This window comes from Cryptomeria japonica, chromosome 3, assembly GCF_030272615.1.
Source record: "Cryptomeria japonica chromosome 3, Sugi_1.0, whole genome shotgun sequence".
In the NCBI taxonomy this organism is placed as follows: domain Eukaryota; kingdom Viridiplantae; phylum Streptophyta; class Pinopsida; order Cupressales; family Cupressaceae; genus Cryptomeria; species Cryptomeria japonica.
Window position 1 is genome coordinate 823,745,269 of NC_081407.1, and position 144,179 is coordinate 823,889,447.

General features: G+C 37.0%; 1 protein-coding gene across 8 annotated transcripts; it reads left to right on the top strand.

Annotated features, from left to right (window-relative positions):
* Positions 1–40,406: 40,406 nt before the first annotated feature.
* On the top strand, positions 40,407–101,416 carry LOC131054774 (vacuolar cation/proton exchanger 3). Of its 8 annotated transcripts, none has more exons than XM_057989368.2 (15): positions 40,407–40,807; positions 40,881–40,994; positions 41,293–41,428; positions 42,339–42,590; positions 42,874–42,941; positions 43,111–43,139; positions 43,673–43,869; positions 43,997–44,209; positions 59,891–60,019; positions 62,916–63,032; positions 63,151–63,204; positions 64,209–64,325; positions 99,114–99,204; positions 100,770–100,856; positions 101,189–101,416. In XM_057989368.2, the coding sequence occupies exons 2-14, from the start codon at positions 40,903–40,905 to the stop codon at positions 100,790–100,792; spliced, it is 1,518 nt and encodes a 505-aa protein (XP_057845351.2). In that variant the 5' UTR covers positions 40,407–40,807; positions 40,881–40,902; the 3' UTR covers positions 100,793–100,856; positions 101,189–101,416. The 8 variants fall into 8 exon arrangements, with proteins under 8 accessions (XP_057845351.2, XP_057845347.2, XP_057845350.2 ...); XM_057989364.2 differs by having other exon boundaries at positions 40,408–40,807; positions 99,114–99,207; XM_057989367.2 differs by having other exon boundaries at positions 40,408–40,807; positions 40,884–40,994; positions 99,114–99,207.
* The last annotated feature ends 42,763 nt before the right edge of the window (positions 101,417–144,179 follow it).

The following is a 144,179-nucleotide window of genomic DNA, read 5'->3' on the forward strand; positions in this document are numbered from 1 at the left end:
TGTCAATGTTGCCCCTCTCAATCTAGACTTGGCCACTTTCACCTTTTGTGCCTCATTGATTCCATCATATTCAAAGTGATTCTCCAATCCCTCTATCCATTCCAGGACTACCTCTGGTTCCATTCTTCCACAAAAAAGTGGCACTCCTTCTAGGGATTTCCCTCCTAAGGCTTTAATTGCTTTAAGGAAAGGTTCTTCAGGTAGAATAGGGTCTGGTTCAGGAGTCCTATTCTCTTCTACCATTTCTTTGCCCTTCCATTCATTGACCTTAATTGTCACTTTCTCAATTTTGTCTTCAACTGCATCTAGTTTGTTCTCCAACTGTAATAATCTTTCTCCGAGGAGACTATTTTCTTCTTCTTGGTCTTCTACCTTCTTTGCTAGCTCTGCACTGGTCACCATCCTTAAACTATTCTCTCCTATTGATTTAGTGTATGTCATATGTTGGCTTCTTCCCAAATCTTGGTTGCTCTGATACCACTATGATGGGGAGGTTACTCAAAGAGAGCTTACACCTTGTTTAAGGGCAGTCAGATGTTGTCCTAGTGGGCTTCATGCTTTTTCAATATTGTCTTCAAGACATTTTGGACACCTAAGCTCCCTAGGAGTGCTCCCAATCCAGATGTGCTCCTTGATTGTCTTCAAGCATGGTTGAGATTCACCAGGGTAAATCCAACTTTCTACTCTAAAACTCATCACAAGTGCTTGCAAGGGTTGTATAAGGTGTTTGTGATGTTTTCCTAAGTCAATCAATTGGTTTTGAGTGAGGTTTTCATTCTTTTCCCCATCTCTCCTTCCTTTTCCTACTTTCTAGGCCTAGTAGCCCTAGAGCCCCAATTAGCCCTACCAAACCGGTTTTTATGAATTTTCTCCCAGCTTCTCCAAAGACACACACAAAATATTTGCTAATCAGTATACCCTTTTGGAAGTACTTTCCAACTTCTTAATTTAGGAAGCTAAGTTTGACTGTACAGGTACGAAACCCGAGAAATGCTTGTTTTAGGTGGTTTTGGGCTTATTTTGGTCTTTTTCCAAGGTTTAGGTGTCTTCCTTGATCTTCCATGCCTTCATATTCACACATATGTTCTTCCACACATCACTTGTTCATCCCAAACACTCTAAAACTCCAACCCTGATCTTTCCTGCAAAAACTTGCATAATCTCATTCATTTCCTAACCGGGCTATGACTGAGCTCGTCTAGGAAATGATGCTCATTGGCCTTTCAATGACCTCCGAAGGAAAATAAAAGTTATATAAATTGTACAAAGGTTCCATGGCTTGAGTCCCAAGGATTATTGGGAATAACTCAAAGGACTTCAAGCTGGAACCATGTATGGGCCTCTCAAACCCTTAATCGGGCCGAGAGCTTACAAAATGAGAAACTCAATTCAAACTTGAAAATAAACTAATAAAATTGATTCCTAATAACTACAAGAACATGAAAAAAAAAATAAGCAAAGTACAACAATGCAATCAATCCATTAAGTACGGATTGCTGCTCTAATTCTTGACAAAATGCAATGTAAAACTTCAAAATTGGTCTCAAAATGTACTCCAATCTAATCCAGGCGTTGAACAACCTCATTACATTGATTCTCAAAGCTTTTATATGCCATTTTTGGCCTAACTAACTCTCCATCGGCTCCCTAACCAACCTTTTGCACCAAAAATGCAAAAAGTTGCTCAACGTTACAAAACATTATCAAGCAACTTTGACAACTTTTGCCAAAAAGTGCATTTTTGCCTTTCATGCTTGGTTCTCTCCTTCAAACCATCTAAGATGACTAAAAACCATTACATTGACATGTCCCAATTCCAAACAAGTCTATTCAAGGCATTTTTCATCAAAATGCAAGATTTTGCCATTTCAGGCTTACAAGGCCTTACAAGCCAAAATTGAGAAAATGCATTGTCCTAAGGACATTAAACCTACCAAAGCACTAAAAAAACATATTAAGACCTAGGAGAAGACTCTTATTTACCAATCCAAACCAAACTATGAACAAACACACCAAAATGTAGAAACTGGACTCAAAACTACCTCAAAGTTAGGTGCTCTTGCACCACCAAAACTCCACGCTTTGTTTTAGCATTCACATTATGTTGACAAGGCTATTCATTTAGCATGGTTGGTTACCACACTTCCTAACCACACAAAAAATCTTTTGCAGTGGCCAAAATTTCAATTGCCTTTAATGCAGACATTTCCAATGACCACCGAAGCCATCAATACAAGACGTTATTGGCACTTTATGGGATGACCGCCACGTTCCTCTTTGGGAAAAATAAATAACAATGTACTTGTTCCTATCTTGTCATTTATTTCTCAAATACATATACAATATTCCCTATGTGTTCAACTTCATGACTCATACATGCCTACATGTACATCTATGCATGTCGTTAGCTAGATATATATTCCCAAATGCATACACAAAGAGGATAAAATGCGGACAATGAAAACCCAAAATTAATTGTGAGATTTGATCTTGCTACTGCAACTTTTAGAAAGCATGCCCACTACTATAATGACAGGATGTGGAGCACCCGTTTGTTGGATACTCCGCGTTTGGATGCTAACTTCGCCCTGGGTTATATATCTATCTATATGCATACATATATTTATGCTTGCATGCATGTATGTAGCCATGCAAACAAACAAGAATTATTCCACATCAATGCTTTTTTTAAAGAGCCCTTAAATTTTTTATCTATATTTAGCTATCTCTTTACAACTATTCATTGCCACAATACACCAATTTTATAATTGGTGCAGGAGCACTTGATGGACTTTATGCCTCCATGAGGCAATTTTGAAAATTTTGCTTTATTATTGTTTTTTGATAATGTAATAAGGTCTTTTTAGACCATTTTGAACTTATTTGTATTGATTTTGAGTCTTAGGAGGTCATTTGTGGGCTATATGGAAAATATTGTAAAAGTTGTTATGTTTGTCAAATATTGTTAAGCAACTTTGCATTTTTGGTTGTATGTGGAAGGTGAAGGGTCAAGTCATTTAAAATTTAGTTGTAACTAATGATTTTTTGTTTTAAAAGGAATAAATATGGCTTCCAACTCTAATTCCATGTTTTTTTGAAGGTTTGAGAGGGTTTGAGATTGTTGGAGATTATGAAGAAGAAGAAACCCTTATTTTTTGTGCAATATTTCTGAATTTTTCTCATGTTGCAAAATGTTCTCTTGGTTTGTTCAAATTGTATCTTTCCTTTAATGATCTGAAACTAGTTGGAGAAGTTATTTATGTGAATCTACTTCCATTTTCAATTTGTCTCATCAATTTTCATTGGGATTTGTAAAAGTTATGCTATTTTTGGTACATGTTGTCTTGAATGACTGATTTTTCCTGTAACAATCTGAAAGAAATGTATGGTATAGATTGGTACAATATAATAATGGTGTGAAACCAATAGTAAAATATGGAGAAATGAGTCTATTTTCATTTTTTTTTATATGATCCAATTTCATTAAGTTTTGAATGAGTTGTGACATTTTTGGTGAGAGCAGGTCTATGATAAAACTAGGGTTTCCAGCAAGCATTAAGAAAACTATATCTTTGCATTGCGTCATCCCAAAAGGCTCAAACTTGGTGAGAGTCTTCTTTACATTTTTGCACAAGGCTCCTACAAAGGAATTTGGGTTATTTGATCATTTGGGAAAGATATGAATGTTTTTGTGTGTCTTTTCATAGTAAATGTTGTCATAAAGGTTTAATAAAATAATACATTGTTGAGTTGTTTGATGTAATGATGACTTGTGTGCCTTAAAAATACATAGTGAGAGGCCATGATCAGGCCAATATTATATTTCCTTATTTAAGTTTAGATTACATGTGTGAAATAGACCAAATAACCAATGTATCCAAGTGGCATAATTGGAATGCACCTTGAGTTCATTTAAGTATAACTTGTATGTTGATTGTTGTTACCCCCCACCTCTGCATCAAATTGATATTAGAGATCAGAAGGTCTGGGCAAGAGATTTTGTGGTTGTGTGTTTGTGAGCAAGTTGAAGAGAGAACTTGGTTGCCAAAAGACTAGGTAAAGGAAAAGAGAAGAGACCTAGGTGAGGCAAAGACAAAGTGGAAGCAAGGTTAAAGGGACTTGTTGAAGGAAGGAATGGATTAGTTGAAGAGGTATTTGCAAGATGAGGGTTCATCAAAGAAGAGACAATATAATAATAGGAAAGAGGAAAAGATGAGGCAAATATTATATTTCCTTGTTGAAGTTTAGATTACATGTGTGAAATAAACCAAAGAAGCAATGTATCCAAGTGGTGTAATTCGAATGCACCATGAATTCATTTAAGTATAAATTCTATGTTGATTGATGTTAACCCCACCTCTGCATCAATAACGCGCAATATAACATATATGTGTGTGTGTACCATTGCAAATCTTGCCCAGTACGCAATTAGCCAAGATGCCTACCTTGTTAGCTTTAGAATTGATTGTGAAAAACAATTGTTCCCTTCAATCGGCGGAGGAGGGTGGAGAACCATTGGCAAAGAATTGGGGTTCTACTGATTGAAGGTAGCTCATGGATAGAAAGCTTCTGGTTTGGTAAATAGCCATTTAACTTTTTCCTTGTTAAATAGTTCACAATACTATTGTCATAGAAAAAAACAATTTATGTTTATTATTGCTACATATATATTGTCTGCCAAACCATATCTAATACTTGTCTATCTTCTTTCTTCTGATACTTGTACATATTGGTGATTATTTTCTAGACCTGCTTCCTTGCAAGAGAAACATTTGGTGATTGATTTTGCATTCTATCTAGATCGTTCCCTACATTCATAACATGGTATTTCTTCTTGTTTTATTTTGTGCTTGCACCCCCAACAATTGTTGCTTCATTTTGTCTTTCTCCATTTCTTGTTTTACATGCTATATTACTTCAATGTCTTTCTATAATTGGGTTTTCATAAATGTTTACTTTAAAATATGTTGATCTTTAATTATATACATATTGATTTTATATGCTATGCAAAAATAAACATGCTATTCTTTGAACATCCTTAATTCTATATATGTTCGCAATATGATGATGTTAATTTGTTTGTGTCTATGTTTAAATGTGTCTCGTTATGTTTTGTACATGTATATACTTTTTCAACTACTTGCATTCCCACTTTGATTATTTTTGAACTTTTCCTCAATTGCACATTGTGAGCAAGCTCTTTACAAAAAAATGACTTCGTTGTTTATAAATGATAGCACTGCATGCCATCTAGACACAAATGTGTTTCTTTATTGAATATAAATTAAAAAATAACACATTATTAGTTCATCTAAGATAAACCAATAGGAAGAGATGACATCCCTGGCATGTGAAGCATGTTCATATAGCTGTTGTGTGAAACATGAAGCAGTTCCCTTGTTTTTCAAATTGATGTTGGAAGGAAAATTTACAAAATTGGTACACTACATATGTCTTTGACTGTAACAAAATACCTTTATATTATTATTTTGTTAATATCTGCATTTTTTTACTTTCTTTTGATGAATTTCCAGAGAATACCACCAACGTTCATGCCACAACTCACCAGTATTCTCAATACATATGTGGTTTTGCAAGCACGATCGGGCATCCTGAGGGATGTTCTTCATTTTGTAGATTACAATGTTGTTCAATTTACTGATGGATGACAATAATTCATAGTTGATAATGGCCTTGAACATGGAGATTTCATAGTTTTCAAATACATGGCCACCTCTTTTTTCAAGGTTATAATCTTTGGTAGAACTAGTTGTGAAAAAACCTACCCTCTCCAATATGTGCACACACATTCAACACTTAAGCATAGGCCCACTCCATCTTTTCCACGTGAATCATTCCACAGAATAGATAACACCATTGGTCAGCTATCTACTTCTACCAACATCAACCCTGCAGAATATTGGTCCCCAACTCCTTGCTCTCTTGGTTAGTATACTCTCCTACGACCATTCTCATAGAAAAAAAGTTTTAGTATGTTTCTTGTATCCTTCCTGCTTTCAAATTGTATTTTGCAACTAAATACTCCTTAATTTCATTTCTCTCCTCTCCAACTAAGCAACCCTTGGACCTCCCACTAGCTTTGTTTCAAACAAACCTTACATAGCGATGGTTGTAAAACGATGGAATATTGGTGGGCCTTTTCTCGTGGTGAGCGCCAAAAAATTGTTTTTCTTGTTATGACTTGGTATATATAGTGTTTTGTATATTTGACTTGTAATACTATTGTCTTCTTGCATAAATTTACTAAATATTTTGCACGTGCACTACGCCTTCCACATTATCGAGCACAACTAACTCTCTGCACACAAGATGGTTGTTCGTGGCCTATCAAATGTATAATTAATAATTGTACACCAGTGTTCTCTGTTGGTTGGAGGCAATTTATTTATGAAACAAGAATACAAGAAGGTGATACCTACATATTTGAAAACCTTGGCAAATTCACTATCCACTTACACATTTATCGTTCTCATTTACCAGGTAATTAGTTGACTTTTCCCTATTTCAGTTTTTCACGTGTATAAATACAAAAAAACATTATAAGTACCAATTGCACATTTTTCCCCTGCATACCAATTCTTTCCTTCTGCATGCAGGCTAAAGCAAGCTTCATCAACTACCTTGTGCATCCGTATAATGATTTGTTTATTGGTTGCTCTGCTTCACTGATAGTTTTGCACAACAACAAAAAATATTGCAATATTACTATTTAACTTTGCATCTTATATAGACTCTACAATTAGCTCATGTCTAACTAAACTATAGTTTTCAAAAATGATATCTTTTTTTTATACTATTTCCTATGCTCAAATACATTATGGTAATTATAATATACATGCCTCTTACCTTGAATTGTTTTGTTGTTTGTACATTTTTTGGATTATTGTATTGATGCTCATGATGTTACCACGTAGTTATGCACTTCTCTAGTAAAAGAATCACACACATGCTCACAATTATCTCCATCAAAACAATGTATAAACATGCTAAACTATGTTATACATTTGTGAAACAACATCTTTTGCTTGCCTATGTATAATCATCTGCATTTACATATGTATCTGTGTATATTTATATATACGTTTACAAGTTCTACCTATCCTATACATTGGAAGACTGGAAATGTCTTGCCATCGGCCAGGACATGAGGACTTGCTAGAAACATGTTGGAAAATGCACCTGGCTGGAAGACTGACACTTTCAAATATTCCAATGCTATCTACCTCACGAGTTATATATATTTGCACGTGTACATATCTAAATATACATCTACAAGTGTGTATATTATGTATATATATGATTCCCCCCAAAACTACACGCATTGTAGTATGAAAATTAAAAAAAAATGCACGTTTCTTTAAATTTGCAGTAATACAACTATTCCTTGATTGTGATCAATTATTTGCCCACAATCAAAAAATACCCTTCATACAATTGCCTTGCCCATCAATAAAAATCATTCTCGCTGTTAAAATCCCTTCGCATAGCTTCTTCTTTACACAACACTGATATGCATTACATGTAGCTCCCACTTATACTCGCCATCTTGTTCGTCCTTTGCATACCATCACTTCCTTCAATTGCTACCATGTTATATACACATAACACACATTGTACTTCACCCATTGCACAACTTTAACACTTTTCACTTGGTCGAGGTGCACATGTTGCTCAAACAGGGTGCGACTATGATAATCCTAATACTCTTCAATTGGCAGAGGAGGGTGGAGAACCATTAGTAGGGAATTGGGGTTTGACTGATTGAAGAGTCTTCCTCTATACACTTTGTAAACTTGTATAAAACTTACTTACCACAAACCATGATTTTGGAAAAGATTGCTTCTCGACAGGTGCAATTGATTGCACTTTGTAGGTTCATTTGCCAAGGTTCTTGTTTTCATTGTCAATCCCATTTCGTTCTTTGCCTCTTCCATGTTTGTATTGTTTCTCTTTTGTGTTGCAACCTTCATATATAAACTTCTCCATGTGTTACGCAACCTAATCATGAACATTCTTCTCATTGTAAGTAGACCAATTTCCAAAAAACTATTATTCTAATCAACTTGGTTTAATTCAACACACTACTCCTGCAATTTATGCTTGCTTAATAATTTGTTTTCTTCTTTGCAAATAAGGATCAGTATTAGCCGCACAATGATACTACTAATAGCTTTCGTTGATAGCTTCCAATCAATACTTGCTCATTCCAATATAAATAAAAAACAAACTAGACTATTTTAGGTTTAAAATATTATCTTCTAGCATCTTTATATTCTAAAATTTTGTTACAAGAACTTCCATTATATACTTGTACTTTTTAACTATTTTCTCTTTCCCTTCTTCTTGTACAAACCTAACAATTGCAATGTTTTTTTTGGTATGCCAAGTTCCAACGTCATTGCAACTCTTTCAGATACATGCTCATTGGCCACATGCTACACTTGCTACTATTTGTAAAATTGCATGGAAGTGACACAAATAAGTTATTTTGCATGTTATAATTGCCTACTATGACCAATATGGAATGCTTATTATTTAATAGTTATTGTAACTTTCAGACATATCATTATGATATGTAAAAAAGGAATACTTGTTGTGTTTTAGTAGCACTATGATATGTAAAAAAAGAATGCTTATATTATTTTCAACTAATTGTAACTTAAAAATATATCATTATGATATGCAAATTTGTACTTCACCCTCTATCTATTTGCTTCTCCAAATAACAATACTATGCTACGCTCATATTAAATTGTTCGCTTTCATCATGTACTTTAAATATTTCAAAACTTTCAGCTTGCCAACATTTTTTTTGTCATTTTCTCTACTTGCCATATTTCCTAAAAAAACAATAAATCAAAGTCATATTAATTTTATGCTTAAGTCCACTTCTTTTACTTACATTGTTAATCACACTTCCAAACTTCCACTCGTAGTCGCAATTGCTTTCCTCATCTCATAAGAAAAGCCACCACCGTTGATTTTTAAAAGGAATTTACAAAGTTTACATATAATGCTCATTATCCTTCATACTTATAATGCTCTATGCTTTTATACCTTCTTTTCACTTATGTTTTTAAACTTTTCACAAAAATATTACAATCAAGCTTTCAAAACAACATTTAACTTCCTCCTATTTTATTTTTATTTAAAAAAACCCTGTTAATTGACAAACTTAAAAGTTTGGGTTTTCAAATTAATTATACTAGAACATGATACAAATCAAATGATCATAATTGCCTAAATAAAACTCGCTATGTAATCTCCATATGCGATTCAATCAAGCAAAAAACTTCTCTTGGTCTTATAGAACCCCGTTTCCAATTATATGCATACACGAACCCCTACACTTATCTATAACTATATAAGGAGGTGGTGGGAGTGCGAGAAAACTAATGCGCTTCGGGTTGAAAGATACGTTTCAAGAAACAACTATAGTTTACTTGGCACTGTTTGATGAGAACTATAGTTATTGCTCATGTTCAAACCAAAACAACCCACTAATGCATGCTTCAGATGAAGAGGCGAGATCGAAGAATAAAAGAACCCCTCGTTAACAATCTACATTAAAAACACTCCTACATTTAACCTTCCAACAACAAAAAAAAGGTTATTTAAATATAGAAATTAAACCAAAATATATTACATTTCCACTTGTACCAAATAACAAACAACACCTATCACAAAAAAACCGCAAACAATCACCTTTTGCATTCACCTACATTTTATAGCATCCCTTTACAAAAAAATGTAACCTTTCATTACTAAACATAAGCATAAAATATTAAGACCACAAAAAAGTTTTTTTGCTTCCTCTTCAATAACATTACACATCGATATATGCTATTACCTTTACTTAATACAACAAACCCAATATCAAGTCCACAGTTAAAACAAATGTACAAAACAAAATTTAAAAAAAAAAACTGTCAATACTAGAATTTAATCAATTCTGCAATACTGCCTCCACAAATACCCTACATATAAAAAACAAAACGCTTCACCCTATCGGCTTATGTAGCATGCAAACCATGCAACTGCTAGTTTATTAATGTGTAAAATAAGTATAAACTCTTTCTTTATTAATGGTAAAGTGAAATTGCAAGGTTTCAAAACTTGGATTGCTACTTTATTTTCAAATTTTGAGTAGAAAAACACATTTTATATTTTATGGTACAATATTCATACGGATGATACTCCATTGCATAGACATCTACATGCTATGTATGTGACTCTGACAAAGACCTCCAAACTTTGGTTGAAGGTTCCTCTTTACATGTTATTTACCATTTTGATTTCAATTCCTTAATTTTTATTTAATTTATAATAAATAAATATTTTCTCACTTGACATATTGTTTTAACTCACTTAAAATATTTTTTCCAAGTCTAAATTATTCTAAGGTATTTTAGTAATATTCAACTTTTTTACATTAAAAATAAAATTAAAAAATCCATTCATAAAACTAGTTTTACTCTAGAGTATTGGGAAAACATTTAACTTCAAAAATAACAAACATTTTAGATTTAATCACTTTTCTTTACATTAAAAGTAGCCACTTGAATAATTCTTTGACCTTTTATTTTTACGTTTTGAATGCTTCTCAAAATCAATGCATCTCTTTTATAGGCTTTTGTTGAATTCCAATTTCTTCCTTTAATTAATGTAGCATTCTCCAAACAATGCATCTCCTTTATAGACTTTTGTTGAATTCCAATTTCTTCCTCTAATTAATGTAGCATTACTATTCCCACCAAAAATTATTGCCACCAAAGAAAAATATTTTTTTCTTGCTTTGAAAAAATATCCTTCTTGTGCCTAGACCAAGGTTTTCTCTCCATACCCATGTTGATTGTACACTCTACCATGATTTTAAATTTACCATATTAATTGTGTCAGCACCCATATGGAAAGGGCTCCCCTAAAGAATTTAATTGACAATGAATACATGTCATTTTCTATCACTATCTAGTCCCTCCACATTTTTGGTAAGTCTTCTTAAATTTTTACTTTTAAATCTAAATTGACTAGGGTATATGTATCTCATTAAACACGTTATAAATTGATTAACCTATCATACAACAACAATACTGTCCTATTTTATTAACAATAATGAGGAGACAATTTTGTTTGGGTAGTTGAACCAAAAGACAATTTATAATTTCACTTATCATTTACATAGGTAACTAAATTTTTAAATATAATAATTTATTATTTCTCTTTGTATTTATATTTAAAACGCCATCAAATTCTATTTATATTGTACAACATTAAATGTAAGTGATAATAAGTGAAGTTTCACATTATTAACTAATTTAAAAAATAAAAAAATTAAGTACAAAGCTTTAATTTTTAATATAAAATAAGTATTAACTCATTATTTATTTATGGTAAAGTGAAATGACAAGATTTTAAATTTTTTATTTGAAACTTAGTATAAAGGTTTTTAATATATTAGTGTAAAATAAGTATAAACACTTTCTTTATTTATGGTAAAGTGAAATGACAAGGTTTAAAAACTCGAGGCTTGTTAATGGGCCTCAATGGGATGAAACATTTGACAGAGATAATATGAAGGTTGTATGGGAACCATTGGACGAGGGGTGGATCAAAATTAATTTTGATGGGGCCTCTAAAGGCAACCCGAGGCCACTTGGGGCTAGATGCATCACCCGAGATTGGTGTGGTAACACTTTGGCATGGAGCACTCAAAGGATGCATGAGGGGATGGATAGTGAGGTAGAAGTGAAAGCGACCTTGCTTGTTGAACTGACAAGTAAAATTTTAGTGAACAACATTCACCTAGAAGGTTATTCTCAAATTAGTGTCAATGCCTTTTTTTATCAGTAAAAGATATTTTATATTAATATAATAATAGTTCATACATTTTCTCATCCAAATTAACCAAAAATAGGGATTAACCCCTAAAGAAGTCACAAACCTAGCCATGTATGTCATCCAATACCCCACACCTACCTACCTACAGAGAAATTTCTGCTAAATATTATTGACCCACTACCTAAAATTTGACTTCCAACCATTTTTACATACTACAAACTTAAACATTCAATAATGTGTAAATTTTAACAACAATTTGCAAAAAATTACAGACATTCTATAATTTTGTTTCCTTTTTACTCGGGCCATTGACCCAATAGTCCTCTTCAGCAAATCCAATCTTATTTGCCTCGTCCTTCTACTTCTTTGCTTGCGCCATTCACATTTCCACTTTCTTTTCCCGAATGTAGTTTTTCGAGGACTCCCATCCCACTTGTGCCTCCTTTGTTCTGGCTTCACGATCAACACCATCATTCCATAGCACAAAGGGCTCGACCTCCACGTCATTCCCCTTTGGCATGATTCCTTCACCAAACGGGCACCTCAAAGCCCTTCCCACCATTGCCCACACCATCAAAGAGGTCAAACCACTAAGAGAGTGGTCTAGGATGTAGGCTTTTGCTACCCAAATCCCTTCCTCCTTTGTCCCAAATCTCAAGCCCCAAGAAACCACCATAAAGATTATCTGGACATTTGTCTTGTATCTAAATTACAACTATAGATACTCTTCCCCCAATAATGCCTCCATTATTTGCAAAAAAGAGGGGTCGTCAAATTTGAATATGCCCTCTAGCCTCTTCTCAAACACTTTCCCCCAAAAAGCTAGTTGTTGTTTAATGGAATGGAGAGAAAAATTTGCTTCCATACCAACTAGTTGTTCATTGCTAGAAAAGTTCCTCCTATTGATGTCCAAGCCTTATGTTATTATATGGATCCTAATCAGAATCAAAGGTTAAATTTTTCCTACTTCTATCGGCATGGTTTCCCCCCATATTTTTCGATGGGGGTTTGGGGGCAACACCCCTTTCGCGATACAAGATGGGGTTGAGGGGCAGCGCCCCGCAAGGCCAAAAAGACTTTAATTATTTTATAAAGGCGTTGGGTGTTATTTTTCTATTGGCTGACATGTTGTAGCCCTAATTTTGTAACCGACATAAGTCTTGATAAAAAGGCTAAGGGTTAGGGGTTTTATGTAGAGAATTTTATAGCATTTTGCAGCTGTATTGAGTTGCAAGGGATTGTTGGTTGTAATCAGTTTTGATTTACTAGATAATAATATTAGACTCTTTGTTTGGTGGATGTAGCCCAAGATTGGGTGACCACGTTAAATATTGTCTCTTCGTTGTTATTATTTCTTTGTTTTTCACTCCTGTGTTAATATTTATCTGCATATAATTGATAATTTTTTGCATGTAATTCCTAACACCTTACTTCACACAACTCCGCCTTGGAAAAGCAAAAACACCACCCTCATGTAAATTTAAAAGACTCCACCTTGGAAAAGCAAAACACCACCCTCCTATAAATTTAAAAGACTCCACTTGACCCCATGTCAAATCAACAGTAATGATTTTTGTAGCGTCGTAAATTGTACGCACTTGCTAGGGTGGTACAATTTCACACCTAGTTTAGCACCCGCCTTGGCGCATTTTGTATTTTGCATTGCATTTCCCCTTTAGCACTTAATTAATCAAATTAATTAGGTCTAAGGTTCTATTTTATCATCTCCCATATCATAAAGTTGGGCCCTTTCATTAAAGTGTGCCCCTTTCATTTTATTCTTCCAATACATCATTTAATCAAAAACCCTAATTAGGTCCTATTTCGAACTTGGGGGCTTGGTTTTGGGGTCAAAACATCTCAAAATCACCTGTAACTTCGGGATTCTCTCTAAAATCATCATATCCGACGGCCCTGAAAATTTGGTGAAAAGTTGTCGGGACCATGGCGCCCGGAGAGGACCATGGCGCCCGGAGTGCACATGGTCCCGGACATTTTTCCCGAAATTTTAGGAGCACGATCCAATCATAAAATAAAGCTTAACCCCAAGAAATTGGCGGGATATTCAATCTCTAGGTCGGCCAAAAGACGAAATTAAGACCTAGGGTTTCATATATAAGAGCTCTCTTTCTTCATTTGAAAGGGTCAGAATTTTGGGCTTTCAAGGACCTTCTATGCAGTGAAAGAGCAGATCTTTGAAGACTTCAACAACATTCAACATCCTTCTATCAAGCATTCATCAATTTCATCAATTTCATTCATTTAGGGCTTGGAAGACATTGAAGAGCAATAGGAGATTACCGACTGAAGATTGGCTTGTACTCCTCCCTTGAGGGTTGGGTATGATTTCATGTTGTTTTCATGTCTTTGCATAAGCTTCAATATATCATTTATTCATGCTTTAGATCACTTTTCATCTTGATTTAGAGCATTTACATTATCATTTACAAGCAATTAGGGTTTACTTTCTAGGTTGCTCTAGTTTGCTTTCTTGCATTTTAGGACCTTGCACACACAATACATTTTACAATACAACTTGGCTATTCGTGGAGGTGGAAATCACTGAAGCGGGGGTTTGACTAAGGCAAAACTCTATATAGCCACCCAAACACCTTTTCAGATATAAGTGCAGGTTTCGGGACTCGGACGACGCCGCAAGTTGCAGATCCGGGAGAAGCAGACTGAGACCGACCTTCCCACCAAATTTCAGAGCAAAAGACCAGGACAGGGGCGTGGGGCGCCCTGGTCCCTGGGACAGGGGCGCTGGGCGCCCTGGTCCTCCTGACAGACAGCATTTTCAGCATTTTTGACAGCTTTTCCAGGTTGCGAAACAGCAGTTTCCGGAGCAGTTTCAGGGGCAGAATCAGGACAGTGGCGCCCACACCTCCGTCCTGAACATTTTCAGTCAAATTTTAACTCTGGGTACGTATTTGCATTCTTGTCTTATTCTTGTGTTTACAACTTTCCATTGTTTAAGTTCAATTCTGCAATCTTGTTATTAGTTCATACTTGCACTTTGGGGTTAGGGATTGAACTTGCATCATTTTATCTTTCAATTGCAACAAAGGAATAGAAATCCTAATAGGTATCTCGTGGCTCTCTCTTCCACAAAAAGAAGTAGCCAATTGTGAGATACCTCTAGGCTCTTTCGTATTCCACAAATGTGTGATTGAAAGTGAGATTAGGGCATGTTTGCTTAGTGTCACTTTTTCACCCACACATTTTTGGTGAACCCGACGTGAACTCCAATATTCTCTAATTCTGATTTATGTTTGAGTGTTTATGCTATTTACAAGTTTTAATTTCTTGCAAAATTCAAAAAAATTTAGAGGAAATTTTTGCTAAACCCCTAATTTTTCAATTCAAAGTTGAACTTGCGGATAGCTTATTTGGGATCAATAATTTCAAATCTGATTTAGGAACTCATTTGAATCATAAATTTCATTTTCTAAATCTACATTCTAAGTGCTTGCATTGGTTGAAATTAAACATTTCCTTCTATTTTGCATGTGTTAGAGGAAAATTGTTGTCATAATGCATTCATTTCATAGATGTGATAATGGGTTAGCTTCCCTTGTTTCAATTTTTCCTTCTGCTAAAGAACCTCCCCCCATTTATAACAACATTTTAGTGCCTAAAAGAATTGCTACCAATCCCTTTGAGACTCTCCTATGTTCTAAGGATGAAGACTTTAAGAGTGATCTTGACAATTCTCCTAAAATGTGCCCTTCCTATTTAGCTATCCTAGAGGAAGAGAATGATATCATAAACACCTTTCTTAATGTTACTTCACCTTCCCTACATGATGCCTCTCTAAATGAAAAGGTATTGATGGACATTGACTTATTTTCTCCTAAAGGTGGTCCTTCCAATGGGGGCATGTTAGTGCAACAAGAGGTTATGAACACTTCTTTCAAAGATCTCCTTCCTAAGCATGAATCTTTGGAGAAATATGTTCATGTTCCTCCCAAAAAACAATCCCTCCATGAGGATCCTTTTGTGCAAGAAGATGACATTATCCTTACATTTCCTAGTGATGGCATTTCCTTTTTCAACAAAATTCCCATTAGAGATGATGAATTAATGATAAATGCTTACCCTTCTCCTAAAGTTTGTCTTACCCATAAGCATCCCTTAGAGAAAGAAGATGAAATAATAAGCAATTTCCTTAATTCTCTCTCCCCTAAAGATCATATTTTGAAGAAATAGGATGAGTTTAACACATCTATTGATGCTCTCTCTCCTAAGGATGAGGAATTAATAAACAATGTTATCTCCTCTCCCGAAATTGACAATATTTCAAACATTCCTTTCAACAACTTCACTATTTGGGATGAACCATTAGAAGAAGGTGTAGATTATTCTCTCTCCCTTGATAATTTCTCATCTTCCTTGAATCTCAATTATTCTCCCTCTCCTCAACTTGGTTCTACTCATAAAGATACCCTAGTTCAAAGCAAGACGGTTAACATCTCTTTCAAAGATCTCCCTCTCAAAAGTGAGACTTTAGAGAGTAATGTTGATCCTTCTCCTAGGGAGTTTATTCCCCATGTATATCCTTTGATGATAAAGGATGATATGACCTTTCCTAGTATTACTCTTCCTACTAGAACATCAATGCCCATCCCTTGTCTCTCTCCTAAAATTGATTTGATCGGTGATAAGATTTTAGTGCAAGAGAAGACTATCAATAATTCTTCCAACACTTTTGTTCATTCTCCTAAACCATCCTCAATCAATTTGATACATGTGAATGAGACACCTAACAAACCTCTCTTCACTGTCCAAGGTGCTTGTCCTTCTCAAAATTCTCAACCTTCAAATAAGCCTATCTTAGTGGTTCAAGGTGGTTATGCTAATGATTCTTTTTGCACTCCTAAGAAACCTATTATTACTGTGCAAGGAGGTTATTCTTCTAAGAGCCCTTATGAGTATGCTAAACAACTGACTAGAGAGAGTTATCATGCGGTTGCTCATAGCTATAACACAAGAAACAATAGGCAACCTAATCCTCCTCCAGTTATCCCAACTTCGCTTCCTCCTTCCCAACCAATTCTTCCGCAAGCTCCTCGTATTTCACAAATGCTTAGTAAGGACTATGATCTCATAGAACAACTTAAAGCTACCCCTGCTAAGATATCCCTTTGGGATTTGATCCAAACTTCTTCCGCTCATCATGGAATGTTACAAGATGCCTTGAAAGATTTGAATGTTCCTCCACCGAATACATCTAGTAATATAGCATCTTTAGTTAACTCTGTGATGAATCCTAAAGCTCAAATTGTGTTTACCCAAGATGAGTTGCCTACTAGTGAAATTCAACAACAATATGATCCCTTGATGATTGTGGTTATCATAAAAGACACTGCTATAAGACGAACACTGGTAGATAATGGCTCTGGCCTTAATGTGTGTAGCATTAATCTATTGCATAAGATGAATGTGGATACATCCCTTATTGAGCCTGACTCTCGTCCCATTCGAGGCTTTGATAATGTGGCTAAGTCTTCATTAGGTATTATCACCTTACCAATCACAGTGGGACCTGTTACTTTGCCTACTCCTATCCATGTTATGTCGGGAAATCTAACATACAACTTGTTATTAGGGAGACCTTGGATTCACAGTATGCAAGTTGTCCCCTCTACATTGCATAGACAAGTTAAATTTATTTACAACAATAAGACATATACCTTGATAGGTGATACTAATCTTCAGGCTTGTTTGCAAACATCTACTTCCAAAGGGAGTTCTTCTAAATCTTCCTCTTCTAATGACGACTCTTTAAACAAAATACCTATGGATGAATCATCACCCTCTAATAATCAAAATTCTTTGGACGAGTCTGAAGCTCCTGAAGAAGATCCTTCTCGACTTGAATCTACACATGAAAAGGCTTTTGATCCTGAGAAGGTTCTCGCAGAAGACGATTGGGGATCTCTTGATTTTAATCCCACCTTTGTGGGTGAGTACAGGGTTCCTCCTAGAGATCTTAAAGGTAAAAAGAAGGAAGAAACTAGAGATCAATCAGTCCTACTTGAGCTTATGAACAATAATTTTGTGGCTGCTTCTCAAAATTCTTCTCCTCACACCTCTAATTATGAAGAGTTTGATTCTTTGTCTTATGAAAAACCACCTTCTCTTCCTGAAATGGCTGATCGTTATGGTCGTGGTTTTCACATTTTTGCTAAGCATGGGTATCATGGAAATGGTTGTGGCGCTCATGAACAAGGGATAAAAGTTCCTCTAGAGACTAATTTTCACAATTATGCCTTTGGACTCGGCTATAATCCCTACAAACGTACCAAAGCATCTAAAAGACCATCTCTCAATGTGAATGCTATATTTTGTAGTGATGATGATCTCATTTCAACTAAATCATCTTCTACTTCTATCAACTCTCATTCCCCTCATAAGGAAATCTTGGCGATGAACAAATCTCTTTATGAATCCCCTCAAATTTCTAAATCTACTTATGAATCTTTATCTCCTATTCATCATAAAGTCCTTTCCTCTAGGGATAAGGCTCTAATAAATTACACTCATCCCTCTTCTAGGATTTCATGTGACTTTTCTTCCTCAATTTTTATCATTTTATACATGTTTTTGATCTCACTTATAGTTGAGCATTTAACATGTCATATTCAAATACCTCATTTAGTCTATCATGTCTTTAAATAACATTAATGGCTATTATGTTGCTCATCATTATGTGACATTGGTAGCTCATTTACTGGGGGCTCATTGTCATTCATGATGGTACAATTTCAAGTGCAATCATATTTTTGAAGCAACATAATAGCCTAATTTTTATGTTATCTCTTGTTCTTATGGGGACAAGAGTGATTTCATATATCTCTTCTTTTGCTTATGTCTAAATCTCTCCCTAGAAGATTGTGTAAGTCCTTCTCATCGAGGCAATGATCTTTCCTTATTTTTATCTAAGGATCCACTTTTTCCTATTTTGTGGATGGTGTGAACTTTATTACTTGATGTTATTCCTTGTATGCATTTGTTGTTGTTTGTTCAAGGATTCTCTCTTACAAGAGGTGTAAATTCTTGACTACAACCTCTTTTGCACTTGGTAAAATACATCCATAATGAATTCACTCTCCCAATTGGGTTAAAAGGAGCGTCATCCTTCATTAAGAATCACTTTCATCTCACAAAAGAAGGAAGTATTGCATTCTTATTCTCTTCTTTGTCTTTGTCTAAGACAATTCCTCTCGGGGATAGGTGTCTTTTGTACAAAGATCTCTTCTCCTCTAAGGATCTCCTTTACACATACTACAAGATATCCCTTTTCAACTATCTTATCCTTGCTTAAAGAGTGCAAAACTCTCTTGCTTGGATCTATGACATTGTTGCATTTTTGGGGTATCTTCTTTTGTGATGAAGGTAGGTATCCTTGTTCTACTTTGCTTATGACATAAACATTACACCAGAGCACAGACTCTTAGAGCGAAATGTCACGCTTTTGTAATATACATATACAGGTTGTAGCATACTCGGGCATAGACTCCTACGAGGTGCTTCTAACCTCCCTTACACACACATGCACGGGGTTGAGTGGAACTAGCGGCATAAGGCTAGACTTTCTCACTCTCCTCCCTTACATGGATCACCTAGACAGACTCTAGGGGCTAGTTTTCCATGTCCCTTTTCCCATGGATCACCTAGACAAGATCTAGGGGCCAGAAGTCCATGTTTTCTCTCTCACTATTCTTCTCATGGATCACCAATGTGTGTATTCATGCTTTTTTCCTTTCTTTTCTTCTATTTGCATTTTGTTTCCATTTACATCCTTCATCTTGTGTTAGAGAACTCTCAAATCCTCACACTCTTTGTTGTGTTGGAATTGAGATTTAGTCCTCTTTCTTACCAAATGATTCTCCATTAGTTTTTGATCTCATATCAAATCTTTTTGTGAGCATTTGTCATCAATATTCTTTAACAATTCGAAGTGGTAAACATGATACCCTGTTTCAACTCACTAAAATTAGCAAGCCGAAACAGGGGGGGGCATATAGCTACCCTCCAATTTTCATCACCTTCCTTAGTAAGCATTAGGTGATTTTGTGATCTAACGTGTGGTTTTGTAGGGTGCGGTTCCTAACTGTGTACTGCAGATACCACTAGGGGCTTCGTTCGATAGATATATCCTTTTTCAAATAATGTTTACTTTTCTGTACTTTAGCTTGCATATGCACGTAGTGTTCATATGACCGCTAAAGTGGGGGCTAAATGTAGCGTCGTAAATTGTATGCACTTGCTAGGGTGGTACAATTTCACACCTAGTTTAGCACCCGCCTTGGCGCATTTTGTATTTTGCATTGCATTTGCCCTTTAGCACTTAATTAATCAAATTAATTAGGTCTAAGGTTCTATTTTATCATCTCCCATATCATAAAGTTGGGCCCTTTCATTAAAGTGTGCCCCTTTCATTTTATTCTTCCAATACATCATTTAATCAAAAACCCTAATTAGGTCCTATTTCGAACTTGGGGGCTTGGTTTCGGGGTCAAAACATCTCGAAATCACCTGTAACTTCGGGATTCTCTCTAAAATCATCATATCCGACGGCCCTAAAAATTTGGTGAAAAGTTGTCGGGACCATGGCGCCCGGAGAGGACCATGGCGCCCGGAGTGCACATGGTCCTGGACATTTTTCCCGAAATTTTAGGAGCACGATCCAATCATAAAATAAAGCTTAACCCCAAGAAATTGGCGGGATATTCAATCTCTAGGTCAGCCAAAAGACGAAATTAAGACCTAGGGTTTCATATATAAGAGCTCTCTTTCTTCATTTGAAAGGATCAGAATTTTGGGCTTTCAAGGACCTTCTATGCAGTGAAAGAGTAGATCTTTGAAGACTTCAACAACATTCAACATCCTTCTATCAAGCATTCATCAATTTCATCAATTTCATTCATTTAGGGCTTGGAAGACATTGAAGAGCAATAGGAGATTACCGACTGAAGATTGGCTTGTACTCCTCCCTTGAGGGTTGGGTATGATTTCATGTTGTTTTCATGTCTTTGCATAAGCTTCAATATATCATTTATTCATGCTTTAGATCACTTTTCATCTTGATTTAGAGCATTTACATTATCATTTACAAGCAATTAGGGTTTACTTTCTAGGTTGCTCTAGTTTGCTTTCTTGCATTTTAGGACCTTGCACACACACTAGGTCTGCACACACAATACATTTTACAATACAACTTGGCTATTCGTGGAGGTGGAAATCACCGAAGCGGGGGTTTGACTAAGGCAAAACCCTATATAGCCACCCAAACACCTTTTCAGATATAAGTGCAGGTTTCGGGACTCGGACGACGCCGCAAGTTGCAGATCCGGGAGAAGCAGACTGAGACCGACCTTCCCACCAAATTTTAGAGCAAAAGACCAGGACAGGGGCGTGGGGCGCCTTGGTCCTGCCAGGACAGGGGCACTGGGCGCCCTGGTCCTCCTGATAGACAGCATTTTCAACATTTTTGACAGCTTTTCCAGGTTGCAAAACAACAGTTTCCGAAGCAGTTTCAGGGGCAGAATCAGGACAGTGGCGCCCACGCCTCCGTCCCGAACATTTTCAATCAAATTTTAACTCTGGGTACGTATTTGCATTCTTGTCTTATTCTTGTGTTTACAGCTTTCCATTGTTTAAGTTCAATTCTGCAATCTTGTTATTAGTTCATACTTGCACTTTGGGGTTAGGGATTGAACTTGCATCATTTTATCTTTCAATTGCAACAAAGGAATAGAAATCCTAATAGGTATCCCGTGGCTCTCTCTTCCACAAAAAGAAGTAGCCAATTGCGAGATACCTCTAGGCTCTTTCGTATTCCACAAATGTGTGATTGAAAGTGAGATTAGGGCATGTTTGCTTAGTGTCACTTTTTCACCCACACAATTTTAAATGTGCCCCCTATCATTGAAGTACCAATCGATCGAGTTATCATTTTGGGATCAAGCCTCACATGCAACCTCCAACTCGATGATTATCTCTCCTCCACGCAATTTAAATGGAGTGAAAAATGGCAGCAAACATGATTAAAGCGCATCAATAGTGTGACATGTACCAAAACACATCACCCTCCCAAATAAAGACAAAGATCATGGGCAGTTGGTCACTTGCCAAGTCATCAAACTTGCTCCATCAGATCATTGGAGACCCTTCCTCATTGGGACCGTGCCTTCACCTCACATATTGAACATTTAATTCACACCCTTTATTTGATAATTTATCAGCTTCTATATTACCTTCCCTTCAAATATGCGAGATTTTAAAGTCTTGAGAATTTTTTAGTCTTTGCCCAATAATATGAATAATTTAAAATTTATTTTCTAACAATGAGAGACTCCTTTAGCAATAGCCTCTATGAATTTTTTTGAGTCTCCCTCTAGATGCATCTTCAAGACTGAAAATTTGTCTGCAAGAGAGACGAAAAGCAAGGTTGCTTGCGCCTTCTCTTCATTATTGGTGTCATCCTACAAATATTTACCTCCCCTTGCCAAAACAACTCCATCCTCATTTCTTAAAATGCAACCTGCTCCCAAAACTCTTGGATTACCCCTTGAAGCCCCATCAAAATTAATTTTAATCCAACCTGACTTTGGTTTTTCTCATATCACACCACTTTTTGCATCGGAAATAGGAATATTATTGTCAATGCCTTAATTAAAGGAGAGATGTATATTTGGAAACTAAATAAGAATATTCATTTTATTAAATTTCAACTCTCCTCTTTTCAAAATTTTATAATAACTCATATCAAAAGAGAGGGAAATGCAGAGGCTAACGTATTGTCCACATGGGCGAAAAACCTCGCTTTGGAAAGAGAGCAAGAGATTCAGGACGATCTCAGGGATGTACCTCTTGAAATTAGCGGTGTATTATTGTTGATGTGTCTTTTGTACACGACTAAACACAAAATAAAATACCTAAAGGTATCTTATCCTCTCTTGAACAAAGTTTCCTCGAATGCTGAAGATTTCGCCTAAGGATCATTTGAGAAGACTCCAAGGTTCTTATATGTAGGGTCTCTACATGTGGATAAGCTCTTGCGGTATGATGTGATTTTGCTGGAATCACAAGGGGACTTACATTTGATGACCTGAGCGTCTGATTTACTTTGGATATCACTGGAACATGGGTCTTTACTGATCCTTGATTTTTAAAAAAGGGAAAAAGGATAAGGGCTGGAGAGGAATCTAATTCTAACACTAAGAATGTAGGAGCAATGGATGACCTTTGATGAAACTCTAACTAAGTCTTGCTTTGACATGCTATGATCATCTCTACAAGGTTGGTACGATCTTATAAGGATAGCTTTATGATGTTTAGATCACCGCTACAAGCATAGACACCGTCAGGTTGATGCATATCAATGAAGAAGCAATAATTGAAGTTAAGCTTAAGTTGAATGATTCCAGTTGACTATGCAAGGCAAGTTTGCAATCAACAAACCACTAGTAGTATGGATATACAAATTTCACCATTGATCATACAAATTTCTTCCATTCATCTAATAATATGAAATTAAATTTGAGAAGTATAGAGACCATGCAAATTGTAGAATTGACACATAGAATTCACCATTCCTTCAATGAAGTTTACATGTCTTTTGCAACAATGTCTTGGTAAAAATCTTTGCCTTATCTTTCTACTCTACTCTAAAATGCTATTTCTATCTCTTTTTGCCAACTCCTAACTATTAACTAATCTCTGACTATTAACCCTTACAAATGAGGAGCTAGGGCTTTATATAGAGAGCCCTTTACAAATTGACGGCTCTGATTGACTTAGAATCAATGGCTAGGATTAAATGATAGAAACCCTAATTAGGGTTTGTTATAACAAACACCTCAACCAATGAAAAAATTGCATTCAATGAGTGTGGACCAATAGGAAGCAAGGGTAGGTACACCAAAGTTTGTGTCGTCCCCAATGAGTCGGGTACATTGCATTTGGACGTGTTGAGGTGGACCAATCCAACTGGAGAAAAAATGACTGGGATGCCACCTTGTTTGACGTTTGTGTCTTGGTTGATCTATTTTCTATCTTTTGACGTGATGAATGATGTACCTCCTTGACTCCCATATGCTTGATGAGGCTTCCTCATTGTCAAGTGTTCTTTCTCTGGTAGCATACCTCGCCTTGAAGTGTTGGTAAGGTCATTCTTCTATGTCATCACGTGGGTCTTTTGTGTGGTAGAATGGAGTCTTTTGAGGATAGCCTATAACTCCTTGAATACTTGAAGTCTTCCAATGCTTCAAAACACCTTGAGTCCTCCTTTATGTAGCTGGAACATCCTTGATGGTGATGGGCTTAGAATAGGTCGTCCTTGTACTGGCCTGATTTTCTTCCACTTGCAAAACAAACCAAAAGATGATTGAGTACACATGATATATTTATCTCACATAGCATTGTCTACCTTAAATCATCAACAAAAAGGCATTATAATGAAATTCGTTCAAGATCATCCCTAGGGACGGGCCCTATAAGAATTTCGCTTTGGACCCTTTGGAAGGGTCAGGAGCGAAATTTGCATTTTAGCTCAAATTTCATCATCTCCTTACCTTGAACTTCTCTTGACCTTTGAATCACCTTCTCCTGAAGACATCATTGATTTGACCTCCCAAAAGACCAAAAAAGAGGATTTCGCTTTGGACCTTGGCCAAGGACAGGACCTATAAGGAATTTCGCTCTGGACCCCTTGGAAAGGTCAGGAGCGAAATTTGCATTTTAGGACAAAATCTTCACATTTTGTGACCACAACTTGCTCAAATGCATGTCTAAGGATGGATTTAATCTCAATCAACACTAGGTTTGATGCAAAATTGGAGCAAAATAGAGGTTTTAAGAATTTCGCTCTGGACCCTTTGGAAGGGTCAGGAGAAAAATTCACATTCTAGGACAAATTCTATCATTTCTCTACTCCAAAATGCCTTCCAAGGCAAGCATACACTAGTCTTCTCTCCACCAAATCCTGGGAATCCATCTCTTAATCTCAATCATGGGGAAATTAGGTGATTTTGGGAATTTTTCTCTGGACCCTTTGGAAGGGTCGAGAGTGAAATTCTTGATTTGCTTGTTTTTCTTCACCTAGATTCATTCTTCATACCTTGTTTTCCTTTGACTCTCAACTTTGGATCCCCCTCTCACAAAGACAACACTTGTTTGACCTCAAGATGGCTTGAAAGGATAATTTCACTAAAAATCATGGCCAGGGACAAGACCTATTTAGGATTTCGCTCTAGACCCTTTAGAAGGGTTAGGAGCGAAATTCAAGTTCTAGCTTGGAATCTTCATCATTGGTGGCCACAAGTCATTCAAAGGCATGCCTAGGGGCATCTTAAATCTTAATTCACCCTAATTCACACTTGGCTTGACACAAAATTGAGAGGAAAAGGAGAGAATGAGAATTTCGCTCTAGGCCCTTTGGAAGGGTCAAGAGCGAAATTCATGATTTAGGACAAAATACTTCACTCCTTCACTTTTAATCACTTCCTAAGGCAAAAAAAATGCTAATCCACTTCCAAATATGCCCAAGGAACTAAAATGTTGGCCTAAACAAGGAAGAGAATGAGGTTTATGGAGAATTTCGCTTTGGACCCTTTGGAAGGGTCAGGAGCGAAATTCCCAATCTTCGACAAAATCCTCACATTTCAATGCTTTCATTCACTTTCTAAGGCAATAAAATGTCCATTTTCCCCCACTATGTCTAAGGAACAAGGTTTTTAGTCTAAACAAGGAAGAACGTAGTGTTTATGGGGAATTTTGCTCTGGACCCTTTGGAAGGGTCAGGAGTGCAATTTCCATTCTAGGTTGATTTCGCACTTCTTCCACTAAATTTACCTTCAAATTTGATCAAACTCACCTCTCCTCACCACAATAAACTCCATTTTCCACCCACTTAGCTCAAAACAAGGTCTTATCAATGTCTTAGGCAAAAAAAGGGGTTAAATTGAGAATTTTGCTATGGACCCTTTGGAAGGGTCAGGAGCGAAATTCTCATTCTAGGATGATTTTCACCATTTCATCGCCTCAATCCACCTTTCAAAGGAAATAAAACATCAAATTCCTTCAAACCATGCCTTAGAAGTCACAAATTTGGTCATAACAAGGAGCAAAATAGAGGAAATGTGAATTTCACTCTGGACCCTTCGGAAGGGTTAGGAGCAAAATTTTCATTTTAGGCTCATTTCTCACTTCCTTTCTCCTTTACTTGGCTTGGATATAACTTGTTAGGCCTCCTTCCATCATAATCCAATTCAAATTGGCATTCTCTTCAAGATTTTGTGAAAAAATAGGGTCCTATATGAATTTCGCTATGGACCCTTTGGGAGTGAAATTCACCCTTTGGCTCAAATCTTCACTTCATTTTCACATTTCTTCATCCATACAAGTGAATTTCCTTCAATAAAACCTAGGACATGGATTAGTTCATGGCTTTGGGCAATGCAGAGTGTCTTATAAAGGAATTTACCAAATTTCAGGATCAGGATGACATTCCAGACTTCTCAAGGCAAATTCTCTCTGTCCTTTATGTAAGGGATGGGACCTAAGAGGACATTATGCATTCAACCAAGGTTTGATTTAGCAACTTGAAGTGCGACCAGATAGTACACAAAAAAACACCCTAGGAATGATCTAAATTACCCCTAATCATTCAATTGACCTGACCTCTTGAGTAGATCCACTTGCCTCAAGCAGAACCTTCTATCCTAATGAGCCCCCTGGTGACCCTTCAAATGCAAAAGGTCAATAGACAAGAACCTAAAAGACCTAAAAAGCAAACCCTAGAAAGCATAAAGTAGGGGTCCCCATTTGCAATGGGGCGATGTGTGAATACGTCACAACAATTATATGTATGATCATTAATGTGAAGGAATGAGAATTGTTGATGCCACACTACCTAAATTGATGGATGCATGAGTATGAGGAGTTGGTGGGCATCATTCCATTTTAGTGGGCAATAAAAAAATTAAGTATTGCAAGGCAACATCCATCACAAAATCATGGAGGCCAAATTCTCATTGTAGACAACTATACAAATGATTTCATTTAGGGTAGGATCTCATATGAGAGGCTACGTAGTTTATTCAAGCTAGAAGACCCCATGTTCTTGCAACTAGTCAAGATGATGCTCGGTGATGAGTTTCTAAAAGAAGAATACAAGTATCATTCCAATATTGATATTGTATCACTCTTTCTGGCATGGTGCCTTGAATTAGTTAACAAAGATGACGCCCACTAGTTAATGAATTTCTATCTCAAGGATGAGTGCTGCTAGGAATTTAGTGCCTTCTTTGTAATTTCCAATCCTGGGGAGGGCTTTGTTTCTCTAAGAGGCAAATGGCTTCAAGTGGCAAAGATCACTCCTCCACTTTGCCCTTTCTTCATATGGAGTGTTGATAGTGATAGGGAGAATCATAGGGTAGAGGCCAAAATTGGGGCCGATCCATATTAAGGAGTACCTCCAAGAGATGGATGTTGAGGAGAACATGAATGGTGGTGTGAGCAAGAAGGCTTCCAGAAGTGCTTAAAGTTTAGAAGGTGAGACTACTAGGATGAGAGTCTGAAAGAGAAGACTAAGGAGAAAGACAAATAGTCCTTGGTTGCATACGCTCTTTTGATATATTTTTGTCAATATTATTTTTTGGATGAGGCTATTTTTATGGATAGATCATAGGGTACTATTTGGATGGTGGGTTTTTTGTTAGTGTAAATATGGGGTTGGGATATATATATTTTGTAACCAAGGGTATATATCTGTTTGACAAAACTTGATGTTGATGCTAGGAGCAAGGTGAGATATTTTATTGAATTTTTTGTAGATATTGATATAAATTTTGTAGATTGGGGTTTGAAGTTGAATATCCAAGACTATAATTGTAACAATTTTTGATAAAGTAATATAATTTATAACATTTATCGATAAAAAAAATAAAAAAATTTAAACTTGGATTGCTAATTTATTTTCCTAGTTCCTTGTGTGTAGATGGGCTCAAATTTTGAGTAGAGAAATAAGCTTTACATTTTATGCTACAATATTCATATGGATGGTACATCGTTGCATAGAGATCTACATTCTATGTAGGTGACCTTGGCAAAGACCTCCAAACTTTGGTTAAAGGTTCCTCTCCACATGTTATTTACTATTTTTAATCTAATTTCATGATTTAAATTTTTTTATAATAAATAAATATTTTCTCACTTGATGTATTGCTTTTAACTCACTTAAAAAATGGTTTATTAATGGGCCTTACTGGGTTGATCTAGATATATCTTATGGTTCAATTGATGTTTGGCAGAAGCTAATAGAAGGTTGGATCAAATTTAACTTTGATGGGGCCTTGAAAGGCAACCCTAGCCCATCAGGTGCAGGAATTGTGGCAAGAGGTTACAATGGAGACATTGTCGCATATGGGGCCGAAAAACTGAGGGATGAAACAATAAATGAAGCAAAAGTTCAAGCTTCTGTTTTCACAGTCAAAATGGCAATTGACCTTTTGATCAAAAAAATTTACCTTGAAGGGAATTCATTGATCATAATTAATGCCATTAAGAAAGGTATAACTGATGCCTAGAGATTAAATAAACATATTAATTTTATAAGGGGAGAGTTGGCGAAATTAGACGAATTTAGAATTTCCCACACAAGGTGGGTAGGCAATAATGTGGTAGATGTTCCCTCAAAATGAGTTGTTAAATGGAACGATGATCACATGAGGGTGATCTGGGAAGATCTACAAGGATTAAATCTAAATTTTAGGAGGGAGATGTGACAAGAGTTTAAATTCATGAGGTGGTAGATGAAATTGTGGCTCGTATGTCGCCATTCCATATGAGCATTAATGCTCACTACTTTTGAATGATGGTTTCACTGGGAGTATTTCAAGGTGGTGTTTGGTATGATCAAATAGAGGGGAATGAACTTACAGTGAATAAAAATGCTAGCAACAACCAAGAAGGAAGGCTAAGAGGCCGGGTGAATCAGTCTTCACCAGAATACCAAACTTAATCACAAAACACATATCTGATAAACTGCAATAATAAGATAGATAAGCAAATTGAAAGAACGACACACAACACCAAGATTTTGACGTGGAAAACCCGATTAAGGGAAAAACCACAGTGAGAACCTACCCACAATAAGATGATACTCTGCAGTAGCATGTGAAAATATTACAATGGGGAATGCACATGCATTCAGACATATTTCCTAGAGCTCACTGCTCAAAAGATAATGGCCTAGAAGACTAAAACCCTGGGGGAAGTCTCACTGACTTACAATAAGATTCAAACTACAACCTGGAAGAATGAATTGAAAGAATAACATCTCTAAATGTCTGATTACAGTTTCGATTAAGCACAGATGTATGCTCTACAACACCAATCTCCTCAATCACAACATTGAGGATGAGTCACTTGTTTGCACATAAACCTCTCTCTAATAATGCAAACATAATCTCGACACCTAAATTGCATTAATATATCACCTATATATACAAATCATCAACCTTGATAACAAGGTTAGCTAAACCTTCAACCCTCAATTACAAAATTACAACACACGATACAAAGATTGACCACTGGACCAATATATAATGATTTACATAGCATAGCATGGACCTAAAACAAATTCCCAATGCTCAACACCATTAGAAATTACGCCAAGATCAATCGCAACACGCTACACCACTAGGAAAACCGCATAACACAAAAATCATCACTAGTTTATGAAAACCACCAATAACTTGCACAACGATCAATGTTGATCATCAAAACAAATAGGACACAACTAGGAAACACCAACAAGAACGTTAGAATCATCAGAAACAACTGCACTAACACCACATATCAAATCTTCATCGGTCAACGTTTGAAGGCTCAAGAACATGACCAATCAACAACAGTCTCAAAGAAAGATAACTTGTAGAGCACCAAATCATGATCCATTTGAAATGAAGATACACGAGACTATCCCAAGCAATATCCCAAAAAACCAGTACAAGATATGATTACACCAGAATATACCAAAGGATATACCAAGCTCTGCAAAATAGTGATAAACAAAACAACACCACAAACCAGATCATAAGATCTTCCCAATCTACAATCACTGGAGCAATACACAATAATATGTTGATGTAAATGACAACAAAATATCCTAGCAGCAACAATAACCAACAATATCCAACAATCTCCCCCTTTGGCATTGATGGCAACATATGATTGTGAAAAACAATCAATGCAAAGAAAGAAGATATCTCCAACAAACTCCCCCTAAGATCAGGACATAGAAAGAAGTTTTTCACATGATCTATCTCCCCCTTTGACAACAATGCCAAAGATCTCAAAATAGAAAACCAAACTTACTCTCCCCCTTAGAATATAAAACATGAATCTCTCTCCCCAAAACACAGACTACTCCAGTAGAGGAGCAACACCAACACACCAATTTGGATAAAAAGGATAAGACTGTGAAGTCCACTAGATTGATGCAACTTAATGCATTTAGTTCTCTTCAGGAGGGGTGGATACCCCTAAATTCTCTCTCAAGTAGACAAATGTATCTGGAGGCAAAGGCTTAGTGAAAATATCAACTATTTGTTCCTTTGTAGATACATACTCTAGCTTCACCTTCTCTTCACTGACTTGCGCTCTCAAGTAATGACATTTGATTAACACATGCTTAGTCTTTGAATTTTGCACCCGATTCTTTGACATATTAATAGCACTGGAATTATCACAGTATATGACAGTAGGCTCATCATAAATAACTCTGATATCCTTCAACATTTGCTTCATCCAAACTACCTGAGTGCAATTACTAGCAACAACAATGTACTAAGCTTCAACAATAAGGATATTGAATCTTGTTTCTTACTAGCCCATGAAACCAACTTCTTACCCAAAAAGAATGCTCCACAAGTAGTGCTCTTCTGATCATCAACATCACCAACCCAATCAACATCAATGCAAGCACATAACATGAAATCAGTCCTCGGATACCATAAACCATAATCCACAGTTCCCTTGAAGTATCTGAATATCCTCTTCACATTAGTGGCATGACTCTCTTTCAGATCATCTTGATATCTAGCAGCCATGCACACAACATGCATAATGTCTGGCCTAGTCTGAGTAAGATATAGCAGTCCATCAACCATTGATCTGTACAAACTCTGATTAGCTTTCAGAGATTCATCATTCTTAGATAATTTACAACTAGTCACCATAGGAGTTCTAATCGGTTTGGAGTCATCTAATCCAAACTTCTTCAGCAATTCCTTCACATACTTAGTTTGAGATATGAATATACCTTTTCCAATATGTGAAATCTACAAACCTAAGAAGAATTTCATCTCACCTATCATACACATCTCAAACTCTTTCTACATATCACTGACAAACTTCATGCTCAAGTCATCACCTCCAAAGATAACATCAGCAACAAAGACTTCAACAATCAGGATGTTATCATTCTCTATCTTAAAGTACAAATTTCTATCAACAACACCTTTACTAAATCCTAGCTTCAACAAATATTTATCTAGCCTAGAATACCATGCTTTAGGGGCTTTCTTCAGTCCATAAAGAGCTTTCTTTAGCTTACATACCATGTCTCCATCATCTGATAGTGAAATTCCATCAGGTTGCTCAATGTAGACTTCTTCCTCAAGATCACCATTCAAAAAAGCAGATTTGACATCCATTTGATATACCTTGAAATCTTTATAAGTAGCATAAGAAAGCAACAGTCTAACAACTTTAAGTATGGCAACCAGAGAAAAAGTCTCCACATAATCAATTCCTTCTTTCTGAGAATATCCTTTGCAAACCAGTCTAGCTTTATTTCTGACAACTTCATCGACTTCATTCAATTTATTCCTGAATACCCATTTAGTACCAATAACATTCTTATCCTTAGGTCTAGGCACAAGTTCCCAAGTTTTATTCTTTTCAATCTGATCTAGTTCTTCTTCCATAGCTCTCATCCAATTTTCATCTTTACAAGCTTCAACAACATATTTAGGTTCAACTTTAGAAATCAAACATACTTCTTCAGTAGCTAACCTTCTCCTAGTCATTACACCTTTATTCTTATCACCAATAATCTAATTTTTAGAATGATTCAATCTTCCATACCTCAGAGTCTTCTTATTGTTTTGATCATCAAGTTCCTGCACCCCTTCACCAGCAGCAACAACATCCGGGTTAATTGTCTCTACCAAATCATTCTACTTAGGCTCTTCAGTCTGAATAGGAGCTAAAATAATATGTTGTCCATCATCATAACTACATGCTCTGATCTCTTTTCCAATGTTCTCATCCTCCTTCACATTTGCACTCTCTACTATCTTTCTCTGTCTCTTATTGTAGCACCGGTAGGCTTTGCTCTTTGTAGAATATCCCAAGAAGATTCCTTCATCGCTTCTAGCATCAAACTTTCTTATATCCTCATCTCTCTTGATATAACATTTGCTATTAAATACTTTGAAATATCTCACAGTATGAACATGACCAAACCATGTCTCATAAGGAGTCTTACCGGTATCACCTTTGATGTGAACTTTGTTGAATGTGTAAACAACAGTGCTAATGGATTCTTTCCAATAGACCTCCAGAACATTCCCTCCAATCAACATAGTCCTTGCAACATCCAAGACAATTATGTTCTTCCTTTCAATAACTCCATTTTGTTGAGGGGTTCTAGGAGTAGATAATTGTCTTCTAATCCCATGCTTCTCATAGAATGAGTTGAACTCACCAAAACAAAATTCTCCACCTCTATAAGATCTCAGACATTTCACCTTCAATCCAAACTCAGTCTCAACCTTTGCTTTGAACATCTTGAATTTGTCCAACACTTATGATTTCTCCTTAAAAAATACAACCCACATCATCCTAGAATAATCATCAATTAGCAACATGAAATATCTATCACCTTGCACACTTCTAACATTTGTAGGTTCACATAGGTTAGTATGCACAAGATCTAGCAACCTATCTAATGTATATTGTTTTCTCTTGAAAGAAATTATTGTTTGCTTACCCAATTGACATTCCTTACATACCGGATTAGCAGGCTTAACAATCTTAGGCAGATCTCTATCAGCTTGTGTAGAACTGATCTTAATCATTGAATCAAAATTTACATGACACATTCTGCTATGCCACAACCAACTCTCATCGATTTGAGAAATCAAACAACTTTTCTCACCAACATTCAAATGAAAAATGTTACCTTCAGTCTTAGTTCCAGATGCAATCTCTATACCAGAGGCATTTAAGATCTTGCATTTTCCATCCTTGAATTGTAGATTGTAACCTTTATCAACCGTCTGTCCAACACTCAAAATATTATGCCTCAAACTTTCAACATACAAGACATCGTCAGTGTTATGCTTACCATCAAAAGAAATAGAACCTCTCCCACGGATCACATAGGCTTTGTCATCTCCAAATCTAACTATTTCACCATCATATATTTCCATACTCACAAATTTGCTTTTATCATCGGTCATATGATGTGATAACCACTGTTAATTACCCATTCATCTTTCTCTTCAACTTTGGCAGCTAAATCTTTCTCCTTAATAGGACAACTAGTGGAATCAACAAGTACAGGTCCATCTTCCTTAATGGCAAGGAATACAAATTCATGTCCTTTTGATTCTTCATCTATAATACCTTCATCAACAACATAATAACAGTTCTTTTGATTCATATACTCCCGGTTAGGCTTGTAAGGCTTATCATAATTCTCATGCTTTTCATATCTATCATTCCTATCATGCTTATCAAACTTATCATATCTGTCATACTTAGCCATTCTCTCTAAGCATATAGAAGCAAAATGTCCTATTTTATTACAAGAGAAACATTTCGAAGGCAACTTTCCATCATACTTACCGACATATTTAGGCAATCTCCGGGCAATCAGTGCTTCAAATTCATCCAACTCTCCTTCTTGCTCTTCCATCTCTCTCCTCTCTCTCTCTCTCTCATGTCTAGATATTCTACACTCATCATGATCATATTTCTGCTTACCGAATATAGATGCAGATGCTTTGAATGCAGTCTCAGACTTTCCATGTGATTCTCCAAACTCACTTAGCTAAAATGCATCAAGATTTTCAACTAGCATATCTCTTGTCACTATAGTCACACTCTGGATCTCATCAATAGCAACAACCTTATGTTTATAAGCAGGAGGCAAATATCTCAACACCTTAGCAACATTTTCATCTTCCTCAATGGTTCCATCGACACATCTGATACCTAGGACAAGATCATTCACCTTAGCCATGAAGGAGTGTATGTTCTCATCATCTCCCATCTTCAACATCTCATATTTTCCTTTCAAACTTTTCAACTTAGCAACCTTCACTTGTTTATCACTTTCATACAAAATGTCAAGCTTTACCCAGATCTCATGTGCAGTTTGAAGTCCCATTACATTTGTCATCTCAGAATTAGTCAGGGCATTGAGAAATGCTTCCTTTGCTCTAATATTATGTTCAACTTCCTTGATCTCATCAGGAGTAGATGGTCCATTCAGAGGAACAATATAAGAATTCTTTGTAATATTCCAATAATCTTCACCAAGACATTTCAAGTGCACTTCCATCTGGTCCTTCCATATAGCATAGTTACTCCCATCAAATCTCAGACTGTCCTTCTTAAAGATAACACCTTGAGCTGCCATCCCGGATCTCCTCAAGCGATTAAGCTTCTATAGGAGGATCTTGCTCTGATACCAATTATTAGCAGCAACGAAGGAGGAAGATTGAGAGGGGGGGGGGAGGTGAATCAATCTTCATCGGAATACCAAACTTAATCACAAAACACATATCTGATAAACTGCAGTAATAATGTAGATAAGAAAATTGAAAGCACGACACACAACACCAAGATTTTGACATGGAAAACTCGGTTAAGGGAAAAACCATGGTGGGAACCTACCCATAGTAAGATGATACTCTGCACTAGTATGTGAAAATATTACAATGGGGAATGCACATGCATTTAGGCACACTGCCTAGAGCTCACCGCTCAAAAAATAATGGTCCGAAAGGATACAACCCTTTAGGAAGTCTCACTGACTTACAATAAGATTCTAACTAGAATCTGAAAGAAATGAACCGAAAGAATAACATCTCCAAATGTCTGATTACAGTTCCGGTTAAGCACAAATGTTTGATCTGCAACACCAATCTCCTCAATTACAACACCGAAGGATGAGTCACTTGTTCACACATAAACCTCTCTCTGATAATGTAAACATAATCTCGACACCTAAATTACATGAATATATCACCTATATATACAAATCATTAACCTTGATAACAAGGTCGACTAAACCCTCAACCCTCAATTACAAAATTACAACACACGATACAAAGATCGACCACTAGACCAATATAATGATTTACATAGCATAACATGGACCTAAAACAAATTCCCAAATGCTCAACATCACCAGAAATCACACCAAGATCAACCGCAACACGCTACACCACCAGGAAAACCACATAACATGAAAATCATCACCGATTCATAACAACCACCAATAACTCGCACAACAATCAATGCGGATCATAAAAAAAAAATAGGACACAACTAGGAAACACCATCAAGAGCGTTAGAATCATCAGGAACATCTACACCAACACCACTTATCAAATCTTCATCGGTCAACGTCTGAAGACTCAATAACACAACCATTAGCAATTGTCACGAAGAAAGATAACTTGCGAAACAATAAATCACGATCCATCTGAAATGAAGATACACAAGACCATCCCAAGTAATATCCCAAAAACTCAGCACAAGATTTGATCACACTAGAATATATCGAAGGATATACCAAGCTCTGCAAAACAATGATCAACAAAACAACACCACAAACCAGATCATAAGATCTTCCCAATCTGCAATCACCAGAGCAATACACAGGAATATGCTGGCATAAATGATAACAACATATCCTAGCAACAACAATAACCAACAATAGCCAACAAAAAATGGGGGCAAATTTCATCCTCCTCACCTACAGACAACAACTGGCTTTCTTGGGTAATTTTGGAAGAATGTCTCAAGAATGTCTTCAATATTGAAGATCCCAAATTCTTATAGATGGTTGGCATTCTTCTAGGAGATGAGTACAATCAGAGTTTAAGTATAGAATAAATGTGGATATTACCTCCATTTTTTGTGCATGGTGCCTATAACTCAACTCAAAGATGAATACGCAATGGGTGATGTAAAAAATATGTACAAGAGGAGTGGAAATATGGGCTGAAAATGTTTATGGCAATGGCTTGTAGAGGGGAAGGGTTTGTAACAAAGAGCGGGGAATGGATGCATGTGGCAGATTTGTAACCCCCTTTGAGGCCTATTCTATTATGGAGTGTGGATGGTGATAGAGAGGCACACCGGGCAGAAGCTCAAGTGGGGTGGGAGTATATTAAAGAATACCTTTGCGACATGGAGCAGATTCAACAGGTCCTTGGCCTTAAAGCAAAGCAAAAAATGAAGAAAACAAGATTTAAGAAAGGGGACTATAGGCTCAGCAAGCCATGACCAAAAGTGAAGAATCCCTATTGTGTTGGGGTATGGAGGTGTCAGGTACTGTTTTGGTTATTGCAATTTAATATAGTCCTTCATAGTGCTATCTGTAGGGTGGTCGTAAATGGTTTTATAGGATTGTCACCAAAGTTTGTATAGAGTACTTATAATCTTTAGTCTTTACTTTGTTCATAATATGGTAAATGATGCATGGTGATGATTTTGTATGGCGTTGGGGAGTATGATCTTTTAGGATGATATTCTCAGTAAGATTCAATGGGCAGAGCCACTGACTTTAATGTTTTTCTAATATTTTAAATATTAATACACCGCAATATTATTACCGATTATAAAAGAAAATCACTTAATTTTTTTCCAAAGTCTAAAATATTTTAAAGTATTTTAATAATATTCAATTTTTTTTTACATAAAAAATATATTAAAAAAATCCATTCATAAAATTAGTTATACCCTAGAGTATTGGGAAAATATTTAAGTTAAAAAATAACAAACATTTAGATTTAATCACTTTTCTTTACATTAAAAGTAGCAACCTAAATAATTCCTTTATCTTTATTTTTATGTTTTGCTTTCTCAAATCAATGCATCTCCTTTGTACGCTTTTGTTGAATTCCAACTTGTTCCTCAACTTAATGTTCCATAGAGAGCAATAACTATTCCCACCAAGAAAGATATTTTTCCTTTCTTAGAAAAAATGTTCTCCTTGTCTTAAACCAAGGTTTTCCCCCCATACCCATGTTGATTGTACTCCCCACCATAATTTTAAATGCACCATATTAATTGTGTCAGCACTCACATTTAAACCATGGTTTTCTCCCCATACCCATGTTGATTGTACTCCCCACCATAATTTTAAACCCACCATATTAATTGTGTCAACACTCACATGGAATGGGCTACCCTCTATAATTTAAGTGACAATGAATATATGTCATTTTATGTCACTATCTAGTCCTCCACAATTTTGTTGAATCCTCTTACATTTTTACTTTAAAATCTAGATTGACTAGGTCATATATATCTTATCAAACACATTATAAATTGATTAACCTATCAAATTAACAATAATGCTCTCCTTTCTATCGATAATAATGAGAAAATATTTTTTTTTATTAAATTTTTAAATGCAATGATTTATTCCCTTTATATTTACATTTAAAACAACATTAAATTCTATTTTATGCTATACAACATTACATGTAAGTGATAACTAGTGAAATTGTGCATTATTGAATATTCAGTCTTATTTGAAAATTAAGTAAAAAGCTTTTATTTATCAATGATAAAGTAAGTATAAACTCTTTCTTTATTTATGGCAAAGTGAAATGGCAAGGTTTTAAAATTTTATAAAAAACACACTTTGAAACAAGAGAGGGAAAATATTGCAATAGACAATTGTTACGTAAAAAATAAAGGATTTAAAATGAATGAAATGAGATGATTGCGCTTTGTGGACTTTAAATTTTTGTAATACCTTGGGTCAATTCTATGGGCGAAAAATTAATCTCCATGCTTGCAAATTCGACCCTATCCCACTAATTTGTTCTCCTTGTGCAAGTTCAATCTTGATGTTTGTATACCCTCCATTCTTGCAAAGAGACTAGCTTGATGGTTGTTCTCATAATGAAAGAAACCCTAACGATGTTGATGAACATTGTTTAGAGTTTGCTATGCAAGGATATTAACCTTAAATAAACCCTGTTGATTGATTTAATAATTTTAAACTAGACTTGGAGAACACTTAGTAAGGCATTGATGTGGCTAAGATGATGCATGCAAATGAGGTGCAATTTAATGAATATTGAAATAACCTAGTGTAATAACTAGAGTTGCACTTCATGTTGATGTAAGAATTGCTCTGGTTAATGTACAAAGTTAAGCAATGAAATTGGACTGATTCCTTTGTGACAGACAAACACTATGAAATTTTGTTTTAATACTACGACTGTTTAAGCTTTTTGCGTTTTCTATATTCATGTACACTAGACATTTTGTTACTTAAATCTTGCATTTATTTTACAATTACCTCATGCTAGTAGGCTATGGCTAATTTGCATGAATGTGAAGACATAATTACCCTTTCAAATAATATGTTAGCAAATTGTCACGATTTTGTTGAAGACCTTAAGCATGCATGTGAAAATCCACACAACATGCAAAATCATGAAATTGAAATGTTCCAAGAAACTATGCGGACTTTCCAACTACTTATAGTGTATTAGAGGCATACTATAGCACGTTGCAGGAATTACATTACATAAAACTTCATGGAGTGGTCGATTCTACTGATTTGAAATGTTCATTCTACGATTTCTTGGACAATGTATGGTACCCAAACACCAACTAACTTAGCCTAAGTTAGTTGCTTTTTGAGATATTGGCTAAATTTACTGAAGGGGTTCATATCAGCTATTTTTTATGATGTTGCAAAACTATTGATATGATTAGCATAGACTCCTTTCTGGGTAGCCCAATTAGCTTGGTGAAATGAGTTTTTGTTTGTAAAAAATGAACACTATGTTATGCATTATGCTCTACTCTATCAAATATATGGCACAACTTCGCTGTTGCTTACTATATACTAGTTGTATACTCGTTGTACATATTGTCTCTTATGATATTTAATTTCTTGGAATACTACTCAAAGTAATATTTGTTCCCCACCATTGTCCATATTGTTCCTTATGATATTTAAGTTTTTTGAATACTACTCGATGTAATATTTGTTCCCCCTCAATTTAGACATTGCATTAAGCTATATATATATATATGTATATATATATATATATTTGTTCCCCCTCAATTTAGACATTGTGTTAAGCTATATATATATATATATATATATATATATATATATATATATATATATATATATATATATATATATATATGGCTAAACTTGGTATTATTAAATGCTCACCTATGATAGTATCAATGCAATGGTTAGCTATTTTTTAATGTTTACCATACGAGTCAACTATGAATTACTACAAACATTGCTCGAAAGCATGGTGCATTAAATTAGTTTGTTAGAGATTTTGCAGATGTATCTAGGATTGGCAAACGATGGATACATTAACTGCAAACACAATCAAACTTTTGTACAATGGAAACTTGTTCTTAGCTCCTCGCATCCAAGTATCTTTTATATCAAACTTCGGATATAAATCTCCACAACTACTTCGTATTTGAAGGAAACATAAAAAGCTCTCTTAATCTCTACAACAACTCCATATCTGAAGGATATATTGTTGATGCAATATTTAAGAGGAAGAAATAGACTTGTGATTCTATTATGACGTTGCAAGCCTTGGAATTAACAGATGCTTTTAAATCCCTTTGCACTTTTCAAGATCAATTGTAACCTATTTTCGATAAAGCATTTATTAATTCAATTATAAACATATTATCAAATTATAATTATATAAATTACTATCCGCGTTACCATTACACCTCATCCAAGTGCAAGTGCTAGTATTAAAAAATCTAACAAAATTTCAATTGTAGGAATTAGTTTTCCATAGTCCATAGTATTAAAATACAAACCTTTGGGATTGCACTGTGTTTATTTATTTGCTCAATGTGTTTGTTTGGAAGTGATTCAAAACGTCGAGCAAATAAACATTGCAACCCCAAAAGCTTGCATTCGAAAACTTCAATTTGTTGAAAAAAAATAAAAAATTTTCAAAGTCCTCATAGCTAAAAATAGCCTAGAGAAAAAATTAATGGAAATATTGAAGGGGAAACTACTTAGTGATGGCGGTGGACAACGAAAGGTACAACAGTTTCGCTATGACAGGCTGCTTGGTGGGTCAAACATAAATTAACTCCGTAGAGCAAACATAATTTCCGCAGGCCGTCCAAATCAAACGAGCGCTACACAACAAGATCGAGGAAACTTAATCATGGTGTCTCCACCGCGAGAAACTCGAAGCAGTGGAGAAAAGCTTTATATGAACGACAAAAGCAAAGCACCAAACTCGAAAAATATCCTCGATAAGACCATTCTAAAGTTAGGCGCCATGCTTTAGAATATTCACACCGCAGTCGTTTCAGGCCTACTTTTCATGGCCGTATGCTCGTATTTGACGGGCAGATTTAACGGTCAAATCTGGGGGATCCTACTAATAAATTTCATTTTTTATTGAATATAGAATGGTATTTTGAATTTGAGACATACACGCAGCTGTTGATAAAATTGATGCCCAGGCCAGCAGTGCTTGGAAAAGATGAATCAACGAAGCGGGGGCTAAATTGGAGAGAGGGCGTAGAATAGTATATTGTTACGATTTAATGCCATTTTGATCGCTAATTAGTTGGTGGATGGTTTTTCAAAATGAAGGTATTTCCGCGTAACTTCCTGTTTTTCCTTATTTTTCAACCTTGCGACCTAATGCTTCTGCATGGCCTATTAGAAGACCAAATTTTGCTTGTCAAATGGAAGCTCCTGGTTACCTTTCTGTACAGCGTAGTACGGATTGTTTCATGGATCGGTTAGACAGACAAAATTCGGAAACAACTCTTCTCAGGTAGGTCACGATTCACGAGATATACAGTTTGTTTTTGTTTTTTGATTTTCTTGACTGGATGTGTTTTGAACTCGCGATTACCCCTTGACGGTTATATTTTCCACCGAGAGTTTAGGCGCACTCTGTTTTCGCGGGTGATGGGCTATCTGTGTGAGAGATATATGATCTCGTGGGATTCGAACTTCTGACCAATTGATGTCAATTCAGTTTTGTTTTGGACGAAGAGGGAACTGCTGTTGATACTTGTTGCGTGCATCGTGTTACTGATATTTTGCTACTTGGCTTTCTGCTTTAATAGGCGTTTGTTGAGGTTGTTGCCACGGTTTTGGCAGATAATGACTGACACGTTAGGCGGAGGGCCAGTTAAGAGTTCCATACAGATGGCAAGCGCACCGGAATTACCCCATACAAATGGACATGCGCCTCAATTTGAAGTAAGTACTTCTTCAATTTATGTTTTTTTACGTTTGTAAAACAGTTGAGAGCAGAAAATACTTGCCTGTCCTTAATGATTTAAGCAGACAGATTTAGGCATAACGATTATAGGTTTAGTTTTGATCCTTCTGGTGTTGAATTTGCGTAATTGTGTTTTAAGTTTTAAATTTAGTGATGTTATGGGTTTCGCTGCGAGAATTTTGAGCGATTTCGATATGTATGTGTGTTAAATTCTGTTCATTGTGACAGTTTGGTTTTAAATTTTGGGATCTTCTGATTTGTCTGTTATCTTTAATTATTGCCTTTGGGGTGTTAGTCTTAGGGACGGATAATATGTCACATACACCAAATTTTGCTTTTGTGTTTAAGACCTTATGTTTATTCTTGATTGAATAATCGTAAGGTTCTGCTTATCAATTATAACGTTGAGAGATGTGTCTGGCTCTGGGCAAAGATGAGTTTGGTATCCAGGTGGATATGTCGATAACTTATAGTACTTGAGTTGTTTTTTTAGCATTTCCATATTTTGTGTGGTTAAGCTTTGCAGATCATCAATTTTTGTCAGTTGTGGATCTTAGTATAATCTGTTCTCAACATTCCTTTGATTCAGGAAGCTGGTCTGTAGTTCTGACTGAAATTTATTCATTGCATCTTCCTATTAATGTGTTGCATTGTATAGAATAGTAATAATGCTATCAAAATGTCCTTTTTCACCTTTTGCCAATATGTTTTGAATTCATTTTTTCCATTTCTCAAGTAAGCTTTATGCTTTTGACGTGCTTATGAAAATAATTTATGCTTGAATGCTTGTAAACTTGAAGGATCTTCTTTGAACAATTTTATTCTCTGTTGCAGCAGCAACTCGACCTTTTTTTACATTGATTTGAAATTTTATCGTGGTTTCTCCAGATGGGTCGTATGGCATATGACGAAAGTGGATGTGAGGAAGAAAGGCTTATGGATAATGTTGCCACCAAAGCTCATAAGTCGATCCCTACGACAGACCGGACACTGGATGATGTACACAAGTATTGGAATTTCAAACTACTAAGATGTCATCTATGGAGAAGCATAGTTGTGATTTTCTTCCAGAATAAAACCAATTTGCTGTTTCCTTTCGGTCCTGCTGCTGCCATTGCAGCTTCGTGGAATATGAAACATGTAATACAAGTTATAACTCACATGCGTACTTGTTTTTTAAGTCTCCGATGGCCTTGCTTTCCAAGGTTTCTGTCCTAGTGTAACTAATAATAATAAAAGATCTTCAGTTGCTTTTGTACATGTATCTTTTCTAACTGTGGTCGAGGGGACATGAAAAATAAAGGCCTGTTAAATACTATCTTGAGAATACAAGATAAGAAAGCATTTCTTGTCTTTCACGTGCTTATGTTCTTTTTCATGGTCTTAATCTATACCATCAAGTTAATATTTGTTAGCATTGCAGGGTTGGGTATTCCTTTTCAGCCTTTTGGGTATAACACCTTTGGCAGAACGACTCGGGTTTCTGACAGAGTAAGTGCCGGCGTCCTTTTTCCTAAAAAGGAAAACCAGTCTTTTTTCATAATTCGTTAATCTTCTTCTTTTTCTTTTTTTTTCATAATTCGTTAATCTTATTACATACAAAAATGGAAATAATTGGGATAGCATAGCCTGATCTTTTCGTAACACTTCTGTAATGCAGGCAGTTAACATTTTATACTGGTTCTACAGGTATGCTATTCTTTTGATTCCTCTTTCCAGTGTTAAATGTTAGACAAAGATTCTCCGGGGTATCTGATTTTTCAAACCGTCTTTGATGCTCTAACTTCTACTTATTGACAGTCTGTAAACAATTCAACTCATTTAGAGTATCAGAAATTCTTGTTTGATAGCCGTTAGTATCTCTTATTTACAAATATCTGATTAACCTGCCTAAACAACATATAGTGGATATTAAGCCTAATTTCATTTCTCGCACTATGCATCAATGTGGTCCATGCTTTCTTTTAGAATTTTTGTTTATCTTGGTTGTATGTTTTCTTCTTAGCATACCGTTCTGTTACTCCATTGTATCCTCCTCCATTTCCTTTTGCCATTTCTTGCAGGAAGGTTCCAGTATTGATGATTATTCATATGCCACTTCTTTCAATTTCTGTTATATTATTTTTGTAAATATCTGGGCAATAGATATTATGATACTGGCTAGTTTACTAATATGTGAGAAGTGTTAGGTGACGTAGGTTCTATGTTTTTTGTCTTTGCAGTTGGAGGGCTTTTGAATGCCACTTTTGGAAATGCCACTGAGATGATCATTTCTATATATGCACTAAAACATGGGATGATTCGTGTTGTACAACAATCATTGCTCGGTTCCATACTTTCAAATATGTTACTTGTGCTTGGTTGTGCCTTTTTTACTGGTGGCATCGTTCACAATAGAAAAGATCAGACCTTTTGTAAGGTACATTCTGTTCTCATATGTTTATTTATGATGCGTGTATTTGATTAGGGTGGTATTTTTGCAGATTTAGCAGTTCATTTGCACTTTTAGTTAGAAACTGTTGGAATGGTTGCCGTGTTTTCTACAGGGGGCTGCTGCTGTTAACTCAGGATTATTGTTGATGGCTGTTATGGGACTACTTTTCCCAGCAGTTCTCCACTCTACACACACAGAGCTCCATGCTGGACGATCAGAGTTAGCACTTTCAAGGTTTACCAGCTGCATCATGCTCATTGCATATGCAGTCTATCTATTCTTCCAATTGAAGAGTCATCGAGATCTGTATGAATGCTGTAATGAGGTTCGATCTAGTGTTTTACTGCTATAAAATGGAATATTTTTTTTCCAGTTTTGCTCTTGTGCTTTGCTTTTTTCATGTCTTCCATTGTTCTTGCTCCCAATCTTAGCCATACAACTAAAGTCTACAAGTACAGTTTAATATTCTATAATTTTTATCACTGATTGTCAAAATGCGAATTAAGAGTGATTTTGTGATGTTGGTGAGACGACAGAATTTTTCTTCTTATGTTTGTATAAAATCAAAGAACCTATGAGCTTCTTGTGGCCTAGCTAACCGCTTCTAAGGTATGGGAGAATACAAAAGTTCACTAAAATTCAGCATCTAAGTTGCACTTGGGGGGTGGTGGGCGGGGGGACGTGGTGTGAAGTTGAACATAGCATTTATCTAACTAGTTTCATATTTGGTCCATTTATTTAAAACTACGGTTTTTTTTTTGCCGAGTCCTTGCCGAGTCTTTCGCGAGTCTTTCACGAGTCCGAGTCCGAGTCCAAATTTTTGGTTTGCTGAGTCCGAGTTTTTAAACTTTGGTTTTCGTCATGCTATCTTGTACCAAAATAGCATTTCCTTTGCTCGTCTCTTGTGGGCAAGGTTGTTTTGGTTGTAGGTGATCCTTGGGGTAGTGTGGGTTTGATCAGCAACTCTTACACTCAAGATGTTAGAAGCTCAAATGGTCATCACAAAAAAATGTTTAGAAGCTCAAATGATCATCACAAAAAAAGGAAAATTCAAAGCTAGAAATGTGGAATGTCAAAAGTCACTTTTGATGAAATTTGTCATTTATGCAACTGCTGTTTTGGTTTGTATTTATTTAATTCGTTCATTTATTTACACTTGCATACTTAAGCTTACTTATGTCATTTATTGGTGGTGTGAAGTTGAATATAGTATTTATCTAACTAGTTTCATATTTGATCCATTTATTTACACATACATACTTAAGCTTACTTATGTCATTGATTTTTTTGGGTCTCAAACACTTTGTCATGATCTTAATATGTCCTAGGTTTTCATCTCTTTCTTTATGACAAGGTTTTCATCATGCTATCTTGTACCAAAATAGCATTTCCTTTGCTCGTCTCTTGTGGGGAAGGTTGTTTTGGTTGTAGGTGATCCTTGGGGTAGTGTGGGGTTGATCAGCAACTTTTACATTAAAGATGTTTAGAAGCTCAAATGATCATCACAAAAAATCTAAAGCTAGAAATGTGGAATGCCAAAAGTCACTTTTGATGAAATTTGTCATTTATGTAACTGCTGTTTTTTTTAGCTGCATAGAAGACATTTATTTTGCCACATGAGACGAAGTTGAACATAGTATTTATCTAACTAGTTTCATATTCGGTCCATTTATTTACGCATACATACTTAAGCTTACTTATGTCATTTATTTTTTTGGGTCTCAAACACTTCTTTATGATCTTAATGTGTCCTAGGGTTTCATCTCTTTCTTTATAAGAAGGTTTTCATTATGCTATCCTGTACCAAAATAGCATTTCCTTTGCTTGTCTCTTGTGGGGAAGGTTGTTTTGGTTGGAGGTGATGCTTGGGCTAGTGTGGGGTTGATCAGCAACTCATACACTCAAGATGTTTAGAAGCTCAAATGATCATCACAAAAAAATGTGTAGAAGCTCAAATGATCATCACAAAAAAAGGAAAATGTAAAGCTAGAAATGTGGAATGCCAAAAGTCACTTTTGATGAAATTTGTCATTTATGCAACTGCTGTTTTGTTTTAGCTGCATATAAGACATTTATTTTGCCACATGAGATGATTACTTAAGTGCAGACTATGCAGCCCTTTTTTCTCTGCATCGTTGTCTCTGCTTTTGCTTCCTCTGGGCCTTTGCTCCTGCTCACCATATGTGCGTTTTCTTTTTCTGAAAACACAAACACACACATCTGGCATTATTTTTGTGTGTGTGTGTGCCTGCGTATGCATACATGCATGGATGTATGCATGCATGCATGCATGCATGTATCGTATATATCCATGCATCTGTAATTAGGAAAAGGTCAAATAACTATAACTTCACAATGAACAAAAATTAGAATAAGATTATGAGTATCCATTCAATGAATTTCCTCAAATAGTTCACATCTTCAACGTACTTCCTCAATCGCATATGCCATTGTCAAAAAATAAGGCGAATCATGTATAAATTTTTACACATTATGCAACTTTCTTCACAAACTCTTAATGCTTCAAGAGAACCTGACCTTATTTGATCATAGGTTAGCGATCTAAATGGACAATGAAGGGACTGGATTGATTTAACATCTATTGGTACATCTCCACTAAACAAATATTTTACAAAGGGTTTATTTGACATGGTGTTTCTTACTTATTTTCAAAATGGAGATTCAAATTGGTTGAAGGCACAAAGCAAGCAAGTTCACTTATAAATAGAAAATATCTACTAAAATATCATGATCAATGATTTGGTGAGCAAGCTCAATTTAAGTACTTCATTTTTAAAACTATCACACAGAGTGCAATCATCTTGGGTTGTTTTCATTAAAACAATAATGGAATATATACCTATTAAAATTGATGAATCATGAGAATATGCAGACAACTTCTAGCCTAATGATTGCATGCTAAGATATGGATCTACATTTTGGGATTTGCCTCCTTTTGCCTTAGCACATTTTGGTTTTGAGTCAGGGAATTAGAGTTAGGCCAACTCTTTTTGGGGTATTGGAGTTGGGCCAATTCTGATATTGGTCTCTCAAGGAATTAGAGTTAGGCTATCTTTGATACTGATTCTTTAGGTTATCAAAATTAGGCCAAACTTCAATTCCACTTTCTTGGGGTATTGAAGTGTATCAGAGTTAGGCTAGTCTTGTGGGGTATGCTACCGGTCTGATAGGGCCTAGAGATACACACACGCATCTTAGGAATTAGTGTTTGTGTGGGTCTATTATCCAGAATGTTATATAAGTTAATATTAAGTTGTTGAGAAACAACTTAATATTATATTGAGTGTGTAGTTGTGTGTGAGAATAATAATGTGAGTTGTTAATACAACTCACATAGAGATCTAAGAGCGTTTGTAGGGATTTGAGTTGTTAAAAGTTAAAACAACTCATATTTCGGGAGTTGTTATAGGAAGTTTTTATAATATAGGATATACACATCCTATAAATATGTAATGTTATTTATAATGTTTATAGAATGAAAGTGAAGTAGAATAGAAGCACAAATTATTTTGTATTTTTTTTTTTTGCAGCTTCTTTTTAGACCCTACCCGAATTCTCAATATAGTATCATAGCATGTAATATTACCATGGCTGTGAAATTCTGAAAGCAAAGGAATTCAACGAGTGGACAACCGGAAGGAATTCAACTAGTTTAGAGGAGGAGATTGTTTGACATGAAGAGAAATATAGATGAAAAAATATTCCTTGCGTAGCCTTCTTCCATCGTTGTACGATGATTTTATTTGAAAGGTTTGATGAGTTTTATTCACTGTAGACAACATTTTCTCCATTCGTTTTTGCTCTATAGTATATGCCAATCATGCCCAGAAGGATAGACAAGTTTCCAGCAGCAAATAAATTTGCTTATTACGTGTTTGGGGGTGCAGATTAAAGTGTATATGTTGAAATGGCGTTTTTTAATCAGACTAACACAATTTCAGTTAAATTGCAACAACTTCTCATTTTTTAATGAAATTTAAAAATTCAAATTTTTATAGAAAGCTGGTTGAACAAAACCAAAAATTATTGAAGATATTCATAGTATTTAATGAGCAGTTTGAAGCAGAAATTTGATTGATATTTGTTGGGTGTGAGAAGAAGCGTTTGATAGCTGCGTTCTTGATTTCTGGGCACTCGATCTCTCTACCAATCACTACTCTGGAACAATGCAAACTTGAACTGGCAACATTACAGGAAGAAAATGATAAAGCATCTATTAGTTATTTGTAGCTAACACATGACTATGTGGTGTTGAAAATAGCTGTGTGTTGTCTTGCCTGGAGGAAGTTCCTTCCCTTTGCTGCCTTTTCTCTCTAGTTCCTCGGAACTTCGGAACCCCGAGGTTCCGAAGTTCCTCCCTTTCCTTTCCTCCTCCTCTTCAGTTCTTCGGAACTTCGGAACCTCGAGGTTCTGAAGTTCCTTTCCTTTCCTTTGCCTTCTTCGGAACTCCGAAACCCCAAGGTTCCGAAGTTCCTTTCCTTAGCCTTTTTCCTTCCTCGTCTCTTCTTTTGTTCCTCGAAATCCGAGGTTCCGAAGTTCCTTTCCTTTGCTTCCCTTCCTCTTTCCCGAAACTCTGGAACCCCGTGGTTCCGAAGCTCCCTCCTTCCCCTTTTTCCATTTCCTTGGAACTCCGGAACCCCGAGGTTCTGAAGTTCCTTTCTTGCCTTCTCTATAGTTCCTCTGAACTCTGGAACCCCGAGGTTTCAAAGTTCTTTTCTCTTAGTCTCCTTCCCCTTCCCCGGAACTCCGGAACCCCGAGGTTCCGAGGTTGCAACTGTAAGTCTAGCCATTGGCCTTTGAATGAATTGAAATCATCATTCTTGCCTTACTTCAACTTATGAATGTTGTGTATGTGTTCTTACCTTCATTATAAGTGTATGTTTGTGGCTTTCTTTCACATATATGCTGTGTTAATCTATTTCTGGGTGTGACTTGTGGGAAACTTTCTCCCCTCTTGACATTCAATGAATTCTAACCTCCATACATGCATTGGGGTCATTCATACAACTTAAGTTTGTGCATCTCCTGGGTATTTCAATTGATTCTTTGTGTCATTTCAGGTAGGGAGAGAAACAATCTCTTATCTTGGTGCATCACCTCCTTTCATTTTAAGCATTTCCCTCTTCCCTTTTCCTCTGCAAGCTATTAGGATAGGCTTAGGAGTAAGTTTTGAAGTGCTGAGTTGGTTCAACACCTGCACCTGGATTGGAAGGAAGCCGGCCTTCTCCGCAGACTCAACCCCCTTGCTCAAGGTCCCACACTTTGGGGTTGTTCCCATGTTTCACGAGGTTGCTGAGTTGATAGCTCAACAAGGGTGCAAGCTTTTGTGACAACAAGGAGTAAGTGTTTAGTTCTGATTGCATTTAGTATGTGAAATATTGAAAGGGGCTATATTTTTAAGAAATATTTTCAAAAAGTTATGTAAGAAGTGAGCATCTAAGAGAAGATTTATCTTTGAGACTTTTAATCATAATGATATTTTTTATACACATCAAAGTAACTTTGTAAAGGATGCATTTTTGGTTGAATCCAACATCCTATTATCTCATGGATTTTACAAATATGATTGAAAGTCTTGTTTGTGCTTTCAGGGCAATCCATATTAAATCTATTTGAGATCCCAAAAGATCGGGTGAATAAAGTGTAACATATCATTTTGGAGGCACGAGGCAATGAAGGAAGGACATTCAATGTCCTCTCTTTAGACGCCAACAATGAGGCCACTTATCAGGCCACTTATCAGTTTTGGTGGCATTTTGTTTTCTATTGTTTGGTAGTGACAGTTTTCTATGTTTTTGGAGGTCGAGTGTGTTGTGACATTTTCACACATCGCCCCAAGGCAAATGGGGACCCCCTACTTTTTAGGCCCTCGCGGTCTTTTGGCTTGCATTTTTTGGGGTCTTTTCGCAGCAGTCTTGTTAGTCTTTCTGCTTTGCAAATGTTTGGGGGTCATATTGGTTAAGTCTGCCTTTTGTTTGAGCAAATTTGGCTAAGTCGAGGGCCAGTTTTGTCTTGTTTTTGGGTTTATACCTTTTGTCCTAGATTTTAGGGGTTTCTGTTAGGGTTTTGAAGAAACTGAACATACAACTGGAATCAGGACCCTTCAAGGGACCTCCCAGTAAAATTTGAGCCAAAATGAAGCAACTTTCTATTTTTAGAAAGTCCCTATTTTTTAGGGATTATTCCGGGTCTCGGAATGTCATCATTTTGCCAAAAATCAAACTTACTATTTTTAGTAATTTCTATTTTTAGTAAGTTTCTATTTATATTAAGTCATTCCTGCACCCTGTCTAGGGGTCTAACGCTGACATTTTGAATGTTTCTATTTTTGGAAAGTCAGTACTGGCAAGGTCAGTCAGATAAGGCGACAAGGATCAGACGTTCACAAACATTTCTAATTCCGGTAAGTCAGACAACAGACAGAGAAAGCCAGAAATTGATCATGTGCTTAGAAGCCTATGCCTAAAATGGAAAGCTCAAAAATTCGCCAAAATGAGGAAGGCAAGGACAGATGGAAAATTCCATGAATCCATGGCATAGTGGAAATTCCGCCTAGGTATGTAGTTGAGCGCCAAAATGAGGAAGGCAAGGACAGATGGAAAATTCCATGAATCCATGGCATAGTGGAAATTCCACCCAAGTATGCAGTTGCGCGCCAAAATGGGATTCCCAAGGACAGAAGGCAAATCCATGAATCCCTGGCACTGGCAAAATTCCGCCCAAGTCTGGAATTGGGCGCCAAAATGGGATTCCCAAGGACAGAAGGAAAATCCATGAATCCCTGGCACTGGCAAAATTCTACCCGAGTCTGGAATTGGGCGCCAAAATGGGATTCCCAAGGACAGAAGGAAAATCCATGAATCCCTGGCACTGGCAAAATTCTGCCCAAGTCTGGAATTGGGCGCCAAAATGGGATTCGCAAGGACAAAAGGAAAATCCATGAATCCCTGGCACTAGCAAAATTCCGCCCAAGTCTGGAGTCAGGCGCTGAAATGAAGATCCCAAGGAGAGGAGGAAAATCCGCGAATCCATGGACAGAGCAAAAATGCGCCCAAGTCTAGAGTCAAGCGTTGAATTGAAGATCCCAAGGACAGGAGGAAAAATCCATGAATCCATGGACAGAGGGAAAATGCGCCCAAGTCTGGAGTCAGGCGCTGAAATGGAGAAGCCAAGGAGAGGTGGAAATATCTGCGAGTCCATGGACAAAGCAAAAATGCGCCCAAGTCTGGAGTCAGTTGCTGAAATGGAGAAGCCAAGGAGAGGTGGAAAAATCCGCGAGTCCATGGACAAAGCAAAAATGCGCCCAAGTCTGGAGTCAGGCGCTGAAATGAGATTCCCAAGGAGAAGAAGGAAAATCCATGAATCCTTGGCATGGTGAAAATTTCACCCAAGCTAAAAAATTGAAATTTTGCCTAAGGCATGGAATCCAAGGAGTCAAGGAGGAATAAAAAGCAAAATTCCCCTCAGGCGATTTTTCGAATTTGCTATTTTTACACACCAGATCTCGACAAAGTATGGAAAATTTTATAGATTCGGAATCGGGATGAAATTCCCCATCCAATGAACTTGGCTCCTAAATTTTAGGAGGGTCCCCAAAAAATAGGCATGTTGAAAAGAGGACATGGACAATTCACAAAACAATGAATTCCTTCCTCAGGAGGAATTTCTGCCCCAGCCTTGTGGAGGGCGCTAGAATGAAGAGTGCATGGAGAAACAGGCAAATTGCAAGAGTCCTTGACCAAGGCATTTTAGCACCCAAGTGAGAGAAGGAGCCCCAGATAGAGGGATGCAAGGAATCCATGGAATTGAAAGAATTCCCCACCAAGTGTAAAATGTTGCCTAGGAACACAAGAGTGCGCTAAAATGATCTTCTCATGGACAATGCACAAAGAGATGAATTCCTTCATCAGGGAAGAATTGCACCCAAGAAGAAGAAATTCCAGGAAAGGTGTAAAATTGACTAAGTGTTTGAAATTTCTTCCTTCAGGACATAGTTTTTGGAAATCATGGAAATTGGCTAAGGTATGAAGATTTTCCTTCCTCAGGGTAAGGAACAAATTTCTTTCCAAAGGAGAACTCCTCCACAACAAGAAATCACATCCAAGGATGAATTGAAGATAAAATTTCTAAGGCAAGGAAGGAATCAGGGATGAACTGAACAAGAAATTTCCCCCACAGGGAAAAATTTTAAAAATCCATTTTCAGGGCTCAAATGACCTCTAAATTTAGAAACTTTTGAAGATATGGATACGTGAGAGAATTCTCTTCCTCCTGGTCTTGAAACCCTAATTTGTGCAAAATTCCTTAAAAATAGATGTTGAAAAATCATTGAAAATCTTTTCCAGAGCAAGGCAAGTTCAAAAACTAAAATAAAATACTTCCAGAGTTAGAGATTCTCCCTCTTGAAGTTTTTCTCTCTCCAGGGTTTTTTCCACCAAGTGGCAGTCGAGTCAACAGACTTTGAATTAATGAAAGCATCTCTTTGCATGCAGCCGTCACATTTATGGCATTATGGCAGATTCCTTCTGCATGCGGCCGTCATGTTCAGGAGATGATGGTGCATTTATGGCGTCATGGGCAATTTTTGCATGAGGGCACATTCATTGCATAGTGGGCACTTTTTGAATGTAATGGTTAATTAATGCTTTATGGGCGCCATTTCTGGCAATATTGTAATTAATTGTATATGGGTATGATGGGCTATTAATTACCGATTCCCACCTTGTTGCGCCTTGAGTGGGAATCTTCTGGGGTGAACCCTAATTAGGGTTTGCATGGCTCGAGGCCTATATAAAGGGGTGACAAACCCCCTCATTTGTAAAGGAGGGAGCTTTGTATGAAATTGTTGCGATAAGTTTTGAGATAATAACAGTGAAACATTGTTCTTTGATGGTGTCCACTTAAATTATTTTTTCAAAGCTTGCATGGTTTCACCTTCCTCACTTAGAGTAGAAGTAGTATAGTGCTTTGATTTCAATGGAGAATGTAATGGTGTTTGATGAATTTCCATGGTTCATACTTTTTGCATCTTGCTGATTGTAAGTTGCAGTGTAAAGTTAGTCTGAGCCCCCCTAAATTCGTGCTAAGTTCGATTGTGGATAGTCGTTTGGATTGCGCCGTTTTGGGTATTCAAATGTACTTTCTCGATTTGAAAATCCTCTAGCATCCCTAGAAGATTGCACCGGTTCTTGCGGAGTTGTAGTTAAACTCGACGAAGCAGAGCTTGGTTTATTTGGAATTTGTCCACCAGAGCACTATTCATTGTTATCACTGCCCGTAGGAGTAGATTTAGATCCTTCTAACCCTTTCCCCTTTACTTTCAGTTCATTTTAGTCCTTTCGAAGCAATAGCATTGCAGAATTGCCATATCCGATGATGGAGTTCCAGCCACAACAAAGAGGTGAAGGAATGATGCAAACGTAAGGTCCCTTGGATTACCAGCAATCACATCAGCCAACTGAGTCACGTCCACGCATTGAAGGAACCTTGGAGTCGATTGTTTGAACTTCTTGCAATCTTAGCATGCAATCGTACTTTGATCAAGAGAGAGTGAAGTGACTGTTGGGCAACTTTATTCTGTGTTCGACGCTGTCATAAAAAACACGTCAACAGAGTGACAACATAAACAACACTAGTTATTTCTATTCATGTGTGCGTTATTTTCTTATGTAACCTCCTAGTGTATTGTATTGAACAAAAGCACTAGTGTAATGCAGTTCATGGATTTTGAAATGGTTTTTAGTAATCTTGAAATCCATATGAGGTGAACAAATGAGTGTTCCTAATTGTGTCTACGTTTGTGGTAAACCTGTGGGGAAAACCATGCAAGGTTAATGAGAGGGTGCCTTTTGTTTAAATCAAAATCATGAGCCACAAGAGTTGGGCTTACTGCGATTAGAAGTGTTAAAGTTTTAAAGGAGAGGAGAAAATGGATATCATTGATATCATAAATAGTTGTATAGGAGAGCAATTGGCTATAGGGATGCTCTGACTTCTAGACTTCTTGGAAGCCTGGTTGATCGGTGATGAGTTCATTGGAACTGAAAGCGGGATAAATCCTCGTATGTAGGTGATCATGTGCAACAAGATCCAAATAGCAGTATGTAGACCTAAAAGTATGCATAGGCATATGATTCTATTTCTAGTTCATGTGATGCATTTTTTGCCTATGTTCACACTAGGGGGGGTGTTAAGAATTAGTGTTCAGGTGGGTGTACTATAAAATAAAGTTATATAAGTTATTTTTTGCCCATGTTCACACTAGGAGGGGTGTTAGGAATTAGGGTTCACGTGGGTGTATTATAAAATAAAGTTATATAAGTTAATATTAAGTTGTTGAGAAACAACTTAATATTATAGTCAGTGTGTAGTTGTGTGTGAGAATAAGAGATTTAAGAGCAATCGTAGGGATTTGAGTTGTTAAAACAAATCAAATGTTTCAGGAGTTATAGGAAGTTTTTATAAAATAGGATATACACATCCTATAAATATGCAATGTCTATTGGAAGTTTTTATAAAATAGGATATACACATCTTGCAATATCTATTCATATGGAATGAAAGTGAAGTAGAATAGAAGCATGCATTGTTTTGTGTTTGATTTTTTTGCAACTTCTTTTTTGACTCTACCCAAATCCTTAATAATATACATACATAAACATATATATTTATATATCTACGCACACGCACACGTAGTTACGTACAATATGTGTATCTATAGAAATATGTACATATACATTTAGATATATTATATATATGTACATATGTATATGTTTGTGTATTTATAGACACTCTCACATACATATACATATACATATGTATTTATAACTTGTATATGTCATACGCATATGTATGTGTAAGATGTATATGTATGTGTATATATATACCTTCATGCACACATAAAAAGGGTAGAGTTTTCTTTATGCATAAGTGCAAGAACATATGTTTGTTGAATGAAAATTTTATTTATAGAGGAAACACAATTTTGAAATATGCACGTGTGTCGAAATGTAGATTCACATTTCATTATGTAGTCACTAGGCTAGATGCATATTCTCATGATTCGTCGATTGTGATAGGCAAATATTTCATTATTGTTTTAATGAAAACAACCCAAAATGATTGCGCTTTGTGTGATAGTTTTGAAAATTAAGTATTAAAATTGAGGATGCTCTAGATGTGTATTCTCATGACTCATCAAGTGTGATAGGCAAATGTTTCATTATTGTTTTAATGAAAACAACCCAAGATGATTGCGTTTTGTGAGATAGTTTTGAAATTGAAGTATTTAAACTGAGGATGCTCACTACACCAATGAAGTGTTTAGTGAAGACGAATATTATGGTAAATCAATCAAGTCCCTTTGTTCTCCATTCAAGTTGTTAACCTAAGATCAAATAAGTTCAAGTTCTTTTGGAGCATTAAGGGGTTGTGAAGAAAGTTGTCTAATTTGTAAAATTAAAAAATCATTGTGGGTTGTGAAGGAAGTATGCTGATAAACAATAATATATATCATATTCAATATTATTTTTTTGATTGATAAAACTCAGTCTAAGAGGACTACACCCTTGTATTGATATGAAAAAGGTTACATAAGTTACATTTGTATATGCCAGCTCAAACCCAAAACTAGACTAGACTTCAACTTTTACCCATATTTACATGATGATGTATCTTTGACCTCTTTGAATATGTAGCTAATGAATTGCATATTCTACTATTTGACCCTACTATAAGCTATCGACTATTTTGTCGCTACAACCAAAATGGGACTTAGGTCGTATTGGCTTCACTAACTACCCAACAAACAATAATCCCAAGAGAAATATAAAATGTGAACCTTAAAAACAAGAAGCTTACGTATTACCGTCCATCGGAACCACCCTGCCCGAAGGTTGTGCACTCTCTAGTCAACGCTTCTTCCAGTCTCCATGGACAATTTGTCCCACATTCGCTATGGTTTGCAATAGCTAACACCTCGTCGATGCTCTCATTAGCCTCTGGGTCTTTTTTTGCCATTTGCATCTCACCTTCATCAGCGTCCTCCAAGTTCTCTTTAATGAAAGCCTGGAGCTATCCTAGCGTTTCCTTTGGAGCCAGACCTAGAATTCTGTCTAGAATGAATTTTGGCAACTCTGATGGATCCTTCGAAAAGATGAGTGTGAATCTGACAACATCATGTCCACATCTTCCTATGACATAATAGTCCCTCAACAGAGGAATGCTAGTCTCGACCTCAACATTGTTCAGCACGTCCTCCATCTCACCTAAAAACTTCCTCTAGATTAGTTTCTTGCATAGGGTTTCTGCCATCTCCTTGATCTCGTTTGCATTAAGGATAGAGGCTAAAAACATGGCTGAGATATTGGAATTCACTCTGTATCCGTGGTCGGTCTTGAGAAACTTCTCCCCCAAAACCATCTTGACTGCGTGAATTACCAGATCGTGGCTTGTTTTAAACACACAATGCATCCTCATCTCCGACATCACACCTAGGAACACCATCTGCCTCTTGCCACTAACAAGCCTTACTGGTGTATCCATCATGCTTTATGCTCCAGAGAACTCTATGAAATGTGGCAATTGTTTAGACCCTATAAATAGCAGTAATTCATAATTCCACATGCGTCCATCTCAAAATGCCTGACGTCTCCAATACATCTTTAGTAAGGCTTTTGTCAAATCTTAAGGCTAAGCACCTTTTCCCATGATGTAGTTTTCGTCTTCCATCTGCCTCTCGATACGGATCCATCTCCCTCCTAATCTTTGCAATCATTAATTCTATTGAGCTCGCGTAACACCCATCTCCAATACTTTTTTGCCAACTCATCCACCGACCCATTTGCCTCATGTCTAAGTGGCTTATCTTAAACTCCCTAAACTCATTCAATAAGTTCATGATGGGTAGGAGCCACTTTTCTAGTCTCCAATTTGAGGTTCATCCTTGTTTGTTCACATTGATGGTGAGGAGGGAGTCCCCCCCAAGGTGTATACTCCTAACATTTTCCTCTCAGGCACATTTTAAAGCAAGTAAAGCCGCTTGGTATTCGGCTTCGTTGTTTGCTCCCCTCCCTAAGTATTTAGATTTTGAAGCTAAAGTTTTGCCTTGATGATCCCTCAAAACATAGCCAATGCCACATTCCCTCGAGTTGCCTCTGGAAGCCCCGTCAAAATTCACCTTGCACCATCCCTCATCCAGCTCCTTCCAAATTGCCTCCTTTTTCGGATGAGCAGCAGGATCAATCCACTAAGCCCCATGAGAGGGGTGTAAATTGAGGGTAAGCAATCTCAATTGTTGACATGATAGAGAGTAACCTCGCGAGGTTCAAACCTTGGTTGTAGTCACTATAGGCAATAAGCCCCACCATTTCATTGAAGGGTCACCCCTGGATTTGCAATCTCAATTGTTGACATGGTAGAGAGAAACGCTGCGAGGTTTGGACTTTGGTTGTAGGCACTACAGGCAAGAAGCCCCACCATTTCACCAAAGGGTCACCCCTGTATATCATTGTCAATCTTATTTTTTAATTTTGAAGAATTTTATTTTTTGTTCACTTAATGTTGTAGTTATTTGATCTTTTCTTCTCATTAATAGAGTGAGCTATCTTTTCAATACCTTTTAGGTTTTGAATAACACTGATTGTATGTTTGATGCTTTTTATTTTTGTATTGCTCCCCCATAGCATATGCCACTTGTAAAATAGGGTTTATATGGGTTATTAACATTTGTAGTGTTCATTGGTAATTGGGCTACGGGGTCTATGAGTTGGATGGACTTTGAGAGTATTAAATTCTTTGTAACTGCAGCATGCCTTTTTTAAAAAGTGTATAATTAATCTTCGCGTAAATAGTTTTGATGTTAATGCTTTTATGAAGCATGTCCGTAGTATGCAAACAGATTCTGTGTAGTTTTTTGCTGTATAAAGTAAAATATAGATTATATATAATGATGGCTTTTGTCATGTGTGATTCTGAGTATTGTTGACTGTTTTGTTTTTGAGCACTTACAACTTTCTATTGGATCAGATATTAATTAAATTTTTAGAACCAGATATTACTTCTAATAATATCTTGTCATTTGATTCTTATGTTGGACATATGAAAACTGAAACCAAATTTATCACAAATGTAATGGTATTTGCAATCTATTTTACAAATTAAATTTCCTTTAAAAGTTAATAAATTGATATTTCAAATTTTAATGGTAAAAGATGAATAATTTTTTTTTGCTGACTAATTGGCACAGTTAACAATCTCCATTTTATAGACTTTCCCAGCTCATTTGTTGCTTCAGCCCGCAGAGGCATTTGACCTACAGTTAAATATTTGAGTCTTCAATGTCCTACCTTCTTGAAATAGTTTAATTCATGGCATCACCTGTATGCATTATGCGTGCCTCTTTTTCATTAATTATTAAGAGTTACATATCTATAGAATTCAATACTCTAGAGTGTAGAATGTACATTTGATGCAAATAATTTAACATCAATGTGACGTACAATGTATTTAGTTAGAAGTATGTTTTTACTAGTAATAATAGGAAAATTATCACTAGAAATAGTGTTAATATTGATTGAGTGGGTAAAATAAGGTTAGAAAAAATTGTGAAATAACAATACAAAATATTAAAGACTACTTGTATGAGCACATCTATATACTGATATAAAGCTTAGCTTGTGTAAGAATAGGCTTACTTTCTGTTTTTTATTTTTTTTAACCATAATTTACCTTTAATAATTTATATACTGCATTAATAAATTAATGTATGAGTATGGACTCTGGATATCACTGGTTATGTTGGTTTTGAACAGTCACAATGTATATAGTATACACGTACATATGTATATATGTTTATAATAATACATGCACCGAGCCTACATATGTTTGTAAAACATAGGTTTTAATTTGAAAAATTAGGATCATACAATCTCATAGGTTGGTTTGCATGAGAGAAGGGGATCGGCTTCCTACAAATATATGTGCACAGTACAGTGGGAGATGCATGGGTGATTGAAATTACCAAGCATATGTGTATCTCTATACAGGCTATTCTGTCAATCTACTATAGTTTTAGCTTTTAGCTTTTGGATTTTTTGGCTTCATATTGTATTTAACGGCTGCACTTTTGAGTTCCATTGACCTAATTGGGTCATCTTTTGTTGTCAATAAAATTTCTTTTTTTTTGTATTTGCATACCTGTTATTGAGTTGAATGATCACCTTTTCACAATCATGACAGGCAACCAAGACTTCAAATCATAAGAGAATTGGATTCTTATATCCTGGTTGAAGTACCCTTTCTTTGAAAAATGTGCACGGGAAGCATGCAGAATGGAAATCATGTTTGGACAAGATAGGTTTACTTCCAAGAAAAGATACAGAGCTTGTTTAAACTTTTAAAGAACATGAGAAAAAAAGACTCTGGATAATCTTAATGAAATAATGGTGTTAGAATCATATTTCTTCGTATGCTGTAGCACAGTATAAAATAGACATCTTGAATATTTATGATGATGCTTGCTCTGTCTGTCAAAATAAATTTAATTTTTTGTTACATTTATCAAATGGGCAGTTTAATTATTTTTCTTGTATTATTATTGCTTGGGCATTTTTTTGATTGAGATGCTTACACTGGCACTTAACTATATTGTAAATACATATTTTCATCTTTTCTAGGGTATCTATGTCTACTATGATACTAGCGTAGGGGAAACATATATAGTTTTGTTGTCATCTATTTATGAAAATAGGCGGACTTTCATTTGCTTTATATTTCAATGGGTCTTAGTGACATTCATTTACAGTTTGAGCTGTTAAAGGCTGTGTTCACATAAATGGTTATTGTGATTGAAGGATTTACTCAGCATATTAGTCCCCTTAAATGCTTTCTTTCCATTTTTAACCATCTTTGGAAATGGATGATCTGAGCTTTGGGATAGACTTGATTCTTGAAGTCTTTCTAATAAAAAGCATGGGGTGTATTGCAGGGTGATGATGAAGGAGGTTCCGAGGAAAAAGATTCTCCACATCTAAAATTTTGGGAAGCAATAATATGGCTTGCTATCCTGACTGCATTTGTTTCTTTTCTTTCTGATTATCTTGTCAATGCTATTGAGGTAAATAATAATTTTCAAGTTTCAGCATATAGTGTCCAAGGAATTGAATCGAAATTAGCATTGAGTTGTTGTGAACCATGTTCACACATATTATTTGTTATTTGGAATTATCGTCAATGACATCCGATATTAAAAATCTGCCTTATCACACAAATAGAATGTGTGTTATTATGGGTATCTTTATTTTCTTCTCGAGTTGCATAATAAACTCGTGAGTTTTTGGTGCTTGTTCTCAGTAAAGTTTAGCTTGCAGATTTGTTTCTGCCTTTTTTTGGACCATTGAAGAGAAAACTGTACACAGGGATGCATCTAGATGAGCTGGGTTATAAAACTTGTGTAGGCTGCTGCTGTATAGATAGGGATTCTCACTATCAGCGCTTGCTTAGACAGTTTATGATGGCCTGATTTCTAATGTTATAATGCCTGTTGTTTGTAGTTTCTTTCCGTTCTTGCCTGTTGTATCTTTTTGAATTGTACTAGATGCATGTGCTCTTCAATTTTTTTCAAAAGTTATTAGTTTCCACATAAGCTAACTATTCAACCTTTAACAAATGTCTTTGTTGGGCTTATTAATCTTACGTTTCCGTTTTGACTTGTAAACTAAGGATAGAGACCCAAGAGAGGACAAGGTAGACAACAAGACAGTTCTTCAGAAGTGAGAATAGCAATCTCCAATAAGCATTTTCAGAGGCAAATATTTACTTGTGGAAATGCAACTAATTGCCAAATTTTCAATTTCTGCTTTGGCATATCAAAGTAAAATTTTTTAAGATTACATATCCCAGTTATGCATCTCTCCCATGAAGGTTAATCACGATGATTAATCATCACACAATGACACATGGGAGTACAGAAAATAAATCAAGGTCTTAGTGGCCAATTGGACATTGATACATGTTCAGAATTGCTTACTAAGATTACTATCCTAGGTGTGCAACAGAGGACAAGGAAGACATAGAGACCCAAGAGAGGACAAGGCAGGCAACAAGACGTGGTTCTTATGGAAGTGAACAGCGATTCCAAATTAGCTTTGATAGAGGCAAATATTTATTTTGGGAAACACAACTAACTCGAATTGTCAATTTCTATTTTGGCAACCACCTAAACTATGGCATATCAAATTAAATTTAATTAAGGTGAATCATTATAATTAATCATCATGATGACATATAGTACACAAATAAATCAAGGTCTTAGTTGACAATAGGACATTGACACATGTTTGACATTACTAAGTTTACTAATCCTAGATATGCATCTCTTCTCTAATGGTGAATTGTGATAATCATTGAGGTGACATATAAGATTTAACAAAATAATTAAAGGTCTTAGTGGACCTTAGGACATTGAATCATACAATTTTACACCAATTCTTTGTTTAAATGCAATGATTATTGGACTCAAATGCTTCAAGGAAAAGAGGAAATTTCAAGGCATTTGATGTCAAGTCAATTGGTTATCCCACCTAGGAAAACGTTCTTTTTTCACCCACAGGATATAAAGTGCTGAAAGTGTTTTGACCATGTCAAACCTTGGTATGGAGTTCTTTTTGTAGGTGTGGCTAGGACTTAGGTGCCAGAGAGGCCTCAGTTTCCAAAGACAGACTTTCAAACATGTTTAAAGGTTTCACATTAAAATGACGAATGCCATGATAAAATGGTTTCAAAGAGGCTGAAAAACATTTTGCTTTACTTGTATGCACTGCTCAAGTTCTATAGAAAATTGTATTTGTAGAGGCATTTTTACTTGTGTTTTTTAATAATTCACCATATTAATCTGGCTATCAGTCTGAGAGTGAAATGCATTACAAAGCTTAGCTGAGTTTTCAAGCACAACCAAGGAATGTTGTCTTAATGTTGATCTCTTTTAGTTGCATTGAGGATTTCTGGCATTTCCAAATGCTATTGAAGAAATTTTGTGAAAAAGAGTATGGAATATTGTCATGCAAGGAATTGGGCTGGTTATCTTGTTGATTCTCTTTGTCTCAATAATATATTATTTCATATTTGATGGAAGTTCTACATGGATTCCTTAGACATATCTGCTCTGAAACATGATTGAATTTTTAGAGACAATAGATTGTAAGGCTATTCAACAGTATCGTTTGGAGACCTATATATGTCTAGTTCAGAAGAGAACAATAACTATTTTTTCTGGTATATGAAGACTAGAGCTATTCTACGAGCCAGTTTTACAGCTAGATAAGCTCATTGGTTTTCTTGGAATTCATAAATAAATTGGAGATTTGGAAATGGAGTTAATGTTCATTTTTGTCTGTTGTCCTTATATGTTTTCCTCAATCACTGTTGCAACTTGCAACATAATATACAATGCTATCGATTGATTTCAATCTTTAAGGGCACTGATAGTTCAATTTCAACTTGTAAACCAAATTAATTTGTTGAAAGGATCTTATTTACTGGTTGATGGTCACTTCAATTTACTAACATTGTTTGAAGTTAGCGAATATCGTTTGTTTTCTCTCCACCAAAATAGTATTGTGTACTCAAATGATGAATTGGACAGCGTAAGCTTCATTTGCCACAACTAGGCATGCATTATAGTTGATTTTATGGTCACGTTGGCTTGAGATTTTTTTATGTTATTGTGTGTCAGATATGTGAATTGAGCCCTTATGTTTAGTGAAACGGTTAATTTGAAGTATCTGTGCTTTATACAAGGGGGCATCGTTTGGTCATCTTAAATATATATTTCTTTGATATTATATTCTACTATTCGGTGAAGAGACTTGAATTGAGCCCTTATCTTTAATGAAATGGTTGATTTGAAAGGCCTCTGCTTAAGATTTATTTTATATAATATTCTATGAGAGACATGAATTGAGCTTTAATATTTAGTGAAATGGCTAATTTGGAGTGCCCTATACTTTATATAGGGGGCATCCAAGAACTGGAATATGCCAGTTTCTTTTATGAGTGTCATATTACTCCCAATAGTTGGGAATGCTGCTGAACATGCAAGTGCAATAATGTTTGCTATGAAAGATAAACTGGTAAGCAGTAACTCTCTATTTCCACATAATGTCAATAATATCATTTGATTTAATTTTTCAATAATTTTTTTTGTTTTATCACTTATATGATTTGACTTCAATTATAGTACTTTTACAGGACATTACTTTAGGTGTTGCAATTGGATCTTCAACACAAATATCAATGTTTGTGGTAAGTCCTCTAATAATTTTAAATTATTGTTTATGGATATGTGGGCTGATGTATTGATGTTCTTTGTTCTGAACCTTATGACACAGCTGCCTTATAGATCGGGATTTTACATCAAATATTTCACAATTCTTCACATTTCCTTCATTTATTTTTGCTACATTCACAGAGTATTCAAAATGAAACATTATTTGTGTTTTTCTGCCAGGGATCCTGTGATCCACAATATATCCAAGAAGTAACTTACAAAATATAGACAAATGGAAATGATATTATAAAGATCGTTGTGGATGACTTGTAAACAATAAAAAAACTCTAGGGTGATTTGTCCAATAAATATTGTTTTTCTTTAAGTTATCTTGAAATTCTAGCGGCCAAGCAGTAGGAAGCTTCAATTCACTGCTGCTCATTAATATTCTTAGGTTATCCGAGCTTGGCCTACAGTGTGGCATAACCACATAACCTCTAGCGTTGCCAAAGGGTGTGGGATATGGAAGAATCCTTGACAAGAATCATTTTCAATAAATGTTTGGCCAGTAATTGATGAATGGGAATGTATCATTCATTGGACTGAATGCCGAGTGTTACTGATATTATCCTTGTTGAAAAGATAGGAACGTAGAATCTATTGATTATTGTTCTTATGCTGGTCATGTATAGTTCTATTGACACCTTTTCATTGTATTTCTGACCATTAAAGTTTGTCCTTCGTAATATTGTTCACTTTTCAATATGATGATCCATTGGAAATTTAAAATGACTGCTATAGTATTTTCCTTTTTGATGTTTTTTCTAATTACATGTATTAGCTTGTTGCATTCTTGTTTGATGTATCAAGTTCATGAATATTCAATTTCATAGTCAGTAAATCATTTGTATTGCAATAAGAAAATGTCATCATCGAAAGATATTCAATAGTTAATCTATCCTCGTTAAGTACGTCTATATTTTTTTTCTTCTCTAATTATGTATATTCCATGTAAATAGCAATTGTGTTTTTGATTCAGATTCCTTTCTGTGTGGTGGTTGGCTGGATCATGGGAAGACCCATGGATTTGAACTTCCATGTTTTTGAGACTGCATCACTCTTTATCACGGTTATTGTGGTGGCATTTATGCTTCAGGTTAATTGCATAACTCTATGAAATTGATTTTATATTTGCTTTTCGTATTCATCATTATTTATTGATATGCTCCTTGATGCATCATGTTACAGTCCTTGGGTGTATGATATTTATTTTTGGTCATTGTGGACATTAATATATTTTCACTTTCTTGTTTTCTATTCTCTAGGATGGCTGGTATGAACACACGTTTGGTTTTTATGCTCATTGCTTTTTGGTTTGAGATCAATGTTTGTCTCTTTTTCTTGCAACGCAAACTTATGTATATGAAACTTGAAGACCAAACAATTACTTTACATACAACTTTCTCTTACATAAACATATGCAATCAAAGAGGCTTGATTTTTGTTGTGAGAATTTAAGTTTGAAGAATTTCTTTAATGCTGAATAGAAGGCTAGGTTATTGCTTGATGCATATGTGTCATGCCCCACCTGAGGTTAGGGCTTTATAAGTACAAATCCCAGCACTAAATAAAATAATCATCTGAAGGTTTAGGGCCGACCCAGGATTTAAGGGCAAACAATAAATAATTATGGGCCGATATCCCTGACATGGTGTTCAAATAGGGCATGCAAACAAAATTAAACAAATTTGCTGGTGCTGATCTCTCCTTGCATTGGCGCCTACCTTTTGGAAAGGAATTTAAATAAATTATTTTCTGGTCGACACACACCCCCCTCCCCCCCTGGTTGTGGGCAAGGAAAAATAAAATTAATTAAAGAATAAGTTTGGCTGACCTGATTAGAAGGTTTGCATCTTTTGGTGAAAGGGCACTCTTGAAGGGTATAAAAGGAAGGTTATTATAATTCATTTGGGAATCAACTCATTGCAAAAACAATTCCTATTTAAGAGCAGATTCACAGCAGAGATAGCAGATTATTTGAGCAGATTTCATGAGGAGTTATTTGAGATTTTGTGCTTACATTAAAAGATCAATTGCAGGTCTAATAGTTAAATTGATCAAGAGTGAACTTGAGCAAACCCTAGTGCATACAAAGAGCAGATTAATTGCAGCAATTAGGCCATAAGATCATTTCAGAGTTTGCTATTATTACAGTTAGTAGTATTCTCGTTTCCCTTGTGGTATGCATATATGTGCTTGATATGTATACTTGATGTATGGCTGTAATATGTGTGTATAATGATGTATTGTACAGGCAATAAGGTGCAATATTTAGACTCTCAATTCAATTTTCAAATTGCTGCAACCAACCATGCCGAGGTTAGTGAAGGAGTAGTAGGAGGAAGAAATTGTTATGAGGTCCTCTAAGTACACCTCATGGTGGATGACCGATGGTCCCATGAGACCAAGGGGGGCAAGGTATATCCTGCCCTTGGGATTTAGAGGGGAAGGATGTTCCGGACACCCTATTGTGACTTCCCCACCAACTTCAACAAGGGTTGATTATTGGAAGGTCTTCAAAGGGATATTTGTTTAAATTCTGCAAACAACCATGATAAGGATAGTGAGGGAATACAAGGAGGGGAAACAGTTAAGAGGTCCTCTTCTAAGCACAACACCTAATGGTGGAAGATTTATAGTCCCATGAGGCCAATGGGGTGCAAGGGGTGCCCCACCCTTGGGCTTAGAGGAAGGATGTTCCAAACACCCAATTGTAGTTTCGCCTCAAATCTTTACCATGGTTGACTATTGGATTAAGGAACCCCAAATTATAGGGAGGAGAATAAGGGTGGAATGAGGAGGGGAACGACTATAGGACACATCACTAGGTACACCACCTCATATCGATTGTAAAAGGCCACATGAGGTCAAGAGGCATGATATATGTGCTCTTGGGCCTAAGGTAGAGGATCGATTAAGGCACCCTATCATGCCTCCATATCCTAACCCTTTATGGTTGAACTCTATTAGTGAATTAGATATATCTTATGATTAAGTTATGTTCCTAACCCTAGTAAGAAAGATTTATGCTTTTGATTTAAAATAATGTTTCTAGTAGGGAAGTATAGTATCCTCAAAAAATTTTATTTTTATTTTTAACAAGATTACACACACAAGCACACTCGTTAGGGTTACAATAAGAAAACTAAAACTAGCAAGAAGGAACCCTACACCTTTTGATCACTGAGAGCCCAAATTGGGAGGGTGAGAGCATACGGTAGCAGGGGATCGTTAGTTGCAAACTGCTGAAGTACTGATTACAATAATGGGCGGCAAGCTAGCCCCTTCCGCTTATCCAGCGGGTAAACAAAGAAACTTGGCGGTAAACCAGCCAAGTGAACAAACACTCCAAAGCACGAATCACTCTACCGCAATATTTCAGCGGGAGGATTGAACACAGATAATAAAGCTTAACTCAACCGCTTGTGCAGTGGGAGGATCATTACAACAAATATCACTCAACCGCTTATGCAGTGGGAGGACTGAATTACAAATATCAAATGTAGGCAGCAAGCCAGCCTCTTCCACTTTTTAGCGGAGGTATGCTTTACAATCTAGAAGTGGTTGATAGTACTACTATTCAACCTTACAAAATAGAGAAGAGAGATTAGAATAGAAGAACAATGCTGATCACAACTGAAAACGATTATCAAACCAACTCAAGCATAAACAACTACTGCTGTCCTTAAATTTTGAAAATGCATAACACGCAGACCATATTAGAAACACCAAAATGCTCATAACTAATTCAAATCTACTCGGAATCACACCAAATCAAAAGCAAATGAATTGAATGACTTAAGCGAACATTTTAGAACCTCAAACCTGCAACTTCAAGCCCAAATAACAGCAGCACACATCCCAAGGCAGCAATGAAAAAAACGTCCCAGCTGAAAAGTTCGATTTGCAACATTAAATTCAAATAAGCGAACTTGCGGCTGCAAATTGGTGGACCTCATCGCCATAGTGGTAGAAAAGTTCAGAGCCAATACCCAGAATGAAATAATCAACAGGCAGGGAGGTATATTCGAAACACTGCTTCAGCCACTTCACAACCAGCAACACACCAAAACACACCTTCATTCAGAAAACTGAAAACACCATAGCAAAATCCATCACAGTGAAGCTCATTCTATTCCCTAGGATGAGAAATAGGCTCTCCCACAGTTGGGTACTATCTCACAACCACGAAACTAGCACAAGCTAGGAAGCACTCAACTTCGAAGCAATAGTCTGGCACAAATTCGGCAGCACTTCGTTATAAAATGTTCAAGATACCAAATGAGAGACCAAGCTCTCATATTTATAGATTTTGAGACCCCAAATTCACCTCCAAATGGCGTCCAAATTACAACTTCTTCATTTGCATTTCATTTCCCACTCCCTCATGTGTTTGGCATCACCTCCTAGATAAAAAGTTCGAACTTTTTCCTTGGTGAATAACTTGTAACTTGAAACATGATAAACACATGAAATAATGCTTCCTTTTCTCATGCCACTGACTTTGGGAAAATATAATATTTTTAGGTGCAAAGTATTTTTCCATAAGTCGTCCAAAACACATTAAATATTAACTTTAGCATAAAGTAATAATATTTAATAAATCACTGAAAATCAAATACTAATTATGCCAAATTGAATTGATGGAATGAAGTGCTGAAAACCATCAAACTAACCTGGGTCAGAACTCACAACTGAACTGCTAAAAGTAGAACTGCCTGAAATGACACTTACTAAAAATAGTAAGTCTTGAAAACAACTCCAAAAAGATTGTTCTGCGAACCCTGTAGCTCAGCTTGAGAAACCCAAAAAAACCTAGTAATCATGACAACTGACCACAACTTACTAAAAATAGTACGTTCTTCAAACTCGCTTGAACTGATTGCATGTTATACCACTACGTAGCTAACAGAAAACCCAAAAGGAAACTTTGATTCATTTTGCCAAACTCCAACTGCTTCCCACTCAAAATCCTTTCGGAAGATGGAAACCCTAATTTTGCCAAAAAAGCCTACGGGCCTCTTGAATAGGCTATTCATCACCAGGAGTGATCACTGGTGTAGCGTCGTAAATTGTACGCACTTGCTAGGGTGGTACAATTTCACACCTAGTTTAGCACCCGCCTTGGCGCATTTTGTATTTTGCATTGCATTTCCCCTTTAGCACTTAATTAATCAAATTAATTAGGTCTAAGGTTCTATTTTATCATCTCCCATATCATAAAGTTGGGCCCTTTCATTAAAGTGTGCCCCTTTCATTTTATTCTTCCAATACATCATTTAATCAAAAACCCTAATTAGGTCCTATTTCGAACTTGGGGGTTTGGTTTCGGGGTCAAAACATTTCGAAATCACCTGTAGCTTCGGGATTCTCTCTAAAATCATCATATCCGATGGCCCTGAAAATTTGGTGAAAAGTTGTCGGGACCATGGTGCCCGGAGAGGACCATGGCGCCCGGAGTGCACATGGTCCCGGACATTTTTCCCGAAATTTTAGGAGCACGATCCAATCATAAAATAAAGCTTAACCCCAAGAAATCGGTGGGATGTTCAATCTCTAGGTCGGCCAAAAGACGAAATTAAGACCTAGGGTTTCATATATAAGAGCTCTCTTTCTTCATTTGAAAGGATCAGAATTTTGGGCTTTCAAGGACCTTCTATGCAGTGAAAGAGCAGATCTTTGAAGACTTCAACAACATTCAACATCCTTCTATCAAGCATTCATCAATTTCATCAATTTCATTCATTTAGGGCTTGGAAGACATTGAAGAGCAACAGGAGATTACCGACTGAAGATTGGCTTGTACTCCTCCCTTGAAGGTTGGGTATGATTTCATGTTGTTTTCATGTCTTTGCATAAACTTCAATATATCATTTATTCATGCTTTAGATCACTTTTCATCTTGATTTAGAGCATTTACATTATCATTTACAAGCAATTAGGGTTTACTTTCTAGGTTGCTCTAGTTTGCTTTCTTGCATTTTAGGACCTTGCACACACACTAGGTCTGCACACACAATACATTTTACAATACAACTTGGCTATTCGTGGAGGTGGAAATCACCGAAGCGGGGGTTTGACTAAGGCAAAACCCTATATAGCCACCCAAACACCTTTTCAGATATAAGTGCAGGTTTTGGGACTCGGAAGACGCCGCAAGTTGCAGATCCGGGAGAAGCAGACTGAGACCGACCTTCCCACCAAATTTCAGAGCAAAAGACCAGGACAGGGGCGTGGGGCGCCCTGGTCCTGCCAGGACAGGGGCGTGGGGCGCCCTGGTCCCTGGGACAGGGGCGCTGGGCGCCCTGGTCCTCCTGACAGACAGCATTTTCAGCATTTTTGACAGCTTTTCCAGGTTGCGAAACAGCAGTTTCCGGAGCAGTTTCAGGGGCAGAATCAGGACAGTGGCGCCCACGCCTCCGTCCTGAACATTTTCAGTCAAATTTTAACTCTGGGTACGTATTTGCATTCTTGTCTTATTCTTGTGTTTACAGCTTTCCATTGTTTAAGTTCAATTCTGCAATCTTGTTATTAGTTCATACTTGCACTTTGGGGTTAGGGATTGAACTTGCATCATTTTATCTTTCAATTGCAACAAAGGAATAGAAATCCTAATAGGTATCCCGTGGCTCTCTCTTCCACAAAAAGAAGTAGCCAATTGTGAGATACCTCTAGGCTCTTTCATATTTCACAAATGTGTGATTGAAAGTGAGATTAGGGCATGTTTGCTTAGTGTCACTTTTTCACCCACACAACTGGCTAGAAGGGGACATTATATGAAGATCTATTTTATGGATTATGTTTCAATGACTACTACCTATAACATGTTTGCAGGATCTCAACAAGGTAAATGATATTACTAACTCTATTCCATTTCTTGATTTACTTGGAATTGTGATTTAGGGCAAAAACTAGGGCATTTACAAAAAGTTGACATTAAAATACAACCCTGGTAAATGATATCACTAACAAAGGGCCAATAAGCATACAACAATTCAAGAAGCATTATGAAACCAGACATAAGAAACGAGAAGATAAGCTAGCCATTATTCAATAACTTGTGGCCTAAGACTTCTTCCTAGAGGAGGATCTCTTGTTTGCAAATGTAGTCTATTGCATCTATTCATGCAAGTAATCAAAATTGAGGAATTGCTCTAGGGGTTTACTCCCACGATTGGTTGAGCAGCCTGAAAAATATGGTCCTTGACTTCAACTAAGGAAGGAGATCCCCCTTCCAAAAATAACGACTCTTGTATTATCTAGAGAAACTTGGGTTAGGAGGGATCCAAGACTCAAGATTTAGAAGAACATGCTCAACAAGAGAGTGAGGCGATCCTAATGTTAGAGAAGAAGTATGCTCATATGGAGGGCATATATTCAACCTTCTCAATCTTTACAAGGCATGCTTTCAACTTAATCAATCTTTATGTTTTTTTCTATAGGTAAGTGAGGTATTGAGATCAATTGGGGTCCTCACCCATGTAAATAGAATATGAACAACAACAAAGTACAAATAAAATTGGTGAACTTGCACATGTTTGAAAGAAAAATGCTACTGACTAAAAGTTCAAAGGGACAAAACAAACACCTACAAAACAAGGGGCCAAATAAGCATACAACAATTCAAATAGCATTATGAAACTACACATGAATTGAGAAGACAAGTCAACTACTCTTCAACAACTTGTGGATTGAGACTTCTTCCTAGAGGAGGATCTCTTGTTTTCAAATGTAGTCTATTGCATCTATTCATCCAAATCAATCGAAATTGAGGAATTCCTATAGGGGATCACTCCAATGATTGGTTGAGCAATCTGAAAAATATGGTCCTTTCCTTCAACCAAGGAAGGACATCAACCCTTCCAAAAATAATGAGACTCTATCTAGAGAAACTTGGGCTAGGAGGGATTCAATACTCAACATTTAGAATTATGCTCAATAAGAGAGAGATATGCGATCCTATAATGTCCCCTTCTTAGTTCTAGACTGATGGATGGAGTCAGCCTATTTTGGGGACCCGTAGGCTAATCAGGGACTAAATTAGGGTTTCTGTCTTCAAGATGGTTTTCGGAGGGGTGTTTGCTGGAGTTTTGCAGTTTGCTCTCTGGATTCCTTCTGGGTTTTTCATGAGCTTCAAGATGGTATAACATGCATTTGGTATAACATGCATTCCAATTAGAGAAGATTTTTGAATTTACTATTTTTAGTAAATTGCAACGATTGTTTGCTCTCTAAATTCTTTTTGAGTTTTTCATGAGCTTCAGGATGGTATAACATGCATTCCAATCAAAGAAGATTTCTGAATTTACTATTTTTAGTAAATTGCAATAGCTGTTTGTTTTATAGGGTTTTTCTGGATTTTTGAGAGCTCCAGCGTGGTTTGACATGCAAATTCTTCGGAGATGATTTTTGGACTTACTATTTTTAGTAAGTCAAGACGACTGCTCAAAATGTGTTCTAATGAAGTTTGGGATCACTTACTATTTTTAGCGGTATGCTAATTTAGTCAATGCTATTTTTAGTAATCCTGTTTTTGGCAGTCTGGTGGTTCTTTTCGACAATTCAGTTCAGTCTATCTTTCTTCGGGAATTTTTAGATGACTGAGGTTTTTTATTTATTATTTTTCATAATGCATTTTGGGTGAATATTTTATTAACCTTTTGCAAAAATAATATATTTCATATTTTTGGTGTCCAAGCTAGACTTAAAATAGGTAACTCAAATTTGACGCCAAGATGGGAGTTGTGGTAATTCTTTAAAAAGTTATTTTGTATTTTACCCAATTGTGGCGTCCAAGTTGGAGGGAAAATGAATTTGAATTTATGAGGTCTCCAGTCTATAAATAAGACCCTTCTCTCCTTCATTTGGTTATGTTGGAATTTGATAACGAAGAGCACCGAAATGTTTGCAGAATCTTGGCCTTGGGCTTGCGTGCCTCCTAGCTTTATCACAGTTTTGAGTTTGAAAGACAACTCCTAGCTGTTTGAGGAATTCCATTCAGAGATTTCCAGTGGTTTTGAGAGAAGATTGGTGTGTTCTTGCTGGTGAAAAACAAACCCTACAACCGAAGTACGTTTCTACTTATCTTGGTTGGAGTTGTTATCTGATTTTTGTGGGTACGGCTTAATTTTCTTGAATGCTCTGGGCGCCTATTTGCTCATACTTTGGTGGATTTTGGTGGAGAGATAGATTTATGGTTTCAAATCGAACTTGCTGCTGATCGCCCTAGTTCCATTGTTAGCATTGGAGTGCGTGCCCTCGCTTAGACCTTGTTTGGTGGCAAGTTTTCTTATTATGCCTTGGTCGCCCAGCTCACATGCTTAATTCGCATCTTACTGGAGCTCATTTGGAGGTGTCACGAGAGAGTTGTGAGCATTTTGGTGATTCTATAGTGGCTGTTTTTTCTGAAAATCAGAGTTCATACTACTTATTTCAAGGTTGGTAACATTGTCTTTGATGCTCCAATTTCAATTATCCTTTCCCTTTAAGTTAGCTTATTGTAATAACTTGTTTAGTAGTACTAAACAACCTTTTGTTTTCATTTTTGGAAGCTAACTTCATCCCAGTGAGCAAGTGGAAGTGGTTGGTTATACCGCCAAGTCTTGTAGTTTCCAAGTCTTTTCAGTTTACTTGTATTCCTTGCTGAAAAGTGGAAGTGGCTGGTTATGCTGTCAAGTTTGATTGTTAAGTTTTCAGTAATCTTGTAATCCCCACTGGATAAGTGGAAGTGGCTGGTTTAACCGCCAAGTTTTGGGTTGTTAAGTTTTCCATAATTTGTAATTCCCCATTAAAATCAGTGGAAGTGGCTGGTCAAACCGCCATCATGTGATGCTTTCAGTGTTATGCTTTCCTCCCATTGCATAAGTGGTCGAGATGAATATTTGGTAATGCTAATGGGTGCTGAATGTTGTATTTAAAAATTGAAAAAATTAAGGGGGCATATTTCAGATCCTAATGTTAGAGAAGAAGCACATTCAATAAGAGAAATCGACATATGGGGAGAGACTTAATAAGGAACTTTCCCTAGGACTATTGAATCCTTGTAGGTGGAACCTTGAGAAGACAACAATAGGGGACAAAGATAATCAAAATCTTCTGATGTCGAGGCTTTGTCCCCTTCCATCAAGAAGCAACCTTGGAACTCTTTATCCTTTTTTGAAACACAAAGTTTTGTTATATGACTATGTGCAAAGCAATCTCTACAATTGAAGGTGATCCTCTCACAATCCAATAGTTTGAGCCATATCTAAGAGTGATGGTAGCTAGTTACAATTGGCAAGTTCACAAGTCTGTAGTTGATTACAAGGGATGTTGAGTGACAATCTCATTTTGGCTAAGAGATTTTAGGAGGGTATTCAGAATACCTTCCATAGGAGTGTCGGTATGTATGCCATTGTGAAAAATCACTCCCTAGCATAAAGATGCATCTATTTGGAGAATCTCTTTTGGAATACTTTCCATAGGAGTGTTGGTATGTATGCCAATTGGAAAAATCACTTCCTAGCATAAAGATGCATCTATTCAGACAATTTGCAAGTCAGATCTTACACAACAGGAATGGGACGATATATGGAGTATAGGCAATAGGCATTAAGGAAAAGTGTTTTTGCTACTATAGAATGCAGATATATTATGGACCTGATAAAATGCAGACTCACTAGTGCTAGATGAGTGTTAGATGTAGCCATTTGGATGATCGACTTCATGATTGGGTTGAGCATTGGTAAGGTGTATAACTGGGGGCATCTATTGTCTGAAAGAATTTGAGAATTTTTATTATAGAAACATAAGGCATTTTATATGACGTAGCACACCATTGTCTTATTCTTGGATGTTTTTCATAAATAGGTTCCTGTCGACAAGTGAGGGAAGTTTTAGCTAGTGTCCTACCTTGCTTGATCCTTCATGGCTGATAGTGTTTTATTGGACGACATTGGATATACAAGCAATTGGAGACGGAACGACGCAACCGGCGAGAAAGAATCGAAAATAGAAGGATGCGTTTGATGATGGGGGAGGTACTGTAGAAGGCTATGAATCTAAGAACTCCATTATTATATAAAAAGTTTTTAATTGAATAATATTTTTTAATATATGGTAAATGACAATATATTATTAATGAATATCAAGCAAATCAATAATTGTATTATCGGTGATATAATGAATAGATTCAGATTCTAGCTGTTTGTTTTATAAAACAGACAGATTTGACCGAATCTGGTCTAATCGTGTTAGACAGATAATTTGGATAATGAGTTCAATATGAATTATGCTCTTGATTGATCGTAATACTTATAAGTTGATAGAACTATTGTTAGCTACATAGGCTTCAATGCCAACATAGGAGGTGTCATTGGCTACTGATGCTCAGTCTCTATCCGAGGTTGAGATTGAGGAGGTAATCTCGTTACCATCAACATTGCTAGCTACATTAGCATTGGTTACCTTGCCACCAACATTGCCAATAACAACACATTGCCATCACCACTAGCCACATTGAAAACACTGCCAACCACACTTGCATTATAACCAACCACATTGCTAGCCATCGAGGGCATTTTGTGTGAGGATATTACACTAGTTGGCGACATTACTATGGTGGAAGAAGCAAACTAAATTGACCCGTGGTTGGATCAATTTGGGATCTCAATGTAGGCTCTAGCCTTTCCCTCATCTCCAAGGGTCTTGCCTGAGGGACCTGATCAATAGGTAGATTCGGTAATGGTTGTTGATAGTGCCTTAGTCCCACACATGCAACTCTGCTTAGGGTGGAGAATGCACAGTAGGGTGGAGAATGCACATAAGGTTGCGCAACAATCACCATCGATAGCTCCTAGGCAGCCAATACGGTCAATCCATTAGATGATGACCAAGAGTTGAGCGAGAATGGATCTAAAGGCATCACCATAGAGATTGGTAGGCTAGATGAGGACGACCCAATTGATACAGAGCAGAGGTATCTCTAGGAGCTTCAATCCATGGCTGTCACGATGTAGGGGATTGGGGATATCTCTAGGAATTGGACATTGGACACTCTGTCAGTAGTAAACGAAGCACTATGCATCCTAGCATGTATGCATATGGAGTTTGAAGGAGAATTTGCAAGATGTTTCCCTACTCGGGGATGGCTAGGAGTTGAGACTCTAGAGATGATGGCAATCTGGCACCTGACCAGGTCGACGGTCAAAGGAACACATGGTCGGGTACTTTCAGCCCTATTTGGTATTGAGACTTGTTTTAGAGACATATTCTTTTAATTGAAGTGCCATATTGTTTTTATCGATGAGATTGCCCAACACAAAGATGAGATCCTCTGAATGGTATAGATTGTTTGTGTAGAGATGGCTGATAGGATTCAAAAGTTCTAGGAAAAGTTGTCACAGTAGGCACAACTTATTGAGACATATTGGGCTAAGGCAACAACAATAAGGCAAAGGAGAAGGAGATGGAGAAGGCCAAGCGTCAATTGCTAAAGGCTGCCCACATGGTGAAGACAACACGGGAACGAGAGTTTTTGTTGCCTTAGCTTGTTTTGTTTCAGTAAGATGTGCCTGCTGTGCCAATCATTCTTGGAACTTTTGAATCCTATCAGCCATCTTGGCATGGACAATCAATAGGACATGCAAAAAGGACTAATAGACATAGGAAACACAAATTGGGAGAGTGAAGAGGATAATGTTTATTATTGTAGATCAATGAGAAAGGAACACAAGGGTGGGTGAGGGGAAGGGTGCTAAAAAAATGTGAGCTACAACACTTTGTGGTGAGTGCAACTCAAGAGAGCATGCAATTGTGTGGAAGAGCTAAACCATTGGCAGTTTGATTTCCTACAACCTATCAATTCTTATATTATTATTGCTACATAAAATTCAATATCTTTTCATGTACTTCCAAATTTGATTCCTTTTTTGTGTTCATTGTGGTTTAAATTTTTCGATGGATTTTGTGGTCAATAATCTTTTTCCAAGTGTTAAATTATAACAATTTGCAAATAAAAAAAGGATCATAATTTGAGAGCTTTATCTAAAATTTGTAGTCACTTCAAGGTTTTCTCAAAAGTTTTCTAGACATATAGAGAATTTTGAAGCACTATTTGTGATTAAATATTTATTGTTTTGTCAGATTAGTTACAACCCAAGTTATTGAATCAGGTATAGGTAAGACAAAATTTACAATTTTGTTTAATTAAGTCTAAAACAAAAATTTAAGTTTAGATAGCATACATACTGATTGTTAGGATTCCCACAGATACTGAGAGGGGGGGGGGGGGCGTGAATCAGTATCTAACCGGTGAATTGAATTTCTTAACTTAAAACATGTAGAACATATTATAACAGTGTACCGGTATGCAAGAAATAATGCAATAAACAGAATTAAAAGCATCCACATGAAAAGCACACCATGACACAAGGATTTAACAAGGAAACCCGGTGTGGGAAAAACCTCGGTGGGATTTGTGACCCACAATATTCACTTACTGGCCAATAAGAGAATATTACTTACAAGAGGGGCCTACACATGCAGGAAGGCCAATTGCCTAGAGCTCATTGCTCAATGGGAAGTCTCACTGACTTACAATGTGGATTATACAAATCCAATATCTTGTACTGCTTTACAATACCATCGATCCAGTATCGGTTTCTGCTTTGTTCTTTACATAAAACCTTTAACCTATATTTCGCATAATAGGTCTGCCTAATATCTTTTTTCTTTTCGCTTACAAAATGTCTACAATGATCTCTCTTATATATAAGAGTATCTCTCTTATATATAAGAGTCATTTTACAACTTGCCAAGTCGGCTTACAAAGTTTTTACAATAATAAACAAAATATAATATATCAAAAATCCTATCGGCCTCTGCGCCGGTATGCTTCCTTTCTCTGCCGGTGCCGGTGGTCTGAGTGTCGGTGTAGAGTTTGATCTTGCTAGTGTCGGTGTAATGCCTTGCCGGTGCCATAGGATTGTAAGGTTGCCATCAATGACAAAACCTTCAATCACCTACAATGTCTCATTGGAGTGTGCATATGCCAACAATCTCCCCCTTTGGCATTGATGGCAACACTCATGAGAAAATTCAAAAGTGTATCCAAAACTTTAATCCAAAAATGTGTTACCAAAAATATAAGAACTCCCCCTGAGTAGATAAGTCTTTTGCCGATTATTTTCTCATACTACTACTCCCCCTTTGGCATCAATGACAAAGGTTGTCAAGGTGTCAATAGAGTTGTAGCCTCAACCTTGTAACTGGGTAGTTACAATTTGAAATAGATCCGCCAAAATCAAGTTTATACTCTCCGTAAACTTCTTACTGTCTCTTATTGCTGTCTATGTTCTTTTAACTGTACCAGTGAGGTTGCATATGCTCTGCCGGTGTTTTCTGTCCCTGTATTAGTGCTTCAGATATTTCCTTCCGCAATGATGCTAGATAGTCCAATATTGGACTCAGTTTTAATCTCAAATTCTTTGCCTTATCCACTATTCTCTCCTTTTCTCTTTCTAACTTAAGTAACTCTTCCTCAAAATTTGTTATCCTTTGCTCAAAAACTGATAATGTATCAGGTGAGTTAACAAAATTATCAACAAGTTTATTGATTTCATCCTGTACCTTGCTCTTTTCAATTTCTACCTTATTCTTCAAAGTCTCTTCCTTATTTGCTCAATAGTCATTGTGTTCTCAGTGATGTATTTACACAAAGTATCAAGTTGTCCTAAAGAATCTTTATTGTCTATGTTACAGTTAGGAGCAATTACCTTCAAAATTGGGATTGTGTCATCTATAGCTTTATAAGCCTGAGAACTACAATCTGTTATCCTTTTGATTGAATCTAAGAGTACTTCAGTTACATTTGTTGATTTGTGGCCTGCTGAGGAGGAACCAACATTTTGAATTCTGTCGGTGGAGGAAGTAACCAAGCTTGTTGTGACCTCTAGTAGGTCTGTTTGTGTTTGCATTTCCTTAAGCAATGGTTTGTGTACTTCTCTTGTTGCTGGTTGTACTGTTTCCTCATGACTCTGTTCTTGTACCTGTTCCGGGTCCGGAGCCTTTTGCTCTTCTTGTTTCTCTGTCTATTCTCCTGTGTTATTATCTGCCGGTTTCTTGTGTTTGACCAGTTTGCTCAGTTACCGATGGCTTACTAGTCATGTTTGTCTTACCAGTTGTATCTTTATCTACCACAATGTTGATCTTTTGTGTATCAACATCTACTGTGTATAAGACTTCAGGATTAGGATTGACATCCTCTACATCCATACTTTCAACTGCTGGTTGATCTTCTGTAGTTGTTGTTACCGGTGATGTAATCAAAGGAGGTGGGGGTAAGTTGTCTTTTACTTTGATACTCGGAGGTCCACCAACCTTTCCTTTTCCTTTGTCTCTCTCCTTCTGATATACCTTTATTGGTTTGGGGTTCCTGTATTCTTCCTGTTTTTCTTTCTCGACAAGAAATATGTCCCATGCATTTTCTGTTTCTTCAGTTACCTCATTAACTCTTCCAACCATTAAAGCAATATGCCGGTTTGTAGTAGAGAATACTGATCGGTTGGCTTCAACAATTAAGTCATCTATCTCCTTAGGTGAGTTTACTAGATAAATAGCTAGTAACTTTTCAATTTTGATTTTCTTATCAAGCTCTATAACAACTTGTCTTCTTGCTTCCAGTCTTTTGAACAGTTCATCTGGTACTTTATTTATCACTTCCATCAAAAACTTCTTATACATGTCCATGTGCAAAATAACACTGTTTTCCACTTGTTCTTTTTCATTTGCTGTCAAAGTGTCATAGTTTCCTATGTTTTTGAGTTTCCCTTCCTCTGTAATTTCATTTAGCAATATGTCAAGAGGGGCCAAGTTTTGTTTTGTTCTCTTCTTCTTCTTGGGTGTCAGTTTCTTCTTTGGTGTAGTCTTTTTAACCGGAGATCTTACTGCTTGCTGTTTCTGTCTAGTTCTCCTAGGTGAGGGTGTGGTTGCCGGTGAAGGATCTCTTTTTCTTACAACTCTTTTGAAAGCTGTAGGCATGTCACTCTCCGAAGAAGTGCCTACCGTTGATAGGTGAGTCTCAGGCTGTAGAGTTCCTAACTCATCCTCGGTGATACCGGTTTGCTTTAATACATCTTCTTTAATGGCCTTTGCCTGTCCAGAACCTCTTCTCACAACTGCCTCAACCTTTTTCACTCTCTTCTTAGATTGAATTTGTTTTTCTATGGTCTCAGCACTACCAATTACTTCTTCCTTTGGTTCGTTTGGTGCTTCCAGAAGTGCTTTAGCATAAGTCTCAATTATATGATCATCTGTCTCATAGCCCATCTCTGTTACCCAGATTGTTCTTGGGATGACTGCTTCCATCCAAATCTCATCCTTTTTGATTACAAAACATATATCATCCTTGTACTTGTCAACAATCTTCTGTGATAATTTGATTCTCTTCTTCATTTTGGCTTTAAGTGCTTGAAAGTATTCATGGATATTCTTTTCTTTGTCTTCACCCATGTTGTTAAATAGTTTTGTTAACTGTTTTCCTACCGGTATATCAAATCCAAGTACTTTATAGCCTATACTGGGAACCTGTTTGGTTATGTGTAGCATCAAGTATACAAGCAGATTACCAAATCTAAAAGTTCCTTTCTTATCTTTCTTTATCTTGCCTAAGTTGTCATTTAACTCATATTTTAACCATTCACATATGTCAATTTTCACATTGTCTATAACCATATCATAAGCACTCTTAATGCATAAACTTGAAACTGAGTTAAGTCTATTTGCATGAGTAGCTTTATACCCTAAAATCATGCTAACAAATCTCACATTTGTATCTGTTACATCATTTACCCTCAAGGACCTTCTGTCGGATGTTGCACCAGTTAGTTTAGTTACTAGGTCATTTGAGACCACCTTAGTCTTGTCTGGTCTTTTACCGGTGGACGGTAACCCTGTGACAGCTTTCACAGCTTCCTTGGTAATTTTGTGAATTGCATCTAACCAGAAAAATTCACCATGTACCCTGCTTAAGACTATCCTAATCACATCCTTGGGAAATTCAGGAATGGAGAGGATTTCAGTAAATCCTAGGGTTTCAATGATTTTATGTTCCGGTTTTACATTTCCGAAATTATCACATATGCGAGATTTATACATTGTTTTGATCTCTTCATCTCCCAATTCCTCTATGTTACAATGAATGTAAATTCTTGGGTCTTCAGCATAAACAACTCCTTTTGGTATTTGAGAGAAAGCACCTACATTGTCATCTTTCTTTGCTACCTCGGGAACTAGTTGAAATACGGGCCTAGGGCGTTTTATAACCTCGACTACAGTAGGGTTTGCTATATATTCAAGTGCAGAGGTGGATGCCATGATGATAAATACCTTTTTCTGTCTTTGGATGGATTGATTGCTTGAAATGCTTCGCCTCTTTGCTTGAAATCCCTTAGCTCTGCAAATTTCATGCTCTACGAATGTTTGAAATCGTGGTGAAATGAAATGGAGCCAAAACCACAAATTTATAATGTTTATTTGCCATCTACCACATTTAATGCATGCCGGTTAAGTATTCATTTAACATTGTCTTCTGGTAATGAAGTAATTTCCAACTTCTCATCTCTAACCGAGGGAATAATAGCACATGTGTCATTAGATTGCCAAAACCTCAAGGAAACTTTCTTCAATTTGATGAAGAACTTCCTGCCGGTGGAACACTACTCTGTCCTGCCGGTGAAGCATCACTCTGTCCTGCCGGTGAAGCATTGATTGGTTCTACCGGTGGAGGAGTATTCCCAACATTTAGATCAGCTTTTCTAATCCATTGTTTTGAGAATTCTTGCTTAACCTCTTCAACTTTTTCTTTACCTTTCAAGCTAGAACTTTTGTTGTCTGCCGGTGATCCTTTACTTCTACAGAATTTTGCAATATGCCCAATCTTGTTACATGCATAACAAGTCTCATTATTTTCTGAATAGCTTTCCCATAACCTATGCTGGTTTGTGTTATGCATTGATTAGACAAATGTCCAAATCTTGCACAAACATAACATCTCACATTCATTCTGCAATTTTCAGAGTTGTGACCAACTTTGTTGCATTTTGAACATTGACCGGTGGGTGTGTTGATATTCTGAAAATTTCAAGATCTACATTCATTTGCTCTATGACCATACTTATTACAGTTAAAGCATTTTCCATTGAATTTATAAGCATTAGGTTGCCTTACAGGTTTGCTGTGATCCTGTGTGTTTGGAGTACCGGAGCTTTCACCAACTTCAAAGCCAATTCCAAAAGTGTCACCTTTAGGTTTTTGATTCTTCAGCAAGTTACCAAGTTCCTCTGAGCTTTTCTTGAATTTTTCTTTATGTTGATTTGCAGTTCCTAGTTCTCTTTCTAAGACTTCTTTCTATCATCAGTTCATTGGAGTCATTCTGAGTGTGCATCAGATCTGTCTTCAATAAATCATTTTCATAGCTAAGTCTCGTGTTTTCATTTGCTGCATCACTTAGTCTTCTGGTCAATTCTTCTTCATTCTTCTTCCTATCTTCAATTTCTTTACAAAATCTCATAGTCATATCCTGCATCTCATTCTTTGTTGTCATGTTCTCCAGTTTCAGCTTGTTTATCATATCATTAAGTGATTCCTTTTCATCATTCTCATTTTGCATCTTTTCACAAAGTTCTCTTCTCTTATTTTTTGCAATAGTAAGATTCTCTTGAAGTGCTTGAATGATATCCTGAGCTGCTTTTAGATCATCTTCTAGTTTGATATTTTTCAATTTCTCTGTATCATAGTCTGAAAGAGCTACTTCATCAGATTTTCCATCTCTACTGGTGTCAAGATCTTCCTCAAGCTGTTAGGCTTCTGAAAATAGAGGACCAGGCTCTGATACCAATTGTTAGGATTCCCATAGATACTGAGAGGGGGGGGGGGGGGGGGGGCGTGAATCAATATCTAACCGGTGAATTGAATTTCTTAACTTCAAACATGTAGAACATATTATAACAGTGTACCGGTATGCAAGAAATAATGCAATAAATAGAATTAAAAACATCCACATGAAAAGCACACCATGACACAAGGATTTAACAAGGAAACCCGGTGTGGGAAAAACCTCGGTGGGATTTGTGACCCACAATATTCACTTACTGGCTAATAAGAGAATATTACTTACAAGAGGGGCCTGCACATGCAGGAAGGCCAATTGCCTAGAGCTCACTGCTCAATGGGAAGTCTCACTGACTTACAATGTGGATTATACAAATCCAATATCTTGTACTGCTTTACAATAGCATCGATCCAGTATCGGTTTCTGCTTTGTTCTTTACATAAAACCTTTAACCTATATTTCGCATAATAGGTCTGCCTAATATCTTTTTTCTTTTCGCTTACAAAATGTTTACAATGATCTCTCTTATATATAAGAGTCATTTTACAACTTGCCAAGTCGGCTTACAAAGTTTTTACAATAATAAACAAAATATAATATTTCAAAAATCCTGTCGGCCTCTGCGCCAGTATGCTTCCTTTCTCTGTCGATGCTGGTGGTCTGAGTGCCGGTGTAGAGCCTGATCTTGCTAGTGCCAGTGTAATGCCTTGCCAGTGCCATAGGATTGTAAGGTTGCCATCAATGACAAAACCTTCAATTACCTACAATGTCTCATTGGAGTGTGCATATGCCAACACTGATGCCATGGAAATGTGGATAAGAGCCAAAAACAAAGTTCAATGTTAGTATGTTAGTTTCAACCATTAAAACCAAAACAAAGAACTAAAAACCATTTCAAAAACATATCAAAGAAGATTCAAAAAGCATGAAAAAAGCTTAAACAAAACAAGAAAGAATAAGAGTCTCCCTAAGATGCCTCTATGATATCTTTGTTGCTCCTCCCTTGTTTCCCTCCTCTCCAAGTTCCAAATGAGTGTAGCTCTCATCTTTTAGCATTAGCCATGGATGCCAAATGGAGATTCAAGACGGTTGAAAATGAAAACATATGCTATGCAAATGCAAAGAGTGATGTTATGAGAAAGCTCTAAATATCTATTCAAATTACACTATAATAACAATGCTCTAATGCTTCCTCCTTTGCTTCCTCCTTTGCTTGAAGAGAAGGGTTCTATTTATAGGCAAAATAGAAGATTGGATGGTCAAGATTGATCTGGTTTGTGGAAGGCCAAGATTGCATGATTCATGATCCATGTGATGGTTTTCAACCCAATCCCATGATGACAAGTGTCAGCCTGAGATTGCTTGAGAGGAGAGGGAAGGAGCATTTAATGCTCGAGAAGACATGAGGTTATCCTCATGTGGGTTGGGTTATTGAATAAAGCTATTAGCCAAGGGTAAGGTTATTATCCAATGGGTAAACTCTTGTGCAAAGTTTAATGGATAAATTCTTGTGCAAAGTTTACCCATGGTTAAGCCTTTATTAAAGGGTCAAGACCCATGTGGGTTAGTGTGTTGAAGAAGGGAAGCATTTATGACTTTGTAAGAATCTTAAATGGTTGAGATGATGGGTTGGGGGTTAATTTTTGTTTAGGATTGTGCAAATGATTAGAAGAGGGATTAGGCTAAATTATAAGGGGTTAGAAGAATCTAGAAGCAAGTGGGTGAGGATAAAGTGGAATTTTAATTAAAAATGAAATCATTTATTTCAACTAAAATATGCAATATGCATTTGTAGGAGAATGCAAGTGGATGAGACATTTTTAAATAAATATTTAAAAGGGGATTTGATTTGGGGATTTTAAATAAATGTTTAATTAATTTAAATGAGAGAAGGGATTTTAGGATTTTTAAATAAATGTTAAATTTATTGAAATGAGAGGAAAGAGGGAAATTAAATAAATTAGATTTATTTAATAACTGGACTATAGTTAGTATGAATATAAATTTATAAAATTTATTTGATTAAAATAGAAGAATAGGGGTTGAGTGAATTAATTAAATGTAAATTTAATTAGTAGAGGAATATTAGTTCATTAAGTAAATATTTAAATATTCATTTAATTTGTGGACAGATTTATGTGTCTACACATACAATTAACAAAACAATTATAAAATACTACTTTGATTTCAATTTGTCAAACTTGAATGTCATGATAACTAAATTGTCGTCAATAAATTCAGAAGAAGGCAATATTCTTAGATCAAGAGGCAATCTTGATACCTAAATTATCGTCAATAAATTCCAAAAGGAGGAAATCTTGATACCTAAATTATCGTCAATAAATTCAAAAGGAGTCAATCTTTTTAGATCAAGAGGCAATCTTTTTAGATCAAAGATGTTGGACATTTACTTGATGAATCCACAAGAAAAGAAATATACATAGGTTCAAACTTAACTAAAAACATATGATCAAATTATTGACATATGTGAAATTCAAATAACTACAATATTATGGGACCTTGAGTTTCCGGAACGGGGGGATGTCTTTCCTTGTCCCGATTTTTGGAGCCATTTCTGGGAATGGCTAGGGGTGACAAAGGGGATGACTATATAAAGCATACAAGGAAATTTTAAATATTCATATGAAAACATGGATAAAGCATGTATATACATTATAGAACCTTAACATATAACATTTGTGTTAAATAACTTAAATTGAGGGCTCACATGAGAGTCAAAGTCAAACAAATTATCAAAGCAAACAATAATACTATGGGATGGCTCGGGGATTTCCCCGAGGTGTCCTTCCTTCCCTGGGACGTCACAAATGATATAAGATGGTTGTCGTTGCCACGTGGAAACCGATGTTGGCTTTAGTCATTTTGGCACAAGTTGCTTTGTCACTAAAATAATTTGTCAACCTCATTGCTAGTAATTGACAAGAGGTTGTTGACTGTCCAACCTCTCCTGTCTCCAACCTCCAATAGGTTTGCTAGTTGATTGGCAACTTTTTCCTTGAGGCTTAGTTTTATAATGCCCCCCCTCAATATGGCGATAATGTAACTAATTAAAATTGAGACAATTTTTTATTTTAATTTTATAATTTTTTGACACTTTTTGATAGACAAACATACATTTGATGACACTAAAATGACAATAAATTATAATACCAACGTATCACTATAAACCTAAATAAAACTTTAATTTAAAAAACTATCATTACATGCTTAATATTCTTACCCATAGACTTTGCCTCTCGGTATATTTTCACCCACTCTTCTACAAAATCCATTTTGTTGGGGCCATCATCTCAAATTAAAATGAGCCCTTCTGTTGCTTTAATCTCCTCTTTCTCCTCTTGTCTAGGTAACAATACAAGAACATCTCTTGCTTGGCGTGATCTAGAGAATTCAATATTTTTTAATAAAATATAGAGAAGTTAATTGCAGTATTTGTTCATAGGTTCTATTCCTAAGAAGCAGGCCATTTGTATGGTTGCACCAAAGGCAAGGTTAGTATGGTTGCAACCTCTGTGGCACTAAATGTGAATAGCACTTCTCATATTCACGAGATTTTTGGATAGACGTAAAGTGAGAATTGTTGCAGCTTGAGTATGATCACTTCCTCTAATAAGGCTGATGGGAAACAAAACGAAGGCCCATTTAAATATCCTCTAATAACCAGAATTCTTTTAACAATGGTGACCAATCTGATAATGAATTATTTTTAGAGATCTTTCTTTGGCAGTGGCCACTTCTCAACTATGTTCATCAGATGTCTTAGGTGGAGTATCTATGATTAGATAATATAACTACCTGCATAAACATCTTTCAGAAATTGCTTGATCAGTCCATTCTTGCCTGGTCCCATCCAAGATTGCTCTCATGCATTTCCTAACCTTCCAATCCAAGCATCTTGGGAATGCTAGGAACACAAACATCAATGTCAAGCAGTCTGACCTACTTGGTTTTGCTCAGCTAAAGCAAATGAAATTGTCCTTCAACTGTGCTCTCTCTCACGCTGTGTTCGTCCCTTATGCATTGATTTGGTGTACAAATCCTGCCACACTGCAAGTCCTTCACAAGCAGTAACACACCCAACCACTACCTGCATCGGCTCTTTTAGTAGTGGTGCATTGCTAACTTCTCTGTATGCATCCAATGCAATGCCACACATTCAAATGTATTGGATTTTCTAGAGGACAACTTGTATAGGAATTTTAGAGCGTTGCCTTTGTTATTCACAATGTGCACGCTACAATCAATGGTAAGCAACATGCCGAGCACAATGGGTATCACTTTTTCCTTGTCAAACAAAATCGAACTCGGAGAAAATTTGAAAGGAAAATGAAAGACAAATCTCAACTCAGGCAAGAGAGTGAACTGCAACATGATGGTGATAATTGCAGAAATCTCAAATCTCATTCGCTTCCTTTCCTAACCTTACCTTGCTGTCCACAAGGAGGAGCTTCATAGCATTCACCAAAGAATCATACACAACTTCGATACCATATTAGAAATTTATGCAGAATTCATAGAGGCCAAACAAATTTTATGCATTGAATAATAGTGCTTCTATTCTCCATTATAAATGTCACTAAAATAATACATATTTATAATATTTTCACATCCTATATTATAGGAGGATTGTTATGCCTCCATAAACCACTCCTCTAAATCTATTTAGTTGTTTTAACAACTCAATACAATCAAGTATTCATATAACCAATATATTAACCAACACATGATAATTTAACAAACCCAACTATCATACTAACAACTATGAGAATAACAACTATGAGAATGATGTAATATTCCCAACAAACCCATGTGATGTGATATTCCGAACAACTAGCTTGTTTTGGCAAAGATAGACCAAAATTTGGAAACCATGTTTACATAGAATTGGTTGATGCTTGTAAATAGCGTATTTAGGAATGGTTAACAACCTAGACAAGCCAAATGGTTTACAAATATCAATTAGAAGTCAAGGCTTCGCATGTGCTTTCTAGACTCAATGTAATTGGGGATACTACTTCACAAGTAGGATGATTGAACCAAGAGGAGTCTCCAACAATGGTGCATGCAGTAATGCCAAGACCATTGTCATGGTTTTGTAGTAACTATGATAACACCTTAGTGGTTAACCAAGCATTAGAGAACCTCCTAGATGCTTGCAGTATCACAAAGATCAACCATCCATCTCTAGCAAGTGTTGCACATAATCTAGTAGCAGTACAAATTACTTTGCATAGGAACAATCACTTTTGTGGTAATTGTACATCATCCAGACTTGCAGTTTCTACCATAGATTTAGTAGGGTTCAACACACCTGCAAGCCAAATTGCAAAATTTAGTTCTTATTGCAATGAGCCACACTATGCCAAATCATCTTCTAGCTCATCAAGCACCTATCAACAAATGATTTCACCCCACAAATATTGGGAGATGAGAAGTGAAACAAAGAAATTGTTTCACTTCTATAGGAGATGATTCATCCTCCTAACGATTCTTAGCCTTCATGGCATGAAACATATATAATTTATATATGTACATATTTGTGCCATTTGTTAGTTTTAGATCAGACTGATAACAACATGCAGAAATGAAACAATAAACACACATAACACGACAGTACCCTGGGAAAACCTCGTTCTTGGAGGTGAAAAACCCAGCAACAAAGATCTCAGATTATATTAACTCAAAAGCAGTAGAAGTCTTACAGCTTTTGCTTAACACTTGAAGCATAATATAATCAGCAGAAGATAATCCAAGTTAGGGCACACACTAGGGCAGACTTATCTGAGGTATGCTTGCTGTAGATGATTCAATAATCTAATTGTAGACCATTCGCTTGATCTTGCAGCCCTTAGAACAAGTTCACTGATCTTGTAGACGAAGTTGACAGCCCTAGGAGGAGTGTGCTGTCCTTGTGGATGAATTCGCCAGCCCTAAAGGAAGTTTACCAGCCCTAGATGGAAGTTCGCCAGCCCTAGATAATATCTAGGATTAATTTGCTGCACAAGATAACTGATTTGCTGAAGTAATTCGCTGATCAATAGCAGAGGTAGTTCGCTGATGTGTGAATGAGATTGATTGCTGAATGAATGTAATATTGATGCAAGAATGATCTTGCATATATATGAGACATTATGTCTCTTCTCCTTAGGTCGGCCTTGCATTTAAATTAATAATTGAATCTCATTTTGGCACCCACACATAGGGTTAGCCCAATTACAATTTACAAGTTACTTGTATAGGGCCGGACCTAATACAAGTTACATGTTATAATTACATTTCACAAATGATGACGCCCATTTAGGGCTAGACCTAATAACAAGTTATACATTGAAATTTGCAAGATATTGTGGCTAAGGCCGACGGGCCAATTAGCCACCCAAAAGTGCTAGGTCGGCCCTAGAAGGAATCCGACCTAGCTATAACATCACCACCATTAGGTTGACATATAGTTAAGATAGGTAGCTGATAGGTGGGTAGCAGCCATGCATCTTTCTCAAGAGTATGCCATGTAGAAAATGAATGACTAAATAAAATTACATTAACTATTTCACTTTTGTATCTTTATTTGTCTTTGCACTTGTTTGTCGCAAATTTGTTTGCATATGCCTTCAAGTTGATCTAGATCATCTTGAAAGTTGTCCATTGGATACAAGTTGGCCCTAGATCATTGCAGTAAGCACATTTGTGCTTGTGCCAAAGGATGGAGATGTGCATTGACAATACAACTCTCAGTAAATAATAAGATCATTGTGAATAATTGCTATCACTAGACCTGCATTAGGGTTCTAAACTCATCACTAAAATCTTAAGTTAGCGTACTGTAAAATAAATATTAAACCTTATATGTTTGGAATGCAACCCTCAAAGCCAAAGAGTATTTTTTCTTTGAATGGTTGGTTATGCTCTCTGTCTTGACCAATGCATTTGACATTCGTATGGATGATGAAAGACATTCTTCGATCATTTGTTACTTCATTTGTTGTAGTCTATTTTGACGATAATCTCATTTTTCAACATGAGAGGAGCATCTACACTATATTATGCAAGTGCTTAACACTTTGCAGGAGCACAAATTGTATCCAACATGCAAAATGTTGTTTCTCTAAGCTAGAGAAAATATATTGCGTATATCATTGACGCACATGGAGTACATAGACCAAGATTTGTGCCATTTAGAAATGAATACAACAAAGATCTGCACAAGCTTCACAACTTTTCGAGCTTAGCAAATTTCTATTGGAAGTTTGTTCTTGTTTTCTCTCACATCACTTGGCCATTGAATTGAGTTACCTAAGTGGTGCTAAATGTAATGTCCCCACTTTAGCAGTTGACCAAGCATATGTGCGTTAGCCTAGCTCTACATGGTCCTGAGGGCTAACGAAGGGTTTAAAGGGATCCTGGAGTGTTTTGGCCTAGTCATTTCTAGTTCAGGCCAAAACGGAGTTGATTTACTTAGTTTCAGGCATACTTACTATTTTTAGTAAGTCAACAGGACACAATGGAGGCTAGCTTTGGTGATTGGATTCGATACTCCTTGGAGAGAGCTTTCCGACGAGTTATCAGTTGCGCTATTCGGAGTCCGATTGCTAGTATATTTTAATGCCGGAAGTGTTATTAAAGTAACATTTAATTTAATTGTAAAATATTAAAGTGTTACTTTAATATTTATTTTATGGGGATGTGTGCAAATCAAAGGGGCATCCAAGGGAGACATAAGTGAATATTTTAATATGTTTTATATTGCACATGTTTTATCCCACATTGCTTAAGTGAGTTGGGTCGACCCTTAGAGAAAGAATAAAAGGAAGCTTTTGTGGCTTCATTCAGCATGTTGAATTTGAGAAGAAATTGATGTGTGAGTTGCAGATCCTTTCTTGGCATTAGAGGACGTCTATTCTCTCGTGTGACATTCTAGACGTCATTCCCTTGGGGTTTGGCCTTTGGAATCCATTGCTTTCAGCTTCATTAACAGGCAGATTGGGTGCATTTTGGGTGCATTTCCAGCTACAGGCAGCAACGCTATTTGGGTGTATTTCCAGCTACGGGCTGCAACACTATTCACGCGGGCACTATTCATGCGGCACTATTCACGTGGCACTATTCATGCGGCACTATTCACGTGGGCACTATTCATGCGGCACTATTCACGTGGCACTATTCATGTCATTGTAGCAGCAAGATTGGAAAGCATTTGATGGAGCATTATTGCTGGAGCGTTTAGTGAGTTGAAAAAATCTGCTATGTATTTGATTAATTCTGAAAATAATATCATATCAGCAGTAGTTCAATTTCCAGTTGCATATTATTGTAGTTTCATTCTTGTTCATATTCTGTGATTTCAATTCCATGTAAAACAAACCAACATTTCATTTCTGGAGCCATAAGGGAATTTAAAACATTAAACGGAGAAATAAGGAGTTGGATGCAAACTGTTTGATAAAATTCCTAGCAGTAGTTGGTATGGTTTTTGGGCATTCCGGGGTGTCCATTACAGTGGTATCAGAGCTTGTTTTTCCTGCCATCCTGTGAGGGTTTCATGCGTCCAGCACATCAGTATTACTTGAGGAGAAACAGGTCAAACACAAACCTACAGAATTCACCAGAGATTGAAGAGGAGGGTAACCCTTTTTCAGCACCAGCCATGGGTGACAGAGATGAGGAAAGGGGAGAACCTAGCACTAGGGAGATGCTCAGTGATCTTGCTAGGGGTCAGAGGGAGCTCCAGGCTACGTTGCAGCAGATGGCTATAGCATTTACACAACATTTGACGAGAGCAGATCAAGGCAATAATGCCAACTGAGGTAATAATGGCAACCAAGGTAATAATACCAATCAAGGTAATAATGCTAATCAGGGAGGTGGACAGGGTAATGGAGGTAATGGAGACGCATCGATTAACAGGGAAACCAGGACATATTCTAGAGCAGGTTCTTCTACTATAAGATCACTCATGCCACATTTTCCTCCGAGACAGAATGACCAAAATAATGTTGGTCCTACACTGCAAGAGATTCAAAATATGATTATGGATGATTGGAGGGACTCTAGCCCTAAGCTACAGGCTGAGATGACATTCAGGGAATATATGGATGTTAGACTCAAGAATATGCCCATGAGAGGAAACCGACAACAAAATTATGAGATGAGGAAGAAGTTGGGAAAGTTGTCTATTCCATACTATGATGGTACAGGGAAGGCTTCAGCACGGACATGGGTTCAAAAATTAGATACTTATTTCCAGCTTAATCCCATTCTTGAGGAGGATGCGATTAAGTATGCTGCATTGCACTTGGATGGGAGTGCACACGAGTGGTGGCACCATGGTATGGTCACATTGGGCCATAATCAGATAGACACATATGTAGAGTTCACTGAGAGGTTGATTGACAGGTTTGATACGAAGGATCCAGAACTCCATTTCAAGGAGTTAGCTCTGTTGAGACAGTGGGGTCCTATCGACAGTTACATCTCAGATTTCCAGAGACTATCAGTGTTGGTTACAGACATTTCGGAGAGGAGGTTGATTGTACCGTTTGTGGATGGATTGTCAGAGCCTCTTTTTGGTTGGGTGAAGGGACATGATCCCCTCACATTGCAGGATGCCATTCGGAAGGCGAGAGATCTTGCACCTTCCGCTTCTAGGAGTAAGTTCACTCCTAAGGATCCACACTTCAAGAAGGATAAGGATAATAAACCTCTACATAGGGATTCTCAGCCTCAGAAAAAGGTATCAAAGAGGTTAGACAATGAGACACTGAACGAGTTGAGGCGGAAAAAATTATGTTTTCAGTGTAGGGAACCGTGGGATTTATCTCACAAGTGTCCTCTGAAGGCTAAGGCCAACCAGATGGAGTACTTCTTTGTTGAGGAGTCACAGTCAGAGGATGAGGAGCAGTAGTCAGAGTCTGATGGTGAGAGTAGTGCCGCTGAGGAGGGTTCAGGGAATGAGAAGTCCCTAGCTAGATTGACAGGTGCTCAAAAGGCAATTACTTTTAAGGTGCGTGGTACCATACAGGGACAAAAGGTGGTTGCTTTGCTGGACACTGGGGCCACACATAATTTCATAGATTCACAGTTAGTGGGCAGGAGAGGGTGGCAAACTGAAGAACATTCAGGATTCCGAGTCATGGTAGCTAGTGGTCACAAGTTACTATGCACACAGAAGATTACAAATCTTTACATCAGATTGGGAGATGGTTATGAGCTCCAGGATGAGTTCTATGTTGTGGACATGGGTGATTATGACGTTATCTTAGGGACGACTTGGATGGCATCGTTGAGAGAATTTACTCTCAACATGGAGAGAGTAGAGATGAGGTTCCAGCATGAGGGCAGGACCGTGGTACTTAGAGGATTATCAGATGGCAGTTGTAGGGTAGTTTCTTTGAGGAGGATGGAGAGGTTGTTCAGATGTGATGATGTTGAGTGGGCAGCGGAGTGCTTGATTATGCCAGCATCACCAGAACCACAAGTTAAGAGTCATCCGCCTGATATGCAGGACATCCTTGATAGACATGCCAAGGTATTTAGCAGTATTCCACATGGCGTTCCTCCAGATAGGGGAATAGAGCATGTCATTGAATTAGAAGAGGGGGCTAAGCCCATTATGATCACACCCTATCGTCATTCTAAGAAACACAAGGATGAGATAGAGAAAGCCATCAAGGAGTTGTTGGAGATGGGGCACATGAGGCCAAGCAAAAGCCCTTTTGCTTCAGCAGTTGTTTTGGTTAAGAAGAAAGATGGAACAATGTGCATGTGCATTGACTACAGAGCCTTGAACAAGAAAACCATTAAGAACAGGTACCCCATTTCGAGGATAGATGAGCTGATAGATGAGCTACATGGGGCATGCGTCTTCACAAAGATAGATTTGAGATTAGGGTATCATCAGATCAGTATGAGGGCAGAGGACATTGAGAAGACAGCTTTTCGGTGTCACTATGGTCATTTCGAGTTTTTGGTTATGCCATTTGGGCTAACCAATGCTTCTGCTACTTTTCAGAGTTGCATGAACCAGGTGTTTAGGGGGCAATTGAGGAGATATGTTTTGATTTTCTTTGACGATATTTTGGTCTTTAGCAAATCATGGGGGGAGCATTTGCAGCATTTTGAGGAGGTACTATCTATTTTAGAGAAAGAGTCCCTGTATGCCAAGGAGTTCGGGATGACAGAGCTTTTGTACCTTGGTCATATTATCAGTGCAAAGGGAGTTCGGGTGGACCCTGAAAAGATTAGAGCTATTGTTGATTGGCCCACGCTTACGAACTTTACTCAGCTTAAGGGGTTCTTTGGCTTATGTGGTTTTTATAGGAGGTTTGTTAAGGGGTTTTCTCAGACAGTTGCTCCCTTGACAGATCTTACTAAGAAGGGGGCCTTCACGTGGACAGAGGCAGCACAAAGGTGTTTTGAGCATTTCAAGTAGGTGATGTCTTCATGTCCAGTTCTAGCTCTACCAGACTTCACGAAGCCTTTTGAGCTTCATTGTGATGCATCAGGTGATGGGATTGGAGCAGTATTGATGCAGGAGAAGCACCCCATCGCTTTTGAGAGTAGGAAGCTCCGAGGTGTGGAGAGGAGCTATTCTATTTATGATCGTGAGATGTTGGCCATCATGCATGCCTTGGCGAAATTCCGACCCTACTTGGTTGGAGGGAAGTTTGTGATCAAGACGGATCACAACAGCATAAAGTATTTCATGAGCCAGCGAGACTTGAATGACAGGCAGCAAAAGTGGGTCACTAAATTGCAGGCTTATGACTTTGACATTGAGTTTGTCAAAGGGAAGAAGAATGTAGTAGCTGATGCCTTATCCAGAAGACCTCACATTTGTGCTCTTGCAGAGATTACAAGAGATTGGAGAGATAAGATTATAGCAGAGTATGTCGGAGATACTTGGGCTTCTGGTTTGATTTCAGGTACTATACAGGATGATCGCTATGAGGTGATAGATGGATTGATCGGATTTCAGGACAGGGTTTATTTGATTCTATCATCACAGTTGAGAGAGGTGATACTGAGGGCATTTCATGTGTCTAGGCTTAAGAAAGCTATTGGTCAGAGTGTAGTACCTTCTGCAGATTTACCCCCTTTGGATGAGGAGGGGAAGCTCATGTTAGTACCTGAGGCTATTTTGGACACCAGAGAGAGGAAACTCAGAAACAGGATAGTGAAAGAGTATTTGGTCAGATGGAGAGACCTGCCGGAGGAAGATGCTACATGGGAGAATGAGCAGGTGATACAGTAGGCTGGACTGAGATTGCTTGAGGACAAGCAATTTCAAGGGGGGCGGGCTGTAATGTCCCCACTTTAGCAGTTGACCAAACATATGTGCGTTAGCCTAGCTCTACACGGTCTGGAGGGCTAACGAAGGGTTTAAAGGGATCCTGGAGTGTTTTGGCCTAGTCATTTCCAGTTCAGGCCAAAACGGAGTTGATTTACTTAGTTTTAGGCATACTTACTATTTTTAGTAAGTCAACAGGACACAACGGAGGCTAGCTTTGGTGATTGGATTCGATACTCCTTGGCGAGAGCTTTCCGACGAGTTATCAGTCGCGCTATTCGGAGTTCGATTGCTAGTATATTTTAATGCCTGAAGTGTTATTAAAGTAACATTTAATTTAATTGTTAAATATTAAAGTGTTACTTTAATATTTATTTTATGGGGATGTGTGCAAATCAAAGGGGTATCCAAGGGAGACATAAGTGAATATTTTAATATGTTTTATATTGCACATGTTTTATCCCACATTGCTTAAGTGAGTTGGGTCGACCCTTGGAGAAAGAATAAAAGGAAGCTTTTGTGGCTTCATTCAACATGTTGAATTTGAGAAGAAATTGATGTGTGAGTTGCAGATCATTTCTTGGCATTAGAGGACGTCTATCCTCTCTTGTGTGACATTCTAGACGTCATTCCCTTGGGGTTTGGCCTTTGGAATCTATTGCTTTCAGCTTCATTAACAGGCAGATTGGGTGCATTCTGGGTACATTTCCAGCTACAGGCAGCAACACTATTTGGGTGTATTTCCAACTACGGGCCGCAACACTATTCACGTGGTACTATTCATGCAGGCACTATTCATGCGACACTATTCACGTGTCACTATTCACGCGACACTATTCATGTCATTGTAGCAGCAAGATTGGAAAACATTTGATGGAGCATTATTGCTGGAGTATTTAGTGAGTTGAAAAAATCTGCTATGTATTTGATTAATTCTGAAAATAATATCATATCAGCAGTAGTTCAATTTCCAGTTGCATATTATTGTAGTTTCATTCTTGTTCATATTCTGTGATTTCAATTCCATGTAAAACAAACCAACATTTCATTTCTGGAGCCATAAGGGAATTTAAAACATTAAACGGAGAAATAAGGAGTTGGATGCAAACTGTTTGATAAAATTCCTAGCAGCAGTTGGTATGGGTTTTGGGCATTCCGGGGTGTCCATTACACTAAAGAAACCTTCCTTTGGTCATCCACACAGTATCAAAGCATGTGAGGAATTGAGAACATTTTTTGTTTTCTTCTAGGGGCAAATGCAATAAAAATCAAGAGATTCCTCTCTACCAAATTGTCAATGTCATGATTGGAGATGAACCAATGTAATTTTCTGCCATCAACATGCAGCCAATAAATATAGCGATTAAAGGAAATTGATATTAGGGTTCTGGCAGATCCGAAGCAAATACAAATTAACATTTATATGCAGATTTGAATACACAAAGATGAAGAAAAATACACAACACAAATAACACAGATTTAACGTGCTTCACCCAAGATGGGCTACATCCACAGAATACATCCATTCAATATTTTCTTATTATCCAGTAAAAACAATATAGCATCATTACAAAACCCTTTACATTCCAGCCGATTGTAACATGCAATTTTTAGGGCAACATGCAAATTCGGTCTTTTTAGGTTTATTTTTTTCAATGTCGATTTTTAAGATTCATTACGAGTGTACAGTACTTGCATGATCAGTTGCCACATACCAACAATTCAAATAAGGATGGCAGTCGATGGAGATCGTTTGTTTGAAAAAGACATGCTAGTTCCATACTAGTGCTTAGGATTAAACATAGTTAAATTAACATTCAAAGGCAGCGATTGTATGGAGGGGTGTTCAAATTAAAATTAAATTATGATTACCAAGGGCAGGGAGTTATGGAAGGGTTGTGACTCCTTTCAACCATAAGTTATAAAGGGAAATCATTTCAATGTGAGGAGCATATCAATTGGGAATGAGTATTCTGCGACTTTGTAAGTAAATACTACAGCCAAAGAGGACGAAAAATCTCCAAGGCAATTAAAAGACTTAAGGATGAAAACCCTTAAACTTCTATCAAGTTATTGGGTGAAAACCCATGACTTGACTTCTCTAAATGTCAAGGACAAACATTCAAGGAAAAATAGCTGCAAATAGGAGAGATAGTTATAGCAAAAAATCAAGATAAGTCTATTTTCAGAATTATGTCAACGTAATAAATCTGAATATTATAATAAAATTCATAATCTGTGATTAAGTTATATTTATAAACATAAATACAATTATCATTTTGAGTTAGAAATATTTCTTAGAGGCAAAAAGATAGTTCTAAAAAGGGACATTACAGTCAAGTTCTTGATTGATGATAAATGGTTAATCAAATCTCAATTTACTAAAAACTTTTTAGATCTTCTTAAAAAATGTGCTATAATAAAACCATTCCTTCTCAAGGAGGGGCAATTTATGATAGAGGATCTAGTACCTTAATTGACTCATAGTGCAATGTTGTTATTTCCTTCCATACGCCATCTTTAGACCAAGATTTAGAAATTTCATCACAAGACTTTGTAATGTACCTCAAAATAGGATTTAATAATAATAAATAATAATAAAAAAATTATAAATATAAAAGAATATAATTAAATTAATGAATGGTCAAAAGACATGAAATGAAAAGTTGTGATTCCCTCAAACATGAGATATAAAAGGGAGAAGAGAACCTCATTTGAGGGGGGATAATTTGAGAATCAGAAGTGCAGATCTGATTTAAATAAGAATTGCAGATCTGATTGTGAAAGGTTGCCCCCTTCAAAGGGCAGAAATAATGAAGAGTTGCATTCTTTCAAAGGGTGCTAATGGTGAAAGGGGGTGTCTCTTGCCAAAGGGCATACATGATGAAGAGGTGTGACCTCTCCTTCACATTGAGAGATGTAAAGGAAAGGAATCAAAAGCATCCAGGGACACCACCATCGATTAGATTAGATCAGATCAGAGCAGAACCGTTATCAAGTTACTGGCAGTAACATCCTTGTTCTTGGTGGTATGCATGGGGATGTACTTAATATGTATGCGTAATATATGAAGCTTGATAATGTTCTTATGCAGGATTTGTTAGTAATATTAATATAGACTGCAATATGTATGACAGTCATCTTAATTTCATATATATTTATAATACATGAGAAGTTAGTATACTCAGTCTAGCCCTTGATCTTTCGCTAATGCCTACGGAGGATGGGAATGATTTGTGCAAAGGGAAAGGTGGTCTAATTCCACACCAATAAGGTGGTCCCAAGATGGGTTAAGGGCTTGCATCCGGAAACCTTGAGGGAGTAGTCCCAAGATGGGGTAAGGGCCTGCATCCAGAAACCTTGAGGGAGCCTGTTTGTAGTTTGATTTCTCAGTGCCCTTGCACCATAATTTCCCCATCCTCCGTTAGGGTTAGGGAAAGCCCTAAATATAATTGGTTATTGATTGTATTATGAAGAATTAGTTGTTCTCTAATCTCAAACGCTTAATTTAAGGCATAATAATATTTAATGATATATGTTAATTATTGGTAAACTGGCAGCCTCCTAGTAGGGGACATTACAGAATTGATTATTGGCTATCCTTCATCACAGGATTTGAGCAATTTTTAATCTTTAATTTATTCCGGAAGAGTTAATATTATTAAGACAAAATCAATGCCCAACTCATGCAAAATCCGTCCACTAATTCTGTCAGACCCTCTAGTCTTCAAGCACTTTCAGTATGTGCTCATTCAGCTTCATTGTATGTCTTCGTAAAATTGTAGACTATTTGTTTTTGTATTGGTGAATGAATGGTCTTCAAGCACTTTCAGTATCTGCTCATTCAGCTTCATTGTATGTCTTCGTAAAATTGTAGACTATTTGTTTTTGTATTAGTGAATGAATGGTTGTGATGCTCTTTTAGGTGCCAGATTTATGTGGTAGTCAACGATGTGACTTTTATTTGTGATCAACAGTGCGTGTACACTTTGCCTACCATTGAGCCACAGCGCTTAGGCCTTAAACTGTAGACTATTAAGAGAAAAATACTTTTCTGCAGAGGTGGAATTATGAATTATTAATTGCTCTTTTGTTGCTTATATAGAGTTATTTTTACTAGGCATGAATATCTTCATATGTATATGACACTATACATGAAGGGCCAGGAAAAAGGTGGTTAACTGTTATCTTGAGAATTCATGTCGTTAACTTAATATGTTACGCATACCAATTTACTGATAAAAAGTACATTTTTTTTTCTCTTAAATATATGTAATGCATGATGCAATGTTGTATTGCCCTTGATTACTAGTGGGTGTAATTGGCAGGTTTTTCTGTAATATCCCTGCATACTCAGATGCTAATTTGTATACCAGTAATTATTACAGTAAACATAGCCATTAATTTATATGATACTTAACCTGTGTAAAAGCTTTTCCTTTGATTATTATCATAAGTTATATATGCATCACACTTTTCTTGTAATTGTAATTCAATTTAAGATGAAATTATAAGTAACAACAGAAATTACAGAGGGACTGCTATACTGTTCACATTTTTATAATGTTGTGACATCTCACCTTTTAATAAGATATTTGAAAGTAGCATATCATTAATTCTCAATGCCGAAATTTTCTTTCTCAAAAAGGCACATTTTACAGAGGCTCATGTGGGCAAAGTACAATCTTTGATGAAAGTTTCTTGTGTTGCAGGATGGCACATCGAACTACTTCAAAGGGCTGATGTTAATATTATGCTATCTGATAGTTGCTGCAAGCTTCTTTGTGCACATTGATTCTAAAGGTGGTGAGTTTCTTAATTTTCAACACCATTCTTTTTTTTATTATTTTATTTTTGGGCAGTAAAGGAATCATAGAACCCAATGAGAATTATCTTGGTGAAATTTGGACCACAGCAAGAACAAATGCATTAAAACATAAAGCATTAGACTATTCCTTCAAAATAGCAAATGAAATTATGAAGGTACAAAACAATAAGAAATTGCAGTACTACACACTAGCATTATACCTCTATGAGTTTGAGACGTGCTCCTAGATGAGAGATTGCAATGGCAAGTTGCTATGTTGGTTGCTCTCACTTGGAAATTCCTTAATTGGGCAACATGTACTTACTTCCAAATGTGGTTATTTGTCTCTTGGATAGGGGTGTTCATATAGATTTCCAGATATGGGCACGAAAGGTTGAGATTTGATCATGAGATGGATGGATAGGATTGCTTTGCTTGAGACAAGTGTTGTGATAGGATGAGATTAAGTTGATGTAGGGCCGAGATATTCTAAAATTGCATGGGGATGGGAGATGTGCACAAGTGGAGGTGTGGAAGGAGTGCAAGTGGATGGAGTGGATCAATTTGTCTTGCACGGAGTTGTAGCATTCACACATTTGGAGGCTTGAAATTAGGACAAGTGGAGGAGGGGGGCATGAGTTGAAATGGATGGCTAGGATATTCCTAGATTTGAATGGAGGGTGGAAATTAAAGAGGAATTTTTTGGATGGTAGTGGTGAGGTGAAAATTTTTTAATTTTATTTTTAAATGAATGTGCATTAACCTAATTAATTAAATAAGCATGTCATATTTAATTAATTAGTTAGAAGGTTAGATTAGGTTAATTAAATAAATATGATTTATTTGATTAATCAGTGACGAAGTGATGTGGGAAGATCTGGAGCAGATGTGTAGTGTCTACATGAACCAGTGAATTCATATTAATTTTAGGTCATTCTAATTACAGCTTCTTCTCTGAGACTGACTTATTTTTTGGATGATGAATGTTATGTTGTTTCTTCCTGTTCCTCACCATTAGTGAATCAAGAACCTATCAGAACTAAGATTTTCCTCTAGCTGCGGCAAGCCATTCTCTTACATGTGTGATGTAACACTTGAAATTTCCCATGTATACAAATTTGATGGCCACAATTTTGTAATTAGGTTGTGAACATAATGAAGAGTTCCATCTAATAGTTTACCACCGTTTTTTGCCATTCCTTACTCTGAACTAAGAGCTCAGGAATGTTTAGCCTGATCCATTTTTGATCAGTTTCTGTTAGTATATCTCTTGTTCCATTTGATCGGTTTTATTTCTAGAGTGCTGATCTTTTTTTTGGGCGTTCGTATCTCAATGCATTCATCTGCCAGTTTCTTTCGAAAATAAAAGAAGTCAGAAATTGCTGTAATAGTTAAAAAATATAATTTTATGTTAAAATTTTTGTTTTACTGAGTTTATTGTATATAACATATATCTCGAAGCAGTGTTATATAAATCCTCTACAATAATCGATGTCTTTGATGGTTAAAAAGAATTCACATAATTATTTATAGTAACTCCAATTCTGATGTGAATTTGCAGATGATGACTCAGGAGACGTTTAAAATGGATCTGGCACTTGAGGCCATAGTGTACGTAAAGGCATTCGAGTTTCATAAGATACTTTGGGTAAGGTTGATCATATATTTACATTATGGCAGCGTGTTATCTCTGATCATATAACTACACAATCAGCAGTATGTTAACTGTGACGGCTTTTGGTTCATGGGAAGCTTCACATATCCGTGCAAATTATTTACTATAATTGACTCGCAGGCCCAATGTTATAATTTTGAAAATATCTGTAGTCAGCATACTGTATTTTTTGAAATTCATCTCATTTTGAAATATCTTAATAGCGTCCTGCAAATTGCTGTGAAGATGGGTTTCTTGAATGTAATAATCCACTATTTTGCAAGATTGGATTTTTGATACTAACGGATGAAGCTCCTACTATGCAGCTTACAAGATTGCAAAGTTGCTACAGTTGGTGCTGAAGGAGGTTGAAGTATAGAACTGTTAAGAAGTAGATTGTAGATTCTATTGTATAGGATAAGATGTAATTGTTTTTGACCCTCAATGAGGAAAAAAATGAATGGTTATAAAGATGGAAAATCAGAGATGTTTTGATTTGTAAGTTTGTACTAGCAATTTTTTTTCATTATTTAAGACATTCTTAATTGTTGGAAGGGCATCTGGGAGTTTTTGGAGCACTCTCTAGCCTTTAAGCTATATATTTGTTAAATATGTGTATACACACGTACATACATGCATGTACATGTTCACAATCGCACGTACACCCTTTCATTTAGGACTAAACTATAAAAAATAATGTTCACCCTTTCATTTAGGACTAAACTATAAAAAAGAATGTTCAACATTGTATTAATTGCATTTTATGCCAATAAGCATGTACTGGTGGGTACATTTAGGAATAACATTGTCTATGATATTATTTTTTCCAACAAAATCAAGGGCAAAGTTTGGTGGATGCATTAAAGAATCACATTGTCTGGAGGATAAGGGTCTTTCAGAGTATTTATTATGAGAATAATTTGGTAGGTCAACTGAGAAATTGCATTCATGAAGGGAAATTTGCAACTATTACCATGTTTGTCGACAACCATTTTATCATTGGGGTTAAATACTAGCAATTGCACCTTGGTGTGCAATGGGGACGTCGAACAAATGTGGAAGGTCAACTATGCAAAATTTTAGTTTATTTTTTTCATATATTTGTGTCGTCCATGAGTTCAATTGGTAGGTATGTTCAAAAGAGGTCTGAATGGCTAACTCATTTTTTCTTAGAGAGAGAGAGAGAGAGAGAGAGAGAGAGAGAGAGGCAAAGATGAAGATAAGAGTGAGAAGAGACAGGTTGAGGGAGAGACAAAGATAGAGAGAGATGAAGAGATAGATATAGAGGGAGAGGGAGAGAGAGATAGAGATATGAGGAGATATAGAGAGGAGGGGAGAGAAAGATAGAGGGAAAAATTGAGAGAAGTATATGTAGACTAATAGATGTGGAGAGGGAGAGAAAATAGGGAGATAGAGAGAGGAAGAGGTAGAGTGGAAGATAGACATATGAAAGAGAAAGATATAGAAACAAAGGTACATGATAAGGGAAAGAGGGAAGAGGTAGAGATAGAGATAGAGATAGAAAGCCATGATAAGGGAAAGAGAGAAGAGGCAGAGATAGAAGAGGAGAAGAGAGGGAGAAGAGGAGAAGAGAGGGAGGGAGATATGTAGAGAGAGGAAAGGTGGAGAGAGGGAGAGATGGCTCAATATATAGAGAGGGAGACAAAGAGGTGTGTAAAGATAATGATGTAAAGAGGTAGAGAATGATAAACAATAGACAGGGAGAGAGAGGGAGAAATGGAGATAAAAAGATAGTAAGAGAGGGGAAGATGGAGATATAGGAATTTGAAGATTTAGGAAGTCAAAGCTATCAGATTTCCACAATCCATTCAAATGTTGTTAGCAGTTTTTGAATTTGATTGTGTGAGAAATTTTTGACCATCAATGTTTCGAATCACACTATGTGATTCATCATCAGGATGCCAGAGAGTTCAAGGAGTTGTAAAATGAATCACAGAGTGATTCACAATGTTGATGGTCAAAGATTTAGAGAGAGAGAGAGAGAGAGAGAGAGAGAGAGAGAGAGAGAGAGAGAGAGAGAGAGAGAGAGAGAGTAAAATACAGATAGAAAGGAAGATATGGGAAAATTAATATAGAGGACTCATGAGAGAGAGGTAAAGGAGATGATAGAGACAAGTAATAGAGAGGGAGAAAAAGATGTAGAGATGGAAAGAGATGAATATGGTGATGGGGAGGGATAAGTAGGGTGAGAGAGAGATAGAGAGAGAGCAAGTGAGAGATATAGAGATAGAAATAGAGGAAGAAATAGGGATTGTGTGTGAGATATAAGGAGATAGATATATAGAGGGAGGGAGACATATAAATAGATAAAGAGGGAGGGAGAGAGATGGAGAGAAATAGACCATGGAAGAGAAATAGAGAGATACATAAAGAAGAAGTGATAGGGAGAGAAGGAAAGAGAGGGATAGGATGAATTAAAGGAGGAAAAGATATTAGGGCGAGAGAGGGAGAAATAACAACTAATCAAAATTCAGTTACTCTTTGTTTCACTTTATAACTTCTTATTTAGATTTAAAATTTGAAATTTATTTTATTGTTTAAATAAAAATAAAAATCTAAAATATTATTAGTTTAACAATTATTAGAATTTTTATAAGATAAATAATATTAAATTAAATTTATTTTAGTAACTTTTAATTATTAATTATAATGTCATAAAAATATATCAGTAAATAAATAAAACTTCAAAACTAAATCTAAAATCTCGTCAATCCGCAGGAAAAGGGAAAATGAGAGAATGTGATAAGGGAGCGGACTGAATATGGAGGCGATGAGGAGAAAGATGTGAATGACAAATCACAATCAGTGGACCCGATGGATGTGTCCAGCAAGGGGTTAGAAGGTCGAGGGGGGTTCGAATCTGTATTAGAGGGCAAGTCACCATTAATGTTAATCACATCCGTGTAAGAACGTTCAGAATGGGTAGAGGAAGGAAACGTATCAGAGAAAATACAAAGAAGGCTGTTGGAATGCGGTTGCTGCTGAGAGGCATCTAGAGAATCCAAGCAACTTAATTACAAATATAATAAATAGATATTTTTGGCTCACGTCAATTATCTGGCGTCTTAAATGTCTCTGCAAATTAGTGTCGTTCTGGAAGTTTAATGCACGTGGCCGAGGAGAAAGAATGGATAGGGAAAGGATTCCGGACGCACATGGTTTTTGCCCGTGCCAGCTAGTGTTTGCCTTTATAAAAATAGCAAATTTCGAAAAAGGAGAAATGGGAAGATGCAGTATTAATTCCTCTCGAAATTTTCCATGCTTTGTACGTACAAGCATGAAGGCATACAGGAAGGAAAAATCAACGATCATACGGTTAAAAAGTACACATTTCAAAGTGTCGTCTGATACCTAACTAAAGATGTTTTAGTAACCGTCAACTCAAAATCGCTAGTACTTGTTGACAAATGTTCCAATACTGGTGCACAAATGGGCCAATTATGAACAAAAAATTACAAAAAATGATCAGCTATTGATACAAAACAAATGGTGACGGTTATTGGAACTATGTTATCTATTGATGCTACTACCCAGAAGCCAAATCAATAGCTATAAGTAGTTAAGTCGCATACTAATATAGGTGCCAGTACTCAACATGAATAAGGTCTGGACTCTGTACTAAGAAGAACTCCAACTCATGCATTGTGATAAATAGTCAAATTGATAGCATGTTTCCAAAATCTTTATTATGAAGCATCTGATATTAAGTAGAGCAAAAAAATATGTAGGATCACGATTACAAACTTCAGAATCTAATTTGTACAGTGCGTTATGGCTCATTCTCAAGGCAAGATCTAATTATGTTGAAAGCGTCTCCTAGGGGAAGAGCACCAGTAGCCATCATAGCTAACTTCGTGCACCCACAGATAACGGTACAAAGATGGAGACGATTATTTTCTAGATATCTTTGTCCGGTACCTGAAAAGGAAAAGATGGATATCTTTATTGACAATCTAAGTAGCGAGATGAGTTATCAACTCCAATTGCAATGTCCACATTGCTTCCAAAAATTGATCGATAATGGCATCAAAATTGAAGAAGCCTTGATTAAAAGAGGAATCTTAAAATTCTCTAAGGAAGGTACTAGTTTTTCAAACAACTATAACCACAATAACAGTAACACAAACAACAACGTCGACAAGTCCAAATTCTGGATGAGAAACAAGAACATCGTCAATGATGGTGTAGTTGACATTCATAACGTAAAACCAAAACAACCAGTGTTGAACTTATCAGGTACTACATCAGTCAACAATCCAAAAAACAACAAACCAAAACCATCCCCTACACCATATCGAAGGAAGTTTGCACCTTTAGGACAATCACTTGAATCAACATTAAAAGAACTTTTGGTGAATAAACTCATAACATTACCCAACACGAGATTTTGAACCACAAGTCAAATCACCTTGGTGGAATGACACACATCATTGTGAGTATCATCGAAGCAAAGGTCACTAAACTAATGATTGCCAAAGATTGAAGAACTTGGTTCAAGATTTACCAGACAAAGTTGACATAATGGTGGACGAACATAAAACCAATGATGACCATGAAGCGTTCAAAAAACCCCTTCTTAATTATGACAAAGGAGCATCGTCTTTATCAAATAACAAAGGGGCCAGTATTAATCACATTTACAACAACGTTATCAATCACATCTCGACACATGACAACCAAAATCAATGTCATTAAGATCAAGGATAAGCAAGAGCATGTCCCAGTAAATGTGACCACACGAGCTCAATCCAAGTATGTATTGAAAGGAAATGCATCCAATACATCTATTCCTCCTAAAAATCAATACAATTTGGAAGATCAATTACAGAAAACACTGACCCACATATCAATATTAGAGCTTCTCAAAATATCACCAGTGCACAAAGATATTCTAGAGAGAGCTCTTGTAGACACTACAGTTCCAAACAACTTGGATATTGATCGATTCCAAGCCATGGTGGGACATTTAACTGTGCCTCACAATCTATCCTTTTTTGAACATGATAACGTTTCTTTGAGTCATCCGCATAATACTTCGCTCCATATTGAAGTTTTGATCTATAAACATCGGGTAAAACGTGTACTAATAGATGGAGGAGCCGACCTAAATATTTGTACTCTAAAACTTATATGTGCATTGGGTTTCTCAGAAACAACTATTGATCCTAAGAAAAAGATAACAATAAAAACATATGATGACGAAGAAAGATGATCAAAAGGGCTGGTGGCACTGCCTATTAAAGTAGGACCTGTTCAGTGGGACACTCTCTGTCAAGTCTTGGACATAGACTTGTCTTACAACATACTCTTGGGTTCTCCTTGAATCCATGAAATGCAGGTGGTACCATCTGCATACCACCAGTGCCTTAAATTCCCATACAATGGACAGGAAATTCCCATACAATGGACAGGAAATTCCCATATCAACAAACACTAATCCTTTGCAGTACTGCAACAATCTCAAGGCAACTCAGAATATCCTTGTACCACACAACAGGGAAGCCCTCGCTTACACATCATCAAATAATGAAGACCAACTCAAATCTCTATCCATAGATTTTGAGAAAAATATGCAGTTAAAAGACAAAGGCATGGGAGAATAATCTTTTGAACCATCCTTATTTTAATCAAAGTTGACCATTTCACCAAGGTCTCATGGACAACCATCATCATCCAAGCAAAAATCTTCACAATCCATCAAACTCTTTGATGGTATGTTTATTCAAGCAGGGACATTAGCAAATGAAACAAGGAACACAGATTTCTTGAACTGGTTATACAAGGATGAAGAGGACACACGAGCAACAATGTTAAGTGTCACAATCCCAACAGAACAATATGGCAACAGATTCAGGATCATGCAAAGGATGGGATACACTAGAAAAGGTCCTATTGTCAAAAGAAAAGAAAGTATTCTAGAACACATACACCTTCCCACTCAAAGTGCTAAAGACTAATCAAGAATAGGCTTTGGTAAGAATATCCCAATTCACAGGCAACACATAAATCAACAACAACATCAACAAGAAGAATCTGCATGACACCAAAATCAACAAGAAGAATTTGCATGACAACAAAATCAACAAGAAGAATCCACATGGCAACAACAACAAAACAAGAAATGGCACAACAACAAGAAGTAGAAGAAACAATCCGAAAGTGACAAGAAGAGGAATGCGCACAACGACAAGAAGAATTTACCATCAGGAAGGCAGAAGCGACTCAAAATTTCTATGAGCAATTCCATAAACTACAGGCTAGTTCTGAAATAGACTTAAATGAGTGGGAATGGGATTCTTATTCTGATGGAAACCTGTGACTCGACGAAGGAGAAGGCTCAAGGTCTCAATCATTTGAATTTGGGCCACAACATATCTATGATGCTAGTGAGAATGAACAGATTCAATATGAGACAAGCAATCCTAAGGAGAGTACAATCATAGGCCTCGATCTTGTTATTGATAACCTTGACAATGTTTCCATCATGACTCTTACACCATCAGACCTTAACACACCTAATGATTCGTTACCCACTAGGAACAAACTGAACCCTTCACTATACCCATCTTTCAAGACGATGATGCCTTTGTCCATTACCTCTGTGCAGTAAACTCGAAAACATACTCCACTAGTGAATCTCCTAACAATGTTCTCAACTAGGGGAGTGCCAAGTCTTTCAATCGCAAAACAAATAAAACACAAAATAGATCTAATGGTGAAAACCATCTAATGGTAGTGTTAGATCCTAAAAAAGTAAAAAGAAAGGACGTATCCAATGGTGAAAACCTCTTTGAGGCGCTGACGGATGAAAGACTTGACACTCTTCCTGAGCACTATCAAGAGAGATTGCCAATTTTGATTGAGCCAACACAATCAATAAATATCGACACTACAGAAACAACAAAGACATTACATCTGACAACATCCTTAACATATAAAGAGAAACCAAGTTTCACAAGATTTTTTGAAGAAAAGCAAATCAACTTTGCTTGGTCATATGTAGATATGCCATGGATAGATCTAGGCTTGATCATGCACCATTTATCCATAACTCCAAGAGCCAAACCTGTCAAACAGAAGCTGAGGAAAATGAATCCACATGTGGCACTGCTAATCAAAGTTGAAGTAAAGAAACTATTGGATGTCGGTTTCATTCGACCAATCGACTATGCAGAGTGGATCTCCAACATAGTACCTGTTTCTAAATCCGACAAAAGTATCAGGATATGCGCTGACTTCAGAGATCTGAACAAGGCTTGCCCTAAGGATGATTTCCTTTATCCAACATCGACACAATTGTAGATTTAACAACATGACATGCCATGGTTTCACTTATGGATGGTTTCTCGAGCTATAATCAAATCAAAATAGCACCAAAATACCAAGATAAAACAACATTTACATGTCCATGGGGTACCTACTGTTGGAATGTCATGCCTTTTGGCTTAAAGAATGCAAGAGCAACCTATCAACGAGCAATGACCACAATCTTTCATGAAATGATGCACACATTCATGGAAGACTATGTAGATGACCTATCAGCCAAATCATTTACAAGAGAAGGACATTTGGAGATTCTTGACAAAATCTTTCAGAGGCTAGAACAATTCAATGTGCGACTAAACCCAAAAAAGTGTCTTTGGTGTAACATCCGACAAACTATTGGGATACATAGTATCAGAAAAGGGCATTGAGGTGGATCCCACAAAAGTACAAGCAATCATGGAGATGGCACGCCCTAAAAATATCATTTAGTTAAGATCTCTACAGGGCCGACTATAATCCATGAGAAGATTCATCTCTCAACTAGCCGACAAGTACCTCCCTTTCACTCACCTACTCCACAAAAATGTTCCTTTTAGATGGGAGGATAGATGTGCAAAATCATTCCACCAATTAAAGCACTACCTTATGAATCCACCCATATTGGTGCCACCAATAGCAGGCAAACCTCTATTGCTCTACATATCGGCCACTGAGATATCTTTAGGAGCTTTATTAGCACAAGAAGATTCAATAGGAAAGGAGGGAGCGATTTACTACATCAACATAACATTAAATACATATGAGCTCAACTACACGGTCATCAAAAAGGCTTGTTTAGCAGTGGTGCTCGCTTCCCAAAAGTGACGACACTACATGCTAGCTCATACATCAAGCTAATAGCAAAAACAAACCCATTAAAGTATTTACTCAGCAAGGCTACTTTAACATGAAGACTAGCTAAATCGGTAATGATTTGAGTGAGTTTGACATCCAATACACATACATAAGAGCAATCAAAGGTCAAGCAATAACAAATCAGTTGGCAGAGGCACCATTACAAGACAATCATCTACTACATATTGAATTCCCAGACACAGATGTCCTAACAGTGACAACACAACTATGGATTTTGTACTTTGATGGATCATACACCCAACATGGATCAGGGGCCGACATCCTATTTGTCACCCCACAAGGACACACCATCCCAAGATCTTACAAATTAATGTTCCCTTGCACAAACAACATAGCCGAGTATGAAGCTTTGGTCATAGGAATCAAAGTCGCAGTAGAGTGGAAGATCACAGAGTTATAGGTTTATGGAGACTCCCAATTGGTCATCAATCAGGTAAATGATGACTATCAAACCAAGGATGACAAGTTGATGCTATATAAAAGGATGGTGGCCGACTTCAAGAAATACTTTGTGGATATCAAATTCGAGCAGATCCCCAAGCTAGATAACAAAGGTGCAGATGCCATGGCAACCATTGCCTCACTCCCACAAATACCAGAAAAATAGAATTGTTATGAGTTCTTGGTGGAGAAATTGTTTTCGCCTACCCATGACAATCTTGAATCCCAAGTCATATGTCACCTAGTCAGTTTTGACTCGACACTGTATGGAAAGATCTATACCTACCTAAAATATAATACCCTTATGCTAGATGTATCTCGAAACCATAAACACAACTTTATACGTCAAGCCACCCGTTATACCCTAACCGTTGATACACTTTATTGATGGGGTCTTGATGATACTCTCCTTCTATGTCTTGACAGTAACAAATATGAAACCGCCTTGAGAGAACTTCACAAAGGTATTTGTGGAACACATTGAAGTGGTCCTACTCTAGCCAAGAAACTTCTAATAATTGGGTGCTATTGGCCAACTATGGAAAAATAATCCCACCTATTTGCTAGAAGTGTCCGAAATGCCAAATCCATGGCAATCTTATACATGCACCAACACAGGAATTGCAGCCGTTCACAACATCATGGCCATTCTGTTAGTGGTGACTTGACCTTGTGGGTAAAATACATCCCTCCTCATCAAATGGACAGAATTTTATAATCACAACCACTGAGTATTTTAAAAAATGGATTGAAGATGTTCCATTGACTACTGTTACCGACAAGCAAATATCTTCCTTCATCTTGAACTATATCATTTGTCGGTATGACATTCCCATTTCCATTATCACTGATAATGGTAGACCTTTCAAAAATCAAGATGTTGAAGAACTTTGCAAAAAATTTCATATCCAACATCGCTTCTCCACACCTTATTATCCTCAAGGAAATGGCCACGCAGAGGCTTCAAACAAAACCATCTTGAAAATCCTAAAGAAGACAATGAATGATGCTGGTCGTGATTGACATGTCCAATTAAATACTGCCTTATGGGCATAGCGCACTAGCATCCGCACACCTACATGAGCCACACCATATGCATTGGTATATGACTCAAAAGCCATCTTACTCATTGAGGTCGAAATACCTTCACTCAGAGTATCATTGAAAGGACTCATCCTAGATAAGGAGTATTGGGTAAATAGACTACAAGAGTTAGAGTTGCTAGACGAACATCGTTAACATGCTTTTGATCATCTAAAAGCATATCAACAAAGAATGTATAGAAGCTATAACCATAGAGTGAAGCTAATAATATTTCAGGTTGGTGACTTGGTACTAAAATAAAATCCCCGCAATCAACAAGATCAAGAAAAGAAAGACAAATTTGAACCAAACTAGCTAGGTCCTTTCGTCATCATATCAACATATGGATCAGGGGCATATCAACTATCTACATCAGAAGGGGATTTGTTTGATGAACCTATCAACAACATCCATCTCAAAAGGTTCTACACATGAGTCATCCAATGCATGGAAAAACAAAAAAAATAAAAAAAAAGAGAAAAATCAAGAAAAATACAAAAATATCATAAAAATAAAAAAATGCAATAAAAGCAAACAGTGAAAACCTGACAACAGGCTCTATTTGTGATAGATCGACTCCTTCATTTATTCCTGCACTACTATATATCTGCTTTTCACTATCATTTTCCATATTCATAATAAAAAGCCTTGTATCCATCTCAAGCACGACAATAACATCTCACCATGGCTTGGCGATCCTTGTATATATCCATAAAGAAAGATTTTGTCAAGACTAGGGGCAAAATCCTAGACTTAGTGGGGGAAAATCCGTTTAAGGCTTCAACAAAACATACAACCAACAAATAGGAAAGAATGCATCAAAACACAAATCAAAACGCAAACTCAGTGTTGAACATAGAAACACACATTTCCAAAATCAATCATCAAACTCAACTAGTAAAACATAACACGATACATGATCTATCTTGAATCATGGTTTGATTACTTTAGCATGAGGTTTGACTGTTTGCATCTTGATTTTTGGTTGTCAGATTTCTAGAGCAACTCAAAGATGTCTTGAACTAGAGAAGCACGAAAGGGGTTTGATATTTTCTTTGTCTGCTATCTGTGAGTGGATCATTCGTACTGTGCAAATTTTTTGTAGCACATGATTGGAAACATATCATTGAAGACATTTTTGATTTGCATATACTCATGGTTCACTCTTGCCTGTTTTATGCAAACAACACTCAGGTCATCTTGGTTCAATTATACCTCAATGCTTGTGTCATTTTGCAATATCAAAATCCATGTAAGTTGTACTCAGGTCATCATGGTTCAATTATACCATTGATGTTTGTACTAACTTTCAACATCTTAAAAGCTCAATGATGATAAAAAGGGCACAAACAATTGACCGACAGAATGACAACGTTGCATTCGTTATAATAATTGCATTCATCATTATCATCATCATCATTGCATATTTTTTACACATCATCATACTTCAACACATCTAAATCTGCCTGCAATGTGATATCAAGAAAATATCAATTATCTATCAATCAGTTATCCTATCATCTCCCTCGAGATTTTAATCAGTCTCTTCGAGCACCTATTAGTGACTCTCATCTGTCATCGATCAACCCTATCATCAAATTTGGAGTTTCTATCATAAACTCTTATCAAATCAACAGGTTCATCTCAACCTAGCCTATCAGTGACGAGGTCACACAATCATCGAATTTGCAATTTCTATCATAAACTCTTATCAAATCAAACAGGTTCATCTCAACCTAGCCTATCAGTGACAAGGTCACGCACTCATCAAATTTGGAGTTTCTATCATAAACTCTTATCAAATCACCTATCAGTGACAAGGTCACACACTCATCAAATTTGGAGTTTCTATCATAAACTCTTATCAAATCAGCAGGTTCATCTCAACCTAGCCTATCAGTGACAAGGTCACGCACTCATCAAATTTGGGGTTTCTATCATAAACTCTTATCAAATCAATAGGTTAATCTCAACCTAGCCTATCAGTGACAAGGTCACACACTCATCAAATTTGGAGTTTCTATCATAAACTCTTATAAAATCAACAGGTTCATCTCAACCTAGCCTATCAATGACGAGGTCACGCAATCATCAAATTTGGATTTTCTATCATAAACTCTTATCGAATCAGCAAGTTCATCTCAACCTAGCCTATTAGTGACGAGGTGACGCACTCATCAAATTTGGAGTTTCTATCATAAACTCTTATCAAATCAGCAGGTTCATCTCAACCTAGCCTATCAGTGATGAGGTCACACAATCATTAAATTTGGAGTTTCTATCATAAAATCTTATCAAATTAGCAGGTTCATCTCAACCCAGCCTATTAGTGACGAGGTCACTAAATCATCTAACTTGGAGTTTCTATCATAAACTCTTATCAATCAATAGGTTCATCAAACCTAACCTATCAATAACTCTCATCCATCATTAGGTCACCCAATCAATCAAACCTATCTAATCATCAAATCATGAGTCTATATTATAATCTCTCATCAATCATGAGGGAAATCAAACTCAATCAATCATCTAACTGAGCGAACACATCAACACAATCAAGAAATTTGCATTTTATTAAGAGATCTTATCAAGTTAATCAACAACATCAAGTTTTTTTATTGGGAAATGAATGATCGATTTTCCAAATCCCAAAAATTCATAAATCTATCTGATTCATCTCCCGAGGGGGCATCAACACATCATTATCCGATCATCAAAAGGCAAATCAATCAAAATTTTTAGCAGTGGCATCAAGCAATTATTTTAGCAGTGACATCATCACATCATTATTCGACCATCAACATCTAGGGCAAATCTATCAAATTTTTTAGCTAAGGCATCAAACAATTATTTTTCTTTGAATCAACGTGTGGTCACACATCACTTCAAAGAGGAGCAAAATGTAGACACCTATTTCTGTCCACCTGATTAAATGAATTTTATATCTATTTAATTGTCCTCCATCTAGCTATTAATTAAATTTACATTTAATTAATCTATCATCGTTTTCCAATTATTAATTAAATTAATATTTAATTAATTCACCCCTTTCTTCTATTAATTAAATAAATTATTCAATTTATTTGATTTAATTCATCTAGCCAAAATCATACTATTATTTAAATAAATCATATTTATTTGATTAAATTCACTTTCCACATTTAATTGAATTTTCATTTAATTAAATCCCTCTCACATTTAAATAAATCAATATTTATTTAAATATCTATCCACAATGTAAGTTGCACCATTATTTTAAATAAATGAATTATTTGTTTAAATTCCTAAAATCCCTCCCCCACTTGCACTTTCTAGAAAATACAAGATGCAAGTTAACCTTTAAATTCTTCAAGCCTTTAATTGCTTCTTTCTAGAGTCTTCTGTTGAGCCTTTAATGGTTTCCTTTAAAGTCTTTAAACCTTTAATGACTTCCTTCTAGAGTCTTCTCAAGCCTTTAATGGTTTCCTTTAAAGTCTTTAAGCATTTAACAACTTCCTTCTAGAGTCTTCTTAAGCATTTAATGGTTTCCCTCAAAGTCTTCAAACGTTTAATGCTTTATCCTCCATTTTCTCATTTAAATAAATTAAAATTTATTTAAATAAAATCCAAAATACACATTCACATTTAAATAAATTAATGTTTATTTAAATATCTATTCAAATACAAGTTTCACAATAAATTGAAATAAATTGATTTTATTTCAATCAATTCCTAAAAATTCTACCACTTGTATTCTCCTACAAAATCCACTTGCATGCCTAAACCCCTTCTAGATTCTTTTAATCACTTCCAACTTAGCCTAATCTCCCTCATAAACATTTGCACATTCCTTAAGAAAAATGTCACTTCTCAAAAACCCTCAAAGTCTTCAATAACCATCAAAAGCTTTATGTCTTCAAATGGTTAACATCTAAAGTCTTCCAAACCATTAAAGGCTTTTACATAACCATTTATGGTTAACTCAAACTCAACCCTGGGTTAGAGACTTTCTCTCTAATTTAACTATCATTTAACTCATGGGTCTCTTCAAACATTCATTGCTTTGACCATGGTTATCCCTTTAACCCTTGCACAAGAGTTTATCCTTTGGATAAAAGCTTTATCCACTAACTCAATCCTAACCAAACCCTCTTAGGGTGACCTTCATGTCTTCTCAGGCATTTAATACCTTTTCTCTCTCCTTTTAAGTCATCTCTTGTTGACAATTGTCACCACTTCATTGGTGAAAATTGTAAACATGGATTGAGTATTCTTCAATTCTAACCCTTGTTAAGATTAATCAATCTTAACCATCCAATTGCCTATTTATTCTATAAATAGGCCTCATTTATCTCATTATCAACATCCAAGTTTCATGTATCTAGATTATAGTCCATTCCATCAAGCATTGCCTCTCTTTGTCACAAATCATTATCTTAATCATTTAGAAGCACTTTAGTATAGCATTTTATCATATTTAGCATATATCATGTTAGCATAGCTTGTTAGTTTCATTATCATAACTAATCTTCATCCTAGTAATTTTATCATATTCATATAGATCTTAGTTGCATGTTGCATATAGATCATTTTTATCCATTATCACTCGTTCTTGAAGTTGTCATTTCAAAGGTCAGTTGCTCAATGATCTGTGAGAAATCATTGACTTGAGGAATCCTATGAGATAGAGAACAATGAGACACTTTTTGAAGGATTTACTTGTTTAACTAGTTTACCAAGTTAGTCTTATGTCTGAAGTTTCATTGACATGTTAGTTTCTTGTCTTTTTGATTAATCAACTGACACCACTATTCTGGCATACACTCCTTTATTTTTTTTTTCTATATTTGAATATTAATTGCCTGATAGCCCATGTTGAATTATATGGAGGAATGGAAGATTTGATAAACTATATTGGAAGACAACTTAGTAGATATAAAAGACCCTGCATATACCCTCCCGATTTTGTTGGTGATGGTTATGGTTTCTTCATGGAGACTTTTTTTTGGTGCGTTTTTTAATTCGGTGGCTGAAGAAGCTTTAAATTGTCATAATTTGAGGACTTCTAAACTTACATATTTCAGAAATAATGAAATTTGTTTCTGCCTAACCAAGATGGTAAGGTTTAAACGAGATAGAAGTTGGTCTCTGTGCACATTTTGTTCTTGACTTTTCTTTTGCAGTTTTCTACATAAAAGCTCTATGAGCTCTCTATATGGAGAAACAAAAGAGCGAGAGAAAAAGGGAGGGGGTTCTAGTTTTGCATGTTGGCTCAAGAGACACTACATTTTGCAGATAATTAAGCTCATGGAAGATGTTTCCAGCTTCGCATTTTGCAGATAATTAAGCTCATGGAAGATGTTTCCAGCTTCGCATTTTGCATATTCTTTGGGATTTTTTAGAGTTTGGAAAGAGGAGCAACGATTGAATGTTTTGAATGAAAATGAGCTTTCTGTCGTCTATTTTTAAAGGGTTGATATATGACATAAATGTCAACTCCTCGATTTGTAATTGATAACCAATGATATTTTGGTCTTTGATGTGTAGAATGGAAGTGGGTATTAGGATGCTACACAATTTGTTTTTTAAAAAGTTGTTCTGCCCCTTTTAATTTTTTGATGATCTCTTGCTTGGTAAAACGTCGTTCTACTCAAATCTTTTAAGTTTTGATGATATTTCTTGATTTTTTTAGGCAATCAATAAGGGTTTATAGTGAGTTAGACGGTGGATACCAGTGACTGATGATAAACTTCAAAGGATATTCATAGGTATACAAAGAAATCAACACAAATGTTTTCTTGAATTGAAAATAATTAGTCAATTGTCGTCACTTCGAATACAAATACTTCTGGATTGCAACATAAGCGTTAAAAAAATTCTCTAGATCTAGCTTGGGATCAAATATTGTAGGTATCTAAGATGAAATATGATTCTGGTCAATATTGACGAGTTCAATAAAAATGAGTAAATAAGCAAAATGTATGAGTTAATTAAAATATTTATATGCATGAACAAATGGATGTTCAAATTGTCTTAAATAAGAAGTATTATATACATATGAGCTTGCTTAGTATTTCGAGTGAGGATTTGAGTTTAGACGATAATTGTGGTAAGTCTCCAACTTTATTACATAATCACACCCACCATGACTTGAACTGCATCTTATAGTTATAATAGACTTGAGAATTTTATTGGAATTAAACTATATTGCTTATATAACTAAGCATCACAACTTGCCCCCATGGTGTATATATATGTTGTTTTAAATGCGGACATGATACTTTTGAAAATATATAAAAATTTAATTCAATAAAGCTAAAAATGAAAGTTGTCTGTGGAACACACACTCATAATTAGTGTGGAAATTCTACAACATTATTCATCAATACATATCTTAATCAATCTTAATGCACATTGGATCATTATAGATCTTAATCTTAATGTACATTAATTCGTTAAGTTACTATTACGTAAGCTAAAAAGAAAAAGAAGCTGGCTTAAGTTTGATGTCATTGAATCCAAATAACATGAAAATAAACACAATTAAAATAGAGAGCATATAACACAACAAATAAAGTAGACAATAATAATTGACCTCAAGAAATATAAAATGGGAGAGAATTCTAGAAGGGACATTCCCTTTTAGAGTATTCCCCCCCGCCCCTTGACCCTCGCACTACACATTAATTCTTCTGCAGGGGTGATTTTCTCGGCCCATCGCCGGTCAAACTCCCACCATCTTTTGGGGGCTGTTGCCTTTTTTCCCCCGACGCCTGCTTGCCGTTGATTCTCTGTCAATGCCTGCCGGTTCTCGGTCCTTCTCCGTCGTGCCACTATCGTGTCTCCTATGCTTCCAGTAAACACATTACGCCCAATTGGATTGACAGTACACACACGCAGACAACCACATGTCACCTCCTATACTGCCACATGGCAGCCACATCACCAACCACGTTAGCACCATATCATTGCAGAGTCAACCGCCACAGTGTACGAAATAGACAACTCGACTGCCCAATCAACTGCATCATCACCATACGGATGCCACCTAAGTGCCCAGTTAGTAGGCCAAGTCACAGGGCCACATAAACAGTTTGTACTGCCAAGTAAGCGCCATATCAACATACAAAGTTTTGCACAGTCTGCCTCCGTACGACACGTGTCATCATTCGATTCACCCACATCATCGTCTGTACTATACAGACAATACACATAGGGATGGAGGAGAAGTTTTTTTGATAGTAATACGATCATCAATTTTAAGCTCATGAAGTGCCGACGTTAGCCTGTGTCAGCACCTCTTTGAAATTTATACCCCCTCTTCGTTGAGCAGTTTTAATTTTTGGCCCAACTTTGAAGGCCCATACTTTCTCGTTTTGACTCCTTTTTGAGTGCAATTTTTTTTTTATTTGGGCTAATTTTTTGTGTAATTTCACGTGGTGGTATTATTTTTTGATTTGGGTGGACACATTTTTCAGAAAATTCAGTTTTTGGTGACTACACCTGTCCAATCCCCATTTTTGCACAACTTCCAGGGCTCCGTTCAGGCTCATACAAACTCCTTTTTAGGTGCCATTTTTTTGAAAGTGCATGATTTTTTGTCTACTTTCATAATATGCTATCATTTTGTAGTGATTTTAAGTGGAAATTTTACTTTCAACATTGTAGTGTCGAAAATTGTACACCCTTGCTAGGGTGGTACAATTTCATACTTAGGTTAGCACTCGCCTTAGTGTGTATGCATCTTGCATTATTATTTCCCTTTAAACATTTAACAAATTAATTTAATTAAATATAAAGTCATATTTCATCACTCCCCACATTATAAAATTGGGCCCTTTACCCTAAGTGTGCCCTTTTTTATTTTATTCCTCTAATAAATCATTTAATCATAAACCCTAATTATGTCTTATTTCAACCTTTAAGGCCCAATTTCGCATATCAAAACACCTCTAAATCAGTTGTAACTTTGGGATTCGCTCTAATATCATCATATCTAACGACCTTGAAAATTTGGTGAAAAGTTGGTCGGACCATGTGCATTCCTTCCACGATCCTCGACTTTTTTCTCAAAATTTGTGGAGCACAATTCTATGATATTATATTATTTAACCCCAAAAGATTGGCGGGAAATTTAATTCATAGGTTGGCCTAAAGGTGAAATTAAGTCGAAATTAAGTTGAAATTAAGACCTAGGGTCTCATACATAAAAGCTCTCTTTCTTCATTTGAAGGCATCTGAGAAAATATAGGAAAAGGCTGTGGAGCAAGCATAAAGAGCCTTCTATGCAGTGAAAGAAAAGCCTATGTGGAGTCTTCAACCATTCAACACAATTCATCAAGCATTTGTCAAGCATTCATCATCAATTAGGAGCCTTGAAGACATTGAAGAGTAATAGGAGATCTAGTGGCAATATCTCTCCCTTGGGGATTGGTATGATTTAATGTTATTTTCATGTCTTTGTATGAGCTTCTTTACATCAATTTGCATATTTACATTCATGATTTAGATCATTTAGCATATTTGGTTTGAAGCATTATCATTTACATTCACATTCACATTTAGGGTTTACTCTCATGCGTAGGGTAGCTCTAGTTTCTTATTATTTAGGATCTTGCATACACACAAGGTTCTAGCACACATATTTTTAGTACATTATCGAATATTTGTGGAGGTGGAAATCACAAACACAGGGGTTTGACTAAGGCAAAACCCTATGTAGCCACCCAAACCTTCCCTTTTCAGTTGCAGGTGTAGAAACGGGTACCCGAAGGCATTTTCAACTCAACAAAAGGCACAAGAACCACCCAGAATCATCAGATCTACCCTAATCTTCCTGGGACAGAGGTGTGGCACCCAGGTCCTGCCCAGAACAGTGGCGTGGTGCCATGGTCCCTATGCTTTTCAATGTTTTTTAACAAGTTGTAGCTTCAGGTCATTAGATTTGTAGTCTTTCAGTTGCAACCTCCTCTCTACAAAAATATGACAATGGCGTAGCACCTTGGTCCATGTCAGTTTTATTCAATTTGTAGCATCAGGTACACATCCAGAATCCTCCCCCTTTCATGCTTTCAGTATCTTAGTTTCAGATCTGTAGGTTTGTTCAATTCTGAGTTCATTTATGCTTCATTCTTCATCTCCTAGCCTAGTTGATCATCCAAATCCTAGTTTTTCTCATCGTTTGCAACAAGAGGAATAGAAACCCTAAGAGACAATCCTCGTTTCTCTCTTTCCCACAAGAAGTAGCCAAAGTGATCTATCTCCCTAGGCTCTTTCGTGTTCCCAATGTGTTGGCAAAAGTAGGATTAGGTCCTAGTCACCCGATCTTGCTTTTCCCGCCATCACATTTTGGTGAACCCGACATGAATCCAACCTTCTTTAATTCTGATTTATGTTCTCAGATATGAGTTTTTTGGCTATTTCAAATTGAAATTTACATTTACAAGTTTCAATTCCTTGCAAATTTCAAAATTTAGAGGTTAATTTTGTTAAAATCCTAATTGTTCAATCAAAATTAAACTTCTCGATAGCTTAATTTAGATCATTAATTTTAGATTTGATTTTGGAACACATTTCACTCATAAATTTAATTTTCTTAATCAACATTTAGGGTGCTTGCATTGTTTGAAATTGAACATTTTCTTTTATTTTGCATATGTTATCATTTGAAAGAGGAAGTTTTTTTGTCATGATGCATTTATTTCATAGATGTGATAATGGGTTAGCTTCCCTTGCTTCAATTTTTCCATCTCTTAGAGAACCTCCTCCTATCTATGACAAAATTTTAGTGCCTAAAAGAGTTGTTACCAATCCCTTCAAAGCTCTCTTATGCTCTAAGGATGAAGATTTGAAGAGTCATCTTGATAGTTCTCCTAAAATGTGCCCTCCTCATCTAGCTATCTTAGAGGAAGAGGATGATATCATAATTTTTTTTCTTAATGTTACTTTACCTTACTTACATGATGCCTCTCTAAGTGAAAGGGTATTGATGGACATTGACTTATCTTCTCCTAAATTTGCTCTTACCAATGGGGGCATGTTAGTACAACAAGAGGTTATGAGCACTTCTTCCAAAGATCTCCTTCCTAAGCATGAATCTTTGGAGAAAGATGTTCATCTCCTTCCTAAAGAATACTCCTCTCATGAGGTTCATTTTGTGCAAGAAGATGGTATTGTCCCTACTTGTCCTAGTGATGGCATTTCCTCTTTTGATTCCAACAAAATTCCCACTAGAGATGATGCATTAATGAGAAAGGCTTGCCCTTCTCCTAAAGTTTGTCTTACCCCTAAAGATTCCTTACAGAAAGAAGATGGAACCATAATAAATTTCCTTAATGCTCTCTCCCCTAAAGATCCTTTTGAAGACATTTTGAGGAAAGATGATGATTTAGATACATATAGTGATTCTCTCCTTCCTAAGGAGAAAGAGTTGATAAACAATGTTATCCCTTCTCCCAAAATTGGCAATAAGGACATCTTTGTGCAAGATATATCTAATATTTTTTTTAATAACCTCATTATTTGGGATGAACCATTAGAAGAAGGTGTTGATTATTCTCTACCCCTTGAGACAACCCTAGCCAAAGGGGATAAAATCATGATTGATAAGACCCTTGATAGCATCTCACCTTCCATGAATCTCAATCATTCCCCCTCTAAAAATAAAGCATCTCCCTCTCCTCAACTTGGTTCTACTCATAAGGATACCCTAGTTCAAGATAAGATGGTTAACATCTATTTCGAAGATCTCCCTCTCAAAGGTGAAACTTTAAAGATTAATGTTGATCCTTCTCCTAGAGAGTTTATTCCCCATGTCGATCCTTTGGTGATAGAGGATGATATGACCTTTCCTAAAACATCAATGCCCACTCCTAGTCTCTCTCCTAAAATTGGTCTTATCCATGATAACATTTTAGTGCAAGAAGAGACTATCAACAATTCTTCCAACAATCTTGTTCATTCTTCTTCTAAGGACACCTTTGATATTCCTAAACCATCCTCAATCAATTTGATACATGTGAATGAAACACCTAATAAACCCCTCTTCACAGTTCTAGGTGCTTGTCCTTCTCAAAATTCCCCACATAAGCCTCTCTTAGTGGTTCAAGGTGGTTATGCTAATGATTCTTTTTGAACTCCTAAGAAACCTATTATCAATGTGCAAGGAGGTTATCCTACTAAGAGATCTTATGAGTATGCTAAGAAAATCATTGGAGAGAGTTATCATGCGGTTGCTCATATCTACAACACAAGAAACAATAGGCAACCTAGTCCTCCTCCAGTTATCCCAACTTCACTTCCTCTCTCTCAACTTACCCTTCCACAAGTACCTCGTATATCAAATCTTAGGAAGGAGTATGATCTCATTGAACAACTTAAAGCTACTCTTGCCAAGATTTCTATTTGGGATTTAGTTCAAACTTCACCTTCTTATCATGGGATGTTACAAGATTCTTTGAAAAACTTAGATGTCGCACCTGCAGCGACACCTAATAACATGGCTTCTTTGTTTGATCCTACGAACACACCCAAAGCTCAAATTGTATTCACACAAGATGAGTTACCTTCTCGTGAAATCCAAAATCAATATGATCCTCTTATGGTTGTGGTTATTATCCATAATAGTGCTATAAGACGAACCCTTGTGGATAATGGACCTGGCCTTAATGTTTGTGGTGTGGACTTATTGGATAAGATTAATGTGGATCATTCTCTCATCGAATCTTCTTCTCTTACTATTTGAGGCTTTGATAATGTTGCTAAACAATGCCTAGGTGTCATAACCTTTCCTGTTAAGGTAGGTCTTATTGTGTTACCTACACCTATTCATGTTATGCCTGGTAATTTGACATATAACCTTCTATTAGGAAGACCTTGGATTCATAGCATGGAAGCCATCCCCTCAACTTTGCATAGGCAAGTCAAATTCATTTATATCAATACGACACACTCCTTGTTAGCTGATATCAAACTTCAAGAAGCATTAAAATCTGGATCTTCTTGTTCAACTACTTCCCATTCTTCTGCCAATCCTTCTTATTCTTCTTCAAATACATCTACTTCTTTTAATGATGTTGTTCCTTCTAGTACTCCTGATTCTCCTACTCAATTGGAATCTCCTCCCAAGGATCTCTTTTCTCCCGAAGAAGTGCTCACAAATGATGATTGGAAATCTCTAGACTTTACCCCTACTTTTATAGGAGAATATAGGGTACCTTGTAACAGATATAAGATTGAGAATGAGAAATCTAAGGAGGAACCTAAAGATAAACCCACCTTATCTAAACAACTAAGTAACCATTTTGTGGCTGCTTCTAATTCAAATGATTCTTCAAATCCTTCCTCTAATTCATATAGCACTGAGAGCTATGGGGCATCGCCATATCTTTCTGATTTGGCATCCCTTTATGGTCATGGTTTTCACATTTTAGCTAAGAGTGGCTATGATGGCAATGGTTGTGGCGCAAATGAACAAGGAATTAAAGTTCCTTTAGAACATAATACACATGAAGCTTCATTTGGACTTGGATATAATCCTTCTAAGCCCACCAAGCATCTAAAAGACCATCTCTCAATGTGAATGCTATATTTAGTAGTGATGATAACCTCACCTCAATTAAATCATCTTCTACTTCTTTCAAAACTCATCCTCCTCATAAGGACATCTTGGTGATGAACAAATCTCTTTATGAATCTCCTCAAGAGATTTATAATCCCACTTATGAGGCTTTATTTTCTACTCACTCTAAAATCCATTCTTCTAGGAAAAGGCTCTTATGAATTATACTTCCCTTTCCCAAGATTCCACTGTGCAAGAGAAGTATGACTTAGTGGCCTATTCTTCTCCTATAAAATTTTCTCTTTCTAAAGATCCTTTAAGCTTCATCATTTTATACATGTTTTTAATCTCACTTATAGTAGAGCATTTAACATGTCATATTCAAATACCTCATTCAATCTATCATGTCTTTAAATAACATTAATGGCTATTATGTTGCTCATCATTATGTGACATTGGTAGCTCACTTAGTGGGGGATCATTGTCATTCATGATGGTACAATTTCACGTGCAATCATAATTTTGGAAGCAACATAATAGCCTATTTCTATCTCATTTCTTCTCCCTATATATATGGGGGGCAAGAGTGATTTCAAACATCTCTCCTTCTTAAGATTAAAATCTCCCCTTTGTGAAGTAGTGTCTTCTATAAGGATTTCTTATTGATTGTAGAGGTGTATTCATATTTGAATACCTTCTCTCATATTGGAACACGCATCCCTAATGGGTATCTTAAGTACATATCCTTTACTGAGACCTCCTCCTTGGTGTTGGAAGTCTTTGATCATTCATCAATTTATTTTATTCATTGAGTAGTATATTTTATAATAAACCCTTCTATTTTGTGCATGTGCATATCCCTGATGAGGATCTCTTGCCTCCTTTTAGAAGAGTGTTGTTATAAATAATCTCTCTTTGATGTCATCTCAATCCTCTGCTATTTTCAAATCTCTTGCATTCATTAATTCTAGAAGATGTTATATTTGTCTAAGACAACTCCTCTTGAAGGTATATGTCTTTTGAACAAAGATCTCTTCTCCTCCAAGGATCTCCTTTACACTTATAGCAAGATATCTCTTTTCAACTATCTTGTCCTTGCTTGAAGAGTATTCCCTCTCTTGCTTGGATTTATGACATTGTTGCATGATGGATATCTTCTTAGTGTCGAACGTAGGTATCCTTGTTCTTCTTCCTTCTCTTTACATTTGTTTCCATTTAAATCTTTCATCTTGTGTCAAAGAGCTTTCAAATCCTCACACTCTTTGTTGTGTTGGAATTGAGGCTTAGTTCTCTTTCTTACCAAATGATTCTCCATTAGTTATTGATCTTGTATCAAATATTCTTGTGAGCATTTATCATCAATCTTCTTTCACAATTCGATACGGTAAACATGATACCTTGTTTCAACTCACTAAAATTAGCAAGCCGAAACAGGGGGGCATATAACTACCCTCAAATTTTCATCACCTTCCTTAGTAAGCATTTAGGTGATTTTGTGATTTTATCTAACATGTGTTTTTGTAGGGCGCGGATCCTAATTGTGTACTGCAGATACTGCTGGGGGTTTCATCTGACAACTTGTGGATATATCCTTTTTCATGAATTTTTACTTTGCTATACTTTAGCTTGCATATGCACGTAGTGTCATATGACCGCTAAAGTGGGGGCTAAATGTAGTGTCGTAAATTGTACACCCTTGCTAGGGTGGTACAATTTCACACTTAGGTTAGCACCTGCCTTAGTGTGTTTGCATCTTGCATTATTATTTCCTTTTAAGCATTTAATTAATTAATTTAATTAAATCTAAAGTCATATTTCATCACTCCCCACATTATTAAATTGGACCCTTCACCCTAACTGTGCCCCTTTTTATTTTAATCCTCCAATAAATCATTTAATCATAAACCCTAATTATGTCTTATTTCGACCTTTAAGGCCCAATTTCGCATATCAAAACACCTCGAAATCAGCTGTAACTTTGGGATTCTCTCTAATATCCTTATATCTAACGACCCTAAAAATTTGGTGAAAAGTTGGTCGGACCATGTGCGTTCCCGCCATGGTCCTTGTCTTTTTTTTTGAAATTTCAGGAGCACAATTCTATGATATTATAATGCTTAACCCCAAAATATTGGCGAGAAATTCAATTCCTAGGTCGGCCTAAAGGCGAAATTAAGTCAAAATTAAGAACTAGGGTTTCATACATAAGAGCTCTCTTTCTTCATTTGAAGGCATCTGAGAAATTATAGGAAAAGGCTGTTGGAGCAAGCATAAGGAGCCTTCTATGTAGTGAAAGAGAAGCCTATGTGGAGTCTTCAACAACATTCAACAATATTCATCAAGCATTTGTCAAGCATTCATTATCAATTAGGAGCCTTGAAGACATTGAAGAGTAATAGGAGATCTAGTGGCACTATCTCTCTCTTGGGGATTGGTATGATTTCATGTCTTTGTATGAGCTTCTTTACATCAATTTGCATATTTACATTCATGATTTAGATCATTTAGCATATTTGGTTTGAAGCATTATCATTTACATTCACATTTACATTTAGGGTTTACTATCATGCGTGGGGTAGCTCTAGTTTCTTATCATTTAGGATCTTGCATACACACAAGGTTCTAGCACACACATTTTCAGTACATTATCAAATATTTGTGGAGGTGGAAATCACCAAAACAATGGTTTGACTAAGGAAAAACCCTATATAGCCACCCAAACCTTCCCTTTTCAGTTGCAGGTGCATAAACAGGTACCCAGAGGCACTTTTAACTCAGCAAAAGGCACAAGAACCACCCATAATCATCATATCTACCCTAATATTCCTGGGATAGGGGCATGGTGGCCTGGTCCTACCTAGGATAGTGACATGGTGCCACGGTCTCTCTTATTTTTAGTGATTTTTAGCAGGTTGCAACTTCAGGTCATCAGATTTGCAGTCTTTCAGTTGCAGCCTCCTGTCTGCAGAAACAGGACAGTGGCATGGTAACTTGGTCCAGGTCAGTTTTGTTCAATTTGCAGCATCAGGTACACATCCAAAATCCTCCCCTTTCATTCTTTCAGTATCTTAGTTTCAGATCTGTAGGTTTGTTCAATTCTAAGTTCATTTATGCTTCATTCTTCATCTCCTAACCTAGTTGATCATCCAAACCCTAGTTTTTCTCATTGTTTGCAGCAAGCGGAATAGAAACCCTAAGAGATAATCCTTGGCTCTCTCTTTCCCACAAGAAGTAGCCAAAGTGATCTATCTCCCTAGGCTCTTTCATATTCCCAATGTGTTGGCTAAAGTAGGATTAGGTCCTAGTCACCCGATCTCGCTTTTCTCGCCATCACAAGCATATGGTCCTTTTTGGCCAATTTGGCACTTTTATTGCATAGATCTATCCATTTGGTCTAATACATTGTATTTCTTAGCCTATTGGGGCAGTTGTAAAGTTGAAATCAAAAGTCCATTTTTTCATTGTTTACAAGTAGCCTATTGTACACACACTACATATAAAGTGCCAAAATCATCATTTGGGGGGGGGGGGTACTTTGATTGAGTGAATTTTGGGGGGTGTCTCTTGTGTTCTTTCATTTTTCTGCTATGTGTTCTCCTAAGTTTCCTCTTTTAACTCCACATAATTATTCTACTTGGAAAATTGATGCATGGAGTAAACTAATGGAAAAAGGACTAACTCATTACATTGATGGAACTATTGTTGCTCCCGCTGATCCTAAGGATGATCCCAATGGTCACTTGGATTGTCTCACTAAGAAAATCATATCAATTGGTAAGAAAGTATGTATCAAAGGATCTCATCTTTGATATTGATAAATGTACTTTAATTAAAGATGCTTGGCAAAAGTTTCAAGACTTGTCTGGTCAAGTTGATGAGATTAGGGGATATCAAATTGAAAGTAATCTCACCATGTTAGATCCCAATAACTTTACACAATACAAGATTATGTCACTAAAGAAAATGAGTTGAGGGCACAACTCAGTGATTGTGGCATTGATAAAAAGGATACTCAATTGATCTACAATTTGATGGGAAAACTTCCATAAGAATATGCAACATTTGTTTCTAGTTTCCAAACCCGTAGGATGATAATGGGTTAAAGCTACAAAATGCCTACATTTGATGCTTTCACATACATGTTGATGATGGAACAAACTAAGTTGATAAGCATGGGAATTATTAAGACTTCTAAGTCTCAAGCATATGTGGCAACTCAAGGTAACAAAGGAAATCAAGAAAAGGACAAGTCAAACAATAAGAAAGGGCAATCAAAGCCTAAGGACAAAGCACCACCTTCTCCACAACAAGGAGATTCATCATCTTCCAAGAAGGACAATTCACCAAAGAAGGAGAGAGCAACTTGTGCGTACTGTAAGAAGGTTGGTCATGAGGAGCATTGTTATCATTCTAAGAAGAATGATGACCTCCCACATATACTCCAAAAGAACAACATCGATTTGCCTAATGCCTACAAGAAGGAGGATTCGTCACCTTCCACTTCCTCACAATCAAAGGGGAAAGGACAATCATTTATGGCATAAACAAGTGGGAATACTCACTCTTTTGGGACAAGAAAAGGATAAGCTCTTTGTGCTACTACAAGTCATGATTTAGGGAGATGGCTTCTATATTCAGGGGCTTCTCATCATATGGCATCTTCGCAGTCTATGTTATCTTCATTTGAGCCTTTCACCATGCCGCAGATTTGGATGGGCAATCATACATACATGGATGTGATTGGGAAAGGATCTATTGCCATTGGGGATAAAACCTTCAATTATGTGTTGTGTGTACCCCATTTGAAAAACAATCTTCTTTCCATCTATCAAATCACACATGGGGCAGTAAAGAAAACTGTGGAGTTCACACCTAAGTCAGTTATCATTAGAGACTTGGAGAGTAGATCTATCATTGAGACTGGGGTTGTGGATCATGCATCTTGGTTATATTCCTTTTCAGATTTTGTTCCTATTGATGAAGATGATTTTACATATGATGATCACACTTCTTATGATGATTCAAATTTTGAGGAGAACTTTGGGTACTCGAACTTGGGGATTCTCACATGTGAGCCCATTCTTGAGCCTTGCATTTCATCTGGACTCCTATTGATATCACATCACCTATTGCACCTGATGATGCAGATAGTGCGATAGTTTTTCCTTCTTGTGATTTAGTGCAACATGATATTTCTTGTTTTCCAGCTTCAGTTCATTGGGATACCTACTTGACAAATATTGGGGGTTTGTTTGTGGAATCCTACATTGCAGATTTGGGAGACATCATTGATGATATTCATATCTTCTCTTCTCTTTGATGATCCTTCTTCGATTGTTGCGAGGTAAAACTATGAACATCTTGTTCATTCTCTACATGATCATTCTTTCGAGGTTGAAATAATTGTGGATTCTTATGTACAACAGGTCTCTTTATCCTTAGAGGAGACATATGAGTCTTTGGATCACGTTCTACGTTCTTCTCCACTAGATCTTGGAGTGTCTTTTTCAATAGTGTGGATCAATTCACCACCTTTGGAGGGGGTATCTTTCAACATCGACATGGGAACACTTGAGCAGTTTTCAGAGACTTCATTCATCATGAGTTTTTTTCGTCCATCTTCCCTTCATGATTGGGGAGACTTCATGGATACAACTTTGGTTTTGTTTCTTCCCAGGGGGAGAAACGTGGCTCAACGATCGTGGAGAAGTTTCTTCATTCAGTTTTGAGCTTCTACCATTGGTGCAGATTCTACATCGAGGGGGGGATACTTAATCTCTCTTCTTATTCTTCTCTCATATGGGGGGGAATTTTTCCTCACATGAGGTTTTGTGCTTCACATTCTTCTTTGAGAGTTCTTTGTATATTTTTCATCTCTCTTTTGGGGGTGGGTTTTTCCCATTGGGTTTTTCTCTCTTTCCCCACTTTATGGGAGATTGCATTTTCATTTGTACATGGGTACCTAACATGGCTTTGTAGTCGGGACCCATCTTGGATTGCTTAGTTGCATTGTAGACTAAAGTGCATTCCCCCAAGTTGCACTTAAGGGGGGCTCTTGGTGTAATTATTTATTCATCTTGGATATAATTACACTTTACTTAAGTTTACTTAGGTACATGCATAACATTGTAGTTTTCATATGAGACACTTAGGGAGATATGCATACATTGAGAGTGTGCATATAGGAGAATTTCCACCTTTTATGGTGTGATCTTGTTGTTACTTTATCATATCCACTTATTGTGGGATGATAATTCCACCTTCGATGGGTGATGCACCTCATGTGGAATATTTTACTATTTCTCCTACCTACCCCTACCTACCCTTGTATCTTATTGAGCCACATGTCATGTCATCATTGTGTGATCTCTTAGCCTTGCCTTTATAAGCAAGCTCTTGTAATGATCCAGTTGATCTCTTTTGCATCTTGATAGGAATACAATTTATTCTTGTCATATTTTATCTCTCTTGTCATTAAGCTATCTATTGGTCTCTTTGATCTTGGTTGCTTCAAGCATAATCTCATACCTTCGAAGGCCTTAATGAAATTTTTTGCACAATCAACGTCTAAATGCCATACATCCCTACAACTCAATTTATGTAATTACACTAAAATTAATTTGAGACTCATAGGTTGAAGCAACAAAAGCTAGTATCTACAAAACTGCTAAGAATAACAATAAGGCATCTCTTGAAAGTATTATAGAGTGAGTATTAGAAGAAATGTTTGAGGCGAGATTAGTATTCTTCATTATCTTCATTCCATGTAGATTTCATCTTTTTAATTTTTTGATTCGGGAGTATCCCAAAGAATTTTTCATGCATTTCATTGTGTAACTTTAATTTGGATTGCAATAGAGAACCAAAGTTTAGTAAGATCTCATTCATTACTTATCTAGATTTTAATGGTAATGGATTAATCTACACGAATTTATTGTCACCAGAAGCTCACAGTTCATAACATAACCTTTTCATACCTTGTGTATATGGTGAAAATGGATAACAATAATAATGATATTGAAAGGCTAAATGAATTCAACCACAAAACCCTAGCCTAACAACAACAAAGATCCACCATAACATATGAAGATTACCTAAGACAATGCAAATCAAATGAAATCACAAAGATTATACCATCACATGTCCAATAGGGTTTGGATCTCCATTCTTCCTATCTCCATTGATCTTGCTTGATATATTTGCTCTCAGATTTTATGTGCACAAGAGCTCAACAAAGAACGGAATGTGGTTGCAAGTAGGATCACCTATGTTCAAAAGCGTAGTGTAGTCAAGTAGTCAACGGGGGCCTTGATAATGAAGGAAGCATTTCCTTATATAGAAGACACTATATGAAATGGAGGGATAAGATTGAGAGGTGTAAAAGGAGGTCGGCTATGATTAGAGGGTAGGTAAAAGAAATAATAAAATAATGAAAGGGGTAGGTAGTATATGAATTAAGAGATGAATGACATGTGTCATGGGTAGAAAAGACTAATGAATTGATTAAATAAATAAAGATTTATATAATTAATAGAAGAAGTGGCATAATTAAATAAATAAAATATTTATTTAATTTAGGAAAAGGATAATTTAAATAAATAAATGTATTTATTTAAATGAGAAATAATGCTAGAAGAGGATAAATGAATTAATTAAATAAATAAAGATTTATTTAATTAATAGAAGAATTAAGCTAAGATAATTAAATAAATAAAATATTTATTTAATTAGACATGACAATTTTGGGTGTCTACATTTTGCCCCTCTTTGAGACAATGCGGCTTGTTGCGTTGTTTCAAAGAAGATAAGATGAACTGATACAGAGTTGCCCCAAGATGGGAATGATATGCCCCCTTGAGAGATTTGATGAAAATATCTGAAAAGATTGTAGACAATCTCTTGATAAGAAAGAGAGGCTAGAATGGACTAACCGGATAAAGTGACAGAGTCACGGGATAATGAAGACAGACTCGGGAAACGAGGGCTAGGGGTAGGGTAGTCTATAAGATAGACCACGGGGGAAATACATCCTCATTGTCATCTACACATCCACGAGAGCAGAGTGCAGAGTGAAAATAGAGCAGCATCAGTCAGCAGCGATGGCCTTCATTCACAGATTCGACTGCGTTCGCCGATTTTAGAGGCCAGCTGAGGCAGGAGAGCCGATAAGTACCACCAAACCTCTTCATACTTTGACACATTTAATATTGTCATTTATGCATGGTAGATAGAGCAATAAATGCGCTTAGAATAGGGTCCCAAAAAATGTCAAAAATGTTTAAGCGCGTCTGCGTTGGTGCCAGGCGCGTCTGTGTTTGTGCCAGGCGCATCTGCGTTTGAAACCGCGTCTGTGTCAAATGCGGCCGCGTTTGTGATGGTCAGGTGCGTCTGTGCCAAGAAGGCACGTCTGTGTCGCCCAGGCATGTCTGTGTAGAGTATAGGCACGTCTGTGTTTTTCAGGCGCGTCTGTGCAGTCTTTAAGCGCATTTATGTTAGGTAAGCGCGTCTGTGTGAAGTTTTGTCTTCTAGGTCAAATCGACAGTTCTGTGATGAACCTACGCTGTCGATTGGATAAGCTGCTAAGAGGATACACTCAAGCAGGTCCTCTAGGGAAGACTAGGATAGATCAAGGCACTTTGTGATGAACAGTGAGTACCAAGATAGAGTACTTTGTGATGAACATGGAGTACTAAAATATGAGCAACACTTTGTGATGAACAATGAGTGCAAATGTGAGTAACACTTTGTGATGAACAGGGAGTACTACTAGTGATAAAAGCAACACTTTGTGATGAACAGTGAGTGTCACTAGGATAGATAGCCATATGCATTTAGATAAAAAGTAGCATTTTGTGATAAACAAGGAATGTCACTATGACTGACATGAGTGATTTGCTTGACTGCAGGAGTATTTGCCTATGCTGGAGTCATGGGAGAGATTTCCATCGACTCAGAGGTTGCGACCTGAGCTGACCTTTGAGGACCGAGCGGCTATTGAGGAGATGGGATTGAGACATGTTCTATATGTGCCTGAGTTTCAGACGAACATGGGACTGTTGACTGCGCTAGCGGAGAGATGGCACTCCGAAACATGTACTTTTCATTTGCCGATGGGGGAGATGACAGTCACCCTTGAGGATGTATACAAGATTCTATGGATACCGATCGATGGGGAGCTGATCCCATACGATCGAGATGGAGATAGGGAGGCCCTGAGATGAGTATTCTAGGACCCAGGACTGGAGATGAGGGCAGGACACGTGGCGTGGGACACTATGACAGCCACATGGGCTAGCGCTGCCAGCAGTGGTAGGAGGAGCGATCAGTGGGTTCCTGTGTCCAGATAGGGCGACACGGGGGTTGGCTGTGGGTTGGGGAGGAGCACTGGAGACACTTGTGTCATAGCACACCAGATATGCTTGGGGACCGTGTGTGCTGGCACACCTTTACTATGAGCTGCATCAATTCGTGTACCACAGATCAGTGGGATTGGGCTGCGGGATGACATTGCTGCAGGTGTGGGCTTATGAGCATTTGCTAGTGACGAGGCTGATACACTTCAGAGGCAGGGGTCAAGGACGTAGTTTTGTTCACTTGTATGATATGATCACGTCGCAACCACGGATTGGTAGGTTGGAGCACTAGCAGCGAGTGATAGATGAAATTGACATGGTCATATGGAGACCATACTTGAGATGTGAGCAGTGGGAGGATGATGCAGTCGAGCTTCCCTACACTTTTCGGAGCAGGTACTTGATTGGGTGGATGCCTTATGTGCTGGAGAGGCAGCTAGTGGACAGGGTTGGCAGACAGTTTGGTAGGATCCAGAGGATGCCTCGGGGCTCAGGCATGTATGCACAGACTGTCAGAGATCAGGCACAGTTTGGACCCCTATTGTCATATGATCAGGCAGTTACGCAGCTGGTAGAGATGATGCCCCTACCCTAGGACATGTGGCCAGAGATTGAGGATGCCAACATGGATATTGAGTACATAGCATACTGGGTAGAGCATCCATTCCCACGCCTAACGGATCCGGGAGAGCCATTAGATGGGGATGGTGGTGGGGATGATGATGATGGTGGAGGTGATGGGGGCAGAGGCCGACGGAGGAGGAGGGGAGCAGTTGGAGAGAGGAGGGTTGCACCACGGAGGGAGGGTGGAGAGGAGAGACAGGTTCGGGTGGTGAGGGGTCGCGGTGGATTGCCACTACAGGTGCCAGTAGCACAGGGTCTCAGACAGGTACAAGTACAGGGACAGGGATAGATACAGGGATAGGTACCAGTATAGGTATAGGCACAGGGGCAGGCACTCGTATAGGGGGAGCCATAGGCAGAGGCGGAGGGGGCTGACGCAGAGGAGGATTAGCTGATAGAGCTGAGGGAGATCTACCAGGGATAGGCAGATGAGATCCAGGAGTTGGAGAGGGAGACGGATTGGCTCAGAAGGAGGCTCAGAGATACTGAGCGGGAGCGAGATCAGGCTATTCAGTGTTATACAGAGGTTGAGACAACACTGAGGGCGGGGAGACAGGTAGCGGAGGACATAGGGGCAGGATATGCTTATGTCCTGCAAGCAGGGGAGGAGATTGCGTACTGGCAGGATCTCTATTATGGTGCAGTGCCAGCGGATTAGTGGGAAAGGAGCTTCCATAGACCGTCGCGTACAACGACAGCTACGGGAGGGAGCCGGAGGAGACAGGCATCGAGTGGTGGGGTTATGGGTCCTCCACCACCACTAGATAGAGGGGACAGGCGGGATGATCCTAGGGCGGGTCCTTCAGGGGCTCAGATTTCATCGAGGCCAGGCGGCTCCGAGGGAGGGAGTTCATCATAGCCATAGAGGGTTCCCTATGTATCAGTATTGTACGATTTTTGCATGATGATGTAGACACCTGCGGGTGCTTGTAGCCATATGATTTTGACATCATTGTATCATGACACTTCATATATATATGAGATGATTCATCTTTGCGGCAGCTATATGCATGTGTACCTATGTGATGAGATGTTCTTATGTGATGCTTATGATATGGATGCAAATATGTATATGATGCAATGCAATATATATATATATTTTTGTTCTTTTATGTTTTATATGTGTATGCATGATGCAAATGTGAATGTATGTAATGCAGATGAATATGATAATGCAAATGACTATTTACATGATGAGAATGTAAAATGTTCTAATATGTGTTGTGTGCAGGATGTGATGCAGTTGTGATATCTATATGTATGTATGAAATGCTTATATGTGGTAATGCAGGTGCAACTACATGAAATGCAAATGTTTTTGGTGTGTCATTATACTCAGTCATGTGATAGCACGCTACACAGACTCGAGAAGGATGATGGAAGTCATTGAAGAAAGGGGGATGAAAGATAGAAGATATGAAAGTGAAAGAGCTTCTTGTGCGTTATCATCATTGAGCTTTATTATGGCAAGTAGGTTATGACAATCGAGGCATATGTTCGACCCAGAAAGTCATTGTACCTGCTTGCATGTAGATAAGACAGTCACAAACAAGGAATGCCCCAGTTCATACTAGACTCATAGTGTCCTCATATCCTTGGACAAGTCATAGCATTACTAAGAGACAATCCACAGACAGCAAAAGAAAATAGGTGACGATACCCCATCCTCACCTTTCTAGTCAAAGACATCTTGGAGATAGAATCTCTAGTCAGAGACATCCCGGAAAAGCTAAAAGACATGTCACCAAAAAGGATGAAATCAAAAGAAAACCAAGAATCAACACCAACATCCACTGTAGCCCTCAAGTTTAGTGTCTCTTATCACTTGTATAAGTCTTATTTGATTGTGGTCACAATGTTTACTTTCACAGAAAGGATAGATAGCACTGAATCATATGTTGTCTGAGTCTGTTGAAAGATTTGATTTGTTGAAGCCCATTGTTGCTGTTGTGTCTCATCTGAAACTGACTGAATCCATGAAACTGATACTTTATTACGGAGAAGATGAAACTTTATTGTGGATCTGTGATGCAAATGTTGCTTTATTGTGGATTGTGTGTGGATAGATTGAAGGAAGCTGGAAGAAACTGTACTCCTCGAAACATGTGATGTTCTCAGTTCCACACCCATTACTAGACGTAGGATTTTGCCTTAGCCATAGATAGGATCTGATTTATTATGGATGGAAAGGGATGAAAAGGGAGGTTTATTATGAATGGCTAACCAATCTTAGGGAGATCAATAACAAGCCATGATGGGAATGGGTAAGTTTGTTAAGGATGAATTGGTCGTGAGTGTGTGCAAAGTGAAGTGATGAAAGAGAATCCTGAAGGAGGGAGGAGCAATGTCTCTACGCATGGCACTGGTGACCCAGTTTTCACCATGGTACTTGCCCGCGGCGCCACCGAAGTGGTTTTCACCATTGGAAGAAATTATTTCTCTTTACTTTTTTTATTTTTCAATGTTTTTTGTGTCACAAGGCGCCTGTTTGCCAGGTTTTCACCAAGTAACGATTTTTTTTTGTTTTATAATTTTTTTTTGTATTTTTTGAATTAGGATACTCTGAAGAGCTATGTGTAAAACCTGTGAAGGTGCATGCTATTGATAGGATCCTCCAAAGGTTCACCTTCTGTAGTTGAGAGCTGATATGCCCTAGATCCATATGCTGCTATAATGATGTAAGGACCAAGCCAATTTGGTTCAAACTTGCCCTTCCTCTCTCTGTCTTGTTGATTTTTAGGATTTTCTTTGAGAACTAAGTCCCCTACCTCAAATGTGCGAGGCTTGACCTTGTGATTGTAGCTGCGATTCATTCGTTGTTGGTAAGCCTTGAGATGATTAAAAGCAGTTTGTCTTTGTTCATCCAGTAGTTCTAGGTCTTGTAAGCGAGAGACCCTATAGTCTTCATCATTGATGATGTTTTGCAAAGAGACCTGTAAAGAGGGTAGCTCAACCTCAATAGGCAAGATAGCTTCAGCGCCATAGATAAGTGAATAGGGTGTAGCTCCTGTAGGTGTGCGGACACTTGTGCGGTAGGCCCAAAGTGTAGGATTAAGTTGGATATGCCAATTACGGCCAGCGTCGTCAACTGTCTTCTTTAGGATTTTAAGGATTGTTTTATTAGATGCCTCAGCTTGACCATTACCTTGGGGGTAATATGGTGTGGAGAAATGATGAGAAATATGAAAGCGGTCACAGAGTTCACGAACATCCTAATTTTTGAAGGGACACCCGTTATCAGTGATAATGGAAACAGGAATACCGTGTCAACAAATGATATAGTTGAGGATGAACGTAGCAATCTGTTTTCCAATGACTTGTGTGAGAGGCATAGCTTCAATCCATTTTGTGAAATACTCTGTGGTAGTGATAATGAATTTATAACCATTGGAAGAAGGAGGGTGAATCTTGCCTATGAGATCGAGTCCCCACTGACAAAAGGGCCAAGGAGATGTAATTGGTTGAAGTTCTTGTGCTGGCGCATGTATGAGGTCTCCATGAATTTGACATTGCTTACATTTCTTGACAAACTGATATGAGTCTTTTTCCATATTGGGCCAATAATATCCAGTCCTGATGAGTTTCTTGGCCAAGGTAGGACCACTAGCATGTGGACCACATATCACTTCATGCACTTCCTGTAACGCAATCTGAGCTTCGTTGCTTTCTAAACATCTAAGAAGAGTGCCATCTAGACCTCGCCGGTATAGGATATCAGCTAAAATGACGTATCGAGAGGATTGGCGAATGAAAGTGCGACGTTGGTTATTTGATAGATCAGGAGGTAGGATATTGTTACGAAGGTATGTGAAAATGGAGCCATATAACTGGGATTTAGGACCGACAACACATATCGTCTCAGTAGGCATGATCTCATATGAAGGAACCAAAAGGTTATCCACCAAGAACTCATAGCAGGTCTCATTTGGAGGTAGATCGATCAGTGAAGCAATTGTAGCCATGGCATCTGCGGCACGATTCTGCTCTCTTAGTATCTGCTCAAAGTCTATCTTTGTGAAGTGTTTTTCAGGTCATCCACCATTTGTTTATAAGGCATTAATTTTTCATCTTTTGTTTGGTAATCATCAGTTGCTTGACGGATGACAAGTTGAGAGTCTCCAAAAACACGAAGTTCCTAGATCTTCCATTGAACTGCAATTCGTAATCCTATTGTTAATGCCTCATATTCCACTATATTGTTAGTGCAAGGAAATGATAAGCGGTATGATTTTGGTATAGAATCCCCTTGAGGAGTTATAAAGAGGATGCCAGCTCCTGCCCGATGCTATGTGTATGAGCCATCGGAGTACAGTTCCCATGGCTTTGCATGTGACATTGTCAAAATGGATTCATCTGGAAATTCTGAACTTAGAGGAACATCATCTATCATGGGAGCTCTGCTAATTGATTTGCGATGGCTTGTCCTTTTATTGCTTTTCTGTCCACATACTCGATGTCGAATTCACTCAGGATCATTACTCATTTGGCTAGTCGCCCAGTAAGTGTTGCTTTATTGAGAAGGTATTTCAATGGGTCTATCCTTGCAACCAACTTAGTCTTATGAGTGAGCATGTAATGTCGTAATTTCTGCGAAGCAAAGACCACGGCGAGACATGCACGCTCAATTGGTGTGTAGTTTAGCTCATATCCCACCAATGTGCGATTGATATAGTATACTGCTTTTTCCTTGCCCTCAGCAATTTGTTGTGCTAAGAGTGCCCCCAGTATTGTTGGAGTAGCTGATATGTATAGTAACAGTGGTTGATCTGGAACTAGTGGCATCAGAACTGGCAGATTGAGTAGATAATCTTTGAGCATCTGGAAAGCCTGTTGACAGTTATCATCCCATTTGAATTTGATGTTTTTATGTAGCAGGTGCTAAAAAGGATTACACTTATCTGCAAGTTGTGTTATGAATCTTCGGATGGACTGGAGTCTGCCTTGTAAGGATCAAAGTTGACTAATATTTCTTGGTGGTTCCATCTCCAAGATGGCCTTGACTTTTGCTGGATCGGCTTCAATTCCTCTTTTGGATACAATGAATCCTAGGAGCTTCCCGGAGGTTACTCTAAAGACACATTTCTTGGGGTTTAATCTTACTTTGTACTTTTCCAACTGATCAAAGACGACTGAAAGTATGTCCAAATGTGTATTTCTGTCTATTGATTTACCCAAGAGGTCATCAACATAATCTTCCACGGTTACGTGCATGAGATCATGAAAGATAGTAGTCATGGCTCTTTGATATGTAGCACTTGCATTCTTTAGCCCGAAGGGCATGACATTCCAGCAGAAAGTTCCCCACGGAAAAGTGAATGATAATGGTAGAGACATAGTTGTCCATCGAGATGTGATCGATAGTTGAATCATAGTTGTAGGATACTCTGGTATAGTTGGTTTGATCATCTGTGACTTTAGCTTTTCTTTTGTCATGTTTTGGGAGTGGTTCCTTAAACATCTCATGTTCTTGATTGGATGAGTGCCCTTCAATCTCAATGTCACCCCTATCAATGAGATCTTGTATGATGTTCTTCAGTCGATGGCAATTTCCTGTTTTATGACCTTTGCTCTTATGAAATTCACAATACTCATCATCATTCCACCAATTTGGTTTAACCTTTGGTTCATGTGGAGGAAAATCTGGAATTGTGATTACTTTGTTTGCCACTAGCTTCTTGAAAACTGACTCAAGTGGTTCTCCCAATGGAGTGTACTTCCTTCGTGATCTGGAAGTTGTTTGAGTATTCACTTGATTGTTTGTAGAACTTGATCCAGAAAAAATGAATTTGGGTCGCACAGTGTTGGCATCAAAAACACCATCATTGACTGTGTTCTTGTTTTTATTCCAAAATCTTGGCTTGTCTTTTCCTTTAAAGTCATCTTTGTTTTCCTTGAATATCTTAATGACTCCTTGTTCAATTAAGACCTTTTCTGTCACTCAGCCTTTTTCAATAACGTCCTTGAAGGTGGACAAACAAGATTTTCTTAGATCATAGCCAATGTCTTTGTTAACATTCTGGGTGAACATTTCTACCATTTGTTTTTGTGGAATTTCACAAGAGCATCTGCTGGCTAGATTTCTCCATCTTTGTAAGAATGATGCAAAAGACTCTCCCTCTTTTTGCTTGGTGTTGCACAAAGTAGTGACTGATATGTCTGTCTCTATATTGTAGGAGAAATGTTGGATAAATGCCTCTGCTAAGTCACCCCATGACTTAATGCCAGGTGGAAGTTGGGAGAACCATTCCATAGCTTGATCACCTAGGCTTTGTGGGAATAATCTCATCAAATATGTCTCTTCTACTGCTACCTCAATGCAAGCTGTGAAAAACTGTCTTATGTGTGCCTTAGGATCCCCTTTTCCTCTATACTTATCAAACTTAGGTGTCACAAAGTGTGTAGGAAAAGGAGGCATTGGAATGCTCTTGTCAAATGGATAAAGACATATGTCTCTCATTGTGTATGTTGGCTTTGGTGTATTTATGTCCTCCATTTTCTTTTGTAAGTCCCTGATTTGTTGCTCCAAATTGCTCTTAGGTGGAGATCGACTTCTTGGACCATACCCCATGCATTTAACATCCTTGTTGAAGATTTTGTATTTTGAAGTTGCAGATCTGACATTTTCGACAGCATTTTGATATTTTCGCGTCTGCGCACTTTCGGACCGCATTTTTGATTTTATGGCATGTCTGGGACATCTGGAGTCGCGTCTGTGTTATTGGCAATATTTTATTTTGCAGGTTCCAGGAAAGAGCGTTTGTGTTATAAAGTTGTGTCTGCGTTGTTTTTTGCCGCGTCTGTGTCCAGAAGCTGCGTCTGCGTTCTTTAGTCGCGTCTGTGTCTCACAGAATCGCGTCTATGTCACAAAGTCACATCTGTGTTGAGGGTAATCACGTCTGTGTTCACGAGTTTCAAATTTTGGGTTTTTATTGATTCAGTTTTCAAATTTTGCATTTAGGGTTTCAGATCTGGTTTATTTTGAGCTAACATTTTTAGATCTAGCTAACAAAATTTGTGCAGCTTGTCTTGAAAACAAAATCGTTTGGTTGAAGGCCCCTATTTTCACAAAATCTTTTGGATCTAAAATTTACCTAACTTGTGTGCTTGCAGGAAGGGGTGATTATTTCAAACAATCCAAACTACTAATAAATCTTTTTTGCAGGTCCTTGGCAAGGGTTTTTGGATTTTTATTGTGTGCCTTGTTTTTATAGACTAGCAAACACTTCAATTGGTGCACTAAAATTGAATCATTGTCTTTTGTGTCCTGAGCAATAGGCTCTTTTTGTTTAATCTTTAGAGGGCCTATCTTCCCATGTGGTCATTAGGACTACTAGTGAGAAGAGAAAGACCCAAGTGGTAGCAAGGAAAACCCACCTCTTCCGAACCACTATAAACAAATGTATTCATGGTGAAAACTATGGATAACATGTGCTGATTAGTTCATACCGACACTATGTCTCCCTATAAACCCATTTGATCAAATTTATTTGATCAGTTGTAGGGCGTAACCCCTACCGGCTGGGAGCCTTCTGTATTTACAGAGCTGAAAGTGCTGCATGTATGGCCACACGAGTGGATGCCCTTACTAGCACCTTTTTGTTTTAGAAGCCCAAATCCTTCTAGTTGTTGGGGCAGGAGGTCGGACCTCTAGTAGCGGCCCACACACATATGGTTCTTAGTAGAGATACAAAGTTCGCCACGGGGAGTTTTCGTGGGGACTGATGCTTGGCTGACCCGAGAAGTGAGTGCCGAGGGTGGAGCCAGTGAGGTCAAGCATCTAAGTATCCACTCTGAATAGCGTAGCCTCGGGGGTAAAACCCCATGTGGGATCAACAACTATTGTCTTGGCCAACCATAAGAATTGTGCTTGACTTATTTTCAACATTCAAAACATTCAAGACCAAACAACAAAACATTGTGTCTTTTGTGTCTTCAAGTGTATGCAAAACATTTTTTTACATCAATAATACACTTTTTTTTGAGTCATTTTTTGAGTCTAGACACTTAGAAACATTGGGTCTTCATCAACACTGTGTCCTCTTGTCACGAAAAATAGTCAAACAATCAGATTTGGTCACAACAAAACAACTTCACAGATTGGAAAGAATTACACAAATTTTACAGAAACGCGTCTGTGTCTGACATAATAGCATCTGTGTTGTATAACTGCGTCTGTGAAGGGCAGAATCACGTCTGTGTTCCCAGAATAAACATTACACTTTGCAAAAAAATCTCAGAAGCGCGTCTATGTTGAACAAAGCCACGTCTGTGTCAGGAAACCGCATCTGTGAAGTATACAGGCGCGTCTGTGTTTAGAATTGAAAAACTATTACAGTCCAACAAACAAACACAGTCGGTTTCAGAATTCTTGAGCTTCCTAGGTCATTTCTCCAGGGTTTCATTTAGCAGTCAACCTATCCTTGGGTCTCACAAAGTCTATCATTGCTTTACATCTCACTTTACATTCACAATTGTCTAAACTTGAGTCAAAAGGTCACTTGCTTGTCCTCATCATACTTTGTCAACACACTACATACAACAACACTTTGCTAAGTGGTCCCTCATCAAGGTCTATCACCTTTGGGTCTCATTTGTTCTTACTTAGAGTCAAGGTCAACTTACCTCATCAAGAGAAACTATCCTCTCTTTGGAAGTCACACCTACTCTACTACATACATACTTGGTCTTACACTTTGGACATTGCAAGTACACCTCAGATTCATTTACATTCCATCCAACTCTTGGTCTTCCATACTTTTTCCATTTTCATCTAGTCTCACACATCTTGGTCAATACCTAGTTCATGGTTGAAACTTGTCTTCAAAAATCTAGGAGAGAAACTAAAGAGGCTCAAGAGTCCGCAAACATGAGTTCTTATGAGTATAAGAATGATATCTTTTTCAATTCTGATCATACCACATTACCTGACATGGATGCTTATAGAAACATTCCAAATGTTGAGAACATGGACACCACAAACAACAATGCTACACACAATGACAATATGGACAACTTTTCAGTACATTCAACAGATGTGGAAGAATCCATTATGAATCCCCATTTCAATCGATTGGTTGAGGAAATAATGAGGAGGGATAGACAATACTTCTTACAAATGATGGCACAAAGTGGAGCCAAGATACCTCATGATTTTGACATGTCTCAAATAATGGAAAATCAACCTTTGCAACAACCTCACTCCAACATGGATCAAAGGAGACCTAATAGTGGAGGCAATAAAGGACCACATATGGTACCTGAATCACCATCATCTTTGTTTCAAAAACCAAAGGTCCCATACACACATGGTCAAGCATATGATACTCACCTTCGCAGGCCATTATGGAAGTCTTATGCAGACAGATATGCTCAATCACATACCAATGCTAAGGATCAACCACCAAAGCAATTGGATATTCAAAGGCATGCTCAAAATTTGGACACAAGGAAACCCCGTGTCAAATTTGGGGGCAACATATTAGAACATGACATGCCTATAGAGTATGGTATACATGGACAAAATAGATATTTCGTTCCTCAACATGAATCTATACCAAGTGGATCTCATCATAAGTATAGAGGAAAAGGGGATCCTAAGGCACACATAAGACAGTTTTTTACAGCTTGCATTGAGGTAGCAGCAGAAGAGACATATTTGATGAGATTATTCCCAGAAAGCCTAGGTGATCAAGCTATGGAATGGTTCTCCCAACTTCCACCTGGCATTAAGTCATGGGGTGACTTAGCAGAGGCATTTATCCAACATTTCTCCTACAATATAGAGACAGACATATCAGTCACTACTTTGTGCAACACCAAGCAAAAAGAGGGAGAGTCTTTTGCATCATTCTTACAAAGATGGAGAAATCTAGCCAGCAGATGCTCTTGTGAAATTCCACAAAAACAAATGGTAGAAATGTTCACCCAGAATGTTAACAAAGACATTGGCTATGATCTAAGAAAAGCTTGTTTGTCCACCTTCAAGGACGTTATTGAAAAAGGCTTAGTGACAGAAAAGGTCTTAAATGAACAAGGAGTCATTAAGATATTCAAGGAAAACAAAGATGACTTTAAAGGAAAAGACAAGCCAAGATTTTGGAATAAAAACAAGAACGCAGTCAATGATGGTGTTTTTGATGCCAACACTGTGCGACCCAAATTCATTTTTTCTGGATCAAGTTCTACAAACAATCAAGTGAATACTCAAACAACTTCCAGATCATGAAGGAAGTACACTCCATTGGGAGAACCACTTGAGTCAGTTTTCAAGAAGCTAGTGGCAAACAAAGTAATCACAATTCCAGATTTTCCTCCATATGAACCAAAGGTTAAACTAGATTGGTAGAATGATGACAAGTATTGTGAGTTTCATAATAGCAAAGGTCATAAAACAGGAAATTGCCATTGACTGAAGAACATCATACAAGATCTCATTGATAGGGGTGACATTGAGATTGAAGGGCACTCATCCAATCAAGAACATGAGATGTTTAAGGAACCATTCCCAAAACATGACAAAGGAAAAGCTAAAGTCATAGATGATCAAACCAACTATACCAGAGTATCCTACAACTATGATTCAACTATCAATCACATCTCGATGGACAATTATGTCTCTACCATTATCATCAAGGACAAAACATCTGAGAATTCTACCCGGAGACCCAAGATTGTCCTAAAAGGTGTTGGATCTTCTTCCGAACCTACCTCTGAATGTAATGTCACAACCCGCCGAGGTAAAATCACTTTGCAAGGTGCTCCAACCAAGAACACCGCTTCCTCATCAACTAAGCCTAAGTATGACCTTGTAGAACACTTAGGGAAGACACCCGCACTTATCTCCATCCTTGAGCTTTTGTGCATATCCCCCGCACATAAAGCTATTCTTGACAAAACCTTGAGAGACACTGCTATTCCTACTGATCTGAACGTGGACCAGTTTCAAGCCATGGTGGGATACCTTTCCATTCCACACTCTCTTACATTCATAGAAGCCGATGACACCTCTGTAAGTCAGCCACATAATGCACCACTACACATTGAAGCCTTCATTCACAAACATCAAATAAAATGAGT

Coding starts and splice junctions, on each gene's coding strand:
- LOC131054774 (XM_057989364.2), top strand. CDS start 40,903: ATGGAAGCTCCTGGTTACCTTTCTGTACAGCGTAGTACGGATTGTTTC. Junction 41,429..42,338: donor GACATGCGCCTCAATTTGAA/GTAAGTACTTCT, acceptor TGGTTTCTCCAG/ATGGGTCGTATGGCATATGA. Junction 42,591..42,873: donor CTTCGTGGAATATGAAACAT/GTAATACAAGTT, acceptor TTAGCATTGCAG/GGTTGGGTATTCCTTTTCAG.